This window comes from Pleurodeles waltl, chromosome 3_1, assembly GCF_031143425.1.
Source record: "Pleurodeles waltl isolate 20211129_DDA chromosome 3_1, aPleWal1.hap1.20221129, whole genome shotgun sequence".
NCBI classification, from domain to species: domain Eukaryota; kingdom Metazoa; phylum Chordata; class Amphibia; order Caudata; family Salamandridae; genus Pleurodeles; species Pleurodeles waltl.
In genome coordinates this window covers 1935334075-1935478253 of record NC_090440.1, presented here as the reverse complement: position 1 = coordinate 1935478253, position 144179 = coordinate 1935334075, and positions in this window count along the sequence as shown.

Genomic DNA, 144179 nt, shown 5'->3' with positions numbered 1-144179 from the left:
TTACAAGGTGGTGTGAAGCCACAAAAGGGGCTTATCGCCGCCTTGTAAATACGGCGCAGTGCACAGCCCCACTGGAGCGTCACAAACAGTGATGCTCCGGTGGCGGTAAGGGCTTGTAAATATGCCCCTTAGTGAGACCAATAACCCATCTTTGCTCATCGAAGAACTTCTCTGTTGGCACTCTCTATGACATCCTGAACTCCCTTGGAGAACCATCAGATCTGGCAGTTTATATCAACTCCCTGCTCTCTAACCTCTTTGTGAACACCGAGATATTGGTAGACACCCAAGATCCTATCCACAAAGCTAAACCATCCGCACCATAGTACACTCAAGCTCTCATGTGAAAATAGTGATCCAATAGAAAGAAGGATAAGTGACAACGACGACAGCTGCAAGAGGACCACACTCCTACGAAGACTCTCCAGGTCTCCCGAAGAAGGCACAATATGGAAGACACTACCATCATTATCAAAACCTCCAACATAAGTAGAAACCTCTTTGGGACCACCACACATGGTGTCAAACCCGCTCCAGATCTGCATCATCAACAATTCATTTGGAAATGCAGACATCAAGAGCTTTTTGATTTTTTTGTTTATTATTTTTATTGAGTTTTTCAGTAACATATATAGTAATTGGTTAAACAACAGATGAATACACATAACAACAGCCAGATGGATACAATTTAAATACATTCTTCAAAACTTCAGATAACAATAAAGTCAGATAGTTTCTCTCATCTCTTTTCCGTTTATTATTTGTTCTCAGTCCTACTGGCCTTTGGCGCTTTTTGGTCGGGGAAAGATAACACGTTTTCCAGATATTACTTAAACGGTAATGCTTGTGTTTTGCTCTAAAGGTTATCCTTTCTAGGGTGGCTCGTTTATTAAATTCCTTTGCCCAACTATTTGCGTTGCTTTTTCCTTTCCATTTATACAGAATTAGTTTATGTCCCACCATGATAGATTTTTGAACCCACAATTTAACTGGAGAATTCTGCACATGGACCTTAGACATACTATTGAAAATAATTAGCGTTTTCCCATTGTTATTTGTCAACCAAGTATCAATGGGTTTGGTAGTGATTTTTTTCCAACTGAGTTCAGTTTTCTGTAGGTTTGTGCAAAACGTTAATTCAGCAGCAAATTTTGCATAATGCCCTTATTTTGCATCATGCAAAATATGCAAAATTCTCAAAATTTCGCAATTCGCCATTTTATGTTATTCTTTGCAGGATTAGTCTTCTTCATGGAGAAAATGTCTCAAAGAGAGACTTTTCTGCTCCAAATAGTCTCCTGATGGTATCTCATGAGACTTATTTCTGCAAAGTGCATGCTAGCCTGAATAGAATGAAATACAGACAAACCACTTTTCTCGATTAATGTGTGAATTCATTACACTTTTACGGAATTTCACAAACTTTGGGAAAAATGTGCGATTTTGTACACCACTAGTTTTTGTACATTCTAGAAATATGTGTTTATGGTTGTCTGTTTCTTTACCACACTTGTAGCTTGAATGTTCTATATTGATTTAATTGTTTTTATTTTTTAGACGGTCAAATAGTCTGTAGCAGATATTTTGTTTAGTCAGTTTAATATGCAGGTCTCTCAGGGAATTTGGATAGATTACAAGGATGTGTCCCATTATGAAATTGTAATTTCAGAATCAAGTTCTACAAACCTGTCATTTTGCCCTTTGAAAATATTTTATGTTGATTAGACCGATTTCATCATATAAAGATGAAGTGGAACATAAATTAGAATTTCCTTTGAATATTCCTATGAGAATTAAGCCATAAATATTTTTTTGTCAAAAAGCATTCACATTCTCATGAAATTGTCAATGCATTGTTCGAATTTTAGTAACTCGGCTGTATAACTACTTTCTCGGCTAGATCAGTGTTTCTCAGAGATACCCCCTCCTTTAATTTGGTCTCTTAGAGTTATTGTGGTAGTTAGGCCAGTCGTGACATTAATATATTTCTGATGAATGTTTGAACTGATAATTTAGTTAGTCTTTTAGTGTCTGGTTGTTCAGTGCATTAAGGGACACCACCTCACTGTGGCACAAGAATTTAGAAATGGTCGTAATGGGATTTCAGCAATAAATAGAATGCAAGAGTTCTGCTGTGCAACCGGAATCACCATTTACTGTGATCATTTTATACAAGTTCACAGAACTGCAAGTATAGTTTTTTGTGGTTTATATTATTCCTTGCACTCGCTAGTTTAGTGCTGGGACCCAGGCTTTGCTCCTTGAGCGGGTGCAGGGTTGGAGAGATGTGCTATCATTAGCATTATTTGTATTGGAGAATTGAAATACACTAATAGCGTAAATAAAGAAACAATGAAATGTCAGAGTGGAAGAGCAGTCTGCTTCAACCCCTACATGTTTACAGGAAGCTGGTATGACAACTGAGAGGTAACTACAAGAGAAACACCTTTGTCCTAAAAACAGTTGTGGGAATATTCACTTCTGAGTTTCTTTGGGTTCATTTACCTACCCTTTCTTCTTCAGCGCCTCCTGTGTCCTTCAGCCCAGTCATGCCCTGGGACGGTTAAACGTGAAGCACAGAGTTGGGTTAGTTAGTTTTTAGGGCTTGTCATCTGTTGTTGAAAGAACTATGGAGTACCATACCAAAAACAGAGGCTTAAAGACAGTTCTTTGCTTACCATTGGTTGGCTTTCTTGACAATCTCATTTTTTTGCTTTTTAATAATTGACTTTCCTTTCTCTTCTTATGCTTCCCCCTATCTGAAGCATAGTTTCTTTACCATCCTTTTGATTGGGTGACTTGTATCCTTCCACTACTCACATTCGAGGAACATTTGGAAGCACTCCATGAGAGTGCATGTGCTTCTTGCTCTCTTCCTTTTATGCTGGTTCCTGCTCCTCAAATACCTGCTCACGTCTAGTTGTTCCCTCATGCCCTCATCCTCAGGTCCTCCACTGGTTGCCCCACTTGAGATGTGTTTGCTTTTTGCCTCCATTCAGTTGCCTTCACTTCAAGCTCCTCTGTTTCTACCCACCCACTTCCCATCGCTCGCTCGCTCTTACATTGACTTCCCACAACCACTCCCCCCCTACGTCTCCATTGTTCCCCAGCCCCAACTATTGTTTTAAAAATGATTCCAGGGGCCTGGTAGGTTCTTATTGCCAGTGGGTCGCTCCATGTTCGAAAAAGAGCTTTTGTGCAAGTAAAAGTTAATTTTTTTAATTTACTGCTCTGTGGCGCACGTCATTTTGCACTAGTAAATTAAAGAATAAATTTAAACGACACATTATTCTGTAGGCACGATGACGTATGTGTGTGCATACAGAATGACATAGCTTCCAGCTACATCAAGCTGAGTAAGCGTGCATGTGCACGTTCACGTTTTTGCGCCTTCTTTCTTTCGTTTCTTTTTTTTTGTTGATGCTGTAAAAACATCCCTTTACCGATGCTGCTCAGCCTCAGCAGAGGGCATTGACAAAGTCGATACGTTGAAAGGGAAATACCTGCTGGTTTTGAGAATTCATGTGTGCTGATCTGCTAGTTTAATTTTGAATTAAAATACAATACCTCGTTTCTAAAAGAGCAAGGGGAGTTGTTGAAATATAATTGGGTGGGCTCCAGAACACCCTTCAAGACAGCATTAGATCTTTGTCCAACTACCTGCGATTTCGGAAGGAATTGAAAACCTGGTTGTTCAGTAATCACCTGTTTACCTTCTAATTCACTAGCGCCAAGACACCCTTGTGAAGGTATTTATTGTGCTTTAGAAATCTAAATTCATTCTTTATGGTAAAAAAGTTTTGATGATCTTTCTTCTTTACACTGTAAATTATCTTGGTGCAGGGTTTTTTCTAAACATATACTTAATATGTGCAAGCATATTAGTTGTTTTTTGGTGACAGAGTGCCTGAGAGTTTTTCTGTAGTGTTTTATTGCTGGTGTAAAACTTCAGATCACCTTGTTCTGAGCCACAAATCAGCAAAGGCTGTGGTGTGTTTGTCTTCTGCTTTAATAAATTGATTACTAAAATGGGTAGACGAATAGCATATTAGGGGCCCACACAACCCATCAGCCCGGTCTGCATTACTGTGGGCCCATGAGACAGGTATTCCAGTCGCCTCTAGTAATCCAGCGGCAGAGAGGATTTGTGTCTTAAAGGATGGTCATAAAGAAAAGCTGCGTTCATCTGCACATTGTCAAGAGGAACCAACTCTTCTGGTGCATATAGTTGTCTAGTGCATACCTCCAAAGTCACCCTCATGTGGATGGCGCCCCCTCTTCGGACTCATTTATACTTTCCAAACATGCAAAATGACTCCCTTAGAGTGCAATCGTATCACCGGCTCTAAAAAACGGTCTAACTATCAAAGACAGTTTTCCTCTCCATTCATTTCAATGGTCTCACTCTCCTAAGCGGTTGAGACGTATTCCAGTGGTTCTTCAGATGTGTGTGGGTGACTTGCATGTACATTGTTTAGTGGAACTTGCAGCATTGAAGACTCAGGTCATTAGTTGTTGTAGGCCAGTGTGGGCCGCAGCAGGCTATTAGTCCCGTGCTCATGCCCAATTCTGAATGGACTTGAAGTAGGATGACCATCTCGGCACATTGTAGAGGTTTAATAGTCTTTGTTTTTTCAGGACCATTTCCAAATAATCACTTTGCCATGTCTGTCCTCAAAAACAACTTATCATCTTTTATGCATTTCAATGGGATTTAGAATATGTTGCTTGTAAGCCGTTCACTTTCTCCAAAATGACCTTAAAAATAGGTTTTGAATGTTGGCCACTTTATACCCACGTGATAGGCCTCAGGTCATCTCAGGCGCAATGGCAGCCCTCAATGCAGGGCAGTGCTGCAGTCTAAGGTAATATTACAGGAGAATCCCATGTCATCAAAGACCCGTTGTTTGAGTCCTAGATTTTTGTTTAATGACCCGGTGGTTATTGGGATTTGTGGTCCTGGTTCGTTCCAAGTGATCTAATTGACATCTAAGAAAGTGTAGGTATGCCACATCCTGTCTTTGCTGACAAGGAGTCATCCGGGAATCTTAGTCTAAACAAGTCATTATGGTGCATGGGTTATGTGCCTGGAGCTGTGAGAACTCAAACACAAAAGCCCATCTTGATCGCAGGAGTCCAGTTCTAGTGTGCAGAGACCTCAGGTCTCACTCATTGCGAGTGAAACTCACACATTTGGAGATCATGTTGAGCTCGCGCTCAAAAGAGGGTATATGGCACACCTGGAGAGAAGGGATAGAACTAGGCTAGCTACCTGACCAAGTTTTTACCAGCCTGGTTTGTATGTCTAAGTCCAGATCAGTAAAAATCAGCATTTTGGAGGGCCAGTATTCTTTCTAAGTGAAGTGGTAACCCCAAATGTTACAATTCAAAGCTCTGATACCTGCATGGAAGCGCTTGTGAACTGCAAAGGCATACAACCGCAAGGGTGGAGCTACTAAAGACTGCTTACGTTGGTGGGAGGAAGTATCAGAGAGCAGCTGTGGTAATTTTAGTACCACTTGCTATACCTCTCAACTCACCCGCATTTGACGGGTGTTACCTGCTTTATTTCGTGTTCATGCCCCATTCACCAAATGGGATTACTCTCTTAAAAAAGCAAGGCTTCACAGGTATTTTTTTAAATAAACAAGTTAACAGGTAGGATTCCATATTTATTAGTATTTCACCTGTGTCACTTCTGCCTTGTCAACATTTGTGTTTTATCACTTCATGTGTTGTCATCAAATGTGCTAATTCAATTTCACTCCTCAAACTTATCAAAAATCGAGCGATGTGACTGTGCCAGGGCTCCTATCACGACATCTCGAGGTAGGAGCATTAGTCACAGGGACGGGGTAAAGCCGCTAATTAGTGATGGCACACACTACTCTATGAATATCAGTCTCTTTCCCTTGAACCCACAGCCCACAGAATCTTGCTTGCATCCACCACTGTGGCGTTCGCAGCCCTCGCGCCATCTCACAGCTGACAGATGACAGGGCGCTGGAGGTGCTGCCGCGCGCACTGATGACGGATTCAGAGGGTGGGTGAAGTAGGAGGCGGTGGCACAACGCCCTCCTTTTGGCACGTCATGTGAGACACGCGCACCAACCTGATGTTCAATAATCTTTCTCTAATGACATTTCACGCCAGTCATGCTGTCTGCGCCTCGCCCCTCATCATCATGTCTGTGGCTGCGTGGACAGGTGCGCACGAGTGGGAGGCGCTGCGTCACCCCTTCCTCTCCCGGAGGCCTCCCTCAGACCTAGCGTGCAAAACTACTGTGTGGGATTCCTGCCGATACCAGGGGTGTGGCTACCGTTGGTGCAGCAGGTGCAGTGGCACCGATGTCCTGAGCCCTGTTTTTTTTTTTTTGGTGGGGGGGATGGGGGGGGGGGGGTTTATAGACCCCTGATAACTGCTTCAGTTTACTACCCCAATAGCAGCTGCAGGGTCGCTTTCCTTGCTCGCACCAGGGTCCATTGCATCTTTGCTACGCTACTGACCTATGCAGGTGCGCAACAGCTTTGTTAGAATGCAAATGATTTTCAAATATCATATATCATCTCTTAGCCGAAGTGAGGTATGATATGAATTCCTACTGTCACTGTCAGCCCCCACGGACCTTGGCCCCCAATCTATCGTCTGGCACCTCCAAGTTGTTGTGCTGTACGCTCCACTCGGAACACAGATTGCCCTCTGATACCATGCAAACGGGCGGTTGGACGCTATAAAAATACCAGATAATACACGCTCACAATAGTGTTTACCTGTGTGCTTGACATATTAGTGGGTAAATGTATTAAATATATGTAAGTTTAAGTAAGCATGTATGAGTCCGTGTGCTCTTTTCCGTTATTTCCTGCAGTATTTCATACATTGTATCGTATTGCAACATTTATGTAGCGTTTGCTAATTCTATGTGGGGCACTGAAGTGCTTAGCAACATTTTATGCCGGCTGGGAGTGTTGTTGGGAGGGGATGTCTTTGTTTTTTGGGTCGAGACGAAGTGCATGCGCTAGTGCCTGCATCTCACTTGCGAAACACTATTGTCAGGGCCACTGGAATTATGAGGCAGCAAAGGGCCACATAATGGGCAGGGTTGTGTAAATTATGCGACAAGAAAATGCAAATTATGCGGCACATCGCGGCACATTTTGTGATAGTATTACTTCATTATTTGTCATTTTCAAACTTGTTAACATTTTCTGGGCGTTGTTGGACCTCATTGCCACCAGTTTAACACCCAGCTATAGCAATATAACAACAAAAATGTAACTTTGCAAAGTGCCATCCACTGAGCGGCAATGCATGCACTGCATTTTTAGTTACTTTTGAACTGTTTGAGCTAGAAACAATTTTTTGGGTTAAAATCTGCAGATTATGTGGCAGAGGATGGATTATGTGGCAAATGCATCAAATCTCTAATTATGGAAAAATCACCACAGCAGAACAATCACATAATTCCAGTGGCCCTGACTATTGTCTAAAAAAAGGGCTTGGAGCCGTCCCATTGCTTACCATTTGTGCCCCTTCACGTCACTCTTCTTTCCAGCGTCCATAATTGGCTAGTCCAGCCGAAACATCACTTCCTACTCTTGCTGTGGAGCATGAACCAACACAGAATAATTCAATTTAATCAGTGCCTGTCCGCTGCTCCCAACGTGATTGAGGTACAATTCCCCCCACAACCCTCACTGCCAGCTGCTCGCTCTATTACACTTTTTTCATGTTATCCCTCCTTGTCAGTTCCTCCTCATCCTTGCTTGCTTTTGTGTGCCTTACTACTTGCATCCACCACACTCCCTCCTTTGCTTGTTTTTCAAAAGCTATAATTAAATTGCTTGAACAAATCTAAAGTGAAATGTGAGCAGAACACAGCCTTGCTTTTTTTTGAGTTGCCGCACTCCATATGAGTGCATGCCTTTGTAGTCCCCTTCCCATCCTCTGCCTACTTTCATACTGTTGCATGCTCCGTCACACCCTCCTTCCACCCTCCTCTTGTGCTCAAAGTGTTGCTTGCCCCCACGCTCCGTCCATCATGTTGTATGCCAGTCAGCCCTCCATTGTTTTTATTTCATCCCAGGATAGCGCTCCTTCTCCTCTAAGCCCCACACTCCTCCTGGTGTGTAGCCCCCTGAGGGTGTATCACACCACAAAGCCAGGAACCCAGGCAGAAACTGTACAATCTACACTATGGCTGGCAGCATGTCTCAGAGTATGGCACCTATGACAATAGCTTTGCTGTCCCTCAATCGATCACAGAACCATCCATATTTTGTACTGGTTGTGGCCCGGGCTGGAGGAAGCACCTTTGATTCACTAACCTCAAGCTTGGTCATCATGAAGTGGAATCCCAACTCCTGACATTGTCTTGCTGTGTGATCTTAGGCAAATATGGAAGGCGTTCAGAGTGCAATGTAGTGCCTGGTGCTCAAAAGGTGACTAGGCACTTTACCGCTGTGAACAACGATGTGCGGGCAATCAAAGAAGTGATACTTTTTCTCAGATACTATTAACATCCCCCATTAACGGACTGGGTATCGGCATTGACACAAAAACTAACAAAAAGAGCATTAAATACATATTCAAAGAGGGTGAAAAAATCCTGTCTTGTTTTTGCTGACAGTGTGCCATGATTCAAAAACCATCAGTTGTTACAAGAAGGAAGACCATTTTAAAGATGCTCAAACATCATTTGTGATAGAGTACTGTAAGAGGGCCATTGTTGCACTCTGCTGATAACTCATTCCGTCTTCACCTGGTCCAAATAATAACTCTTAGCAACTAAACTGGGCCGTCTCTCTCCAGTGGGCACCAAAGGCTAATTAATTCCCCAAGCTCTCTCGGCACTGAATAGGAACAACACCATGTGAAAGCACTGAAAAAGCCAATAAGTCTGGCCTACATAATCTATTGCCTTTGTCAATATTTTTAGCTTTGTTGCCCAGTAGCGCAGCTCAAATTAAAAAAAACAACAGAAAAACATTGCTAGACAGCCAGCGTTGGCTGCATCATAACACTTTTTTGAACTGCTGTCGGAAAGCATCTCAGAAGGAGAGAGGTGTGCAACATAAGGGGATACATGCTTCCCACCAGCAATTAATAAAAAAAGTGATATGACGTGGCCAGTGCTTTGAAACAAGCTGCACAGCAACTGTGCTGCTGTGCAATATAGCTAAAAACATTCAGAAAGATAACAAGTCGCATAGGTGAGACCTACTGGCTTTGCCAATCCTTGTTTGATCCTGTGTTTGAAGTGGTTCCACGTCATGCGTGATGACGACTGAGATGTGATCATTGTGCTATGGGGCACAGCACTCAGCAGTGTGGTGGATAAAGACGTGTGAGATAGGTGTAGAATTTTATGGTTTTCAGTAATCTAGTGCTTTGAGCAGCTCTGCAGGCCCCTTCAAGCTATTTCTTATGATGAATGTATGTCGGAACCATGCCTGCCGGAACAATGAATGCCTGAACAACGAAGTCGGAACAACGACCTCGTTGTTACCACTAATCCCTTTACCACGAATGCCTTAACAACGATTTTTCGTTGTAAACGCATTCCTGGTAAAGGCATTAGTGATAGGCACCCATTGTTCCTGCATGCGTCCCCCCTGGCCCCCCACCCCCACAAATTACCCCGGCCCCCCTCTTCCCCCCTAAAATCACACCAACCCCCCACCCTTGCCCCTAAAACTACCCCAACCCCCACCTCCTCCCTAAAATTACTGCAACACCCACCCTACCCCCAAAACCGAAAACAATCCCAACCCCCACCCCATCCCTGAAACCTAAAGTACCCCAACCCCCACCCCTAAAACTACTCTGAGACCCCACCCTACCCCTAAACCTAAACCCCCCCAGCCCCCCACCCCACCCCTAAAACAGAAAATACCCTGACCCCCCACCTGCCGCTAAAACTAAAACCCCGACCCCCCACCCCGCCCCTAAAACAGAAAATACCCCGACCCCCCACCCCTGCCCTTAAAACTAAAGCCCCGACCCCCCACCCCGCACCCCGGCCCTACACCTAAAACCCCGACCCCCCACCCTGCCCCTAAAACAGAAAATACCCCGAACCCCCACCCCGCCCATAAAACTAAAACCACAACCCCCCACCCCGCCCCACTTACCTGAGTCATCGCCTCGTCGTCCTCCTCAGCCGACTTTGTTTTTTTGTGCCTTAATCACGCATATGCGTTGTTCAGCACATGCGTGGTTAAGGCACAAAACAACAAAGTCGTGGTTAAGGAAAGCGTTGTTCCGCTTTAGTTAACCAGGACTTCATTGTTCAGGAGTCGGCATTAAGGCCGTTTCCCCTTATGATCATAGTCCACTTTGCTGGTTGCTGCACTGGGTTGTCCAATTCAAGATATTTTGTTTAACAGTTTATGGACCTGAGCAGGCATAAGTTGGAGAGAGAAATGGTGGAGAGATTTGTTGAGATGGACTTTGTTGCTATCATCCCATATATGATTGTCATTGTCATTGAAGCAGCCATAATATGTAGTAAGTTGTGACCTGCAGTGGTAGGCTACATTAGCGTCCTCTGATTGGGTGTCAGTATGTGGGATATCTCTTCACTTATTACATCCCTGTGTAGTTGGTGATGGCTGGTTTATTGGACGCCACAGTACTAGGTGATGGACAACACCTGTAGCAGATATGTTGAATGTGAGGATAAGATGATTACTCAGAATAAGGGAGTTATTATGCAGCCTGTATGAACTACAGCCACTTGCTAGACTGCTGAGTGTTACAAGATTAGTATTCGAGTAGGCTAGAAGAGTTGCTGTTCCATATCAATAGGATCAAAACTGTAGAAAGTACTTGAAGGTGTGATTATCATTTTGGATTCTACCCCAGGGGTTTGGGGGGATGTAGCTCTCCTGGTAACAGCCATTTTTTCAACTCTCTTCTGAAGTGTATATGCTCCTGATTGATTCACATCTTGTCTTATAGCACGTATCAGAGCTTGGTGGCTTGCATGAGAAGGCAGCGCCTCCTATGGATTACTTATAATGAGATGGTATAATGGTTTCTGGTGCAAGCCTGGAGTGTCTTGTCCTGTTTTAATTGTACTGCTTGAATTTAACTTGTAGTTACAGTGGCCATTTTCTTTGAGAGGCTCTGCGGACAATGCAGAGTGCCTTGAACATTGCTCTTCCAGCTCTATGTAGCCAGTGCAGTTATTTCAGGAGTTCAGTGATGTGTTCTCTTGAGTAAAGGCAGAGAAGGAGTCTGGCAGCAGCACATTTGTTTAGTTATATTTTGCAGTCGATGTAAGTGGATGTGGCAAGGGATAGATTGTTAGCATAGTCAATTTTGGAGATTATGAGTGTGAGGGTAGCTTGTAGCTTTTGTTGGTGTCTATGGGAAGATACAACACAGTATTTTCATAGTATAAATGCTCGTTGTTACCTTGTTGGTGTTGCCTCAAGGATAGGTCTGAATTAATGGTTACCCATAGGTTTCTTCTTTTTATGTATTTGGAGGGGCCTGAGTTCCTTCGGCAGTAGGCTGGTATTTTTGCCATTGTCCGCCTGTCACAATCTCTGTCTTTACAGTGTGGAGCTTTAGGTGGCTGCTCATCATCCACAGTAAAATACCAATGCTGCTGGGCACTTCATTTATCATTGCAGTATTACTGCAGTCATGCTAACTCTCAATCTGAGAGCCACCAAGTGCTACATTACGAAGTGCCACTGATCGCAGTGGGTGCTCGCACCTACTCTTTGCAGTCCTGGAGCACGTCTGTTTTGAGGAAGGAACTACAAGTGTACATTTAGTCCTTTTTAGGTGGAGCCCAGGCAGAGAGCAGCGCTGTCTACAGGACATGTTGTATTCAATCTATGGGCTTTTAACCACGCCCACTCTTGCCATTCGTTCTTTGTTGTGCTTGTGTTAAATGCTTCCTTTTTATGTGTACATTTTTTTAAATGCCCTTCCATTTGTGTGCTTAGTTTCCTCCCAAGCGATTTCACTAAGAGAACATTTTTGTTGGCCATCACACTATGTTCACGCTTGCTCCTGGTACAGTGTGTGATGGCCCTTCCTACCTCATCCCTTCTAGTTTGCAAATGTCTCTGTTAGCAGTGCTTTAAATGGGCCGGTACTCTCCGGTACTGAGTACCGGCACTTTTTTATTTTGAGAGGGAGAGTACCAGCATATTTCAAGATAAACGTAATGCTTTTAATTGGAGAGTACCGGCACTTCTCAGAAACAAGCAGGTACTCTATCACAGAGTACCTGCACTTTTATTTTTCCATTTAAAGCACTGTCTGTTAGTATTTGCCCCACGCTGGAGGGTGTTGCAAATTAAATAAAAATTAAGTGAACACATGTACAATGCGCTACTAAAAGAATATTCCGATGCAGCTGTCAAAACAGTGCACTCTAAACAATGATTGGTAAAGACGAACGTGTCAATGTGTCTCTCTTCATGACGCCGGCACAACGCTCCGGCATTTTAAAGATAGCGGCGGACACATTTCATTTAATGGAAAAACTGAGGTCAGTGCAAAACGGAACACAGCATTGTGAAAATGCATCACCTATGGTAGGAACAAGAGATAGTGCGATCACAATGAATTTAGTGGGTTCGATTAATTTAGGCTAACGCATTGCAACCTTTTAGTTGCAGCACAATTCCTTGAGCAAGACAATACTCTTTTAACAGCTCAGAAAATATTCTCTATGTGTTTGCTCCTCAACCTCTTCCAAGTTCGAATGAAACCAGTTCACAGTATGGGATAGAATCTGTCCCTCCATTTCTAAACACCTTTAGCATTTGGTGGCTTGATACAACCATTTCATGGCAACAGCACGGCAAATGGTGGCATGGGACATTTGCCGCATGTAACATGGTATATGCTAGTGATCATAAACTGGAATTATGTGGCAGAGAGGACCAAATTATGCAGCAGGGGTGACCAATTTATGTTTTTTTTCTTACTTCCCTCCCTAGATGACCTTCAGGCTGGCAGGTGAGTAACCACAATGCTGTTGATTTCTTAGTCTGAATTTCAGACCCAGACGACGATCAATCCACAAGTCAAACTGCGGGATTACTCTAGCCGCGAAGAGGCGTAAAAAGGAAGGCCGCTGACAGGCGCGCGGATGCCGCATGTACACCACAGAGGGAGGAAGTGATGGATGGCTGGCAGAGCTGAGGGACTGAGGGACTGAGGGAAGAGGTGAATTGTGAGTCTATAATGCATTCAAGCACTGAGTGGGTTCCGACAGTGGAATATAGCTTCCTGGGTTAATGTACCTGCTGCAGATTGTGAGCCTCCTGTCCGCGGGTTCCCCTAATGTCTGCGATTCAGTTAAGCTTTGACGTCTTTCACCATTAGCGGTGAACAATTATTATTAAACGCAAAGCAAGGTGGTTACATTTTTGCCAATCTTCATGACTTTCCACATAAGATCAAATGTTTCATTTTCTTGATTTCTTGTTCTATTATTCTATTATTTTTATCCTTCTGGTTCATGATTCATTTTCAACGTCATTGTTGAAATTTACTCTGAAAGGATGTAAGCTCTTCATTGTATGCTCTGTTCACACGTATTACATGCCTATCCTCCAATATCCACCCTAATTCTGTTAGCACTCTGAACTGACACCATTTTTTTGTTTTAAACCCACCCTTCAGTGGCGATCTGTTCTCTGTCACCTTAAATGCAGTATCTGGTGGTTGATCTCACGACTCAGTGCTTGTACATTTTGGTTACCAATGGTTAGCGCCCCGCTCCACTTGATGAACTTTAAACTTGAATTTTGTAAATCAGCCACTTCTAGGGTTGCCACCTTTGTTTGAAAACATACCAACATTACTCAATGCCCCATTTCTCGGCCATAAACTAAGTGGCAATGCAGTATGTTCCATCTGCCGCCGGAGTGGGCACAAATAGTGTAGTGATCAGGCCTTTAAGGGGGCAGGGTCCTGCCGGTTGCTGAGCACCGTCAGTTTTAAAAAGTGGACATCGAAACGGGTCCCTACCGGGCTCTGTTTTTATGCCCTCACCTTTTATGCCATGTCCCGGCAATACTGACTGGGTGAGTACAGCCCTAACAAATATGGGTCACGTATCAATACATGAGTCACTAGTAACATTTTCATCATGAAACTTGAATCTCAAGTGCACAATTTTGTAGATAGAAACAGCTAGAAGCTGCTTGGACATATTTGTGAAGGGAGCCAACTGCTCATATAATCCAATTAAATAATCAATTAAATAATCACTTAAATAAGCAATCAGGTCAGGCCCACTTTGTATTATTACAGCTCCTTTGGGCAATTAACAGGCCGATCTGTAGTAGAACGTGTGCCCTGCACAATACACATGCGTTAAGCTGATCGGAAAGGAAAAATCTCCGAGCCGGCTCAACATACATGCATCGTGCAGGAACCAGAAAGAGGACTACATCCTCAAAAGAAAGACGGAGAGAACCTCTCCTTCGGCCTTGCTCCCGCTCCACGCCGGCTGACAAAAAAAGGGATCGTAGATCCCTATGAACCTAACAATAGCGCTGCAGCACAAATTATAGGGAGCGCACGCGCTTTTAAAACAGAAAATACACACATCAAAATAACATGCAAAAAATCGTTATGCACAACATGATAACACTTAACTAGCTACTGCAGCAGCAAAGAAAGAGGAAGGACTATAGTGTTAATGCTATTTATATTGTCAGAGAACAGCCATGATTGCATAGCTGAATGTTAATGGGATATGTAGTTTAAAGTTTATACTGTTTTCATTGTCTGCTGTGTTGTCAGTAAATGAAAGAGAAAGCATAATCCTCTCCTCTGTGCCCTTAATAGAATCTAAAATTCTTGACGTTCTAGCTAGACAATTTGTAACTGTCTGGCAGCTTCCTTGCTGTGATTTCCTGTGCACCCGACCGTTCCTTTGATCCTGGACAGATACCTCATCAGAATAAGGTGATTCACGTATGGAACTTGGCTGAGACTGGCCTAATTTATGTGCATTTGCCCTTTTTGTCGTGCTTTTTCATCCTCCCAGCTGCATGATGTTGCACGATGTTAGGGATCACAAATGTGTTTGTAGTTTAGCCTTAAGGCTGATGTGGAGCCGTGAATTTCAACCCCACCAAGTTCAACAACTAGAAAACAAGTTATGCAGGGCATGAGTTGGGATTTGGGAAGTTTCAATCTGTGTGGCATAGAGGAGAGACATGTTTGTGGGCATTCATTGTCGACGTGTCATGTTTGTTTGTTTCCTAGCACTCTAATTGCTCAAACAGTACAGGTAAATTGTGTAAATTGAGTGTGTCAATGAGCCTCCACACAGCACACTGACGCAAGTGGGCTACTTATAGCAATTGCACATGATATTAAGTAAATATGGGAATTTAAGGTACATAGCTGAGTAACCTTCTCTGGGATTCTCCCCTCCCTCCTCCAGTGCCTTCTGCGTGCATGTCTTCGTATTCTCCAGGGTCAACGTGTGCTCAGTGTTTGCTGTGGTCAGGATCTGAATGTCAATGTAAACCGTGCAACAAACACCATGTTTGAATATGATAAGCTGTCTTGATAATTAGAAAACTGTATTTTTTTAACACAGAGTAGTGTTGTAACTTTCTGCATCATGTTACATTAAGAAATTGAGAGGCATATATTAAAAGTAGATATTTTTAAACAGGCACTGAGAAACAAAGGGGCATATTTATACTCCGTTTGCACCGGAATTGCGTCGTTTTTTTGACGCAATTCCGACGCAAAACTAACTCCATATTTATACTTTGGCGTTAGACGCGTCTAGCGCCAAAGTCCATGGAGTTAGCGTCATTTTTTAGCGTGGACACCTACTTTGTGTTAATTATATGCAAGGTAGGCGTTCCCGTCTAAAAAATCGACTCCGAGGCATGTGCGTCGAATTTATACTCCCGGGTAAAATTCACGCCCGGGTGTGGGCGGGTCCAAAAAAATGACGTACGGCCGCTTTTGCGCTGTTTTTTAGCGCCTGCAAAAGGCAGGCTTTAAGGGACCTGTGGGCTCTGAAGGAGCCCAGAGGTGCCCTCCCATGCCCCCAGGGACACCCCCTGTCACCCTTGCCCACCCCAGGAGGACACCCAAGGATGGAGGGACCCATCCCAGGGACATTAAGGTAAGTTCATGTAAGTGTTTTTAAAAAAAAAAAATTGTGGCATAGGGGGGCCTGATTTGTGCCCCCCTACATGCCACTATGCCCAATGACCATGCCCAGGGGACAGAAGTCCCCTGGGCATGGCCATTGGGCAAGGGGGCATGACTCCTGTCTTTGCTAAGACAGGAGTCATTTCTATGGGGGTTGGGAGTCGAAAAAAATGGCGCAAATCGGGTTGAGGCGAAAAAATTGCCTCAAACTGACTTGCCCCATTTCTTGACGCCCAAGCCCCATACCCCCCTACGCCGGCGCTGCCTGGTGTACGTCGTTTTTCTTCACGCACACCAGACGGCGCCGGTGGCTAACGCCGGCTAACGTCATTCAATAAATACGGCGCCCGCATGGTGCTTCAGAATGGCGTTAGCCGGCGCAAATTTTTTTGACGCAAAACTGCGTTAGCGCAGTTTTGCGTCAAAAAGTATAAATATGGGCCAGAGTATTTGCTTCGGCCCTTTTTGCACCTAAGCCTAACATTAGCCCTCAGAGGCTTTGTCCTTAATTTTTGGAGGAGGTGATTAGAGGATGGGCTGGGTTGAACTGGGACAGGAAGTAAGCTGGATGCCAAAATAAAAGTGGCCTCCATGAGAGTCAGCTAAAAAGGGGCCCATATTTGCAAATTCAGCAGTTTTGGCAAGTTATGCTTTCTTTCACAGTCACTTTAAATACTTGCTATGCTACATCCATTTATCTTCTGCAGTTTTTGCCACCCTTTCCAACACATCTGCCTCTGAACCCTGATTGCTACTTTATTTGGCAGTTCAAACAGCAACCAGGAGGGCCATTCTGTTAAAATAAAAGCCGGGAATGATAGAAATGCCACATATTTTATTAAGTAAGGCAGTACACGGAGAACAACGCCATCTCATCCACTGCTGATCCTAACTGCCACTTCATCTGCATTCTATATTCTACCTCTATGTTCTACACTTCTACATTCTTCACCTACTAACAAATTACCACACTCCTTCCCTCCATAAATAACAATAAGGAAATACTTCAACATAAATAAATAAAAATACAACATACATATACATTGTAAGCACAAAATTATTATACTCTAACCCATTACATAATCTCCTAAATAGGATGGTGCCTTTCTTATTCTCTCACTGCACCGTAAAACTTCCTCTTCACATAAAGCTGCAGCAGTACCATAGAAAGGATCCTCTCTCGCATCATGTACGTTTATGCCATTGCATTCTTTGTGATCTTTCCAACTTTTCCCACTTTAGCTCCACAATCCTCTTTCCTATATAATGATTCTCGGCGTACACGCCATACCTTACCGTCCTTCAATTGTACAGTATTTTTAAAGACCTTAATAATTCCTGATCATTCTGCCACCGTGGTTTCTCCATTTCAGCAAACCCTGGTATCTTAACCCGAACATACTGTCTGACTCTTAATACACTCATTCTTCTCATACCACTATGACGATATAATCTAGTGCGCAACTGATAACTCTGCACATTGTCCCTCAATTCACCATTAACTGACACACCAAACTTCTTACAGTTCTTCTCCATCAACCACCATGGCACCAAATTCATAGAAGGTTTCCTTCCTCTTAACAATTCAAAAGGCATTGTTCCTGTAACTAAATGAGGAGTTACCCTGTAAGACAAAAGCATGTTTTGTAAAGACTTTTTCCATGAAATCCCTGATTTGACAGCTAGTTGTATGGTTTCTTTTGTGACCCTATTAAATCTTTCTACCTGTCTATTAGCAGAAGGAATATATTAGCTACTTTTATATGTTTGATACATTCCTCCTTAGAAATCCAACCATTTTTCCGATATTAACTGAACATCATTATCTTACACTAAAATTTCTGGTACATTTTCTCTTGCAAATACATCTTCTAAGAATTATACTACCGCATCTGTAGTAATTTTGCTTTCTATCCTTACTTCAGGTCAGTTAGAAAAATAGTTAGTTAAGACAGTGGCATATCACTCTTTCATTGGTAAGGTAGAAAACTGACCCATAAAGTCAATGGCCAGTTTCCTCCAAGGTCTGTCAGGTAACTCAGCCAACATTAATGGTGCTGACCACGGTTTGGCACCTTTATCACTCTGAGCACAAATGATACAATTTCTCACAAACCTTCCTTTTTTTTTGCTCGACATACCACCATGACCAACATGACTTTTTCTTACTATGGCATCATGTACACCCTTAGAAGGAATTATCCTTTCTCCTCTTAACACAACATCATTGCATACGCTTAATTCATCCTTCACTTTCCATAACACCGCTCATCGTGCGTTCACTATGCCAACCATTTGTTATATATTTTTTTATCATTTGCATCTCAGCATCCTTCATCAACTCTTGCTCCCATTCCTGTTCAGTTATCATTTCTTGTTTCACTTCTTCGCTAGGCCCCATACCTAGCAATATATCATCATACATAAAGGCTACATCACACTCCCCATCCTTGAGATTGTCATCATCATCTTCAATTGGTAACCGTGAAAGGCCGTCAGCAATAGTGTTGCTTCTTCCCGGTACATATTCCACTTCAAAAAAATACATTTGCAATTTAGATGAAAGTCTTGCAAGTCACAGCGATAAATTTCTTCCACCACCTGGTTTTAATATACTAACCCATGGTTTGTGATCAGTACATAACTTGAATTTTCGTCCCCATACATACATTCTGAATATTTGCACAGCCCAGGAGGAAGCCAATAACTCCTTCTCAATTACCAAGTCATTTCTAACAGGTTGCGTTAAAGTTTGTGATGCATATCCTACAATCCATTTCTCATTGCCTTCTTTTTGCAATAAACCTGCTCCAAAACCATAACTGCTTGCATCCACTAAAATTCTGCAGCTAGTATTAATTTTAAATGGTTTCAAACATGGAGCTTAAACCACATAATTTTTAATGGATGCAAAACACTCAGATTGTTTTTTGCCCCATTCAAATTGAGCATTTTTCTTAATCAGCTTCCTCAAGTCCTCTACTTTAGTTTGCGTAGTTCTCAATGAATCAGGCATAAAATACGGTAAGACCCAAAAATGACATTAATTGCTCTTTGCAGGTAGGTTCAGGAGCTTCCACAATAGCCCTCACATGGCTAGTTTTAGGACGAATTCCATCTTGAGAAATGATATGACCCAAATACTTTAGTTGAGTATGACCAAATTTTCACTTCTCCTTTTTAACTGTCAACCCATTTTCTTGAAGAATAAGCAATACTTTACTAAAAATGTTATCATGCTCCAACCTGTCTTTACCAAAAACCAAAATGTCATCTTGAAATACCTTGGCGTTCTCCACCTTACTTAGAATTCTATTAATTTCTCTTTGAAAGACTCGGAATACATTCTTTTGTATTGAAATGCATACTCGGTTGTTATGAAAGTCGTATAGTGTTTGGAATTCTCACCTAGTTCAATTTGATGGTATGCACTAGACATGTCTATGGTCTAAAAAACAGAGGCAATATTTATAGACAACATTTCTTGGAAGTTTTTATTAACGGAAATGTGTGAATCCAAATCGCTTCATTTACAGATCTCAACCCAACACATAATCTTAGATCACCATTACTCTTGAGAGATATTGCCCCAGGTGACATCCAATCAGAACTTTCAATGGGTTCTATAATATTTTTCTCACACAGATCCCTCAACATTTCTTTAAGTTTTGATTTATAGTTCACTGGTACAGTCCGCAGTTTGTGTCTAACAGGAAATGTGTTTTCACGTAATACAATTTTGTGCTTAATTTCTTTCAATTTATCTAAAGATTTAGAAAATGCACCAGGAAATTTCTTGTCAAGTTCATCATATTCCAAATCAACATCATGCAACTCATGTACCACATACACTGGTGGATCTCTTATAGAGTCAAGTCTGATCCCAAGTTTTATAATATGCGGCCAACCTAGAATTAATTGGCCTTTTTCAGCTACATACAGCTTGCCTTTGCAATGTTTAAGCCCAAAACTAATCTGCACATGTGTATAACCAACAATGGGTATTTTGTGTCTAGTGTAACTGCCAGGATTCATGTCCGATGGGAGTAAACTCCTTTTAGGCCATAACTTGCTAAACATTTTCTGAGATATAAGGGTAAACCAGGCACAAGAATCTACCATGGCATTCACCTCACAATCATCTACAACTAACCTGCAAGACGGCAAGCTCAACGGCTTATCTGAAGTACCACAGTTATCCCTTAAAACACTCAACACCAAATCCTGTAACTTCTCCTCTTCACCATCCTTGTAACCTGACACATAGCTTATATTATTTTTTAACCCTTACAAACCTTGCTGAAGTGGCCAATTCTTTTACATGGACTACAGACTTTGCCTATAGCAGAGCACTTCTTGGAATTCGCTAAATGGTCATTAGCTTCACATCTATAACATAACCTTGTGAGACCTTTCTTCTTTTCTATTTTCTTCTCCTTAACTTCCTTAGTTATGGAAATAACGTTTACAGACTTAAGATTGTGGTCATGAGTATATTTCCTTACAGTTTGAATACACTTCTCAGAAATCTCTATGCTTCTAGCCACTTCAACACCATTTTTCAATGTTAATTCACAACCACATGACCATAGTTTCTCTTGTATTTTATCAGATTTAGATTTCATCAGCAATTTGTCCCTCAACACTTGGTTATGTGATATTTGCTCGTATTTACAAGTGACTGCCAATCCTCTTAGTGCCGCCATAAATTGATCACTTGATTCATCATCTTGCTGAGATCTAGAATAAAACTTATATCTTTCTAAATCTACATTGATTTCCTGTCATAACGTTCTTGAAGTTGTTTCTTTACAGGGTGATAAACATCACCATTTTCAGAATTTTCAATCATAGGCAAGTTTTTCATCTCCCTAAGGCCAATAGCAGCCAGTCTGTGCTTTAATGAAGCTAAATACCTTTCCGGAGAACATTCATGTTCTTCTAAAACCTCTAAATACACATCAAATAAATAAATCCATAGTTCCCATTGTATAGGTGGTTCCCCTGGCTCAGATGGAAAAAATGGCAGTGGATGAATTGATGTCATTGTAAATAACCAGAAATATTTACCAGTACATATTTTGAATAAACTAGAATTAAAAAAGATTAAAAGAGAAAGAAAGAAAAGAAATCTTAATACAATACAAAATTTTGGGGGTCATTCCAACCCCGGCGGGCGGCGGGTGCCGCCCGCTGGGCGGAGACCGCCAGAAGACCGCACCGCAGTCAAATGACCGCGGCGGTCATTCTGACTTTCCCGCTGGGCGGGCAGGTGACCGCCAAAAGGCCGCCCGCCCGCCCAGCGGGAAAGCCCCAGCAACGATGAAGCCGGCTCCGAATGGAGCCGGCGGAGTTGCTGGTGTGCGACGGGTGCAGTGGCACCCGTCGCGATTTTCAGTGTCTGCTTTGCAGACACTGAAAATCAGAATGGGGCCCTGTTAGGGGCCCCTGCAGTGCCCATGCCAGTGGCATGGGCACTGCAGGGGCCCCCAGGGGCCCCACGACACCCGTTCCCGCCAGCCTCTTCCTGGCGGTGTAAACCGCCAGGAACAGGCTGGCGGGAAGGGGGTCAGAATCCCCATGGCGGCGCTGCTTGCAGCGCCGCCGTGGAGGATTCCCTGGGGCAGGGGAAAACCGGCGGGAAACCGCCGGTTCCCCTTTTCTGACCGTGGCTTTACCGCCGCGGTCAGAATTGCCCCAGAAGCACCGCCAGCCTGTTGGCGGTGCTTCCTCCGTCCCCGGCCCTGGCGGTCCATGACCGCCAGGGTCAGAATGAGGCCCTTTGTCTATTATAATCCTAACATGACATATAGACTATATATTAGGTGTAATAAACTAAAATAAGGCGAGCAGATCACAGTCATCCGCTTCGTCACTGGTAATGCGAATCCGATATGCGGTGTGCAGATCACCGTGATCAAGTTCCTCAAAGTTCCTAAATAACTTAACAAATATAGTGTGCGGATCACCGTAATCCGCAAAAAGATTTTCCAATCCGTATTTCACATAAGAAATGCTTTGTGTTACAAGTAATATGGCCGCCACACATTCAATGTATGTCTGCACATTCGGCGTGCAGATGCAGAACAACAATTCGAGATGGCCACCCCCATGCGGCAATGTGCGTCCTTACGATTGACCTATCAAGATGGCCACCACCATGCAAAGATGCCGTACAGTTGACATATGAACCCGAAACTCCTGACACGAAACTCCCAGAAGCAAGATTGTCGGGATGTAAAGATCCTGGGACGGGCGCAGGCTACTCCGTAACCCACAACACTTCTACATTCTACACCTACTAAAAATTACCACACATTTCCATCCTTGAACTAGCGTCCAGAGTACACTGTCCACATTACTATTCTTTTAGACATGCTAATTTGTATCTCTTGCCTGGCTGTGCTGTGCACAGGTCTCATGTTTTTAGGTTGAGCAGAGGCAGTGCGCATGCGCTGTCTTTCAACATCTACTACTGTGGGTTTTCACCACGTTCCTTGGCCTCCCTTTCAAAATTCCTTTGGTTTCTTAGGTAAATGCTTTACGTTTGTCTTGCCTTCAGGTTCTTTTCTTGCCGCCTTGGAGACTGACCCTGTTTCATGGATTATTGCATGATGAGCCACATACCTTAGTGTCATCACACTACTTTTTTCTTTTGCCTCTCCGCTTCGAGCTCCGTGGTGGTATTTTGTTTCTTCCTCAGCGTGGTATTGTCTGTAATCAGAGTTTGGGTTCGTTTGTTACTTTAATTTTTTTGACTATTCTTCCATAGTTGCTAAGTCTGGCAAAAGGGGTTGTAGCTCTTTGTTTAAGCTTATGTTTGTTTTCGGACACCTAACTGTTCTTTGCAGTGTCTGCATCTGACAAAGGCTGCAAGCTGGATGGGGGTTCTTTGCCTGGTGCGTGTTGGAGGTGGGGGAAGACAGGCAAGTGTGTATCGGCAACTGGAACACCTCCTGCAGCGCTCACAACGCAATGTAACTTACACATGAGGAGATTTATGGTGCTACATATTGTAAAGGCTTTAGTAGAGAACAGTGATATCCTTTTAATTATGTGTTTTAGTTCAGTTATTGGACTTTTTAATGATGTGCTTCGTCTATACCAAAGGGTGTGGTGTAACGATCTGAGCTGCTGACTTTGGAGCTGGGGAACCATGTTTGAGTCTCGGCCTTGACTCAGCAGCCTCTGATTCTGGGCAGATCATTTAGGCCCTCATTACAACCCTGGAGGTAAATCCCACTTACCGCCGTGCTGACAGCTGCCAACATACTGTGGCGGAAATCCGCTACAGGTATTATGACCCACATCTCGTAATCTACCACAATACAGACACCCACACAAGTCCGCCACACCAAAGGTCAGTGATAAACTGGCAATAGCAAAACCTACACCGTTACGCCAACAGGAATATGCCCACACTATCACGACCCACGAATCAACGTGGCGATCATTCAACCGCAGTAAACCATTGGCGGTACACACCGCCACACTCAAAATACACACACATTTACAAAACACAACCACATTGGACAATTCAGAATACTCACACCTGATACACATACACACACCACACCCACACCACTATAAAACACACACCCACATTACCCACAACACCTTACAACGACTTTTTTGGAAGAAGCAGGGATAGAGAGAATAGCAAACACAACACCAGCATCCACAGGCACACAACACCATCACTCATACAACATCCACACACCTCAAAGAACACACCCCAACACAACACATCACACAGCACAACAAACATCACCTCACACATCACCCACACCACATTATGGCACCTCAAAGACACCCCAGGTTTTCTGAGGAGGAGCTCCGGGTCATGGTAAAGGAAATTATCCGGGTAGAGCCACAGCTATTCGGATCACAGGTGCAGCAGACATCCATTGCAAGGAAGATGGAGCTATGGCGGAGAAGTGTCGACAGGGTCAACGCAGTGGGACAGCACCCCAGAACAAGGGATGACATCAGGAAGAGGTGGAACGACCTAAGGGGGAAGGTGTGTTCCATGGTATCCAGACACCACGTAGCCATACGGAGGACTGGCGGTGGACCTCCACCTCCGCCCCCACAACTAACAACGTGGGAGGAGCAAGTCTTGGCAATCATGCATCCTGAGGGCCTCGCAGGAGTAGCAGGAGGACTGGACTCTGGTAAGTCAAATCTTTACTGCTATATCCCCCCCACCGACCTGCATGCCATCACAAACTCCCACCCCTACCCTCACACCCATCACCCCAACACCTCACAGATACCCCACTATCACAACCCACACATCCCAATACCAAGCCCTGCATGTAACACCAATGCATGGACACCCATTACAGACCTGCATGGACACCCATCACTAAAGCATGTCCAGTAGAGAGACTCACCCAGGCCACAAAATCACCCCTCACACAAGGGCCCAGGCAATAATGCTAGCACAGGAGTAGAGGGAAACTCACAGATTGCACAAGATAGCACACACAGATACAATAACTATGCACTTACACCCCAACAGGGCCCCTACCCAACGCCCTCGGACAGGAGGTGCCAGCCATATCCAGTCCCCTCATAGAAGAGGCCCACAGTGACGACAGCAGCTGTGCACGCCTGGATCAAGATGACTAGACCGGCCCATCAAGGACCTCTGGACAGTCGGTTCCCCTGCCACAGTCCCAAACCACCACAGAACCTCCCCCTTCAGGAAACACCACCACAGCACCCACCCAGCGGGCCCATGCCACTGTCCCCAGGACACATCAATTAGCAGTGTGTCCACCACTACAGGGACCCCAGGTAAACCCACTAACCCAAGACAATCAGGGAACTGGGGTCAGTGGCAGTGGGCACACAGTTCAGGGGACAGAGGCACAGGACAACAGGGAAACTAGGAGGACTGCTGTGCGACGGGGGAGGACAGGCGCAGGGAACCCACTCTCCATGAGGCACTCTCCAACATCATGGGAGCATACCAACATTCCCACGAGACCATGGGCACGGTACTGGCCAAGTTTCAGGAGACCCAGTGGCTGCAGGAGGAACAGTACCGGGGGATCAGGGAGGACTTGAAGTCCATTAACACCACCCTGGTCACCATTGCAGGGGTGCTGGCAGACATGGCCAACACCACGAGGGAGACAGTGCCACACCACCGGGCCCCTGACACTAGCCCGAACGATGAACAGCCCTCCACGCCCGCCGGTGCTAGTGGACAGGCGGTCCCGCCACAGGACCAACAGGACACCAGCACCCCACCCCCTGCAGAAGGAGAACCACCCTGCAAACGGTCCCTGCGATCCAGGCACAAGACAGAGAACAATGCCAAGACCACTGCCAGAAAATGACTCTCCTGATTGTCACCCCTCTGTCCCACTATGTCATCCTGTCCTAATCGAACTGCCATTACTCCACTTCCTATGCCCCCTTGGACAATGCACCTGGGATATCAATAGACTGGAATCTACCATGGACATTCCTTCACCATCACTCCAGCCTATTGCACATACCCCTCCACTGATTAACACTTAAATAAACACCCTTGAATCACAAAACAATCTGGAGTCAGTCTGTACTTTCACAAATGTGTTATTACAACCTATCGGACAAATATCAATGGCAATGTTCATTTGCACATACCACACTATGACAGTTGTTGGGCAGCAGTAAACATAGCAGAAGGCAGATTGTGGTACACAGATCTGTGAAATGGAAAGCCAAAGTGAACTGTCAGGGCCCATACACAGAGGTAAAAAGGCAGATTTATGCAATGTCCTACAGTAGTCTGATATGAGAGAAGCAGTGCCAGTCTCTTACCAGTGTCTCACTGGAAGTATTGCATGATGATGTTGTTTCGGTTGTCTATATCTTCTTCTTCTGCCTCCTCTTCTTCACTGTCCACAGGCTCCACAGCTGCCACAAGACCGACATCAGGCCCATCCTCCTGCAGAAAAGGAACCTGGTGTTGCAAAGCCAGGTTGTGCAACATATAGCATGCCACGATTATCCGGCATACCTTCTTCGGTGAGTAGTATAGGGAGCCACCTGTCAGATGGAGGCACCGGAACCTGGCCTTCAGGAGGCCTAAAGTCTGCTCTATAATCCTCCTAGTTCACCCATGCGCCTCATTGTAGCGTTCCTCTGCCCTTGTCCTGGGATTCCTCACTGGGGTCAGTAGCCATGACAGGTTGGGGTAACCAGAGTCACCTGCAAATATCAAGGGGCATCTGGTAGACATACACAAACCCTTAGGGACTACCCCATAACCAGACACCTATTCAAACTGTGTGGGGACCTTGGCCTCACCTATTAGCCACACACGGTGCCTCTGGAGTTGGCCCATCACATAAGGGTTGCTGCTATTCCTCAAAATGTAAGTGTCATGCACTGAGCCAGGATACTTGGCATTCACATGGGAGATGTACTGGTCTGCCAAACACACCATCTGCACATTCATGGAATGGTAGCTTTTGCAGTTTCTGTACACCTGTTCATCCCTGCGGGGTGGGACATATGCCACATGTGTTCCATCAATGGCACCAATGATGTTGGGGATATGTCCCAGGGCATAGAAGTCACCTTTCACTGTGGGTAAATCCTCCACCTGGGGGAAAACGATGTAGCTGCGCATGTGTTTCAGCAGGGCAGACAGCACTCTGGACAACACATTAGAGAACATTGGCTGAGACATCCCTGATGCCATGGCCACTGATGTTTGAAAGGAACCACTAGCCAGGAAATGGAGTACTGACAGAGCATGCACTAGAGGGGGGATTCCTGTGGGATTGCAAATAGCTGACATCAGGTCTGGCTCCAACTGGGCACACAGTTCATGGATTGTGGCACGATCAAGTCTGCAGGTGATAATGATGTGTCTGTCTTCCATTGTGGACAGGTCCACCAGGGGTCTGTACACCGGAGGATGATGCCATCTCATCATCTGCCCCAGCGGATGTGCCCTATGGAGTAGAAGGGTGAGCAGATGGTCATATACCACACAGGTAGCACAAGGGTGTTTTGCACTATTATGATTTAATCTGTGTGTAGCACTGTCTGTCGGTATTCCTGCCCAAAGTGCTGTGACGCAGTTAGGTGCCCTGCCATGTGCACCCCTGAAATGACGGCTGCCTGACCTGTAAGGAGGGACAAGGGGAAATGAGGTAACTGCGCTGGAGTTGTGCAGCGTCGCGGTAGGCGGACGAAGACCGCAGCACAATTCAGCATTGGTTATCATTGGGCCCTCTGGGTTCCAGGAGCCAATGACGATGTACGCCGGCGGTGACGGTACGCACCGCCGCGTACCTGACCGCCATTTTCTAACTCTTCACTCACTTGATACCTGACCTTCAACAGAAGAGGACCTACACTGCAAGTGCTGTTGTGACCTGAGTCTGGAAGCGACAATGGCTACAGTGTCTGGGGAAAGGGCCCCTGCCTTCACAGTGGAGGAGTTGGACAACCTGGTGGATGGGGTCCTCCAGACAAACAGGTGAGTACACTGTGTGCATGGTGGATGTGACATTAATGTATGGAGGGGTGTGGATGGAAGATAAATGGGGGGTGGGGGGTGGCTGTGGCCTGCATTTGAGGATGGTCAGTGTATGTGTTTCAGGGCATGGTTGGGAAGTTGTGGCCAATGAGTAAGAATAACCGGATGGGGGAGTAAAAAACATTCTTACTTTACCTTTCCTGTAGGTCAGCGCCCACCAGAAGAAGGGTATTTGGCGTGCCATCGCCAAGGAGTGCGGACCCTGGGGGTCTATCATAGATGGAGCACCCACTGCCGCAAGAGGTGGGAGGACCTGCGCCGCTGGAGCAGGAAGACGGCGGAGGCCCAGCTGGGGATGGTCTTCCAATGTGGAAGGGGTGCCCGTCGCACCATGACCACCCCAGATGTACCGGATCCTGGCGGTGGCATATCCGGAGTTGGATGGGCGCTTGAGGGCATCACAGCAGCCACAAGGGGGTGAGTACAGTCTCATTCAGCTGACTCTGCGCACTTTACGAGGTGTCAGGGTGGGGGAAATGGGCTGTGGGTTCCCCTAGGCCAGGGCGAACTTGGTAGGGTAGGTCCCTTGTTAGGCAGGCTCTGTGGCACTCCAACCCCAATAGTGGTAGTGGCCATCTACAACTAGTCAGCCTCCTGTGGATGCCAGGTGGCAGAAAATGGGCTTAGGCATAGTCCCCCATGGGCAGGTGATTTTCCTAAGAACGGTTAGTGCATGGCCTAGTGCATAGGGCTGCTTTCTGTGTGTTGTGTCCGCCAACGGTGGTGTTGTTGCTGGCATTGACCATGTGTCTCCTCTGTCTTCCCCCCCTTTTTGATTTGTCACCCTGTCCTTGTGTGCATTAGCATCATCTGGCGGAGGAGCAGTGGCACTGGAGCAGGAGGGAGCTGCAACCCACATGGCCCAGGAGGGTGAATGTACAGAGTCTAAAGGCACCAGTGGGACAGAGGGCGAGGGGAGCTCCATGACGGGGACAGGAGGGGACACCAGCGACAGTGGCTCCTCCTCTGATGGGAGCTCCCTTGCGCTGGCGGGCACCTCTGTGCCCACCGCAACAACAGGCACAGCCACCCCCCCCCACCAGCACCACCCTCCCAGCAGCTCCTCAGCGTGTTTCCTGTGCCCGCTCACCCAGGAGGGTGGGCATCTCATTTGCCCCAGGCACCTCAGGCCCTGCCCCAGTCAGCCCTGCTGCCCTCCGTGAGGAGGCTATTGACCTCCTGAGATCCCTCACTGTTGGGTAGTCAAGCATTTTAAATGCCATCCAGGGTGTAGAGAGGCATTTGCAACAAACAAATGCATACCTGGAGGGCATTCACTCTGGCGTGGCGGCCCAACAGAGAGCATTTCAGGCTCTGGCCTCAGCACTGATGGCAGCCATTGTCCCTGTGTCCAGCCTCCCACCTCCAACTTCCAAAAGTGGCTCAGGCACACATAACCACCACACATCCCACAGGCACTCACATAAGCACCATACCCATGCAGACACACCAACATCCACTGCCTCCACTGTGGCCCCCTCCTCCACGTCCTCCACCTCCCTCCCAGTCTCGTCTCTACTCACACCTGCATGCACTACATCCTCAGCCACTACCTCCATTACCAGCACGCCCATCACCACACACCGCTCACGTGCAATCACCACCCCCACTACCATGCACACGTCCCGTGTCCTCTCCCAGTGTGACTGTGAGCCCTCCTACCAAAGTACACAAACGCAGGCACACACCCACTCAACAGCCATCCACCTCAGAACAGCCTCCAGCCCATGCACCTTCACCCAAACTCAGCAGACGTACACCTCCTACAACCACTACCTCTTCCTCCACTCCCAAACCCTCTCCATCTTCCCGTCCCAGTGTGTCTGAAAAACGTTTCCTAACTGCCATTGACCTCTTCCCTACAACTCCTCCCCCCCGTCCTTCCCCTAGGGCCAGGATGTCCAGATCCCAGCCCAGCACCTCATCCACCAAATCCTCGTCCAGTGTGGTCCCTGCAAGTCCGGGAACATCGAAAGTGGCACCCATCAGGGCTGCTAGTGTGCCACATAGTGAGGCCAAGGACCACCCTAGTCCGCCAACTGCCAAGGTAAAGAAGGGGCCTGCATGCCGAAAGAGGACAGTGGCAAGGTCCCAGCAGTTACTTCCAAGGTGAAGAAGGGACACAAGGGCAAAGGGAAGTCAGCTCAGGGCACAGAGCCTCCGGGTGAGGGACTGGTGTCACCGCTTCTGCAAGACAGACCAGCAACCTGTACGGCGGTGGGCACCGCCGCAACAACCGCCACCTGCACCGCCACCTGCACATCTGCTGCCTCTACTACAGTCACCAGCCTCATCCCCAGTGGGCACCCTTTCCGAGACTGCAGGAGGCGGCTTGGTGTCTCCCTCCACAAGTGCAGACACCAGCACCACCTGCAGCATCTCTGCTGCAGACACCGCTGCAGTCACCGCCACCTGCCCCGCGATGTTCCCAGCCAGTACCACTACAGCGGACATCAGCAGCATCCCCAGTGGGCAGCCGTCCGAGGCTGCTGGAGACGTACTGGACCCTGCACACACTACATGAGGCACCACAACCAGCACTGGCACTACCAGCATTTAGAAGGCTAAGTCGCCGTAGGGTGGAGTCTGTCTCTGCCTCCATGGAGTATCATGCTACCTGCTCCCTGAAAATCTCGTGGCTCAGACACCCAGGTGAGGGAATGGGAACTGCCACACCCCAGGAGCAGCATCACTAGGCACCAAGCCCCCTCCAGAACCATTGGAGAACAGCATTGACAACCTCAGTCCTTGGCAGGATGAAGCACTCTGGGCACTAAGCCCCCTCCAGAACCAGTGGAGAGATACATCCACTAACCCAGTGCTTGGCAGGATGAAGCACTCTGGGCACAAAGCCCCCCCCCCCAGAAACAGTGGAGAAGCCACCCACTTGTGAGACTGTGGCCTTGCACTCCCCAGGACCAAGCAGTGGGCAAACCACCAACTTAAGAGACTGTGGCCTTGCAATCAATCAACCAATCAATCAATTTGTAAAGCGCGCTACATACCCGTGAGGGTTTCAAGGCGCTGGGGGGTGGAGGGGGGGCTGAGGTGCTGCTACTGCTCGAAGAGCCAAGTCTTGAGGAGTTTTCTGAAGGAAAGAAGGTCCTGGGTCTGTCGTAGATCCGGCGGGAGGGTGTTCCAGGTCTTGGTGGCGAGATACGAGAATGATCTGCAGCCGGAAGATTTGCGTCGGATGCGGGCGATGGAGGCGAGGGTGAGGTTAGCGGAGCGGAGATGTCGGGTGGGGGTGTAGAAGCTGAGTCTGTTGTTCAGGTATGATGGTCTGGTGTTGTGGAGTGCCTTGTGTGCGTGGGTGAGGAGCTTGAAGGTGATCCTCTTGTTGACGGGGAGCCAGTGAAGGTCTCTTAGGTGGGGGGTGATGTGGCAGTGGCGAGGGATGTTGAGGATGAGTCGGGCGGAGGCGTTTTGGATGCGTTGGAGGAGTTTGGATGAGATACCGGTGTAGAGGACGTTGCCTTAGTCGAGTCTCCTGCACTCCCCAGGACCAAGCAGTGGGCTAACCACCCACTTGAGAGACTGTGGCTCTGCACTTCCCAGGACTAGGCAGTGGTCATGGAGCCCCCTCGAGGAGCAGTGGTGTCGTCCCATCATCCGGCTGAGGTGCCCACCCCTCTTCCCCCTGAGGTACCTGTGTTTTTTTCGACCTGATGCCTCTGCAGTGTTCTCTCCGTTTTGAGGCAGGTGTCATGTGTGGGCTTCGCCCGTGCTTTTTGGGACCACTGGTCCACAGACATTTAATGGAACAGTATACGGACTTGTGTACTTGCTGTAAATATTTTTATATAGTGATCATTTCAAGTTATCTTGCCCTGTCAAAATTTTCGATTATTACACTTGTTACAGTCATTTCATTTGGTCCTTGCGTTCTTCCAGGGGGTGTACATGTAATGTTGCTGCATGTGTTAGTGTGTATGGTGTTGTGGGTGGGGGTGTGGCATGTTGCGTGTGTGTGTAATTCTCTTCCCCCCCTCCCCTGTGTACTAGGTGCATTACTCACCGTGGCGTCGTCGCCGCCGTCTTTGATCTTCCTGGTAGATGAGGAGGTAGACCAGCATGGGCAGGACCTGTAACTCGGGCTCCATGGCGTCCTGGTTCCTCGTTGGGTGTGGTGAGGTGAGTGGTTTCCGTTTCAAAGACTGTTTCCGCCGTGCTTTTGATGGCATTGGTACCGCCCCGGAAAAGCTGGCGGATTGCTGCCTTGTAATAGTGAGGGCGGTACATTGTCTTCCGCCTGTCTGTTGGCGGTTACTGCCGCGGTGTTTGTTGCTACCGCTGTGGTGGTCAGAATGTTAAAGTGGCTGTCTGTGTTGGCGGTTTCCGCCACGGTCGTGATTTTTTTTTTTTACCACCGGCCTGTTGGCGGTATTACCACCGCTTTATCACCAACCGCCAGGGCTGTAATGAGGGCCTTAATCTCTTCATGTTTACTATAAATGAATGTGTTCTTGTGTAACATAACTGGTGCTCACGTAAAGTGCGCACCAGTACCTTCGGGTCAAGTGTGCTTTATGTAAACCTGCTAAAAAAGATATTAATAAAAAAAACTTGTCCGGTCTGAATTCATGGAGGGTCTTAAATCATTCTGTGTACTCCATACATACATGTTCCTGTTGTACTCTGAAGGCATGGTTTTGCAACTTGTGCTTCTTCTGAGCACATCTTTTGTTGTTTGCGCTCACTAAAATCATGAGGATGAGCATGCACCGTCGCTGTTTCTATCCCCCCTCCCTCCTTCATCTCTGTTTCTTCCTCACACTCCCAACCAACAGAAGGGAAAAAAGCTTTATGACGCGACCCGTGCTGCCTGCTTCATACTGCTTTTTATGCTTCATGTTACACCCCCACTCTCCTGTTCACCACCTCCACCCACCCTCCTGTTTTCCTTCACCACCTCCACCCACCCTCCTGTTTTCCAGCCCACCCAGTTGCCAAAACCAATAGTTTGCCCATTGGCGAGACCGATCGGCTTTGCCAATGCTTGTTTTAATACCCATTGTGCAGGTACACATTTAGCGTCCATGCAGTGAGAGCGGACATTCCGCTCCTTGAATGGCGATGTTGCATCATGCAAATGAGGGAACACCTTAGCCCACACACATGTAATAAAAGCTTTGGAGCAGCACTAATTGTATGCCACCTCGGAGTTGGCGTGCACAGTTGTTGCGACCTTTGAGATGGAGACTACCGCGTCTCTGCAACCCGAGGCAAGTGCGTTCCTGCCCCCACCAAAGCATTCTGGGTCTCCCTAGAGTGAAGATCATAGCAGCCGTTTGAACTGTTGCTTCTCGCTATTGTGCTCTGTCCATTGTAGATGAAGCTACCGCCTCTCTTTGGTGGTCAGGCACGTGGTCCCAGTTTGCGGTGGGTGCACCCAGTGAGGCCAGGACAGTGTGCCTGACGTGTGATGGGCTTCAGAGTTCTGATTATACCAATGCCTAGATTATGCCATACTTCTGCAGACCTCTCTTTATGCCAGGGTTCTGGTTTGCCAGTGTTCTAAAGATGGCCTAGCAGTGAAAATGTCAGTGATGTCATGAGGACAGGGCCGCGATTACAGCAGGTTTCTTCTATATGTGGAACCTTTTTGATAGTGTGAATGCTCCGCTGCCAGAGCAAGGGGCCTTTGTGTCGGCTCTCGTGAGCTGCTGGAAGTGTGGCTGCTAACGGGGGTTTTGGCGCGGTGGTCCACCTTCTGGGACCAAGTAACTAATTCACCAGTAACTAACAGAGGTTCTATGGGCTCTAATGCAAGCAAATAAAATCGACCTCCTTAACTTGTTGAGAAGTAAAAGATGACCCGAACTGGGCAGTGCAGTGCACACCACAGACAGTCTCATGGTTCTGGTACCACTGCACATGCTGCATCTTTAATAGCCATGCCCCTGTAAGTCACCTCTCGATCCTACCCTCAAGCTTCGCCTGTGGCTGTTCTGTTTTTGGATCTGTGGCTTCTCCTTGGGGTTTGTGAGGTGTTATCCAGCTGGAGATATGCTTTGCTCTGTCCATTAGTGGCAGCAGGTCTCCTGTTTTGAGTTTAGAGCTACTATGCTTGCCAATGCAGTATCCCGTTGTAACCTTTAATTACCCATCACTTAAACCTTTTGCGTTCCTCGACCACTATAGCACCAAGAAGCCTCGGCGTCTTTGTGCTCGAAAATGAGTTACTGTCACTTGAAGGTAGCTTACGTTTCTGAGAAATGGGCTGTAGTGCAGCCCATCACGCTGCACGCTTCTTCAAAATGACGGTGAGTAAATTTTCCTTAATTTACCACTCCTACTTTACTATATGGTAAATTTATTGTGCAGAGTTTACAAATATAAGGGGGACAAAGTGGGTGTGAAGTGAGGAGTTCCACAATAGCGCTGGAGTGAAACAGTCTTTAATATTTATAAAGACAAGCTTTAAGTATTAAAAGTAGTATTACAAAGGGCACAGAGGGAAGAGAAGACGTTCACCTCAGTCCGTTGGTATCATGTGGAATGCCGAGACATCAGCAAGCTGTGTCAGAGGATTCCACATGACACAGCGGCATTCTATGCCACATCACAACATCTCCCCCCTTTCTTTAATTTAACATTGTTCTTAATACATTTAGAATAAATAAAACAATACTATAAATATAAACAAAAGTGTCTTACTGAAATTGAACAAGAGTAACTTATAAACAGCACCTAATAAACTATGTGTAATCAGAGTGAAAAGTAACAAACTACTAAACAAATAATACACACATATATCACTTTCACGACATAATATAATCATGAAATTTAACAGGTTTGCGGCATTCCCGCTTACCCTTCTTCTCAAAAATTTTGTGTCCAATCTTTCTCATACATTCAGGAAAATGACTGGAATCAACTTCTTTTCCATTGGAATGAATGGACAACTTGTGATTACTTCCAGACTCACTTCTAGAATGAACACTGGGATCTAACGCCAAACGCGAGACACCCCACCAATTCCCATCAGCCAGCCTAGCTGCATTTTTACGTACCTCTAGAATTTGCGGTGGTTCTCTAAATTTTGACAAGCCTTTTTTGACTAATAAAGGATCTTTAACTCTTACCCAATCTCCAACCTGGAGATCCTGATTTTTTTTTCTGAACGGTATTGCCCTCAATCTTCGCTTTCCCATTACATCAGAATTATTTTTTGCAATTTGCCACTCCTTCTTAAGATCACACCCCTCATTAAATAAATCAATCATCCAAAAAGGACATAATTCTGTTGTCGCGATCCTCCCCCTCATCAACTCAAAAGGAGTCTTACCAGTAGCAACATGAGTTGTGGTGCGATGAGACCAGATCAATTCTTTAATAGCTTGTCCAACAGGCATGTTGTTCCTAAGGGTTGCTTGTATACATTCCACAAGCACACGATTGAAACGTTCAACAACACCATTACTCTGGGGATTATAGAGAGGAGTTCTGATGTGTTTAATCTTTAATCTGTGCAAGAATTGACACATTTCTGTGGATACAAACTGTACCCCGTTATCGGTCATTATTTGTTCAGGCAAACCTTCCCAGCTAAAAACTTCTTTCAGACATTTAATAACACTTTGAGTGGTGGGAACCCTGATAGGCAAAACCTCAACCCACCTGGAAAGGGGATCCACTATAACCATGAAATACCTCATGTCTGGCGGCAGTACATAATATGGTCCAAGAAAATCTAAGCCAATTTTCTGCCATGCCCGAGTTGGCGATGGAACAAAGGAATCAGTCATTCCCTGGGTAACAAGAACCTTGTCACTTACACAACACCTAGGACACTTTTTAACCAACTCCTCAATTTCCTTATCCATACTAGGCCACCAGAAATTTGATCTCAGTTTCCTTTTGGTAATAGTGGAACCAAGATGTCCTACATGTGCTTTAAGAATCAAATCCTTCCTGAGACACTCTGGAGGAATACGTTTGTCACATCTAATGAGCATGTCACCTTCAACAGATAATTCTTCCGATACCTTCCAATAAGGTTGTAATTCAGGCGGAAGAGTTCTTTCTCTAGGCCACCCAGACTTAACATATTGCATAACTTCACACAACCATTTGTCATCTCGCAATGACTTGATCCAAACATTTTCATCCAGAGTTTCAGCAATACACGCTATTAAGCATTCTTCTACTTCAGTCTCCCATTCTAGTTCTTCCTCATCTAATATGGGAAGACGGGATAAACAATCTGCTCTACTGTTTTTTCCTCCCGGAATATACTCGACAGAAAAATTTAACTCTAATAATTTAGCAGACAAACGAGCAATACGAGCAGTGGAACGTTTAATTTTCTTACCAGATAAGATTTCCACGAGGGGGTGGTGATCGGTTTTTAAGACAAAGGGGGTGATTCAGACTATGGCGGACGGCGGAGGCCGTCCGCCATAGTACCGCCGCCAAATGACCGCACCGCGGTCAAAAGACCGCGGCGGCCATTCAGACATTTCCTCTGGGCCGGCGGGCACTCTCCAAAAGAGCGCCCGCCGGCCCAGAGGAAATGCCCCTGCAACGAGGACGCCGGCTCAGAATTGAGCCGGCGTAGTTGCAGGGGTGCGATGGGTGCAGTTGCACCCGTCGCGTATTTCAGTGTCTGCAAGGCAGACACTGAAATACTTAGCGGGGCCCTCTTACGGGGGCCCCTGCCGTGCCCATGCCATTGGCATGGGCACGGCAGGGGCCCCCAGGGGCCCCGCGGCACCCCCTACCGCCATCCTGTTCATGGCGGGTTTCCCGCCATGAACAGGATGGCGGTAGGGGCTGTCAGAATCCTCATGGCGGCGGAGCGCGCTCCGCCGCCATGAAGGATTCCCCCGAGCAGCGGTAAGTCGGCGGGAGCCCGCCGACTTGCCGCTCCTGACCGCGGCTGAACCGCCGCGGTCAGAATGCTCGTGGGAGCACCGCCAGCCTGTTGGCGGTGCTCCCGTGGTCGGTGGCCCTGGCGGCCACCGGCCGCCAGGGTCAGAATGACCCCCAAAGTGTCTACCCCAAAGGTACTGTTTAAATTTCTCAGCACTCCAAGCACAGGCAAGAAGTTCCTTTTCAATAACAGAATACTTCCGTTCAATCTCCCTCAAGGTCCTAGAAGCAAACCCAATGGTGCTTTCCTTGCCTCCATCAGAAACTTGTGTCAAAACAGCACCTAATCCATACTCACATGCATCCACTGTTATAATAGTTTTTCTTTCATCAGAAAAAGGTTGTAACACAGGAGAATTGACAATTTGCTGCTTAACCAGTTCAAAAGCGTCATTACACTCTTTAGACCAAAGAAACATTTGTTTCTTTTTAAGAATGGCTCGAAGACACTCAGTGGTCTTGGCAAAGTCTTTTAAAAACTTTGCATAAAATTTGCATAAACCTAGGAAAGAAAGAAGCTGCTCCTTGGTTTTAGGTGCAGTAGCTTCCAAAATGCTTTTCACTAACTTGGGCCTCGGTTTAACCCCCTGTTCCGATAACACATGCCCCAAGTACTCGATCTCCCGCGTCTTGAAGAGACATTTGTCTCCTCTCAAAGTAACTCCTCTATCTTCCAAAGTTTTCAAAACTTCTTCCACAACCCTGTCATGTTCCATTTCAGTGTAGGCAAAAATCAGGATATAATCCTGAAATATGACAACATTGGAACTATTAGGAAACATGTCAGTCATTAATCTTTGAAAGACAGCAGCAGCTGACGCCAAACCAAAAGGTAATCTACAAAACTGGAAAGTACCATCAGGTGTCACAAAAGCCGTGAGATAGCGTGAGTCAACATCAAGTTCAACTTGATGGTACGCCGATTTGAGATCTAACTTCGTAAACCAACTGGCTGAACCCGCTTTGGCTATGAGATCGTCTATTCTGGGCAACGGGAAACTATCAACCCAAATTGCCTCATTCAGGCTTCTTAAGTCCACACACATCCTAAGGTCTCCAGAGCTTTTCTTCGCTAAGACAATGGGGGATAACCATAGAGTTGCCTCAATCTTTTCTATTATCCCCTGTTCGCACATGTCCCTTAATAAATTGGACAATTCTGCCCTCACGCTAAAAGGAACATTCCTCAATTTATGCTTGACCGGAGTTACTCCTTGTTTCAATCTGATTGTGTGTGTGTAGCTTGTAATTTTACCTAACTTATCCTGGAACAAACGTTTGAATTTTTGTTGCCAGAAATGCTTTGCATCATGTAATGTGTTAATACAATTGGTGTTGCTACAATCAATCGAGACAGGTTTCTCCCTTCCCGGTTTAATGACCAATTTAAAATCCGCTTGGTGAATTAAGCCCAACACATTAATGCCTTTTCTTGCTACATACACCTTGCCATGGAGTGTCTTACCAAAAACAGACAATGAAGTAAAAAAAAACCGCCTAAATCAATTTTGCTCCCCTCAAAGGCTAATGTAGTGACATCAGGAGGAAAAAGAATACTACCACTCCAAAACTCATTGAATTTTTCTAATGAAACAATAGTAATGCGTGCACCAGTGTCTACTAATAATTTGACAGGCACACCACCCACCAGTACCTCAACATCAGGGTCTATTACCACTTTACTAAGAGAGGGATTGTCATCTTTGATAACCAAAACAAGCTCATTGTCATCCTGTTGTGCATTATCCTTATCTCCATCTAGTACACAACGGATGCTACTCCTTTTTCCACCTCTACATACACGTGAGAAATGACCCAGTTTGTTGCAGTTCCTGCATTGTTGATTAACTGCCGGACAGCTCCTGAAAGATGAAACGTGATTTAAAGAACCACATCTGTAACACATAGTTTTAAAGTTGCTTTTGAAAGGTAGAGTATTCCTAGCAGGTGGAGAGCAATCTTGTTTTTTTTTAGTACGAAGCAGTCTCTCGTGATCAAGATTTTGTGTATTCATCACCGCACCTGAAATAGAAATGTTAGACATAGACAATTCCAACTGTTTAGCATCCTCCAATGAACATTCAATGCTTTTTGCTATATCAATAGCTTTGTCTAATGACGGGTCTTTACATGTTAATAACTTTTCTTGAATTCTTTTCAAAAAACACCTTGCTACCAGTTGGTCACGTATAAGTTGTGAAGTAAAGTTTTCAAATTCACATTTGGCCGCCAGTACTTTTAACGCAGTAATGAAAGAATCAACACTTTCATTAGGATTTTGTGCTCTGGTAAAGAATTTGTACCTATGGACAACTACATTCTTAATCTTAGTGAAATGTTTGTCCAGCTGCGCAACCGCCATCTCAAATTCATCCAACTCCTCATCTTCACGTAATTCATAAGCTGGAAGATGATAAAAAATGTTCTGTCCTTCCACTCCTAAGTGATAGTACATTAAACTTTTTTTTCTTTCCGGCCTGAATTTATGACCGTCTATAGCTCCCAGGTATGCCTTGAATGAACGTAACCATAATTTCCACTCTAAAGGAGGATCACCTGGATCTTGCAAAAAAGGTGACAAAAGAAAAGGGAGAAAAATAAATAAATAATGGACGTTAATACAAATAATATGTATGTGTATGATAGACCAAAGAAAGATGGCCGATTTCTATGTGGAAGGGACCAAAGTTGAAAAAAAAAATAGTCCCTCATCTGTGTCAATGACAGGTGAAGTGTCCTTCTTCTATTTCCATTACTCAACAAATGACGTGAAAGCAAGGCAGCGTCGTTTCAATATTGATGGTGGCTCTAAGGTAGCTGAAATGCCGATTAACACAAGGTAGGAGACAACCTTATGCCGTGCGCGCAAACTGAAGAGCTCGCGTTTTAATGTTCACGTGCACTACAATACTCGCGTCTCCAGACACGAGCGAAAACACCTGTGCCTCGCGTCTTCAAACACACGCGCTAGAATGCTCGAGTCTCCAGACACAAGGTGAGGCACCTGTGCCTCACACAGTTCGCGCGCGCTGCGAAGCACCAACTGGAAATACCGTTATGCTAACGGTATTCTCCTTAGTACCCTCTGTACCCTTTGTGCCCTCAAAGTACATACAGGATCGTAGCGATGAGGGAAACACAAAAAAAACAATCCTTGAGATGCCGTTCCACATAAGTCAGTCAAAGAATAAACGATCCCAGGAACACCAAAGTCTTCACACAGCTGGAAGTGGGCTCTTCATGGACCAGAAACTCGTCGCCAAACTTGAAGTGAGGAGTTCCACAATAGCGCTGGAGTGAAACAGTCTTTAATATTTATAAAGACAAGCTTTAAGTATTAAAAGTAGTATTACAAAGGGCACAGAGGGAAGAGAAGACGTTCACCTCAGTCCGTTGGTATCATGTGGAATGCCGAGACATCAGCAAGCTGTGTCAGAGTATTCCACATGACACAGCGGCATTCTATTCCACATCACAACAGGGTGCTTGTCAGATAAATGTGGAAGCGGTGTTCCCGATCCTCGGTGCACAGCAGGAGAGGAGGTGTCGTCTTGTTTTCTCCTCCCTGCACTGTCTGGTCTTGAGCTTGGTAGCGTAGCAGCTGCGGCAACTACATGGCCCACGTGAGATCTTAATTGTTAGTGTTTATGGTGCTTAATTTGAGCCGGTGGTTTCCGGTGCGGGCCGGCACTTATTATTTTGCCTTAAGCATTTACTGCAAGCAAAAGACACATATAGAAAGATGGAAGAAGAGAAAAACGAAAAAGCGTTACAGAGGGAGAAAGCAGAAAGCTGCAAGAGTGCAGGGAGTGGCTGTAAATGGATTTAAGAGGCCCGAGATGGCTTCAGGATTACGCTGCCTCAGTATTCCGTGCTCGCACTTTTGACTGCAGTAGCTGAGTGTTTCAGAGCGGGGCTTTGGGCAGGGGCACGTTTTTAATTTCAAATTAAGCAATGGCTAAGTCTTCCTCATTTATATAATGCAGCAGAGTTTGGAGGTGATTCTGGCTTTTAAATTGAGTCAGATTCTAGCAAACGTATTCAATCCTTTGAGTAAACGAGCCACAGTATGGGCGCCATCCCTCTGTGGGGATCCCACTGAAATGTGGGACCCCCCAAGGAGAAGGATGTTGCCTCCCTCAAGATCTGGAAGGAACATGATTTTGGACGGCAACACTGAAGACTGACTTATGAAGAAAAACGTTGACGCTTTGGGAATACATAGTGTGTACAGGTTAACTGTGAAGACTAAGCAGACCAGTACCGAAAGATGCCTAGAATCACTCAATACATCACACATCTTCTTACAAGGGAAATTGTCTGAGAGGCTAAAGGGAATTATTTGGACCACTTGATGCTCGCTGTCACCCTTGATTAGTGAGAACCATCTTAGGCTGTCTATCTCCTGCAAGGTCTTTCGTTGGACACTGACAAACTCAAAGTCTTCCGTATGTGAGAGAGCCTGCAGTACTTTTTGTGTATGTGAGAACCAGCCCCATGTTTGGGTTAGGAAAATGTTTGCTCTATACATCCTACGAAATGGAAACAGAAACACTCCATCTGTGTATGACTTCATCGGTTTAACTGCCTGTGTGTTGTTGGCTAGCACTGGCAGTACAGCAAAACTGGTTGTGTGAGATACAGGACTGTGGTTGAGCAGCATTGACTTCACTGTACTACATCTGCGGACGTGTGTCCCATTGCTTGGCTCCTGGACTAAGCAACGCAGCAACTACTATCCAATTTACTACATGGTTGGGCTCTCAGAGCCTGCGTGTAGAAAACCTTCTCGATTAGAAGCAAAGGAACTAGTCACCCACAAACCACTGTGTGAAGTTTACAGTCCCTGTCAGGGCCTCCTCGCCACTTGACACACACTGGGCCTGATTCTAACTTTGGAGGACGGTGTTAAACCGTCCCAAAAGTGGCGGATATACCACCTACCGTATTACGAGTTCCATAGGATATAATGGACTCGTAATACGGTAGGTGGTATATCCGCCACTTTTGGGACGGTTTAACACCGTCCTCCAAAGTTAGAATCAGGCCCATTGTGTGTATGTAACTGTACTTACAAAGTGCGGTCTTAGCTACATAGCTACGTAGCGCCGAACAGTTGTGGGGTGCACAAAAAAGGACTGTCGATTATATGAAGACAGGGGATTTAGATAAAGCGCAGAGAAGAGAAGGTAGGGTGACCAGACGTCCCGGATTTCCACGGACAGTCCCGGTTTTTAGAGGACTGTCCCGGTGTCCCGACGCTTCTCTTAATTTTAAACAAATGTCCCGGTTTTTGAGACAAAGGTAAAATCATTACATAAATGTCCCGCTTTTTGGGACAAAGGTCAGATTATCTAGGGAAGCATAAATTAAAGGTATGCTCTCCTTTAACAGACGCCTACAAAGTATGCAATAATTAAAGTAATGTATCTGTTACTCTCAGGCAACACAGCCCCTGTGTGCTCCCCAGCAGAGAGACGAAGGGTGCAGATATACATGTATGTAAACACACACATGTATAGGCACGCATTCACAAAGCTACGCACAAAAACGGGACATGCCAGACATAAAAGTGAGTGTAAAGTCTTTAGTCCTTTTTTTATGTCTGACGTGTCCCGGTTTTTGCTCTTCAAAATCTGGTCACCGTAAGAGAAGGGAATTTATAGACAGAAGAGGTCACCTTAGGAAAAATTCTAGCATCAACGGGAAGATACAAGAAAAAAATATTTGTGGATCTTCAGTTCCTTCTGAAAGAGAAGGTGAGACAAAGTGGGTGTTTGCCAGGTGTAGGTGAGAGCAGTACTACAGACCCTTGGTACACAGCAGGGGAGGAAGTGTCTTCTCCTCCCTGCACTGTCTGTCTGGTCTTGAGCATGGTATTGTAGCAGCTGCGAGCACCACACAGCCTATCTGTTATGTTATGTGGATTTGTAGAGCGCATCTAATCACCCGTGAGGGTATCCAGGCGCTGAGTAAGGCAGACCTGAGGGGGGAGGAGGCGATCACATCTGAGAGCTTAATTTTGTGGCGCTCAAGTTGATCTCCTTCAAGATGATACAGCAGAGTTTAAAGGTGATTCCGGTTTTAAGAGGGATTCAGATGCAATCAAACGTCAATCTTTTGAGTAAAGAGGCACAAGATGGGTGACATTCCTCAAAGGTGATCGGATTGGATTCTGGGACCCCAGGGAGAAAGATGTTGCCTCTCTTAAGATCTGAAAGGAGCAAGATTTTGGATGGCCACTCCGATTTCGTATTTAGGAAGACACGCTTTCACACTCTGGTGAATACATGGTCCCATATTTATACTTTTTTAGCGCCGCATTTGCGCCGCTTTTTGATGCAAAAACGGCGCAAACTTACAAAATAAATACTTTTTTAGCGCCGCATTTGCGCTGCTTTTTGACGCAAAAATGGCGCAAACTTACAAAATACAGTTGTATTTTGTAAGTTTGCGCCGTTTTTGCGTCAAAAAGCAGCGCAAATGCGGCGCAAAAAAAGTATAAATATGGGCCATGGTGTCCACAAGCCACGTTAACTGTGAAGTTAAGCAGAAAAGCGGCCAAAGGATGCCTATAATCACTCAATATATCAAATGTCTTCTACTTACAGGGGAAGGTGCCGGAGAGGCTAGAGGGATTTATTTGTACCAATAGCGGGCAAGACTCATAGACACAGCTCCACATTCCTTCAGCCATTTTGCTTTCTTCTTGCTTGTTTCTGACCAGCTTTCAGCATCTTCCTGTGACTTAGGAATTTGTGGACTCAAGAACTTGTACAGTTTATTCAGTCCAATCGGAACCACTGCTTCAAAAGCAGTGTTTTTCAAAGCCTATATGGTATCGTAATGTAAACTGTTTTCAGTTTATTTTTGCTGAACTTGTGAACTCACTCATCATCTTAAATGTCACAGATCCAAATGAGGGATATCTAATTTACTGGAGCTGTTAGACCATGGATTTTGTAGGCTTAAGTGCTGTAGTCTTCATTGCCAACTGTTGTGTATCCGAAGAGCTGTTTTTAAGAAGATGCAGTGTGAGTATCAAAGTCAGGCTTGAGTACTGGGCCTGTGTGTGCAAGCTTAAACAAACACTTGGCGAAGTCTCCTGCCAATTTCAGCTAAACTAATCTTGCAATAAGGAAAAAGTTGACTGTCCACTCTACTGTTAGTGGCAGCTTCCATGATAGTACCTCTTCTGGTAGTGTGTGCGTGGAAGATTTAACTAAGTGGGACAACTGAGCACATTAAAAGCTTATTCAGAATACACATATAATACAGATTATGTGGCATATTAATCAAAGGGTTGCATTGCTTTTGCACCACGCAATGGGCACAAAAGCAATGCAACCTTAAGTTTGATTTATCAAGCCATGCAAGGCCACCCTGCATTGCCCTGAGTGGCTTGATACATATTGAGTAACGAAGAACAGGGCAAATCACTGTATTGCATTACTCTGCCCCAGGGAGGTGTTCCATGGGTGGTGAATGGGTGTACCCATGGAAAACCCATGGATTTTGACGCATTCCCAGATTTACCATAAGTGGGAGACATGGGAATGTTTTTTTTTTCTTCATGTGTTGTTTTCCGGGAGCCACAATTGGCCTCCCAGGGAAACCACACACATATAAGAGTGATATATATATATCTGTCTTTTGTCTAGTGGCAGTTTTGATGCCATAAAGAAGCACAGATGGTTTATTGTCCGGCTGCAAAGGATATACATTTATATGTATTTAGCTGAGTGGATTAGTAAAGGCAAGTGTTACCTGCGCTTTAAAACAAATTAAATGTATGTGCGAGGGGGACTATGGAGATATGAGGGGCACTTTTGCTGGGTGGTACTGAGGGAATTAGAAGAGGAGGTCATGGGAGGTAGAGCACCAAAAATGACTGTCGCACTGGGTGCCACCATCGCTAAAGGCAGTGATGATGGGTATGTGGTAAGGTGAAGTAATATTGTCTTTTTAGTTTTTTTGTTTTTGTTTTTTTCAATGTCTTCAGAGAATCTGCCGAATCGGAGAAGAAGCGAAGGTAAGGTGACGAAATTTCCTATTGGACACATCAAACATAAACGCAATTTTGTGACTCTATCTGCCTTCTACGTAGGCTAGTACTTTAGAGGGACAGTTTAGCCAGTGGTAGAGATGGCGTCTCGTTGGATGACTGCTGCTCGGGTTATAGAGGACAGCTCTGACGTAGGATCAGAGACTGAGACAGCAGATACTGAGACAGCATCTGAAGGAAAGGACAATGGGACAGAATCTGGGAGTGATTTTTCAGTCGGCAGAGTCCCATCCGACGACACCTCTTCCAGTGATTCTGAAAGAGACGATGACAACTGCCGTGCTGTCCCTTCGCAAGCACAGTCTGTGCAGCCGGACAACATCGGGTTAGCGAACCCAGACAGCAGGTGCATGCGGCCACAAGCAGAGGGAGAGTGCTCTCTAGGCAGCCCCTCTGTTTAGTTCAGCCCCAAATTCCACCTTTTACTGGTGACGCTGGATGTAAATTCGATAGAGCTAACTTTTTGCCAGTCGACTACGTCCATCTATTTTTGGATGTTGACTTCCTTCAGGAAATTGTACAGCAAACAAATGTGCGTGCAGACCAATTTCTGAGGGAGGATGGAGGCACTCTAGGACCCTGTTCTAGGGCACGCCATTGGACTCCCACTTCGCTGGCAGAGTTGAAGATATTTTTGGGCCTTATGCTCAAAATGGGGTTAGTGCAGAAACCCACCTTGCAGTCCTTCTGGACGACTCGCACGGTTTGGGTAACCCCCATCTTTGAACCATATATGAGCAAAGATCGTTTTTTGCTACTGCAGGGCATGCTGCATTTCAAATACAATTCTGCTCCATTGCCCCAGGACCATCCGGACCATGACAGGTTGTTCAAAATTTGGCCTGTCGTGGAACATTTGTCTGCCAGGTTTCCAGAGATCTATACTCCTGGAAAGAATATAGCAGTCGATGAGTCCTTGATCCTGTACAAAGGACGGCTGCTTTTCAGACAGTATATTGCGAGCAAAAGAGCTTGCTATGGCATAAAGCTGTACATGCTATGTGAGAGCTCTTCTGGCTATGTGTACAGCTTGAGAGTGTATACAGGGAAGGATTTAACCCTAAACCCTGTAGGTTGCCCTCCCGAGTTAGGGGTCACAGGTAAGATTGTATGGGAACTAGTCCAGCCACTTCTTCACACACTTTATGTGGACAATTTCTATGCAGGAGTAGAGTTGTTCAGTGAGCTCTACAAAGCTGGCACTGTGGCCTGCGGTACAGCTCGTTGTAACTGCAAAAGATTCCCACAGGAGCTTGTTTGCAAGAAGCTCCAGAAATCCCAGAGTACCGCAGTGCGTTCCAACGAACTGCTCGCAGTCAAGTTCTTGGATAGACATAATGTATAAGTGCTCACTACAATTCATGATGAGAGCACTTTCCCCATCACTGTTTGGGGTCAGATGGCTGAAGTCCACAAGCCCATCTGTATACTTGATTACAATAAGTACATGGGCGGAGTGGACAAGAACGACCAGGTTCTTCAACCATACAATGCGTGTCGTAAATCTTGCACTTGGTACAAGAAACTGTTTACCCACCTGATCCAGATGGCAACATACAATGCGTATGTTGTTTACTGTCAGACAACACAGGAAGCCTCATGACTTTCCTTGATTTCCAGTTGTCTGTAATTGAAAGCCTCACTGCTGTTACAGAAGCAGCAACAGCCTCCACCTCATATGTTCTGGAGGATGGGGCAAGGCTGCAGGAGCGACACTTTGCTGATCGCATTCCTAAACCACCCAAAAAGGATCATCCATGTCGTCGCTGTAAAGTGTGCTCGAAGCATGGAAAGCGGCAGGAGAGTCGGTATTACTGTCCCCAGTGCCCATCACAACTAGGCCTCTGGTTACCTACTTGCTTTACATTGTATCATACTAAAGCAAAGTTCTGGGAAATCGACTGAGGTGGAGCTGCCGTTGGGTAATCCTTTCAGTGGCTGTGCATGGATACCGAACGTCCATGGGCCACTGCTTCTTAGGCAATGAGCCACAGAATTTTACTTCATCTACTTCAGGAAATCATGGACTTCCTTATGACCTGCTTGAGACCTAAATCCACCGTCAGAACGTAGTAGGTGTTCTGTTCAATTAACATGCATTATACATCCCCATACTACATATACTAGTGGACAAAACATATGGCACATTGTCACAGTACCCTGTGTGGCAGAATGTTAAAAGCATGACTGAATTTTGAAGTGCTTGTTAGGTAACTTATGTATACTACACAAGGACCACCATGATTGCCAACGAGAACCAGAGTAAGTGTAATAAGTCAAACAAATGTCCTGTCAGACATATTCACCAACATTTCTACTTGTTTGAAATTGTGCAAACTCAATTTGTAGCTTCACTTTCAAAGCAAAAGTAGAAGTGTTGGTGAATGAGTCCCCTAGGATGTGTTTGACTTTTTACTTTAGAGAGCTTAGGATTTCTTCACCAGCATGTCTGCCTTAGTTTCAACTGTAGATATGCTCACTCATTTTGAGGAATAGGCCTCCCAAGGCATACTGCAACACCCCCAACTTGCATCCACAAACTAGTATAGGTTCACTTGGCAATTATACAGGATTAGTCAGGACTCTGATAAGAAGGGAGACATGAATGGGTAAGGAAAGCTTATGGTAGGTGTGCCTTCACAGGGATATTGCACAGTTAGAAGGCAGATAGTAAAGGTAGTACAGATGTACATCATCTACACCTATGGATTCAAACCCATTGGTGCCATCCCAGCACTAAAGGACAATGACATGTATAGGTCAGTGTTTGACCTGCTTTTCATGTTCATCCTCCATCAAAACTTAGTAGATGTTCAGTTTGCTGTATGATTTGTGCATTACAGTCACAGCACTGCACACAATGTTGGATAGGAGATATGATACGTTCTCACGGACTCCCTGTCAGCCAAACACTACCCTTTTTCATAGCCTATGACCTTCTCTTTAGGGAACACAAGAATTCTCCCTTAGTTTCAAAGGTAGATATGCTCACTCAGTTCGAGGAATCGCTTTGTAGGGCATACTCGGACATCCCCAACTTGCATTCACAAACTGGAAGGAGTTGGATTTAGCACAGTGAGTGCGTTAAAGGCGCATGAAAAACATGTCTTCCTGAGCCTCAGGTGGCTGTCATGGGAGCCATTAGTAAAGGTTCATTACGCATGCATTCGGTAATGTTAAGGAAGAAGGAGGTGGTTACTTGATAGGTGGTAAAATGTAGTCAAACGTATTCCGTTCTGTGGTGTATGTATGTGATGGGCCCTTGTCTGGCAGCGGTAAGTTAATGTGAGTGCAGTGATTGGTTGGATTGGGCCCGTGGCCGGCAGTATGAAAGGGTGTTTGTTGTGCGTGAATGGTGCATGAATGGCGTGTGAATGGACCATAAACAGGTTGGTGCCTGGACGTGGATTTATGGCCCCACTTCAGAAGGCTTGGTTTCAATATTCAGATACTTTGATAAGTATTCATGCTTTGAAACCATCATTTCTGGAGGTGCTAAAACCAACCAGTGTGAGTGGTGGGTTAACTTTAACAAACTAGTACCGGGGGAGTACAAGGGTGCAGGACTTGCTTGGCTCTCACCAGTATTCCTTCACCCAGAATCCCCTTGAAATCACAAAATTTGCTTAGAAAACACTTTTGCCTTGCATTTCAATGAGCAGAAGTCCAGGGATCTGCAGGCAGCCACAAATGTTCTACCACTCAGCGTTCCACTAAGTCTCCAGCAAACAACTGCCTCACTTTAGTGAGTGGGGAAGTAACCACAACAGGGAAGTACCCAAAACGGATTCTGAAGACATCAAAATTACCTACCACAAAACAGCCTAGTTTTGTAAGACAGTCACCTGAGTATTTGGTCCTGGGCTTGGCAGCCATATAGGGAAACCTACCAAACCAAGACATTTCTGAAAACTAGACACCCAAGGCAGTCCACGGAAGTGTGGCTTGTATGGATTTCAGAAAGTTTTCTTACCCAGAATACCCTGCAAAAGTGAAACGTTGATTAAAAACACTATTTTTCCTTTCTTTTTCATCACAGAAACTACAGGAATGTGCAGGGATCCTCATGTGAAAATGTGATATGTCCACGTTGTGTTTTGAGGCATTTCCTGTCGCTGGCACTTGGCCTACCCACACAAGTGAGGTACCATTTTAATCGGGAGACTTGGGGGAACACTGGGTAGGAGGACATTTGTGGCTCCTCTCAGATTCCAGAACTTTCTGTCACCGAAATGTGATGAAAAGGTTTTTGTTTTTGCCAAATTTTGAGGTTTGCAAAGGATTCTGGGTACCAAAACTTGGTGAGAGCCCTACCAGTCACCCCATCTTCGATTCCCCTAGGTGTCTAGATTTAAAATATTCACAGGTTTCGTAGATTTTCTTAGGTGGCGGTTGAGCCAGAGGCCAAAATCCACAGCGAGGCACCTTGCAAAACACAGGTCAGTTTTCTTTCGGAAAATGTGATGTGTCCACGTTGTGTTTTGGGGCATTTCCTGTTGCGGGCACTAGCCTACCCACACAAGTGAGGTACCATTTTTATCGGGAGACCTGAGGGGACGGTGGGTAGGATGAAATTTGTGGCTCCTCTCAGTTTCCAAAACTTTCTGTCACCGGAATGTGAGGAAAAAGTGTTTTTTGGGCCAAATGTTGAGGTTTGCAAAGGATTCTTGGTAACAGAACCTGGTGAAAGCCCCACAAGTCACCCCATCTTAGATTCTCCTAGGTGTCTAGTTTTAAAAAATACGCAGGTTTGGTAGGTTTCCCTAGGTACCGGCTGAGCTAGAGGCAAAAATCTACAACTAGGCACTTTACAAAAAACACGTCAGATTTCAATGTAAAAATGTGATGCATCCATGTTGCATTTTGGGGTGTTTCCTGTCGCGAGCATTAGGCCTACCCAGACAAGTGAGGTACCATTTTTATCAGGAGACTTGGGGGAACACAGAATAGCAGAACAAGTGTTATTGCCCCTTGTCTTTCTCTAAATTTTTCCCTTCCAAATGTAAAACAGTGTGTAAAAAAAGACACCTATTTGAGAAATGCCCTGTAATTAACATGCTAGTATGGGCACCCCGGAATTCAGAGATGTGCAAATAACTACTGCTTCTCAACACCTTATCTTGTGCCCATTTTGGAAATACAAAGGTTTTCTTGATACCTATTTTTCACTCTTTATATTTCAGCAAATGAATTGCTGTATTGCAAGGTGCAGCTCCTTTATTTGCTCTGGGTACCTAGGGTTCTTGATGAACCTACAAGCCCTAAATATATCCCCGCAACCAGAAGAGCCCAGCAGACGTAACAGTATATTGCTTTAAAAAATCTGACATCGTAGAAAAAAGTTACAGAGTAAAACGTGGAGAAAAATGGCTGTTTTTTTCACCTCAATATCAATATTTTTTTTATTTTAGCTGTTATTTTCTGTAGGAATTCAGAATTTTGTTTATTTTTGACAAATATTTAGCTTTCCAGGATCCAGCACTGGTTTCACACCCATTTCTGTTACAAACTGGAAGGAGGTTAAAAGCACAAAAAATAGTAAAAATGTGGTATGTCCCAGTAAAATGCCAAAGCTGTGTTGAAAAATGTGGTTTTGTGATTCAAGTCTGCCTGTTCCTGAAAGCTGGTGATTTTAGCACTGCAAACCCTTTGTTGGTGCCATTTTCAGGGAAAAACCACAAGCCTTCTTCGACAGCCCTTTTTTCCCATTAAAAAAAAAAAGTTTCGCTGTATTTTGGCTAAGTTCTTGGTCTCTTCCAGGGGAACCCTCAAACTCTGGGTACCTTTAAAATCCATAGGATGTTGGAAAAAAAGGATGCTAATTTGGTGTGGAATAGCCTACATGGACACAACGTTATGAAGGCCTAAGCGTGAACTACCCCAAATAGCCAAAAAAGGGCTCAGCACTGGGGGGGGGGGAGGCCCAGCAGCTAAGAGGTAAACCCCTCCCTGCCCCTCTCCAAATCCGCCTCATTTTTTATCCAACGAAAAGCACTGAATTACTATGAACTTTTGGATTCATCGATCATCGGAGACAAGCTGTTAATAGTGAAAAAAACCTGTTGCATGGTTTGTATTCATGAAAGTATGTCACAGTATTTACTTTTAAATATGTGCTCTTTCATGAAGAAGTTTGTATGTTTTTAATGTAATCCGACCAAACGCTGTAAACAATTAGAATAAAACCAATTCAGTACCACTAACGTTAGAAAACTAGGCTGCTTTCATCAGAAAGGGGCTGTGTAGCTTCGACGTTTATGCTTTGTACCACTGAAGCATAACACTTTTTAGTTAGTGAAATAAGTTTTGCTTAATAAATGGTGTCAAGGCCTGGGGTGTTATGTAGTCAAAGACACTATCAGTCGGGGGCTTCTATCAAGAAATGCACGATTTAGAGGGGGCTAGGAGGTTGGTGAATGTGTGTCTGGAGGAGGAGGAGAAGGAGGAGAGAACCGGAGACAGGGGGCAGGGTGCGCACCAAGCCAGAAGGCTTCTCGGCCCTCCTCCGACGGTGGCTGGTGGGGGGCGGGGCACCTGAAAAGCGCCATGGAGGCAGGCACCGACCTGACAGATAGCCCTGTAAGGGAGGGGGCAAGAAAGTGAATTAAAAAAGGAAATCACGGACCCAACAAAGAGGGGCAGAGAGCACACGCCCAGGACAGCTGTTACCCACCCACAGCAGGCTTCATATTGCCCTTTCACCCTTGACCTTTGACCCCGCCCGCCTCAGCATGGTCTCTGACAGCAGATACAGGGTTTTCTGTATACCAGCTACCTCATGTAGTCTCCTGTCACTTGCGAGTAGCGGATCCAATCTTTTTTTTTGCTTTCTGGTACTTTTAGTCTTGCAGGGAGAGATGTAAAAGGGAAAGTAGTAATGAAATGGAAAGACTAACAAACGCACTTGGTTAGCTGCTCGCTCCTGACAGTGGGCAGCGTGAGATCTCTGCTGTCTGCAAGGATTTCTGCAAGAATAGCCCCAGAGAGTGCATTGATAACGAAGAGGCTTCTTTAAAGAAAACGCTTCGCTGACACAGAACCCCTCTATCAATTCTGTTGGTTCGCGTTCATAGTAATAAAATATGTTTACTACAAGGTGTTTGTTGCCAGGGTCGTGCTGACAATACCTGCTACTGTTGTCCATTTCCTTCCTACTCACTTTATTTTTTTATTTGCATAGGAAAGAAAAAAGTCTGAGACACGGCAAAGCCCCTGGCCCTGCAGATAAAACATACCTCGGCAGCAGGTGCATTGACTCGTTGCCCTACAGCCAGGACGTGGAAATGCTCTCTTTGTGGTGAAAAGCATTTATCTAGAGTGAAGTGGTCGCTGCGTACTTCGTGCAGGAGTTGCGCACTATTTTATGTTGGTATTTCCTTGCTCTGTGCGCTATATACAACGCACTGTAGAGACCGAGAGCTCTTTGCACAAGGAGCCATGAACTGGGACCACCTAGTGTAGAAATCATGCAAATAAACCGAACGTCGAGTCTTAAAAACATTCCAAACACAGGTCTTTAAGACGGAAATTGGTATTTTAGGAGCACCCCAAAGCAGGAAGGGTAGAGCAGGCTCCCCAAAGAGGGCGAGGAGTAGTGTTAACACTGGGGTGCAGGACGCAATGGGGGCCTGCAGCCTGGAATGTGAAATCGAGACCTGCTCCCAGTGGGGTCCCATCAGAACTCCCCCGACCCCCACCCTAAACCGTGCATGGTTGGCAGAAAGTAAAAGCACTTCTGAAGAATGCCAGACAGATATAAATAGTTGGAAATGCACCTTGGGCGTCAGCTTGAAGGAAGGCCCACCCAGGCAGACAGCTTGAGCCAAGACCACACAGGCTGAGCTCCCCATAAGGCGGCGCATTGCCACTAGGAATGGAAGGTCCAGAGGAAAAGGTTAGAGTGAACCCCACAGGTGCCAGAGTGACCAATCTGACTTTGCAGTCTGCACTATGCCTTCTGTGGACCCACATGAAAGACATCTCCTCAGAACAGCTCCATAGCATGATGTTGTTAAGTACTACTGACCTGAAGGGTTTAGTTGTGCCTAATGTTCATAGAAGACATTGGATGTCCTGGAATCCTCCTGGTAGATGTTGCCATCCAGAAACAATTGTTCTAGATCCTTTGAAGATTTATTTGGGCTACTGTAGTATGGTGTCCATAGCTGAATCTGGTTCTGTGGTGTTTATGTTTGGTGGATTCGGCTTTGTGCTCAGGGCACGCTTTTGTGATTGCCTGTCAACATTGATGCGGGCATTTAGCTCCTGAGTTCTCTTTCCAATGTATACCTGGTCACCGGGACTTGTAATAGCATAGATCACATTCATTGTAGTACAGTTCATGAACGCTTCTTTAATTATTTTCACATTTCCATGTATGAATTCTGTGCCTATAATAGCTTGATTGCACACAGTGCAGGGCCACATCTATGACCTCCATTAATTGATGGAAGGAGGAACAGTCTCAGCGATGCTTCTTGTCTGTTCTGCTTAACGACTGAGAGAATCAGGCTTTCCTTAATGCTCTTGGCTCGTCGGAGAGCTACTATAGGTTTTATTTCCAAACAAGATGCCAGGGAGCACACCAGATACCACTCCTTATTAAGGATTTGCTGAAGTTTATTTATTTCCGGACAGAAAGTTGTAAGACATATGAGCTTAACATCATTTGTTGTATGTTTCTGTTTGAGTGGTGCTTCTCCATTGGTAAATCAGCTCTTATTAAGCATCTTTTAAGGAGTCTGTGTGGACAGCCTCTTTCACCAGCCCTGTGCCTTAGGTGGTAGGTGTTCTAGCAATAATCCTCTTTATTGTGGCAGTTCATCTGGATCCTCGTGAATTGAGTGTATTGTTCTTCAGAGGTGGGGATGGATACTGTTGCATCTCAGATGACTGTTCACATCCGCTACTTAGGTATATAACGTTGTTCTCAATGCTCTGTCCTGATTTACAATTGTTAAATCCAAAAAATGATTCTCCACTTCTGCTTTATTGGAAACTGGATAACTAGCATGCATGCATTTAGCCATTGATGGAAATCTGAGGCTTGGCTCAGTATCCCTTCAAATCATGAAAACATCATTAATGTATCTAACCCACACAGCAAATGAGTCTCTAAAATAGTTAGAACTGTAAATCAATTTTTCTTCATGTTCCCCAAAAGCATCCATAAGTAGAGAGGTGTTCTATCTTTCCTGAAGTTCAGCTGGTTTGAACTTGAGGTACTTTGTTGGCCTTCTCGAGGATGGGTCCAGATTTTCCTTGTACAGGGCTATCTAACTCTAAGGTTCTTCCTTTCATCTTGATTTGCAGTGGCACATTCAAGCGGCAAGTTGGGTTTTTAGGTATACTGGTAGCCTCCTTACTGACTGGAGTTGTGCACAGTGCACAGGATGTTTAGTTGGACGAATGATCTAATCTTAACGTGCCTCAAACTCATATGTGAAAATATTGTGTTTACTTCAAAACAGGCTGCATTAAAGAAAAAAGCTGGCACTTGAAATTTACTCTGATAAGGTGAAAACATCAACTCTTTTAGCAAGAGGACAAGGATAATTTCTTTCTTCCTGCCTCCGCTGTGCCTCAATTGATACTCTTTCTTTAATCCTCAGCTTCATCCCTGCTCACACTACCTCTTAGCCTGTAACAGCCTAGCCCCTGAACTGTCCTCTATTTTCATGCCTACGCCATTTTAAGAAATCATAGGCTCCACCACCAGATAAGAAGGGGGTGAATTTGAAGTTTAAGGTAGTGTCCCCTTAACTTGGGGGATAGTGGAATCTCCTCCTCCCGCACATGCACTTATCTGTGAACGGGCTTGTGTGTGAAAGGACACAGACCCTCTCATCTGCATCTCGTGGTGTTTGGATGCTACAGTTTGATACCCGTGCATTGTGTGCCTCCCTGCAGCGCCATTTTTGTGACCCTTTGCCACCTGTGTGACTGGTTTTGTGTGTGGCGTTGCCTTTCAAGACTTGTGGATGCTGTCTGTCTACACCTGTGGCTTGTCATGGTTGGATTAAATCAGCCAGTATTCAGAGGGAAGGAAGGTGGAGACAGAATGGTAAGGCCAACAGAATGCTAAAGATAACATGTCATAGGCCGCTTGGCTGAAGGAATGAAGAAAGACTGGCAGCCCTGGCCAGGTATTGTGTGGGAGGGATGTTCCCAGCCGAGGCAGCATTAGCACAAGTTATCAGGTGCAAAGAGGAAGTCAAAAGGCCGATAGGCAGTTACTTGAAAAAGCGATTTACGTTTAATGTGACTCTGAGATGACGATAAAGCAAGAACAGGTCGTTTTTTCCCCATTGGAAGCCCGACGTTTACATGGTTGGAAGAAAAGAAACAAGGAAGGCAAGCAGGCGCGCAACACACATTGGGCGGAAAGAGCTTTAGTCACCCCTGTCAGCTGCTGTGGCTGAGGCCTCAGGCTGGGGTTGCCAGCTTGAACTGACCAGGTCAGTCACTGTAAAGTGACTCTGCATACTTTATAATTCCCGCACCTGGATAACTCCTAGATTGCCAGTTCAACCCTTGATCTTCATATGTCATAGAGGCATCATAAACATGTCACATGGTGATAAATCAATCCTGGATATCATAAATCAATGTCACAAGATCATAAATCAATTGTGATTGATCAGCCTCTAGCCATCATACACTGCTCTTACATTTCTTTCCAGTCCTGGCCTCTGCTTGTCCTGTTTTCTGGCTAGGCAATCCTACATACCGCTTACTACCCTTGACGGCCCCTTTCACCCTGCCATAAGGCATCCCCAGGTGAGTGGCCTTTCCTTAGCACACCGCCTTACTTGGTGTGCTTGCCTTACAAAATGGTTAAACCCATTTTGCTATCCGTTTTTCCCCCTTTAAGCTTAGCATTGCGACAATGCTGCCATCCTGGAGTGGGTTTCGCTGTCCTTCCTGAACAAACGTGTGCTGTCCCCATTCATCGTACTGTCCGTTGGAGAGGACAGTGCGCTTTATACCCCCATGCTTTGTCCTCACTCTCGGCAAGCCCCCATCTCCTCATTGGGGGGTTTGAAAAATTCTCAGTCCCCATTGGCCCCTGACTTTTGCCCCTCACCTCACCTAGCGCGCTTCCCCACCTTTTGGCCAATGCCCTGGGGGGGGCTATCTTTAATGTGGGCACCATCAGGCCACCAACCAGTCCCTACTGGTCCAAAGCGGGCGTTATGGTCCCAGCCCTCGATGCTCCCTTCAGGGGGGGCCTCTGCAATAACTCCCACACTTGGATCACTCCAGTCCCATCCCAATACACCCAAGACATTTGTCCCTTAGCCAAATATACAGCAAATAAATAAAATATACTGTAATCATTTTGGGGAATATAAAACTCTGCAGTTATTTATTTAAAAACATGCAAGATTGCCAGTTCAACCCTTGATCTTCATATGGCACAAAGGCATTATAAACATGTCACATGGTCATAAATCAATCCTGGATATCATAAATAAATGTCACAAGGTCATAAATCAATAGTGATTGATCATCCTCTAGCCATTATACACTGCTGTTACCTTTCTTTCCAGTCCGGGCCTCTGCTTGTCCTGTTTTCTGGAAATTTCTTCGCTAGGCAAACCTACATGCCGCTTTGGAGGGGGTTCAAAAAATACACAATTGGTTTACCATGTTTCTGAGGGGGATAGCCTCGTGTTTCCATTTAGGCCCAACTCGCTACCTTGTGTGTTTCTGTGTCCTGCCATCCATCCAGCGGGACTGGGCTGTGAGTGCTGTGCTCCGCGTACTCCCATTGACCGTCCCTTTCCTCCTGTCATAAGACATCCCCAGTTGAGTAGCCTTTTCTTAGCACACCGCCTTACTAAGTGTGCTTGCCTTACAAGCCCTTTTTTCTATCCGCCACACTGCCTGTGCGGCTCACGTCTCCAGGCAGCTCTCCCATTCGTTAATGTTGAGTGTTCCTTCTCATGCGCAGCCTGCCTGGACCATGGCTGCCCACAAATTGCCCAGAAAACCTCCATCCCTTCCATGGATAGGTGTACCCTGTCTGGCATATACAACTCTGGACGTCTTGGGTTGGTTAACCCATGGCGAATGCTTTCTAGCCCATTCACTTTCCAGTATTTGTTGACTGCAATGTTTAGTTTCCTCCTGGAATTGCATACTACATTATCGGACAAGGCCCCCGCCATGTAAGCCTGGGGATAATTTCTGACCAGATGATGGTGGTGCTGCCAAATGCCCTTGCCGTTTCTGTTGAGCCCAGACGAATATGGTTCAGGAGGTCCCTCCTCCCCAGCTGTGTCAAGTCATTGCCCACCAAGTATATAATTATGATTTCTGGTTGTTTTTGGGCTGTTTTTGCAAACCGTGGAGTGTCGCCGAAAGCAGTCCCCATCTCATGCCCGGCTAACCCCCACCATTTGATGCATGTAGCCTTCAGGCCTCCTCTTCGTTTGCCGCTGTTGTGGTTCCACCATGATTGCATTCTACTAATAAATGAGGACCCAGCTACCTATACTGTTCTGGGTTGAACTCCTTTCAAAAGCAACCAAGAAACAACTGCTGCCAAATGAAAAAAGTAGCTGGACGTGTCCCGCTCATAGCAAATCTGGCCGTATATTACTTTTGTAAGTGCTGGAGCGCCACCTCTCTACCGCTTTAATGGGGTCTTCCTGCAAACCATGCTTTGCCGCTGTTGTGGCTGCTGCTATCCTAAATGAATGTGATCTAAAAGCTGCTGGTGTGAGTGTAGGAAAGTACCATCTTGCCGGGAATGTTACCCCCATATTTCACTGTATATATGTTGTTTTAGTCTATGTGTCACTGGGACCCTGCCAGGCAGGGCCCCAGTGCTCATAAGTATGTGCCCTGTATGTGTTCCATGTGTGATGCCTAACTGTCTCACTGAGGCTCTGCTAACCAGAACCTCACTGGTTATGCTCTCTCTGCTTTCCAAAGTTGTCACTAACAGGCTAGTGAGTAAAGTTACCAATTCACATTGGCATACTGGGACACCCATATAATTCCCTAGTATATGGTACTGAGGTACCCAGGGTATTGGGGTTCCAGGAGATCCCTATGGGCTGCAGCATTTCTTGTGCCACCCAGAGGGAGCTCTGACAATTCTTACACAGGCCTTCCAGTGCAGCCTGAGTGAAATAATGTCCACGTTATTTCAGAGCCATTTACCACTGCACTTAAGTAACTTATAAGTCACCTATATGTCTAACCTTCACCTGGTGAAGGTTGGGTGCAAAGTTACTTAGTGTGAGGGCACCCTGGCACTAGCCAAGGTGCCCCCACATCGTTCAGGGCAAATTCCCCGGACTTTGTGAGTGCGGGGACACCATTACACGCGTGCACTGTACATAGGTCACTACCTATGTACAGCGTCACAATGGTACCTCCGAACATGGCCATGTAACATGTCTAAGATCATGGAATTGTCACCCCAATGCCAATCTGGCATTGGGGAGACAATTCCATGATCCCCGGGTCTCTAGCACAGAACCCGGGTACTGCAAAACTGCCTTTCCGGGGTCTCCACTGCAGCTGCTGCTGCTGCTAACCCCTGAGACAGGTTTCTGCCCTCCTGGGGTCCAGCCAGCCCTGGCCCAGGAAGGCAGAACAAAGGACTTCCTCTGAGAGAGGGTGTAACACCCTCTCCCTTTGGAAATAGGTGTGAAGGCTGGGGAGGAGTAGCCTCCCCCAGCCTCTGGAAATGCTTTGATGGGCACAGATGGTGCCCATCTCTGCATAAGCCAGTCTACACCGGTTCAGGGATCCCCCATCCCTGCTCTGGCGTGAAACTGGACAAAGGAAAGGGGAGTGACCACTCCCCTGACCTGCACCTCCCAGGGGAGGTGCCCAGAGCTCCTCCAGTGTGTCCCAGACCTCTGCCATCTTGGAAACAGAGGTGTCTGTGGCACACTGGACTGCTCTGAGTAGCCAGTGCAAGCAGGTGACATCAGAGGCTTCTTCTGATAGGCTCTTACCTCTCTTGGTAGCCAATCCTCCTTCCTAAGTAGCAAAACCTCCTTTTCTGGCTATTTAGGGTCTCTGCTTTGGGGATCTCACCAGATAACGAATGCAAGAGCTCATCAGAGTTCCTCTGCATCTCCCTCTTCACCTTCTGCCAAAGGATCGACCGCTGACTGCTCAGGACGACTGCAAAACCGCAACAAACTAGCAAGACGACTACTAGCAACCTTGTATCGCTTCATCCTGCTGGATTTCTCGACTGTTTCCAGGTGGTGCATGCTCTGGGGGTAGCCTGCCTCCTCTCTGCACCAGGAGCTCTGAAGAAATCTCCAGTGGGTCAACAGAATCTTCCCCCTGCAACCGCAGGCAACAAAAGACTGCATCACCGGTCCTCTGGGTCCCCTCTCAGCACGACGAGTGTGGTCCCTAGAACTCAGCAACTCTGTCCAAGTGACTCCCATAGTCCAGTGACTTTTCAGTCCAAGTTTGGTGGAGGTAAGTCCTTGCCTCCCCACGCTAGACTGCATTGCTGGGTACCGCGTGATTTGCAGCTGCTCCGGCTCCTGTGCACTCTTCCAGGATTTCCTTTGTGCACAGCCAAGCCTGGGTCCCCGACACTTTAACCTGCAGTGCACAACCTTCTGAGTTGTCCTCCGGCGTTGTGGGACTCCCTTTTGTGACTTCGGGTGGACTCTGGTTCACTTTTCTTCCAAGTGCCTGTTCAGGTACTTCTGCAGGTGCTGCCTGCTTCTGTGAGGGCTCCCTACGTTGCTGGGCGCCAGCGGCAAGGAGTTGCAGGTAAGGGCTCTTACCCCGGTTAATGTGGACCGCCTAGAATTTTATTTGGCGGGTTATGACAGGTCGGGAGACGCAGAGTTGTTGGTGCGAGGTTTTCGCGACGGTTTTCGGTTGGGCTATCAAGGCCCGCGGGTGCGACGGTGGGTGGAAAATTTGTGGTCCGTTCGTGGTAAAGAAGACTTGCTTCAGGAAAAATTACAAAAAGAAGAGCGTGAGGGTCGCATGGCGGGTCCTTTTTCGTTTTGGCCTTTGCGAAACCTCATTGTGTCGCCTATTGGTGTTGTCCCTAAAAAAGAGAAGGGGCAGTTCTGGTTAATTCATCACTTGTCTTGGCCGGAGGGAGCGTCAGTCAACGATTTCATTCCAGAAGATTTCACCAAGGTGTCTTATGCGTCGGTGGATGTGGCGGTCGATATGGTTGAGCAGTTGGGCCATGGGGCATTGATGGCAAAAACTGACGTTAAGTCAGCATTTTGGCTCCTTCCGGTTCACCCAGATGATTTTGAACTGTTGGGCATCCAGTTTCAGGGGAACTGGTATGTGGACAAGGCATTGCCTATGGGGTGCTCCAGCTCGTGTGCGCTGTTTGAGCGTTTTAGTACGGCTCTACAGTGGATTTTCAGGAGAATTACGGGTCACCAATGGGTAACACACTATTTGGATGACTTTTCCTTTGCGGCGCCGGCGGACAGCCCGCGTTGTGCGGCGGTGCTGAGCTGGTTTGTGGAAATAATGGGAGACCTGGGTGTGCCCCTGGCTCCCGAGAAGACAGTGGGGCCAAGTACGGCGCTGTCATTTTGGGGATCGAGCTGGACACAGTGGCAGGTACGGCCAGGTTGCCGGCCGATAAAAAAGCGGACATGGTTAATCGGATTTATGGAATGTTGGGCAAGCGCAAGGTCACGGTGCGGGAGGTTCAAGTGCTGTTGGGTCACTTGAATTTTGCATGCAGAGTGGTGCGAGCGGGAAGGACATTTTGCAGACGACTTTCGCTGGCATTGTCGGGGCACGCGCTTCTACATCATGATGTGCGATTGAAGGTGGGAGTGCGTGAGGATTTGCGCATGTGGGCCAGAATTTTGGAATCATTTAATGCCATTCCCTTGAAGGTGGGACGTGCAGCTTTTTTCTGATGCGGCGGGTCGTCCGGGTTTGGTCTGTACTGGGGGGGGCGTTGGTGCGCAGAAGAATGGCCGAGTGATTGGAAGCACGGGGGTGCAGCATCGCGTTTTTGGAGCTTTTTCCGCTGATCGAAGCGGTTTGCTTGTGGAGCGCGGAGCTTCGGCACTCGCGAGTGCTTTTTCGGGTGGACAACATGGCAGTGGTGCAGATGGTTAATCGCCAGTCTGCGTGCGAGGCCGGGGTCTTACAGCTAATGCGCATATTTGTCCTTCAATGCTTGCGGCATGACATACATTTTAGAGCGAGACATGTGCCGGGTGCGAATAATGACATAGCGGATGTTTTGTCTCGTTCTCAGTGGGAGCGGTTCCATGGATTAACCACGGGTGTGGCGCTGAGAAGAATTCGCATGCCAGAGGCGCTGTGGAGAGTAGGCAATTCCGAATGCTACGGCTGGTTATGAACTCTTTGGCTCCGTCTACACGGCGGGCATATGCGAAAGCATGGGAAGAATTCCTGGGACCCGGGGCTCGGTGACGGGTGAGGCAGGAAGAGGTCGTGGAGGATGTGGTGCAGTTTATTATGAATTTGATTGGGAAGGGGCAGTCCAGAGTCACGATTTCGGGTAAGTTGTCGGCACTGGGGTTTATGGGAAAACTATTTTGGGGTTACCCTCCCTCGGCAGGAGAACTGGGTATTAGGATACTCTAGGGCTGGGAAAAATCATTGGGGGCAACGGGGCGTGTGCGTCAGCCAATATCGCTGGCAATTCTAAAAAACTTGCTACCGGTGCTGGGTGATATATGCTATGATGAGCATGAGACACTACTTTTCAGAACCTTGATGGCGTGGCTGTTTTTTTGGGGCCTTTCGCGTGTCGGAGTTGCTGGGCTTGCCGGGGCGGTTGGGTATTCAGTGGAGAGATGTACAACCGGGGGTAGAGGGTTTGGCTCTGTGCGTACGGCGTTCAAAGACAGATCAAAAAGGTGTGGGGGTCACGGTATGCCTTAGGCCTTATCCGGTCAGGTTTATTTGCCCAGTTTTTTGGGAGGCCAATTGCGTGCAGGGGCTACGTCTTTAGCCGAACAGGTTTTTTGTCATGCGGATGACCAGAGGGTATCCGCGGCGCAGCTATTATCAGTTTTGCGGAAGGGGTTGGCCAGTATTGGGATGGATGCGGCGAGTTTTGGGACGCACTCCTTCCGGATTGGGGTGGCTACAGAGGCGGGGAACAAGGGTTGGGGTAGAGAGGAACTGATGGCCCTGTGGAGGTGGAGATCTGATTGCTTTAGGCGATACGTGCGGGGATGGGAATTTTAAGGAGTATGGGAAGTGGATTTGTGCTTTCGTGTGGCTTCATGTCCTTTTTCTTTTTCAGGTGTTGTCCTAGGGCCGGAAGCGGACTACCTGGCAATCTGGGTGATTGGTCATTCGTTCGTAAAATGGGCTCAACGACAGGCTTGACGGACTGCTATCGGGGATAACTTGGGTTTAGATTCAGCGCGCTACCGGGTTAAGTGGATAGGAAAAGGGGGGATGATGTGGAATGAGCTGTTGCCTCGCCTACAGAGCACAATGGGGAGGGGACACTGTCCAGATTTGCTTGTCATTCATCTGGGGCAGAATGATTTAGTACGAACCACGGGTTTGAACCTCTTGAAAGTAATGAAGAGGGACTTGCAGCTTTTGATAGATCACTGGAAAGGTTGCCACATAGTGTTTACGGCCTTTGTTCCGCGGTGGGTTTGGAGAGGTGCGAGGAAGCCAGGGGCGATAGAGAGGGCTAGGCGGAAGATTAACAAGGAGATGAAGGGCTTTTGCGTGGGACGCGAAGTAACCTTTTTGGAGCATGCAGATTTAAGGTTTGAGGACGTTGAGTTCTTCCGGGACGACGGGGTGCACTTGTCTTTTGTAGGGATGGAGCTGTACCTATTGTAATTGAGGGAACAGATGAAGGTGTTGCTAAGGGAGCCCTAAAAGGGGGGGGGGGGCAGAAAAAGTCTGGGCCTTTTTCTGGTGGCGGGGACAGCTGCAGGGCAGCTATTAAAAGCTCGGGTGGAGGACGGAGTTGGCAGGGCAATTCAGGTATTAGGACGGGAAGGAGTATTAATTAGACAGGGACAGGCAGGAGACTGCTCATTAGCGGACAGGTTCAAAGAAGCGGGTAGGACGAGGGAAAGTAAAGGAGACAAGAGGAAGGAAAAGACATGACGAGAATTAGGGGGAGGGGGAGGGATAGGGGTAGGGGAGGGGGAGGGGCGGGGACAGGTGATTCGATGTCTAGTGAGGTTTTAGTTTTGTAAGGCAAAGGCCAGGCGGGGTAGGTTTAGGGGCACCTGTTCCAATAAAGCGGCCTTTTACACACAATGAACGAGTCGTGGTTTGGTCACTCTCTCCCAATGGGGCCTCGTGGGGAGGAGGAGGAACGAGGAGTTCCCCCCCGGGGTTTTTGGGAGAGGTGGCACGACCCGTACGCGGTTGGGCGTCCGGGGTGCCAGTTAGGGGGGGTGGGTTCCGTATTTAGACGGACATTTTGTGGCCACAGACACCATTTTGGAAAAGGTGACCTGGTGGCCAGGACTGTGTCTGTGGGCTCCATGTTTTTCTTTCCCCTCCCTCCCTCCCTCTGCTAGGTTGGGCTTGTTGGAGCAGGTGTCCTTTTTTGGGGTAGGTTGTCACTTTGGACAGGTGCGTGCCGCGGCGGGGACAGCTGCGGGGCAGCTATTAAAAGCTCGGGTGGAGGACGGAGTTGGCAGGGCAATTCAGGTATTAGGACGGGAAGGAGTATTAATTAGACAGGGACAGGCAGGAGACTGCTCATTAGCGGACAGGTTCAAAGAAGCGGGTAGGACGGGGGAAAGTAAAGGAGACAAGAGGAAGGAAAAGACATGACGAGAATAAGGGGGGGGATCGGAGTAAGGGAGGGGGAGGGGCGGGAACAGGTGATTCCATGTCTAGTGAGGTTTTAGTTTTGTAAGGCAAAGGCCAGGCGGGGTAGGTTTAGGGGCACCTGTTCCAACAAAGCAGCCTTTTACACACAATGAACGAGTCGTGGTTTGGTCACTCTCTCCCAAACAAATGGTTCTGTGTGAGGGTCTGGCAGCGGTCCCATGCCGCTATTAATTAGCAGAGTTGCGTTGTCCCATAAGGCAGTCCTCTGCTGCTCTGGTGCACCCACGCTGAAGACCGAGATGGTGGCAGGAAACCAACCACCAGTACATCGTGTGAATGAGGGATGTCGTCACTGTCCGCAAGGATGCTTCGCTAGCACGGCCTGCGGACCCCTGTTTCCGGTGCTGCCCTGGGGGAAAGGAGTTGCATTACTGCTGCAGTGCTGTCCTCCATCCCCCAAGACTAGTTTATCGCGGACTCCTTGCTGGAAACCTGGGCCTCTTCTGCCCAGAATTGCGTGGCTGCTGACTGCAGCTGTCCTCCGGACCCCGGGAAGTCGATTTCCTTCCTGAACAAACGTGCGCTGTCCCCGTTCGTTGTACTGTCCGTTGTAGAGGACAGCACGCTTCATACCCCATGCTTTGTCCCCACTCGTGGCGAGCCCCCATCTCCTCACTGGGGATTTGAAAAATTCTCAGCCTCCATTGGCCCCTGACCTTCACGCCTAACCTCACCTGGCGTGCTTCCCCACCTTCATGCGAATGGCCTCCGGGGGGGGGGGGCTCTACCTTTTATGTGGCCACCAACCGGTCGAACCAGTACTTACGGGCCCAAGGTGGTCGTTATGGTGCCAGCCCTCTATGCCCTCTCAGGGGGCAGCCTCTGTAATTTCCCTTTCAAATGAGATGTGCCCATTGCACAGGTGTGAAAACAGCAGTGGGGGATAAAGCTCTGTTATCAAATCTCAACCTACCTGTGGGGTGTCCTCTGTAACACTTCCATAGCAATAAAAGCGAGACATTGAGTCCCACCAAAGGGCTAACAAAACACAGAGACAGTGTTATGTCTGACAGATTTGGGATTTTAAAGAAGAAAGGATTGACCTCGCACCAGAGCTTGACATTAGAACTCCAATATCAGAAGCAGTTTGTTTTAGATTTTAGTTGCAATGTAACTACTTATAATGTATAGAACTACATAAGTGGAAAAAGAAATATAGCATCCTAATGCAAGGAGTTTAAGGATTATATAAATGCAATTCCATTAACATGCAAAATATGTGTCCGTATGGCATGTATGTATTATTTGGGGATTTAAACTCCAGCTCTAATGTCAGCAGGGACATCATGCTTTTCATCCTTCAAAGACTGATACAATGGGCAAGACTATAGAAAATTTCCAGTTCTGCACAACTGTAAAATATCCTGTTGCAAGTGCTGTGCAGAATGCAAATTACACTATTTTAAAATTAACGAAAACAGGTTTCAAGAAAAGTTAACACTGCATACTACAACATGTATGAATTACAAGTCTCCAAAGTATTAAAAGGCATCAGTTATGTTGCTTTTTTAAATCTGAGTCCTTTTCAAGTACTTTGACTTTTCCCAAATAATGGATAATTATGTCATGTGCAGCGAAGTAACTCCTTTTATGAAACAAAACAGATTTGCAAGTTTTGCAGCAAACACCACAATCTCTCAATTGTCCATAGGTAAATTCTTGGCATTGAAACCTGTTGAAAGTTACAAAAGGAATAATGTGGATTTGCTATGGAAAGCACCAAAATCTTTAGGTCATGACACATTTTAGGATTAACTCTGTTTATTTATTTTACTACAAAACCACCCACCTATAGCACAAGGCCAGTGGGAGCAACTGCAAGCATTTTCCATGAAAGGTATGAAGAACAGAGCAAATTAATCACAGTGTCCAAATTTAACAAGGCAGTGTGAAGGAAAACAAAACAATGCTGAACCATACTAAAAGCCCCTCTCCCAAGCCTTGGAAGGCCACACCAGCCATTAGGAGCCTACAGTGCTGATATCCTTCTCACAGATGCATACCTGCACGACATTTGGATAATATTCGACTCGTTGTTGTTAGGGTTTTTGTGTGGTTATAGGGCGATCTTCAAATCCCAAAAGTTTTTAGGGCAGGTGATTTCTTAGAAATCAGTTGATAGCGTGGAGAGACATTCCTTCCAAAGGAAGTCAAAACTAGCACCTCTACCTGTCGACCTAGAGTTATCTTTACCATCCCCAACCTGTTCTACATCTGGTATAGCAAGGATTTATGGGTAGATGTTTCTTTTTTGCCCCAGAGGTTCAATATGTCTTGTTTGGCTGCACCCAGCAATAGTGTACTTTAGCATCCTCTGTGTGATTTCACTCAGTACATGAGACAATCTACTGCCCGCAGAATGACATACGCTGGAAACCTCAGCATTTGGTTTCACAATATCTCTGATGCTTGGGGCAATTTCAGAGCAGGTGCAGTAGTGTGCTTGCATTACCACAGTTTCTCCGTCAAATTACACTTTTCTCAGGGGGCCATATTTGAACCCTGTTAGGGGTACTGTACAAGTAATGAATGGTTTTCATAAGAGTCGCCCTCACTCAGGCACCGGCCTCACTTAACCGGGGTTTTGCCAGAATCTTGGACCATTCTTTGTTTATGAGTGTACTGCCCATCTTGGAGGGAAAGTGGAAGGAGGAGATTGTCTGCTTGAAGAACAGAGGCCAACAGGTAACAAATGCCATACGTTATGTGAATTTGTATGACACATGACTCACCCAGAAGGGTAGCCTGGTGCTGAAGCAGGAGCTGTATGATCCCAGGCTGGGGTTAGGTGAAGAGGCAGGTCTTCACTTTCTTGTAGAATTCAAAACCGAGGAGGTGGCTCTGATGTGCAGGGACAGGTTGTCCCAGACTCTAGTAGTGAGGCAGGAGAAGGCACAACCGCTGGATCTATGTATGTGGGGGGTGTACGGGTAGGAATTCAGGTGACTGGAGGTGTCTGGTAGCTTTGTGGAAGTTTACCAATATGAGGTAAGTAGGGCCAATGTTGTGTAAGGCTTTGTATGTGTGTGTGTGTGTGTGTGTGTGTGAGGAGCTTGAAAAGTGCTCGTTAATGGATTGGGAGCCAGTGCAGGTCTTTGGGTTGGGTGGTGATGTGAGCCTGGGGTAGGAGGTTGAGAATGAGGATGTCTGTAACAATGTTTCAAGGGGATGGAGGAGCGAAGGCAAGGTTAGCAGGAGAGGAAGTGCTTATAATAGGTAATACCAAGTGTAGGTATTTTCTGTCTTGGAGTAATTATTTCCTGCTCCCATAAGACATCATTATATCTCTAAAAATAAAACGACGGGTCGATTAGATTTGCATAGTGTACCCAAATGATCTGCCTATCAAACACAGTAGATACTACTTTGTCTACAACCAGCATTTTCCCCACACTAAAATTGGTCCTCTTTGCCCAAAACCTTTTCCTGGTTGTTCTGATTTAGCCTCATTATCCTGTCAGACGCTAGTCTCAGTATGCAACTACTGATGCAACTACTGAACATTCCCCAGGGGAAGTCATGTTCCATCTCCGTTTGCTTTGGACAAGAATCTACAGAAATATACTGAGCATGCTATCTATATAAACTGGCTTCAGTTACTCTTTATGCACTGTTGCCAAATATTTTCATGAAAGGCATTACTATTTTAAAATATGCACCTGCTAGCATTCATGTTTGGGTGCCAGTTCTTTACTGCCTTGGATCATTTAGTCACTAAAATGCCAGAATTAGTTGAAGTGGCTTAACCCACCTTTCAGGACCACCGGCAGCGCAGGTTGGCCATTAGATACACCGGGCTCTTCGGCATCTAGGTATTTGCTGCCCAGTGTCAAAGTGGAAGGAAAAGAGTGTAAACTAAATAAAATAAAGAAACAGGGCCAGCCACTGCCATCATGAGTTCTAAGACAATGGGTAACAATGGGTAACAATGATAGTGCTGTGGGTACCAAAGAGCAAACTAGGGGCAGCAACTGCTACTCCTGGTGAGCCTTAATGGAATTCCATGAGTAGTGTGGGGTTAGCATGGCTAATCCTTCTTTCACTCTATTTCAGCAAAGTTTTCCAAACATGGGTTGTATTTCAGGCGGTGTGCCTACCAAACCTTTTTAAAGCAAGCATATCTGAAAGGAGTTATATTAGTACCAACTAATACATTTTCAAACGTTTATATGTTTTAGAGGTTGGACATGAGGCATCGCCTACCAGAGAGCAAGAGAGTTGTTATTATACAAACGTTCTATTCTGCAAAAAAAGTTGTGCAGAGGTAACTACAGCATGAACACCACACTAACTAAAGAAACGTGCTTAAATTGCACTATTTGCTACTAGTATTTCAAAACTTCCTTTGCTGAAGGATGCTTACATATCTGTTGAAGTTGTGTGTTTTTAAGTCCCACTAAGTTGATGCAATAAGTCTAGTGTGTTTGGAAAGTGTCATTTGTCATAGATTGACACATAAAATAGAACTTTATATTATACGTCTTACTAGGTCGACCAGCCCAACTTGTAATAAATGAAAACATTTGCCATTCCTTGTGCTACAATTTGTTTAGAACCCCAAACCCCCTAAGAGATATATTAAATCCTGTAATGCTGAAAACAATGTTACATAGCCAGTGTGCGTTAAAATGCGTATTTGCTACAAGCAGTCCAGATTAATGAGGTCTCCACCCCTAATGCTTGAAACCCTTCCCCCTCCTCCGCCCCCCCCCACCCCCCCCCCCCCCCCCCCCCACCTTTGAGTCTAGTTGCGCCCCTAAAGGCAAGTGAAAACAAACTTACTGGTACAGGGAGTTAAAAAAGCACGAAACATCCACACAACACACAGTCGTTCTGTGGCTGTAAATAGATCACCTATCTAGGGAATCATCCCCTGCTGACATCTGACCTCCGGCTGGTGCCTGTGAGACAGAAGCTGCTCAAGCTGCTGGCACTGTGACCTCTGACTCCGCGGCCCCTGTCTGCTGCTGACATACTGCTTAGCCTGACTTGCCATGTGTGAAGTCACCTGGGAATCCTTTGACGTCATCGGTTAGGGAGCTTTTATTTACAAAACACGCAGAAGGCATCTTACAATGAGCGCGCCATGTTGTCACTCCCATGGAGCTCGCCTTTCAAATACTGATAACGCTGAACTATTACAGCACGAACCATAAACCCTTATATTGATTGGTCGCACATTATCAGATACAGAAAATCACATGAAAATCCATCAAGACTAATAAAAAATATCAATAGACTTTTTTCCCCAAAAGAATACCCCTATACAGCATACTGGAAGTTAAATCCAGTTGTTTGTGACAGAGCTATCCAGACTCACCTTCTAACAGACCTTCCTAAATCCGCAAGCTAGCAGACCTCAAACTCAAAATATCAGCAGTTGGTACACCCCCCACAGAAACAGACTCCTTCTGTTACTCCTTAGTTTACTTTCTGCTGACTGCACACCTTTTCAATCTCAGTTAGCGCTCAGAAATAACCGCAAGGTTGCACCCTCCTAAATAAATAACATTTATAGCATGATATCGGGAAAATGGAGCATTGGAATAATTGCTGCAGACACAAGGAAAGGACCTGCAGTCCTTTGTTCATTTTTTTTATATGTGGAAAGGGCGCTGACTTGGCCTGCCTACATACACGACCAGACTTTTTTCTGGCATGAATTGTATTTATGAAGTGCTTTGGAAAAGCAATTTCCGGTGGGGCTTTAGAGCCCATTCAGTGCCGACAGCAATTTGATTGCCATTGGAATTACTGTCAAATGGCTCCACTCCGTGCCCCTTGTTATAATTTTACTAAAAACTAGTTTTAGCCAAATTAGAGCTCGCAGTCGAATGCTAACAGTGGAAAAAGCAAAACTCTAGACGCGGAATTCAATGCATTAAAAAGTCACGGCAGATGAGGCGTCACCCGTGACATGGGCAGTGATGCCCTGGGCTAGACCTCGTGGCCCCTTACACAATGTCTCTTGTCTTGCCCTCGAAGAATGCCCCTTTTCTCGTGGCTCTGCGGTAACCACAAGTCATCTCCTCCTGCCCCCAGCACTTCCCGAGCGTCGCTAAACCGAGGAGGGTGCTTGAGAGGATCACGTGTCGCACCCCTCCCGCTGCCCCACAATAAGTCTTTAACTGGGCACTCGTCCACAGTCTCAGCCCTTGTTTTAAAAGACAAAAGGCCTTTTTCCTCCGTCCCCGCCAGGCTTAGCTGGAGTGGCAGCGGTATGCAGGGATTTAAAGTAGACACTGTTTTATATAGAACATAGCACCACAAACCCATTGTTTCCTGCTGCGTGGGTTAGAGGTGTTGTTATCTATCATCTATTCGAGTCCTTTTTTTATTATCCTAGGAAAGATGAAAGTTGAGAGCTAAGTCAGTATCAGGGCACCAGATGTATAGCCTGTAGAAGGCGCACAGCTGCAGATCTCTGCAAAAAGCAGTCAACCTCCACTGCTTGCATGCTATCTCAGAAAGCCTACACAATAATCCGAAAACCTTGCACTTTACCTTGACAATTCTGACTCTCCCTTTTCTTTCAAATGATTATTTCCTATCCCGCCTCTGCATACCTTCTCTCTGCGCACAGCCTACTATAAGTCTCATGCATATTTGCCTTAATCCCAGTTATTGTGTCTCTGCAAATTTCCCACACCTCGTTTCAAAGATCATAATCTCTCTTTAAAAAGTCATAGTCCAGAATGCTAGGAATACCTAATCTCTTCTGGCTCATCTGTTAATTCCACCAAACAATGCATGAATTCACATACCCCAACTCCCACTATAGATCACACCTAACTCCTCCCTCATGGAACCTGGAGTAAATGCATGGTATAGTTTCCTTAAAAGCCCCAGACTAATCCCAGTAAGCTTTGTGCTGCCTGGAATAAAGTGCTAACATCAATGCCTTATCAGGCGTAGTAAGTGCTTTATAAATGCAATTACAATACAGTACAATGAAAAACATACACTAATACAAATACAATATTACTCAGCATTCAGCAGGCAATTGTAATTTATACAGGATGCCTAATCATTTTTACTGCTTGACTCTCTTACATTCATATAAGGCAAAGTTGCTAAGGGTCATCTTCATCACCCAGCACTCTACCAGCCCACAGCAATAAACTAGCCATTACCAACAGAACAGGCATGGAAAAACTCAAGAGATCCTTCCACATGCCGCTTGCCTATAGAGAACTTTAATTTAGTTCACCACTGTAGGTCTACTATCTACATCCCATGACTGCTTCTTGACATCTCACAAAGGCACTCAGATATGGGATGGTACTGAGAAACTCCATCCCTGCAGATCTCACCATTTCCTCCTTTAACCTATGCCTGCTGAGGGCCCTAAACTTTAAACAAAATATCTAAAAATGGACAACCTATTGCAGTAACCTGCAAAGCGGACTATAGACATAGGAAATACCATAAAGGGACCAGCAGAGCTGCTTACAGCTGCCACGCCTCTCTCTCACTTCTTCATCCAGCACACTGCTAGAGAGCTGCGTCCCAGAACACGATAACCGCACCTCGTGGTCCTCCCGCACAACTTGGAAACACTTCCCACACAGGGTTAAAACAAAGCCAACACACTCCCAACCTCACACCGTGCAGCATGCTACCCGTGTAGGTGAGCGCTTCACTGTACCACATAGGGTTAGTAAGCGCTGGATAAATAATGCAATACAATTAACTGAGCTGTCCAACAAGCCCCTTATAGCACTAAGGGCGACCCAGGAACCATCAGTCGCTTTTAGAATTGATCAGTGCACTGAGTGCCTGATCTCGATATTTGCGTGTTACCTGCACTAATTCCCGCAAGGCTGACTTAGCTTTCCATCCAACAGAGGTCGATAAAATGGGCGTGATTGAGCTGGGTAATAACGTGCTATTAGTGCCCATCAACACCAAAAGTTCAAGTGCTGTACAAAGACAAGGTATTATTACAACAGCGGGTCTGGTCTGCGGTGGGAAAGCTCTTACGGTTCTGACTGTCTGCAGATCTGCGCGCGCGGCCGGTAGTTAAGCCCCCGGGCGGTGACCACACCTTTATTGTTCAGGTTGGCACTGGGGTGCAGGTGTGCGCAGGCCTTGTGCTTCCTGGGAGATCTCACCCACCTGCCTCGTGATAATACGCAATCTAATAGCAGAGGTGAATTACGGGCATCATCACAAGAAAAACAGAAGGCGGTTTCTGCACATTATCTGCACGCTGAGGTCCCAGTTGTGTCTGGATACAGCGGGGCAGGTTTGTGGGACATGACGGGGGCAGGGCAGACTGCGCACTGTTTACCTGAGATGAGAAACTGAAGGCCACCGTGGTCTCTCACAGTTTGCAGGATGAGAGTGATGTCATGTCTCCCAGTTTGTCTCGTGGGAGAAAAGTGGGCAGGTCTACTATCTGGGCACCTTTCGCATCGGAGCAGAACCTGTAGGGCAGCGTTGCCTATTACACCCTACAGAAGGTGCGTTGCCTATTACAGCCTACAGAAGGTGATGTCATTAGATTTGTCGCCAGTGTGAGAAGGGAGCTTTTCAGACTGCACCATTCTCCTCAGAACAGAGCCTGTAAGGTGGCGTGGACTTTCAAAAGCTGCAGGAAGTGATGTCATCTGGTGTGTCTCCAGTAGAAGAGGAGAGCTCTGCAGACTGCACAATTCACCTCAGATCAGAGCCTCTTAGGCAGTTTAATCTGTCACAGCCTGAAGGAAGTGATGTCACATGGTTTAGCTCCAAGGCAGAAGAGATGCTTGAAGATTGCGCACTGTAGCAACGTGAAGGTATTATATGGTATGACTAGGTAGTCTTACCATGGCATACCAACACAATACCCAGTTGTGGACCTCAGATTCACTGCCAGAAAACCCTAACTCGGCCCTGGTAGTGTGGCAAAGAACAGTCAGGCTATATAGAGGAACTTGTGTAAAGCATTTCACATTACCAACATGGATGATAAATTATACGACTCGACAGAAATCTGACACCAATTTGGAAAAATAGATTAGATTTTAATCTTAATTTAGGCACCAAAATGAACTTTGTAGCTTTTGTACCACCGAAGTTATAAACACTTTTTAAGTCTTTAGAAAATACAGTACTTTGTAGATTTAAAAGGCTTCCATTGAAGTCAACGGGGAAATTAGCAGTGTGCACTCGGGCACTTGTAGGGTGAGTTCCGATGAACCCGCAGGAATTTTAGGTTCTGCGGGGACCAAGAATCAACAATCAGACTTGTGTTACCTTGCCCGGGGAGTCCGGTTGCAGAAGTAACTTGGCTGTCCTTCGTGCTGAACGATCGGCAGTGGCTGGTGCATTTTGTACACCATTGCAAAACTGGACTTGGAGGTGGACTCACACTCTACCCTTCGAATGTTGATGTTATTTTGCGAGCCAGGACCAAGAATCAACAGTTGGGTCTTCACCACCGCGTCTGGTGGCTCTGGGCACATAGGTAGCTCCTATCTGTCAATCACCGGCCTGGTTGTGCCAAAGATGCTTTGCTGCTCCAGTCGAAGTCACTGCCTTCAGGCTGCAAACCCACAGGACAGGGGTCATTAGCAACGCTGGTCTGTGTACTGGGGGGGCGTGCCCTTGAGTTGGTGAATGTCGTGTGGTTTCCAGGCAGGCCACAGACCAGCCTTGTAGCTGCAAAGGTGGTCTATGGGCTTTCTGGTGGCTGGAGGTCATTTGGCGGGGAGTATAGACTTCAAACTTGGTACGGCCTCACTCCCACTTTTAAGATGGCGGGCCCCAAGTTTTTTTAGGCTCAGTCACGCAGAGCCTGTTGGGTCGCAGTTCTTCGATCTCAGCCCACCTTTACTCCTGCAGTTTACAGAGGACTGGTACCACCAGTCAGGGTAGGCTTCCTTGGAGTTTCAGTGTCCATTGGGGTATCTCTTGCTAGGACCAACAAGTCTTCACCTTGGGCACACATCAGGCACTCAGTTCCAGTACTGGTCTTCTTTGGTTACTCTGTGTCCTCTCTTTGCACTGGGACTGGAGTCCAGGAACCTGTTGTTGGTGCAGATGTCTCTTTGTGCTTCTTTCTTATTTTCCAGGTAAGATATACGTTCTGGTGTCAGGGGAACCCTTTAAATCCTGGTTTAGGGGGTGTTTAAGGGTGTGAGGGACAGTGGCTAATGGCCTACTAGTCCCTGCGGCTAATCCACCCCTGCAGCGATTACTTTCTGTGGGAGTATGTCACATTCTACCCAGAACCCACTATTCTTGGGGTCTGCCAAGATGGCAGAACCCTCTCTCAGACGTGCAGACCTCCTAGCCTACCCTCAGGGTGTGACTATTCCTTTGAGGGTGCACGTCCCTGCATAGCTAACTCAAGGCTTTGTCCTCCACTTGGGGGACAACTACTTGCAACAGCAAGGGTGGGTGAAGCCTTTGTGGCTCACTGCCCTTATGCTTTTCTCACTAACCTTCCTGCCCAGGCCCTATGTCTTACGTCATGCCAAGGTGCTAGCACCACCGGTAGGAGGTCAGACTCTGTGGTGACTCAGGAGAGCCCACCAAAACAGTACAGGACTCAGTAACTTGGTGGGCACCCTCTACGGGTGCTACTTGGGCATCTGCTTTGTAATCCATGTTTCACCATGTTTAGGGTTAAAAAACAGTGTTTGATACCAAACATGATGGGATTCAGCTGGCCCGTTGCAGAGCTGGGCATCTGAGCAGATGCCAGCCCATGTTCTCCAACAGACCGTCGGTTACTAGGGCCAGCATTGTGGTTTTAGATACCAGCACAGGGGCATATGCCCTCACTCATGAAACAGTGCACCCTGTCCTATGGGCTATAGGGGGGCTGCCTTAGGGGTGACTGACCTGTCCATGGGCAGTAAAAGGGACTCTGCCTGCACCTAGTCTGGGCAGAGTTTCACCCGAGCAGCAGGCTGCTTGTGCAGGCTGACATGGCAGCTCTGAAGTTTCTCTTTTACTTGGGGTACTCAGATGCTGCAGCCCTGGTACTCCCTTTACCACCCTTGCCCTAGGTACCATTTACTGGGGACTTACAGGGATGGTAAGGTGCTTGCCAACTGGCCTATGCAATTCGACATACACTTCAAGGGAAAGAGCATTGGTACTGGGGCCTAGTTAGCAGGCCTCAGTACACTGACAGGTCAAAACAACAGCACCTGACAGCAAAAAGTGGTGGGTGACCATCCAGAAAGGGGCACTTTACAGCACACACCATTCATCTCTGATCAGAGCCTGCAACACAGTTTGGCCTCTCACAGCCTGCTGTTAATAGCAGGTTGCACGTATTTCCCCTCACACTGCCCTCTGGATCAGGGATGATAGGAGAGGCTTTTCCCAGCAACCTCACTACTGTCCTGCAAAGTGATGAAAAGACAGAAAGAAGATGCTAGGCAATGGTACCCAAAGGAAGCTTGGAAAAAAAGGGCCAAGATCTAAAGATGGTGCTTAAGAGAGGAAAACACACAGGGCATAAAAACCTCTTAACAAAGCAAACTGATACAGGAGAAAAATAAGGAATTCCAAACCAGAAAAAATAAGGAATTCCAAACCAGATAAAATCAAGCACTTTAGATCAGAGCTTCTAAGATAGTCTAGCTTATCACAACTTGTAGGGAGTAATGTCACATGATTTGGCTCCTAAGGCAAAAGAGGAATGCTCGAAAACCGCACACATTCACCTCAGATCAGAGCCTGTAAGGCAATGTGGCTTGTCACAACTTGTATTGTGTTGCCCCTTTATTTTTCCCCTAAGGGAGAAGAGGGGTGCTCAAAGACTGAGCACCATTCATCTCAGTGCAGAAACTATAAGACAACATTGGACAGTGTGTAGGAGTAATGTAATCAGGTTTGTCTCCTAGGGAAGCAGAAGAGACCTCTGCAGGCTCCACACAATTCACCTCACAGCAATATCTGTAGGACACTGCAGCCTATCACCTGGGTAGTCTCGTAGGGGAGAAGAGAAGTGATCGAAGACTGCACACCTTTCATTATGGCTCAGAGCCTGTAATGCTGTGTGCTCTCTCATAGCCTGCAGAAAGTGATGTCACCAGTTTTGACACATGGAGATGAGGGGAGCTCTGCAGACTGCACACTATTAACCTCGGATCCGGACCTGTAAGGCAGTGTGGCCTCCTATAGCTTGTAGGCAGTGATGCCATCCTGGCTGTCTGTGTGGGAAGAAGTTAGGGGAGAAGAGTGTACACCACTCACTTCGGATCCAGTCAATCAATCAGGATTAGTAAAGCGCAGCTAATCACCCAACGGGATGTCCAGGCTCTTGCAGGTCCTGGACGCTCATTCGAACAGCCAGATCTTGACGGACCTTCGGAATTCCGAAAGTGAGGTGATGGTCCTAAGTTGTGAGGGGAGGCTGCAGAAAAAACGAGGGGAATATCAAGGAGAAAGCAATGAAAGTGAGGGAAAAGCAAGGAGAAGGCACACAAAAACAGGAGAAAAAGCAAAGAGAAAGCAGTGAAAATGAGGGGGGAGAAGGCACACAAAAAGCGGGGGAAACAACAAGGAGAAAGCAGCGAGAATGAGGGAAAAGCAAGGAAAAGGCGCGCAAAAGACAAGGAGAAGACAGGAGAAGGAGCATGGGAAGAGCTGGGCCTGGTACCTGCTCAATGGGGTCACGCTGCAGCCACCATTAAGTAGGTCCTGGGAGGAGTGAGGGACATTGGGAGGCAATGGGTGGGGCTGGGCGAGAGGTGCGAAATAACCGGCAGCATGCGGGAACAGCAATGAGGGGAAAAAGCAAGGAGAAAACTGTGAAAACGAGGGAAAAGCAAGAAGCCGGCGTCAATGTGGCAGGCTGTTTCCCGCGGGAACTCGTAATAGGGGCTGCAGAAAGGAGACCACACTGGCGGTCTCCTGAATGCGGGAGTTTGGCGGGTGGCATTTTCCACCTGCCAAACTCGTAATGAAGGCCTGAATGCTAGGAAAGGTTATGATTTTGGGGTCCCCCTAACCTAGTGTGGGGACCCAGAGCTGGATGGAAAGAGCCCATCTTGCTAAATGTTTTAGTGGTGGTCCCATTGTCTTAGGACCACCACAGGCTGAGTTATGGGCAAAAATGAACTGTGAAAGGAATGCCCATGTAAAGCATTATGGGGCGAGTTTCCTGAGTGCAGTGAATATTGTAGTATCGGCTCTCCCACTGTGCCGCAGAGAACTGCACTGAGTGTTTACCTTGTGTTTTTTCTATCTAGATGGTGCCAGGTTGTATATTTTTCAACTGCTAAACTTGGGGAAAATTTAGGAATGGGGCTGCAAATTTAACCGGTATTCACGTAAACTGCTTCAATCTTCTAGTGGAGTTCACACTATATAAATAAATAAAAAAGAATCCTCCTCCAGCTTGCAGCCTTTGCTGGGTGCAGACACTGCAAAGAAACTGTGAGATGCCAGAGAAAGAAACAACATACTGCCACATGTGCAAAGCACCCAGGCAAAAGAAAAAAATAGTACGCCACACTAAGGTATACGGCTGATCGTGCAATAATCCATACAACAGGGTTAGTCTCCAAGGCGGTAACAAAAGAGCCTCAATGCGGGACAAACCTAAGGCATTTACCTAACAAAGCAAAGGAATTTTGAAAGGCATGCCAAGGAATAAATTAAAGTGATGAGTACATGATGGATGTGGTGAAAGCCCACGGAAGTAGATTACAGTATGTCGAGAGACAGCACATGCACTTCTCTTAGGCTCAACCTAAAAATAGGGAGAAAAGCAAGGAGAAAGCAGTGAGAACGAGGGAAAAGCAAAAAGGCACTCAATAACAGGAGAAAAAGGAGGGAGAAAGCAGTGTGAACGAGGCAAAAGCAAGGAAAAGGCACTCAAAAAATATGGGAGAAAGTAAGGATAAAGCAGTGAGAATGAGGGAAAAGCACGGAGAAGACACAACAAAGCAAGAAGAAATCAGTGTAAATGAGGGAAAAGCAAGGAGAAGGCACACAAAAACAGCGGCAATGAGAAAACAGTCAAAACAAGCGAAAAGTAAGGAGAAGGCACACACAAATGGTGGAAAAACAAGGAGAAAGCAGTAAAAATGAGGGAAAAGCAAGGAAAAGGCACATAAAAAGGGGGGAAAGCAAGATGAAAGCAGTAAGAACGAGGTAAAAGCAAGGGGAAGGCACAAAAAATGGGGGAATTAGCAAGGAGAAGGCAGGTGCAAGAGTGATACAACAGCATGGGGAGAGCTGAGCCTGGGATCAGGCCTGTTATATTCAGTGTGGCCTGTCATAGGTTGCAGGGAGTGATATCACCAGTTTTTTTTCCTGGAGAGAAGAGCTCTGTAGACAACAGAGTGGGCTCTCACAGCTTGGAAGAAGATATGTCATCTGGTTTATCTCGAGTGAGAAGAGGGGAGTTGTGCAGAATGCACATCATTCACACGGATCAGATGCAGTAAGTCAGCACGTCCTCTAATCGCCCGTTGGGAAGGGAGTGATGTCATGAAGCTAGGGTTTCACAGTTTTGCTTCATTTGATCCTCTCACTTCTGTTTATCTTTCCAATTTCAGTGAGTTCTCCTTTTCTCTCTCTCTCTCGCTCGCTCTCTCTTTCTGTTTTTTCACTGTGTTTGGCTTGTTTGGAGCCACTGGCCCTCCTTTAATCAGCCATGTCATGCAATCTGACCAAACAGCAATTAAAATTAAATAATTTTATTTAATAATCTGACTTTTTCGATCGCTTTAACAGGGTACTTCTTGGAAAGTGGTGGCCGTGCGTAAATTCCCACTTTGCTCATGCCTTAAAAAGCTGAGGGTAGTAGCTTGGACCTTTTGTGGGACCCAATGCGTTTCAAAATTCCTCAGAGATATCTCGTCATGTGGAATATTCATCTAACCACACGGTTTTATTAGTGGTATTAGGGATAATTTGGAGTCCATGACCGCCCTTAAATTCCTAACTTCTATTGAGTAAGCTGCTGTGTGGCCTAGTTTCTGAGGCCAGATGTTTAAAGGCTGATGGTTAATTTACTTGTCATAAGCAAGCATCTCTGTTTTTGAGGCGAAGAGGTTTTTTGATGGTTAGCAACATTCAGTCATCAGTTGTTAATAGCCATTTTTCATGATACGTGTATGGAGTGCAGAGAAACTTTCATGCATTAGAATGATTTGAGAGTCATCGACATAAAGGAGGACCTGTTATGATGAGCATTTGAAATCCATTTCAGAGCGGTTACTTGAGTTCCTGTGAAGGATGTTTCTTCTGGAAACGTTTTGTCAATGAAGCACTATAAATAGAGAAATACATCAGAAGGCTTAGAGATATCTCGTGTTCCCCTGATTCTGTATTTGGTAGTGAAGATTTCGCTTTTCTTGCCTAATGAAAGTGAGTGCTTTATTTTGGTTTTACTATATTTCCAGGTTAGCAGTAACATACTGTAATATTGGCCTCTTTGGGGCTGTTTCCCAGTTGCAGTACTGGAGAGGTTGCAAATCTGCACGTGAAAATAATGTTATTGTGCGGTAACACTGCAACAGTACTGTGCAATCACAAGTTAAATGCCATGGAATGGGAATTACAGTGTGAAACAGATATAATGGTCACAGAATATTCTGTGGGGTTTTATGCGTACATTTACCTGCTCTGCTCGTGTAACAAATGTATGCTGCAGCCTGTGTGTGTCAGAATCAGGTGGACTGGCATTCCAGACGGCGATTCCTACCTCCCTGGCTCATAATCAGGACCCTAGTAATCACAAAGTCAAAAGAAGGTTTTTTAATGGATTTCCGCAGTCTTGCGTTTTTCAGGGCTCTTTCTTCTCATTCTTCCAGTCAACAGCGAGCTCACACATTTACCACATAAACATCGATTTAGGGAGACATACAATTATTTACCTATTCTTAAATCAAATAAGTCTTTCATCATCATACTTATATTCCTTAAGAAAAAAATAATTTGGTCATGATAATTCCAGGTACCTTCTTTACCCCTTGGGTGCTAAGGATGTGCTGGACACATTGCTAGCGCCGTCTTTCAGATGCTAAGGATGTCCTAACACCGGGGGCTGGAAATCTCTCTCATGCTCACACCAGAGGGATCCCCTTTTTAGGTCGAAGCCTACCGGATGGCACAGCTGTCTAGTTTGCTAAAGACATCTTGGGGATGTTCAGAAAGCTTCCCTGGGAATGCATTCCGTCTGTTGCTTACCAGTGACTTGGTGGTTTGTACTTCACATTTTCTGGCTTTATTTATTTAGGCTGTCCAGGGTGTGTTCGTCCCTCCCAAAGAGCAAAGCCTTTTCACACAAACTCCCCTTGTATTCTTCCACAAGTGCTCCTTTCTATAAACAGGCATGTAAATCTTGTTTTTATCTTGTCACATTTGCTGTGTAATCAAAGACCAAGGTCAAATGTAAACAGGCCTGTAAATCTTGTTTTTTTTCTTGTCATATTTGCTGTGCATTCAAAGATCAAGGTCAAATGTAAGGCTCTGTCTTCCGATAGAGATTGGTGTTTACTTTTCTTTCTCTGACTTCAAAGTGGGAGGATTTATGTGACAATGTTGGTTGATACGGGGGGGTATGAAACGTTTTTTTTCTAGCACACAACAACATTTAAAATAACTGGGCACATATTCCAAAAATTATCAAAATTAGGAACACAAATAAAGCATTTTTTGTTCATTCTGAAGTCTGTTGGAAACAAATACTTGAATATGATCAAAATAAATCATTATACTAGATGATGCAATCTCCACACATTATCGTTTGTGCGCTGAATTGTTTTATTAGCAAAACTGTATGTCTGTGCAAATGTAATTGTCATTACAATTAAAATGTGTTGTCTTTAATGGTAGTGTGCTACCAAACAACGTATACATATTCCACTCTATGCCACTCCACTCTACTCTGCAGCACTCCACCTGACACCACTTCACGCCACTGCACTGTGCACTACTGCACTCTACTCCACTCTACACCACTCCACTCTGAGCCACTACACTCAACGCCACTTCACTCTACCTCTCTCTTCTCTACTTTGTACCACTCTACTCTATGCCAATGCACTTTATGCCACCCTACTCTACACCACTGCACTCTTCACCACTACACTCATAACAACTCCAGTCTAGGCTACTCCAATCGTCTCTGCACAACTCCACCCTACATCACTCAATTGTATTCCACACTGCAACACTGCACTCTATGCCACTGCACTCTATGCCAATTCACTCTACGCCAATGCACTTTACCCTGTAACACTCAACTCTTTGCCCCTGCACTCTACACCAATACACTGGACGCCACTCTAGTTTGTTCTGCATCACTGCACTCTACACCACTTTACTCTAAGCTGTTACACTCTACTCCACTCCACTGCATTCTATCCTACACCACTCCACTCTTTGCTACTTCACCTCACTATGAAACAATCTACTCTACGCCTCTGCCCACCACTCTGTGCCACTTCACTCTGCACCACTCTACTGTAAACCACTGCACTCTATGCCGGTGCACACTACACAACTGCAGTCTATGTCACTGCACTCTATGCCACTGCACTCTACCTTTCACCATTTTACTCTATGCCACTGCTCTCTTTACCACTGTACTCTACGCCACTCTACACCACTTCACTATACAACTCTACTCTGCACTACTGCACTCTATGTCAATGCACTCTACACCACTAAACTCTATGACAGTGCACTTTACACCACTGTACTCTGCATCAATCCACTCTATGCCACTCTATTCTGAACAACTCTACACCACTCCACTCTCCTACTCTACACTACACCACTACACTCTATGCCACTACACTCTACACCACTCAAGTCTGTACCACTGCACTCTACTGTGCACCACTCCATGCAACTGCACCCTGTGCCAATCTATTCTATACCACTGCAATCTATGCCACTTCACTCTATGCCACCCTACTGAACTCTACACCACTGCACTCTACTAGGCAACACTGCATTCAACAACGCTGTATCGTTCGACGTTGAATTTTGTGCTGCTGCACTCCACGCCACTGCACTCTACACCGGTTGACTATACCCTATGCCACTCCACTGTACGCCACTCTATGCAACTCTACTCTGTCACTCCATATGACACCCTCTGCACTCCATTCTACAACATTCTACTCCACTCTTCGCGGTTCCACTCCATGTCACTCTCCTCTATGCCACTAGAAAAAGGTAGAAACTCACCTTTCCAACTGCATCTCCCTTGTGTATCCTTGCTTGAAGCTTGCTGTAGGAGTGTAGTCCCAAACAGTGATCCTCCCACTGGATACCCAGGGCTGGGGGGCTGTCCCCCAGACATTGGCAAGTGCCTCCCTCAAAAAACTTAAATCAGCCTTTCTGACCCCTGAGGAGGGTGATTGTTGTATTTACCCCCAATCTGCCTCTCCTCCCTGTGGACAGAAAGCCTACTAGACACCTTGGTATAATTATATAGACAAGAAAAAGAGGTTGTGGTGACCAAACTTGTCTGGCTGAGCCTATTACCTGATATAACAGCGAACTAACCCATGGACTATGTGAAGACCACAATGATAGTACATTGACTTCATATGGCCACAGGTTTCATGTGTTGCTGCTACGTTTTAATCAACAAAAGAATAGGATCACTAGGCGGTAGGAATTTATTGGATCCCCAAAGATTATGACGCTTTCCCTCATAAAAATGTGAGGAAAATGTGTGATTTTAGCCAAAGTTTTCGGTTTGCAAGGCATTCTGGTTAATTAACTGTAGTGAGACCCTCCATGTCACACCATCCTTGAATCCAGATGTGGCTCCTCCACTAGGGTGGAGGGGCATCCCCCTCCAACCCCCTGCAGCAGCACCTGCAAACCTTTTACTACAAAACGATAATAAACCATGTTTTTTTGTAGTAAAAGGGGCGAGGTCACAGGCTGTGATGAGCACTGAGGGGGGGTGCTCAGCACTCCCTCTCATTGCGCATGTATGTTTGGCCGGCTGTCTCGGGCCGGCCAAAGACACATGCGCACTGTGCAATCTGCAGCAGGCACTGGCTCCAAGTCTGCCTGGGAGCACCCTGGCTGGACGCTCCCAGCCAATCCTAACGTTGCTCTGAGAAGCATCAGGATTGGCCGCAGGGCAGGCTGGGAGCCTGTGCCTGCAGCAGACGAGGTGTAGTGGCCAAAGCAGCAGCATCATGCAGGTAAGTGTTTTTTTTTTTATAATCCCCCCACGTCCCCGGGCGCCGCGCCACCCCGCCCCTAAAAAGTACCATGAGCCACTCCTGCTTGACTCTCCTGACTTTCTGATTTTCAGATGTGTCTGGGTTTAGGAGGACTCCCTGGGTTGCGGCCGAGCACGGTCCCAATTATTGCAGCTACCTGTATCACTTAAATGGGTCAGTTTTCATTGTGAAAAGATAACATCTCCATGTTGCGTTTTGGGGCGTATTGTGTTGCGTCTGGGAGGCTCAGCCATACAAGTGGGATACTGTTTGTCAAAGAAGCATGGGAATGCCAGGCAGTAGGAATTTTGTGAGTTGCTGTATATTCCATAACTTTCCCTCATAGAAATGTGAGGAAAATGTGTAAGGTTTGCAGGACATTATGGGTCAGAAAACATATGAGAATCCACACAATTGACACCGTACCCTGGACTCCCCTGGGTGTGTTTAGTTTTCAGAAATATCTTGTTTTAGTAGGTTTCCCTGGTTGGTGGTCGAGTCTGGGCACAAAGATCGTGCAACCCACTGCCAAAATGGGTCTACTTTCAAGGCAAAAAATTATTTGATATCACCTTACATTATGAGGCCTATCGTGTCATAAGCAATGTGCCCAGGCACACAAATGGGGTACTGTGTTTATCAGAAGTGTGGGAATACAGATTAGTTGAACATTTGTTATAATCATTTGAATGCATCTCCATTTGTTGCTTCACAACGTAAGCAAGCAGGAATGAAAGTACTTTGCAAAATGTGCTTTGAATCATATTATAGTATGGGTAACCTACAATTTAGAGCTGTCAAATAACCACTTTTCTTAAACTCAATATCTAGAGCACACGTTAAAAAAGTGCATATGTTTCCTTCATACTCATTTTTTATTCATTAGATTTTATTATGGGGATTGATGCAATGGTTGGCACACAATGACATATTGTAAGCTCAGTTGTTGGCTCTGGGTATTGTGTGTTTTTGGACAACCAATAAATACTATAGATTTCTGCAGCCAATAGGGACTGAGGGATGTATAATTTTCTAAATCAGCCCCTCATGCAAAAAATATATATGAAAATATTGTCACTTATTTGTGTTTTTGCTATTTTTTACATTATATTTGACTTCAACTGTTATTTCCTTTTGAAAACCATGAGCGATCTACACAAATAACCCCCTCGGCAAATTTAACATTTCTAGTTTTCAGAAATGCATAGCTTTCTGAAGACACCCTTGGTTTTCACACTTATTTCCACTACAAATTGCAAGGAGGCAGAAACCTCCATAAAATCAACTACCATTTTCATGAAAATCAACAAACCCTGGCAAGCATGTAGGGAAATAAAGGGTGTAGATTTGGCCTCAATACCTTGAGTCGAAGAAAAGTATAAATGCTTAAGTGCGAAGTGCCCCATACATCAAAACAAGGGCCCAGTTTGAGATTGGGGGAAAATGTAGTATATTTAATTCTTGTTTAATTTATTAGTCATTTGGACTACAGATAATAAATATTTGGAACCTTTCATGAACAGATTGAATTTTTATTAGAAAATAAGTGTGATGGGAGAAACAATTTGATTGAAAAGTGTATGCTTTAACAGTACACCTCCTTTAAATATTGTTTGTGTAGTATTGTTCACCATGTTTCGTGTGTCAGCCCTTGCCTTCCAGTGTATGCAGTCTCATTTTCGCAAAATCATCTTCTCCCTACTCTTGTACCATTCACCCCCTTCAACGCCAACTGAGACTGAAACCTTCACTTCTCTATTTTGGTTAGACTAGGGATTATTTGCCATAATTAGTTTGGATCTGAGTTTATTTTCTTAACGGTGACAGGTGCTTAGAGAACATCAGTGACTGATATTTGCACTTCTTTAATTTCCTCCTATGGCCTAGGGCTAGGGTCCTTCTATGGTTATTTACAATCCAGTATTGTATTTCCACCAGTCTGTATGCCAGGCTGACTGGCATCATGACTGTGTGAAAGGTGGTGGCATATTGTGTGGCCTGCGGTTCTGGAGGGCAAGGCTTCCTTACTCTATTTCTGACTATAGTTTTACCTTGTTCCTGCCTCTACAAAGCATTGTCAATAGACCTCTATGTCACTGTACACCGGAGAGACATCGCGGGGTGGGGTTATGTGGATAGTTGGGACCTGCACCCGTTTATAAACTTGCCTACTTGGACCAAACCCACTGTAGTTTAGTGGCCATAGGTACGGAAGCGTTTATGGTTCAAAGATAACCTAAGTATGCATGGCCTAGGCCACAGCAGCGCCAAAAGTGGGTGAGACCTATTGGCTTCGCCAGTTCTTGTTCATGTTGTTGCCTCTGTGCCTGCAGACATCGGCGATGGGCAGGCAGTTGGTGTGCCTAGAGCAAGCCTCCCTAGCTGCAACGGACTACAGTGCTACATAGGCAATTGGCATGATCCCCAGCCTACTTGCAGAAGCACTTATAACAAAAAAAAACTCTGAAGTCTATGATGGAAAGAGGTTGGCATATTCTGTTTCGAGTCACTGTATGCTCTGTGCCTAATAATTAATATTTGTATAATAGGACGTCATTACTAAGAATTGAACGAACGTATTTAGCATTCAAAACTTTATTGTACAGCATAAAGTTAATTTATAGTTGCTCACATAAAACATGGTTGGCAACAGACTGTCTTCCAGTTTTACACAGCTTGGTACCCACTTGTTTTAAAATTCCTCAGCAAACTGATTCAACAAATATGGAGGCATCGTTGCTTTGATATACCATGTGGCCTTGCATATCTCAACTTTCTCTAGGCATAAAGAGTTTAGAAATATTAATATGAGGTAAAATGGGAAACAATCAGGTTTATTCTACTTTATCATCCTCCGGATGCAGGTTAAAATCAGCCATCCTTTATAAAGGCCTTTTCTCACACCCTGTCTCTAAAGAAACCTCTAATTGTCGTGGAAGACTTCAAGCACTGGCTTCATCAGCTTCAGACATCACATATTGGAAGTTAGTTTTCTGAATGGTAAATTGGAGGTTAGTGAACATCCAAACCAGTCACTGTCCTATTTCAAAGCTGCCAGAGGCCATAGTGCAAGGACACTGGAACCCATGCCACCGGCTGAACATTAAAAGGCAGCCATTACCGGGGTGCAGTGGGCCCATTAAACTGCTGGTCCCCAGGCCCCATTTTCCTCTATTGCCTATATTCGAGCAGGAACGCTCGTATGATCCTTTTTGAATTCCCGACCAAAGACAAGACGTGCATGGTCTGTGCATTCTATTCTCCCATTTACACAGTGCATTTTCCCCCTTGTACTACTCACCCCCTTACCCGATGGAGGAACTGCCATCACTTAAGGGTCACCAGAGGGCGCCGCTGCGGCCCCTGGCTTAACCTTTGCGACCCCTAGCACTGGCTTGGCGACCACTAACCTCAAAGGTGGCACATTCGGTACCAGGAAAACAGTGGCAGCAGTCCATATGGACATCAGTTGGGGCTCCTCTCTCTTTGTTTTCCGCGATTTTATTACACTAATAATGAATATTAGTATATTATTCTCTATTAGCGTAATAGAAATGGAGTACAATTAGCTGGAATATGCCCTTTCCATGACAGCTGAGGTTAGTAAAAATGCTTTTAAATGTATGTTGTGTCCATGCTTGTGGGCCAGTGTGTTTAAGTGAGAATGTGTAAGAGAGTATGGGGGTGATTCTAACCCTGGCGGTCGGCGATAAAGCGGCGGCCAAACCGCCAACAGGCCGGCGGTCCAAAAAATGGAATTCTGACCCTGACGGGAACCGCCAACACAGCCCGCCACTTTAACACTCCGACCGCCACGGCGGGACCGACAAACAGCGCGGCGGTCACCGCCAACAGCCAGGCGGCAGACAATGTACCGCCCACACTATCACAACTCACCAATCCGCCACCTTTTCCGGGGCGGGAGCACCGCCGATAAAAACACGGCGGAAACAGACTACGAACGGGAAAACGCTCACCTCTACGCACTCCACGAGTACGGAGGACAGCATGGAACCCGAATTAAACATCCTACCTGCTCTCGTCTACCTTCTCATCTACCACGAGTACGAAGTCCGGCGCAGACGACAACGGTGAGTACTGCACCTACGACACACGGGAGGGGGGAGGAGGAAAGGTTACGGGCACACACATATGCGACCCCCACCCCCCCCAAGATGTACACACCAATGCAGAGCAACAACTCACAGTGACACCACCCAAACACCCGTAAAAAATACAATGACATAACCAAATTGAGAATAAATATTTATGTACAAAATAGCTTCAGAAAAGTCTTATTCAACCATCAAAAAATATTTCATTAAAAAAAAGTATTTACACAGCAGTGGATAACTGAAGCAAGTAGTCCTGCACATCTTACGAATTCATCATGTCCGTGGGCCAAAGTGTAGCGAAACAAGGGCAAAGCCCACACAGGAGACCTGAGTCCATTGGAGAGAACACTGCAGGGGCATCTGGTGACAAAACTACAGGCACCTCAGGGGGAAGGGAAAGGGGGGGCACCACAGCCACATGAGTCCACGACGCCAGATCCACGAAGGGCCCACCATGCCCACTGACATATCCTGGGGAGTGCAAAGCCACAGTCTCTCAAAGTCTCTACAGTGGGTGGCTTGCCCACTGTGCCATCCTGGGGAGTGCAAAGCCACAGTCCATCAGGTGGATAACACTGGTCATGGAGGATGCATGGTGGGCACAGTGAACCGTGAACAGTGCTTGACAGGAAGGGCCCAGCGGAGCGGTGCTTGAGACGGCGGGGCCCAGCGGAGCGGTGCTTGACAGGAAGGGCCCAGCGGAGCGGTGCTTGAGACGGCGGGGCCCAGCGGAGCGGTGCTTGACAGGAAGGGCCCAGCGGAGCGGTGCTTGACAGGAAGGGCCCAGCGGAGCGGTGCTTGAGACGGCGGGGCCCAGCGGAGCGGTGCTTGACAGGAAGGGCCCAGTGGAGCGGTGCTTGAGACGGCGGGGCCCAGCGGAGCGGTGCTTGACAGGAAGGGCCCAGCGGAGCGGTGCTTGAGACGGCGGGGCCCTGTTCAGCGGTGCTCTTCTGCACGGCGGGGCCCTGTTCAGCGGTGCTCTTCTGCACGGCGGGGCCCTGTTCAGCGGTGCTTGTCTTCATGGCGGGGCCCTGTTCAGCGGTGCTCCTCTGCACGGCGGGGCCCTGTTCAGCGGTGCTTGTCTTCATGGCGGGGCCCTGTTCAGCGGTGCTCTTCTGCACGGCGGGGCCCTGTTCAGCGGTGCTCTTCTGCACGGCGGGGCCCTGTTCAGCGGTGCTTGTCTTCATGGCGGGGCCCTGTTCAGCAGTGCTCTTCTGCACGGCGGGGCCCTGTTCAGCGGTGCTTGTCTTCATGGCGGGGCCCTGTTCAGCGGTGCTCTTCTGCACGGCGGGGCCCTGTTCAGCGGTGCTCTTCTGCACGGCGGGGCCCTGTTCAGCGGTGCTTGTCTTCATGGCGGGGCCCTGTTCAGAGGTGCTCTTCTGCATGGCGGGGCCCTGTTCAGCGGTGCTCTTCTGCACGGCGGGGCCCTGTTCAGCGGTGCTTGTCTTCATGGCGGGGCCCTGTTCAGCGGTGCTCTTCTGCACGGCGGGGCCCTGTTCAGCGGTGCTTGTCTTCATGGCGGGCCCTGTTCAGCGGTGCTCTTCTGCACGGCGGGGCCCTGTTCAGCGGTGCTCTTCTGCACGGCGGGGCCCTGTTCAGCGGTGCTCTTCTGCACGGCGGGGCCCTGTTCAGCGGTGCTCTTCTGCACGGCGGGCCCTGTTCAGCGGTGCTCTTCTGCACGGCGGGGCCCTGTTCAGCGGTGCTTGTCTTCATGGCGGGGCCCTGTTCAGCGGTGCTCTTCCAGTCAGTGTAGGGAGTCAGACCTGGCCTTGACAACCTGCTCACTCGCCCTCCGAACGTGCAGTGTCAGGCCCCTTCGGAGACGGAGTCCTGGGCCCTTTGGTGTCGTCCCTTGCAGGCGGGATGGGGCGTGTGGGGCCCTCCTGCTCCGCGCTCCTGCTGGCTGGCCTCTCCGCCCTGCTGCCCTTCCGCTCCTTAGATGGGGCTCTCGGGCCCTTGCCTCCCCTCGCTGTTGTGGCAGGTGAAGTGGCCGGAGTTACCTCCTTGGGGGCAGCCGTCTCAGTCCGCTCACAGCGGCCCTTCACTTTCCGGGTCCTCTTGCCTGGGGGGGGGCTGGCAGTCCCCTTGCTGCTCAGTGAAGTGTCACTGCCGCCAAAGGGTGGGCTCCATAATCCATGCACCACTTGTACCTTAGCAGCTGGGCTGGTGGTGGCTGAGGTGCCTTTGGGACTTTTCCCAGATGGAGGGGGTGGGTCAGGGGAGGGAAAGAGGTTAAGATTGGAGAGGTAATATTTCTTTGGACCAAGGTAAAGGGTAGGAGTAGTGGTGATAGAAGTGGAGGAAGAGTATGTGGTTGTAGGAGAGTCAGGTGTGCTGTCCTTGGGTGCAGGTGACTGGGACGTAGGCTGTCGTGAGGTGGTTGGCTGTTGCTTGGGTGGCTGCCTGCGTTTGTGTGTCTTGGAAGAGGGGGTGACAGACACAGTGGGAGAGGACACAGGGGACGTGTAGATGGCAGTGGGGGTGGTGACTGCACGTGTGAGGACTGTAGTGGAGGGTGTGCTGGTGATGGAAGAACTGGCTGATGTTGGTGTGCACGCAGGTGTGAGTGTAGACATCACAGGGAGGGAGGAGGGAGACGAGGAGGTGGGGGACACAGAGGTGGTAGTGAATGTTGGTATGTCTGCATCTGGGTGTTGCTTGGGTGAATGCTTGTGTGTTCTGTGGTGCTTATGTTTGGATGAGCTGGCCTTGGGTGTTGAGGTGTGTGCAGGCTGGTCTGATGGTGTGGATGGGATAGGCTGAGGAACAGGAGACAGAGAAAGGGTGGAGGCAGTTAGAAGAGGGAGACTGGAGACAGGGACAATGGCTGCCGTCAGTGCTGAGGCCAGAGAAGTGAACGCTCGTTGATGGGCAGCCTGACCCGAATGAATGCCCTCCAGGTAGGCATTGCTCTGTTGCACCTCCCTTTGCACCCCCTGGATGGCATTCAAAAGGGTAGTCTGCTCAACAATGAGCGTCCTCACCAGGTCAATGAGCTCCGCACTGAGGGCAGCAGGGGTAACAGAGGCAGGGGCTGAGGTGCCTGGAGCGAAGGAGATGCGCGCCTTCCTGGGCGAACGGGCACGGAGCGAAGACTGAGGGGCTGCTGGGAGGGCGGTGCTGGTGCGCTGGGTGGCGGCTGTACCTGTTGTTGCGGGGGGCACAGATGTTGCCGCCCCCGCTAGGGAGCTCCCAAACGAGGACGTGTCCGTGTCGCTGGTGTCTCCACCGGCCCCCGTTGTGGTGCTCCCCTCGCCCTCCGGATCACTGGTGCCCTCGGTGTCTGTGTCAGTGCCCACCGGGGCCTGGTGACCTGCAGCTCCCTCGTGCTCCGACGCCAATTCTCCTCCGCCTGATGATGCTAATGCACAAGAAAACAAAGAATAAGGGTGGGGGGAGAAATAAAACAACGTTGAGTGTATGCCTTGTCAATACCCTTGGCGGAGAGGACAGACACAGGTGCCTCGTGCACTAAGCCGCGAACTTGGGGTATACTACTCAGTACTTCTGACTAGGCCAACAGGTCTAGGGACAACAGACGCGCACATGGGTGATGGAGGACCATGGATAGCTGCACTTGGCACCCTACAGAGGTGGGGGGCGGGGGCACAGGGCCATGTCTAAGGGAGGGGACTACACTACGGAAAGCGCCCTGGCCTACTGTCACACACAGGCCTCCTCCCCCACCCAGACGCCTCAGCTGCGCGTAAGGATAGCAGAATGTGCTGATACTCACCCCCTTGTGTCTGCTGTGCTGTCCTCAAGCGCCCATCCAACTCAGGGTAGGCCACCGCCAGGATCCGGGACATCAGGGGGGTCAGGGTACGACTGGCACCCCTCCTAGGTCGGGAGGCCATCCCCAGCAGTGTCTCTGCAGTCTTACGGGTTCCGCGGCGGATGTCCTCCCACCTCTTCCGACAGTAGGTGCCCCGTCTGGTGTAGACCCCCAGGGCCCGGACTTCCTTGGCTATGGCACGCCAAATATCGATTTTCTGATGGGCGCTCACCTGTTTGACATGTACAGGGTGGGAAAGAGAAAACGTCACATTTCTGCATGTATGGAGAAAATGCCCCCCCCTCCCCAACCTTGCCATGTAGCCCATTCTCACATCTGTCGTGCGTTGCACTCCTCATTTTCTCCCCACCCCACCAACTGACAGCCACCCCACTCCACACAGGCATAGACCATTCAAGGAGCACTCAGTGTACTCACCTGTTGGTCTGGAGGACCGTAGAGTAGCGCATACTGGGGGAGGACCCCATCCACAAGTTTCTCCAACTCTTCAGACGTGAAGGCAGGGGCCCTCTCCCCAGTCGCAGCAGCCATTGTCACTTCCAGACCGAGTTCACAGCAGCACTTGCAGTATAGGTCCTCTCCTGTGGATGATCAGGTCTCGAGTGATTAATCAGATAGAAAATGTCGGTCACGCCCGCGGCGGTGCGTACCGCGGCGGTGCGTACCGCGACCGCCGGCGCACATCGTCATTGGCTCCTGAATCCCATAGGGTTCAATGTTAACCAATACGACTTCGTACAGCGGTCTTCGACCGCCTACCGCCACGGTGTGCCACGCCAGCGCATTGACCTCACATCCCATTGTCCCACTTCACAGGTCAGGCAGCCGCCATTTCAAGGGCCCACATGGCTTAAATTTGACTGCGTCACACAGGCCTAGGCCTTGCATTGCCACACATACACGCCTTTCAATGCATTGCGATTCTTTAACTGTGCAAGCTGTGTGAACGTACCTGTGGTTTGCCTGACTCGGTGCTCCATGTTGTCCTTCCTAGGCACCGTCCGCTGGGACTTCCGAGGAGAAGGATGAATCCTCGCGTGTACCGTCCACTGGTGGACCTGTCGACAATGGAAGAACGCCATATAATACTACGCTACAGACTTGACCGTGCCACTATACATGAACTGTGTGCCCAGCTGGAGCCAGCCCTGATGTCCCCCATCCGCCAACCCACAGGCATTCCCCCTCTGGTGCAGGTTCTGTCAGTCCTCCATTTTTTGGCAAGTGGGTCATTCCAGACAACAGTGGCCATGTCATCTGGAATGTCTCAGCCTATGTTTTCCAAGATTTTGTCCAGAGTGTTGTCTGCCCTGATGAAACTCATGCGGAGCTACATCATTTTCCCAGAGGAGGGTGATTTGCCTACAGTGAAGGGTGATTTCTATGCCCTTGGACATATCCCCAACATCATTGGTGCCATTGATGGGACCCATGTGGCTTTGATGCCCCCAAAAGACGATGAGCAGGTGTACAGAAACAGGAAAAATTACCATTCGATGAATGTCCAGGTGGTCTGTTTGGCTGACCAGTACATATCCCATGTAAATGCCAAGTTCCCTGGGTCAGTCCATGACGCGTATGTTATGCGAAATAGCAGCATCCCCTATGTGATGGAGCAGCTACAGAGACAACGTGTGTGGCTAATAGGTGACTCTGGTTACCCCAACCTGCCTTGGCTACTGACCCCAGTGAGGAATCCCCGGACAAGGGCAGAGGAACGGTACAATGAGGCCCATGGGCGAACTAGGAGGATCATAGAAAGGACCTTTGGCCTCCTGAAGGCCAGGTTTAGGTGCCTGCATATGACAGGGGGATCCCTGATGTACTCACCAAAGAAGGTGTGCCATATCATCGTGGCCTGCTGTATGCTTCACAATCTGGCATTGCGACGTCAGGTTCCTTTCCTGCAGGAGGATGGTGCAGATGGTGGTGTTGAAGCAGCTGTGGAGCCTGCGGAGAGTGAAGAGGAGGAAGACTCAGAAGACGACACAGACAACAGGGACAGAGTAATAGAACAGTATTTTCAGTAGCACACAGGTAAGAATCACCCATGCCATTTTACATTTCCTGAAAGCCTCCTGCATCTCAACTTTGTCTATTTCCCCCCAGAACTTTAAAACTGATGTTTGATTTTCCGTTCCCTTTTCAGTGCTGTATGACCCACTGCGTGACTTCTGCTTGGTTAGCCCATGGACTAATGCTAAGTGACCTCGGTATGTGTTCAGCACAAAGTTAACAGAACGTAATTGATATGTAATGTGTTATACATTTGTAAATAATACAGGCTGAGTCCTGATTGATTTCAGTGCAATGAGTGATTTATTTTTAGTGCAAGATGATGGTACATTCTAGTCAAACGGTGATGGGTGGGGGTGGAGTAATGTCCATGGCGGAGTCCAGTTCTCAGTCTCACAGGTGCATTGTCCATATGCCTGTGGAAGGATGGAGCAGGGGCAGTTCAAGGTTTGACAGGGTGGCAATGTGGGACAGTGGGAGGACTTCAGGGGGTATCTGATGCTGGCGGGGGTCTTGACATCCTACTCTGTCGATTTTTTGGATCTCAGGCTCCTCTTGCGGGGTGGTTGTTGTTCAGCAGGAGGTGGGTTTCTGGTGGCCTGTCGTTGTGGTGGGGCCTCCTGTCCACTAGCGCTGGCGGAGGTGGTAGGCTGTTCCTGTTCCGGGCTAGTGACAGGGGCCCTGTGTGATGCCACATGGTCCCGAAACGTGTCCTCTATACGGTTGAGGGCCTGGACTATGCTCCCCTTAGCGGTAGAGATGTTGGTTAGTTGTTCGCTGAACCCCATGTAGCGTTCCTCCTGCTGTGCCTGGATCTCCTGGAACCTGGCCAGTACCGTCGCCATCGTCTCTTGTGAGTGGTCGTAGGCTGCCATGATGGTGGTGAGGGCCTCTTGGAGAGTGGGTTCCCTGGGCCTCTCCTCCCCCCCCTGTCGCACAGCAGCCCTCCGAGTTGCCCGGTTTCCCCCGGCCTCTGTCCCCTGGACGGTGTGCCCACTACCACTGCCCCCAGGTCCCTGTTGTTGTTGGGGTGGTGGGTTACCCTGGGTGCCCTGTAGTGGCAGACACACCGCTGATTGACCTGTCCTAGAGACAGAGGCATGGGCCTGCTGGGTGGGAGCTGTGCTGTTGTTCCCAGAGGGGGTTGGGTCTGCAGTGGCCTGTGGCTGCCTGAGGGGAACCGACTGTCCAGAGGTCCCCGATGGTCCGGGCTGGTCATCAGGGTCCAGGTCGACAGAGCTGCTGTCATCACTAGGGGCCTCTTCCGGGGGTGGGATGGACATTTCTGGTCCCTCCTGACCGGTGTGTTGTCGTTCGGGTCCTGCATGGGGTAAGAGAGTATGGTTATTGTTTCTGTGTGTGCAATTGCGTGCGATTTATGGGTGCCCTTGTCCCCCAGTGCTGGCATTCCCTTGGGGGAGGTGTTGTGAGGGTGTTTTGTGGGGGGGGGGATAGGTATGTGCAGTGGTCATGCTTAGGTGATGGGTGTCCATAGTTTGTGGTGGCATGCAGGGGTTGGTGTTGGGTGGGTTGTGCTGGAGAGACATTCTCAGGGAGGATGTGTGATGGGGGGTTGGGGGTGGGGGTGGTGGTTAGCATGCTGGGGGGGGGGGGGGAAGTAGTTGAGCTTGTACTTACCAGAGTCCATTCCTCCGGATACTCCAGCGAGGCCCTCAGGATGCAGGATGTTTAGTACCTCTTGCTCCCATGCTGTGAATTCGGGTGGTGTGGGTGGTGGTCCTCCGCCAGTCTTCTGCACTGCGATGTTGTGTCGCGAGACCATTGAGCGCACCTTCCCCCGTAGGTCGTTCCAGCGTTTGCGGATGTCGTCCCTATTTCTGGGATGCTGTCCCACCGCATTGACCCTGTCCACGATCCGCTGCCATAGCTCCGCCTTCCTGGCTATGGTGGTGTGCTGCACCTGTGAGCCGAAGAGCTGCGGTTCAACTCTCATGATTTCCTCAACCATGACCCGGAGTTCTTGGTCCGAAAAGCGTGGGTGCCTTTGGGGTGCCATGGGGTGGTGTGTATGAGGTGTGGGGTGTTGTATGTGGTGATGTGTGTGTTGGTGTGTGGTGCTTTGTGCTTCTATGTGGTGTGTGTGATGGTGTAGTGTGCCTCTGTGTGATGTAGCTCTCTATTCTGTGATGTTTCTCTCACTCCTTCGTCTCTGATTTTTGTTAGTAGGGGTTTGTGGGTGATGTGGGTGTGTGTTTTATATTGTATTGGGTATGTGGGTGTGGTGTGTGTATGTGTTTCAGGTGTGTGCCTTTCACATTGTCCAATGTGGTAGAGTTTTGTAAAGGTGTGTGTATTTTGACCGCGGCGGTGTGTACCGCCAATGGACTACCGCGTTTGAAAGACCGCCGCGTAGATTTGCAGGTCGTAATGGCATGGGCGTATTTCTGTTGGCGTGGCGGTGGAGGTTTGGTCATCTCCAGTTTACCACTGCCCGCTGATGTGGCGGACTGCAGTGGAGGTCGGATTTTGGGAGGTTTTGCAGTTGTGGGTCAGAATGTCCGTAGCGGCTAACCGCGGCCGCAGCGGTATTGTGGTGGCCTTCTGACCGGCGGTAAACGGCTTTTACCGCCGAGGTCAGAATGACCCCCTATGTGTGTACGAGTGAAAGTGGAGGTCAAAGGTCAAGTGATGCCACCTCCACTACCCCTGGAATTTCTGTGAATTGACGTCCATGAGCTGCCCTGCGTCTACATATATCCCCACCACTGGTGCTTGGATGCTTCCACAGTCCTGCTTATGCTGGGGTTTCCTTACTGTGGACTACTGACGCACGCCTCTAAAGAGTGCAGCGGTCCTGCCCAGAAGTGCTCCTACCGTCTCATTAAAATGAGGGCCACCCTGTCAAAAAGTCCCCATCGGTGAGGGTGTGTGCCGTGCCTGGGGGAGTGTGGGTGAGCAGTGGGCATGTGTGAGTGGGGACTAGTGCTGTGACTGCAAAGTATCAATTGAGTGTTGTGCCTGTGTGAGGGTCGGGTGAGTGCTGCAACTGTGTGAGTGGGGGTGAGTGTTGTGTGAGCGAAGGTAAGTCCTGTGCCTCTGTGAGGGCAGAGTGAGTGCTGTGCGTGTTTTGTGTAGGTTGAGCACTATGTGAGTTTCAGTAGACCACCGTGGAGTTTGTTGTCTGCTGTGTGTGAGTGTAGCGTGTGCAAGTACTTGTCTGGTGTGTGTGAGCATAGGGTAAGCCCTACCTACGCCTGTGTGTGTCAGGAGAGTTGTGCCTCTAAATTTTTGTCCTATGCAAAAGGGTGTGCACCTAGTGTAGGATGAGTGATGTGGGGGTGTACTCCGAGCACTGTGTGAGTGTAGGGTGAGCAGTGTGCATTTTAAGAGTGCAAAGTAAGTGGTGTGACCGGCTTTGGTGTTAACACGTGAAGCAGGTCGTCAGAAATTCAGCCTTATCTATGCCTTAGTTTAAATGTCTTGGTACCTTAAAGCCAGACATGTTGGCATTCCCAATGCTTGTTTCTTCCCATACTTGCCCCAAAGTGATGGGCTCACTTAGAGGATAGTCGCTGTTCCCTTTTGTCCAAGAGGTGTGTCCCACAGAGAGTGCCAAAGCTGACAGAAGAGATAAAGTGAGACTTAGAAGTGACTCCCGTCCTGTGCTCCGTAGGAATGCCAGGTATGCCGGTGTGTGTGTGTAATTACAGCAATCTGTACAGCACACAAAACAAGGTGAATATTTTCAAAGCTTACTAATAAGTATTTATTACTACACAACCTGACCTATTTATAAACCTCAAATAAAGAAAGGTGAGGTAAGGCTGGCAAGAGTTCAAAATGATGCCTTGCAGTGTAAATGCAGCCCTTTGCTGTGGGCGCTCTCTGGGCCTTTTTACCTGATTGTAACCTGTAGGCTAAATAAGGATCTGTGTAACTAAAACCATTAACCCATTGAACTATCTAATGTAAAGTAGAAACCCGTGACCTGCAGATTACATGTAATTCTCAGCAGACAGCTCACCGCTCTTGCGGCGCAAGATTGCTCGGAGATCTCTTCAGCGAGTGCTGCAGCCGCCTGTTACCTCAGCATTATTTAATCCTGGATCATAGACCTCTGCACTAGGTGTCCCCAAAGTATTTGAAAGCACAGTCTATGTGTGACAAACCAAATCAGACAGGATAGTTTATGTCTCTGCACTGTGAATACTCCCCTTTCTGTTGTAACTCTCACACCCCCTATTTGTGGGGTTCTGGAGTATTATTTGTCCATTTCCAGCACTGTGAAAGTGTAAAGAATTAATAAAGCAAACAAAAAAACTACTATAAATAAGCATTTTAACAACATTAAGGCCCTCATTGCAACCCTGGCGGTCGGTGTTAAAGTGGCGATAATACCGCTAACAGGCCGGCGAAAAAATAAAATGGATTTTGGCCCTGGCGGTAACTGCCATCAAAGACCCCCACTTTAACACATCATCCGCCAGGGTGGTAGCTGTCGCTGGGCTGGAGACTTCAGTCTCCAGCCCGGTGGTCGGCACAATCCCACCCTTGGGATTACGACCTGGCCTACCGCCATGGTTTTTGTGCCAAACTTACTGCTACGAAAACCATGGCGGTAGGCACTATCAGTGCCAGGGAATCCCTTCCCTGGCACTGTTAGGGGTCTCCCCTGCCCCCCTCCCATTCCCCAGAGTCCTCCCTCCCCCTCCCCCTCCTGCCCCCGCACATAAGCACACCAACACGCGCACCCATTTCCACACATGCCCACACGCATACCCACCACCACCCACACATGCACACATACATACCCACACACCCCAACACACACCAACATACCTTGTCACACACATGCATTCACAACACACAATACTCAAAATCACTCATTCCTGCACGCAGTCAAAGCGACTCCCACCCGCATGCACGCATTCCAAAACATACACACACACCCCCTCCACATACACACAACACCCCTCACCCCCTTCTCCTGTCGGAGAATCTGACTTACCTGCTTGCAGGGGGTCCTCCAGCTGGAGACAGTCCGCAGCGCTGCTGTCAGCAGCAGCGTCCACTAGCAAAACACCGCTAGGCCGTATGATTGGTCATGATATGGTCGGCAGTGTTTTGCTGGCGTGGCGCGCCGCCTTACCACCGTCCACCGCCATGACCGTCGTCGGTGTTCCGCCAGCATTCTGGCGGTATACTGTTGGCGGTCATGATACGCGTAGACGGCTGGTAGCCACGGCGGCGGTATGTTGGTGGCCGTCACCATGGCGGTAGGCGGTAGTTACTGCCAATGTTGTAATGAGGGCCTAAATGTAATCAAAGAAATGTTTAACATCAATGTAAATCTAAATACCGCTAATCACTACAGACCACCATTAACCAATGTCAGGAACCCTGTGAAAATACCCAGGAACAAAAGAAAAAAACACTCTTACCATCCCACCAGATCACCTTTGATCCATGACAATACAGTTATGCAAAGTCTAACAGCATTCTTAAGTGCAGTAAGCTGCCATTAGACTACTCCCAAACACTGGACCACACAAGGTCTGGACTCCACCACATTTGCCGAAATTCCTTAGCTTCGGAATGTATTTTTAAGAGAATTATTGGAATTGTGGTAACCTCTCAACTGCAAGATTTTGTTGGGGTAAATTGTACCCTTTATTCACACAGTGTGATTTTGGGGCGGGAATAAGCAGTCTTGGACAACCTACAGATGCTGGTAAATTACGATAGTGTCAGGGCACTCATTTTGGGATTTGAAATCGTCAAGCATGTCTTTCACTTGCAGAAATTCCCAAAATGTGGTATAAAAAATTAATCTTTAGGATTTATTAAGTCTTTCCAATGCGGGAGTACACAAATAATAGTCCTACTCCCTATCAAAAGCAGCCCCAAACCCATAACATGGGGAGTTCCACAAGGGCTGGCTAGTTCTTGATTCCATAAAGGCAGTGTCTCTGATGCACTAGAACAGTGGTTCCCAGCCTTTTAACTTCTGTGGACCCCCACTTTATCATTACTGGAACCCGGGTACCCCCACAGAATCATTATTGGAATCCGGGGACCCTCCATTAAGTCATTACTAAAAGCTGGGGACCTAATCTAATAATATTATTTAATTTTCTAAGCAGTCGGGGACCCCCTGAGGAGGCTTCGTGGACCCCCAGGGGTCCCCGGACCACAGGTTGGGAACCACTGCACTAGAAGTGTTTTACAGCACATTGGAGACCTATTCCCCTTTTTCCTGCCTGAAGTGCCATGCTTTGCATGGTTGTTGCAGACAAGAATGCAGAGTTGTAAGCTTGGCCTAAGTAAGATGTGCCTTTTTATGCAATGGAACCAGCAGTCCTCCGGCAGCTGGCCCAAAGCCAAAGTGTTCTGACGTTGGAGCCAGCTAAGGTTTGTTGATGGAAACTAGGCAGTTTCCTCATGTCTCAATGAGGTGGGTCACCCAAGAGGTGAGCCATCAGGGATAATAGCAATTCTCTCGGGACTTCAAGTTACAGACCATCTGTAAATGAGATCCTTAATCTGATCCTAATGAAAGATAAGCTCTCTCCTGAGATGAAAACCCAAAAGAAAGAGAATAGTGGAAACCACATTGGATTTTAAATTGCAATCCAACCAAAAAGGTATATTGCTAATCACATAGGAATAGCCCTTATAGAATGTCAAACTCTGGCTCCATGGGTCAATGCCTGAAACATATAACACATTGAGTAAAAACCTCAGATAGTATTTGTACGTAGGATCATGTTTGAAAATCAGGTGGAGGCAGCCTATCGTTCTCCTTCCTAGCAAATGTCTTTAACCAAGACTTCAAACTTGAGTACGCAACCACGGTTTATTTAGAAATCCTGGCAAAGCTCCAGGGTGGAAGTGTGTCAAAAGAGGCCAGGCATGAAAATAAAAGCGGCCCCATTATCAAATCAGATAGCTAAGGCAGTAGAATTAGAAGAGTGCACATGCAACATTCCAAAGCAACAGTAGACCCATGCAGGGTGAACTGGGATAATGCCATGCGCATTCGTGTTTCCTTTCTGAAGTTCTATATGAGTGTTTGCTCAATAAAAGTACTCTCCAGAGAATGGAGAGAATGACACCAAGCTTGCAAGAAGGAATGCCCTCTTCCCAGTATGTATGAGCCTGCAGCTTCCAGTGGCCACCCCAAAATTTCTTTATGGGGTCTGAAACTCTTGGCAGTTGGTCCATCCACGTATCGATGATTCGAGGTGTGCGCAGGGGTGCAAAAGATACAAAAATTCTGGGGGCTGGAGGGTGATGGCCTGGTCTGACAGATCAGTTTGTGGGACAGTTTTTAGCAGTTTTTGAGCCTGTTTTATGGTCTTCTGTGCAGTTTTGTTATGCCTCTGCACTGTACTGGGCGACACTTGCATGTGTTATTGCACTGCATGCGCAGCAAATACAAAGCAACACGGATGATGCATTGGTGATTAGCGTTGGCCGTGACTGCACTGCAGAACCGCCCATCAAGTATTTATTGCACCCACATGCCACAACGTCAGCACAACCATTTAGCTTATGTCCCCGGGGTCTTCCCCGAGACAACCCCTCTTTGAAATGTTGCATTGGTATATTATATATCTCCCTTACCTTAATAGCGAACAGAACATAGCATAAACTGAGCTAATCCTAAAAGTCAGAACACTCTTACATTAAGAATCCGGCCAGCCTGGAGGATGGGCCCGGGTTGCCCCTCAGGTGGTACCTCAGATGTTCTTCCCAGCTGGTCATTGGCTTTTGGGTGCTCTCAGGTGTTAGAGGGGTAGCAGGGTCCAGACTTCGCTTGTCCCCCTGGGTCAGAGGAGCTTGGGGCCTGGGAGGTTCGGATCTCTGGCCACTGGAGGGTTCAAGATCACGGTGTTCGGTCCTTCCATCGGGTAGGGCATCCGGGCCCTCCTCGGAGTCCAGATCGTTATCAGTGGAGGTTCTGAATCTTTTGAGAATGACACATTCTGAGCCGGGGTTTCTCCATCCCGGCTTGCAGTTACCAATGTGCCAGATCTTCTCATTACTCTCCATGGCTGTTGCTCATATGACAGGTGGAATTTGCTGCCTGGGTATTGGTCCCGGACTAGGACTTCATCGCCCACTTGGATCGGGCTCTGTTGTGCCCTTCGGACTCTGCTGGCTCGTTGATTTGCCTCCCTGCATCAGTATAGGACTCCAGAATCACTGATGGTAACCAGCACCCACGAGGAGTGATGTGGGATAGTGTCCATAACTACTCGCCTCATGGTGGTGTGGCTAGGGGCTTGACCTGTCGTTGAGTGTGGCGTTTGACAATATTCCCGGAGGAAACTGTATATGGCTCGCTCCACCGGCTGATGATTGGCATGGCCGATGCAAATCACTTTGTTAAGAGTCCTCATAAACCTCTCCACTTCCCCATTTGCTTGGCGCCATAGCGGGGTTATTTTCCAATGAGGTATGCCTCACAAGTGTAGGCATTCTGCAAAGTCTTGCCCATGGAATGGGGGACCATTGTCAGTCTTTACACTTCCTAGGATGTCATGGATGGCGATAATCTTTTCCAGTTTATTGATTACTTCAGCTGCTGATTGGGAGTTCACCATCTCTACCTCCGGGTACTTTGTATAATCATCAATGATAACAAGGGCATGTCGTTTGTCTGGGAGGTGTCCGAAATCGAGGCTAACTGCTTACCATGGGTGATTGGGGCCTTTGTCTGTGATAACCTGCAGAGGACGATCTGGGAGCCATGCGGCCTGGCATAACTGACAGGATCTGACAGCTTGTTCAACTGTGGTGTCCATGCCGGGGAACCAGACTTTGGCACGTAACCGATTCTTTGTCTTGGTTATGCTTTGATGTCCGTCATGAGCCAGTTGAATGGCTTGCTGCATCAGACTGGTGGGGATGACCAGATGAGGCCCATGCAGGGGGTATCCGCTGGCATCTCTGGACAGCTCTTGCTGGACATGCAATAACGCCTCAGGGGTTCAGCTCGGCACTAGTGCTTTGAGGGCCTGCCATTGGTTGGACTACAGGGCGTCAAGGACCAGTTCCAGACAGTGGTCCTCACTGGTGGCTTGCTGTAAGGCAGCAGTGGAAATTGGGAGAGGTCTTGACCTCTCTGTGATGAAACTCACATAGGTTTCAGTTGCCTCAGCTTCAGCCTCTTCGCCAGGTGTTGCTGCTCTTGGGTGTCATGAAGGGTATTCAGCCGGGTTGCCAGCACCTGGGCGAGACTGTACTTGGCAGTCGTACTCCTGTAGTTGGAACATCCATTTATCAATCCGAGGGGTAGACCCCTGTAATAAAGGGATCAGTGGTTTATGGTCTGTGGTGACAACAAAGGGGTGCCCATAGACATACAGGTGGAAGTGCCAGCAGGCCCAGTGAATAGCGATCGCCTCTTTCTCTATTTGTAAATACCACTGTTCAGTGTCCGTTAAGGAGCATCTGGCATAAGCATGTGGTGTCCAGTGTCCGTGAGATTGCAGCTAGGTGAGCACAACACCTAATCCCTTTGGACTGGCATCTACTGCAATGGTAGTTTGTCATCTAGGGTCAAAGTATGCCAGAGTGGTATCGGCTGACAGTGCGTCTTTGACTTTGCAGAAAGCTTGTTCTTCGGTTGGACCCAAGGTTCATGGAGTGTTGACTTTCGTAAGCTCTCCTAATGGTTGGGTGAGGCCAGTTAGGTCTGGAATGAAACTCCCACAAAAAGTGACCATTCCCAGGAAACTCAGGACTTCAGAGGTGTTGGTGAGAACTTCAGCTTCCTGTACATCCTTAACCTTGTTGGGGGCTGGGACTATGCCATCTGCTGAGAATGTGTAGCCAAAGAAACGTATCCTCCGTTTAAGGAACTCACACTTATTGCGGTACAAAGTCAGGCCGGCCTCTCAGATTCTCTGAAGGACTTCTCATAGACGCTCATGGTAGTCCGGCAGGGTTTTTGCATGAATGAGAATGTCACTGCTGACATTTAGGACACCTGCCAGGCCAGAGAGTACCTCTCGGATAGTGTCTTGAAAGAAATTTGCCACCCTAGAGTTGCCAAAGTTGTGGCTACCATATCTCCTCAGGCTAGGTGTGTCAAAAAAGGTTGTGATGTACTGTGATTCCCGATGAAGAAGTAGCTGATGGTAGCTGGACTGTAGGCCTACGTTCGAGAACCAGTGGGCACCGGTGAGTTTGCTAAGGATATTGTCCACTGTTGGTATCAGGTGGCGTTGTCTCTTGATGGCGGCATTCAGTAGCCTCCTATCTACACAGAAGTGAACCTCTCCCGAATGGTCCTTTTTTTTGGTAACAACAATAGGAGAGATCCGAGGAGTGAGCCCTGACACCATTTCGATAATTCCAGCACCTTCAAGTTTGGCCAGTTCTGCTTCTACCTTAGGCCATAGGGTGAAAAGTGATGCAGCAGTGACTTAAAGCAACAGGCTGCACAGTTTTGTCGAGCTTAACTTCACGGTTTTTTAGGCAGCCTATGCCTTTGAAGATGTCTTCATACTTGTGTAGGAAGTTGGTTAGTTTTTTTCTCTTGGACTCCTAAGGCAAAGGATATAGGTCCTAACGTCTCCGCCGTCTGTCCACCTATCAGTGTGCTTGTACCTTCTTTTGCCACATAAAACACTGTATCTGTGCAGGCGCCTTGGTAGGCTACTGGCGAGTAAAAACACCCTAGCAGTGGTATTCGGGCAGCCTGTCCATATGAAAACACCTGTATCTTCGCCTTGGTTAGCGGTGGTGGTTCCTTCAGTGACGCATAGGTGCTTTCTGTCATTAACTCAATCTATGCGCATGTATCAATGGTTGATGTAATGTCCTGTGTGCCTATACCCATTTGGCATTTTGGTAGAGGGCGGCATTTTCAGGGCGTGATCCCTATGGCAAAAACGGTGTGGACTGAATAACTCTCAGTGTCATCATCCATGTCATCTGGTCCTTCTACGCCTTCCAAAACAGCATGAGTTGCACTTCTCTCACAGCTTTGAACTTTGCCGATCAGCATACTTTTGAGAACTGGTTGTTTTTGCCACACAGCACCACCCTTTGGCGGGGCAATCATTTGGTCGGTGCAGAGGACCTCCACATTACCCACACCCCTTGCACTTGATGGAGGGTGCTCGGGGCACAGCATTGCTCGGCTGTGCGCGTGCTGCATTGACCTGCTCAGTTTTGATGAGGCGGTGAAGGGCAGGCTCTGATTTTGGAGAGTTTCTTTGATCACCCTAGAGTCAGAATGAGGTGTAGGGGCTGGCCTGGCTCTTGAAGGATTGTCTCTCTTAGCTTTGGGGACGAGCACCCTTGGATTATTTGTCTTCGTAGTTCATTCGCGAAACCACACATGCAAACTAGACCAATGAGTCTGCTGTGAAAGTTGTAAAGGGTTTCCTCTGGTTCTTGATGGGCTTGTCGAAACACAAATCTCTCATAGTCTTGATTTGCCATTCGTTCAAAATGGCTGTTCAGGGCACAAAGAAGCGTGTCATACATCTTTGGTGTTTCCGTGATCAGCGTTTTGTAGACTTTGCGTATGTCTTTCTCTCCCAAGTAAAGAAGCAGGGCTCTCTGCTGGACCACTGGGATGGCAGCTCCTTCAAAGTAAAAGTGTAGACGCTCCACCCAATTCTTCCATTTTGGCACCAAAGCAGACTATGCTCCCTCAATGGTGAAATGTTTGATTGTCGGGATGGTGGCCATGATAATGTGTGCTGGACTAGGTTAAGTTGTGGTCACGGTATCGGAGTCTCAGAAGAGGTAGGTATGGTGAGGGCCAGGACTCAGCTCACCACTTTCCTTTTTGTTAACACAGAGACTGGGCATGTTCTTGATAACGCGTCCAGCCCTTATAAATTACCTGTACCTGGACACGTTGGAGGTCGGTGAATCTTTTAACCGAGTCGGGCTCTCCTCATCCTCAATAGTCGAGTCACTCAGATCAATAATCAATAACTGTTGTAATCGGTAATCAGTACTCAATTAATAGATCAATATAACACATCAGAAATCAATAACAGTTGGTATTTCGGCACACCATGACCTTTCAGTCATGAATAACCACACCAGTTTATTAAAAGTTAGTGAATTTATTTCCCTATATTAACAAAGCTAGCACGATATATATATGTCTCAAGACCAATTGATATATGTATATGAACATTACTAGCTGTCCATAACGGCGGAAGAAACGCAATCTACGTAAAATCTGGATAATGATACACTCTGTTATAGCAATGCAAATCACCAATGTGACTAACTGTATTTGACTAATTGCATACATTCGGTCAGCATAACAAGATTTCAATTCTTCATGATACATTGAACGAATACCTCGACTAACCTCTAATTAGCATTGGCATGTGGGACTTCATACAAAACGAATTTAGTTAACACAAATTTGGAAAACTTCTAGCTAGGACCCTATCAAAATAGCAGTTGGTACCTAAAAGGAAAAACACAATGCATAATACATTTATCCTTTCATATTTACCAAATACAATCAGCATTCAAGAAAAGTCTTCGTCCTTCAGGTACCGGTTGATCAGCATGGGGCAAATTTCAAAGGGGCAAAGTTAAGGGCAAGTTTCCTTGCAGCGGCAAGGAGAATGGGGCAAAGTTACTGCATGGGCAAGACGGGGGCAAATCAAAGTTAAAGTCTCTAGGGTGAGAATTCTTAAAGTCTCTTTCTCTCAGATAGAGAAAAGGGCCTCAGGGTGTCGTCCAAAATGGAGTCTGGCATCAGGCTTCAAACTGGCATCGAGGAAAATGGCTGACTTCTCTTTGTCCGGTGGGTTTAAGTAAGAAACATTCCAAATTCTGTAGGGTCTTCCATTGGAGGGTTCATAGGTTGGCTTCAAATTGTCCAATCAAAAATTGTCTTTTACTAGCGCCCATTTATGCATACACTGTCCTTGGAGCCTTGGAACACAATTTGTATCATGGTTTGCCAATTATTTTACTATCTGTACCTTCATTGTCCGCACCTGCAGAGACTGACCTTGTATCAAAGGGGATGTAACCGGCCTAGCACGAAACCTTGGAGATAAGTGTACCAGACAGTTTCTACTGGAAAAAAAATACAACTTCAAGCAAGAATATATGTTTCATTAGTTCAAGGAAAAAAATCACGCAGTTAGAATTTGAAACCAAGCAACTAGGCCAAAGCCTGTATTAAATTTAAGCTAAGCAAAACAGTTTTCAAACAAGAAATCATGGCATACATTTGCGATTATGACGGATTACTACAATTTTAATACTTCGTGATTAATAAAGCTCGTTTATAATGATGGCGAACTACCCCGAGGGCACAATTTCCCTCGTACATTATTTCTTTTACTAAAATCACACTTCATTATGTGTATTCGATTACACGGTATACATGAATATATGTCGGACCTTCTTTTTCTGCGTCATCAATCCCTCCTCTGATGACTAATTATGTCATCACATCAAATCTACCCACAAATTTTATTCCATTAAAATTCTGTATAGTAATTTGGCACTTCAGTCAATTCCCTTTTTCTTTTAGTCCCTTTTGACTTCTCCCTATATATTTCCACCATTTTGTTCTCTATTTTCTCTTCTCTTTTTCTTTTGTTCCTTGCTTTTAACATTTTGAAAGCTTTCCATATTCCCCAAGAGCCTAATAAACAAATTAATATTATCAATATTCCCTTTACTATTTGTAGTAACAATCCGTTCCAAACGTTGCTGAGCCAATTTCCCACGGAAGCAAATCCCTTTCCAACTTTCTCCCAAACTCCGGGTTTTTTCAATTCCTTTAAATCTACACTTTCTTTAGTTAAATTTGTAAGCATCGTTCTAATTTTTCCACTGTTGTCTGGTATATATGTACAACAGTGACGCGTGCCAAGCATTTTGCAAACGCCGCCATCCTTTGCTAAAAGAATGTCTAAGGCAAGCCGATTTTGAAGAGTCATAAGCTCTTTCTGCAGCAAGTTCAGCATCCATCAGGATTATAGCTCCTGAAAACTTTGTCAGCATGTTATCCACTATAGTAGACAACTTTCGTATTTTGATTGAATTCAATATGACTCCTACCGAAGGAATCAATGCTCCAAATATATCTCCTACCACACCAGAAGCTGTCTCCCTTTTCTGAACACGATGTGATTCAGACAGCCTTGGAAATTTCTTTAAGTCGTCTAGTTGGTAAACCTTTGGGAACACTATTCCCAAATAACACCTTCCATACCATCCTTTAGGAAGACGATAATAGGCGTTGAGTCCACAAATATAATATACTCCAGGAATAACTGGGTCTTGTCCATTCAGTATGAACGTCCACTTAGATTGAAATGCATATGTATGTTTACATTCACTCGTTCCCACAAAAACTGTGTCATAATATGATGGAAATCTATGTATACAAAATCTTCCTACATGCAATGTATCTAAAGCTATTTTCCCTTGTGTCTTTATTGCAGCAAAAGCATAATTATCTACAGACGTCCTTTTGTGTAATTCCCTCTCTAATTTCTCCTTCATTTCATTCTTCCTATCATCAGTGCGGTCTAAAAATTCTATTTCTACTGGTGAAAGCAAGCATCTAAGGTTCTCTCTATGTGCGTGAGCTGTGTGAAAAGGTGACATTGGTTCGAAGAATTCCCTCATTAATTTGGCATAATAATCTCGAGCTATCTTACTTAAATGCCCTATTATGGGGACATATGCAAAGGTAACATCGTAATTAGTATAGAAATAGTGAATGTCTTTTTGAGCATAAAATCTGGAAGCTACTATACTACATGTAATTCCATACGTAAGAGGCATGCTGTGATACGTTACCCCCTCCACTACTGAGGTAGGTATTTGTGTACACACATAACAATCTTTCGCATCCATGGTCTCAACATACTCACTCAGTAAGCGATAGAAAACGTTAGATGAAAGTTCCTTCTTATCATGCAAGTGTCTCTCGTCTTGCTCGAGTCTCTTCAGAGCTGTTAGTTCAGTAACGATAATAGGTTTAGAAGTAGAAGCATCATTCGTCTCACTCTCACTTTTACCATGCATTCCAAGAACTATTGCTACGATTATTAGTACGCATGCGGTTATTAAGCCTATACACATGTATTTACAATACTTCATTTTACGCCCCTGTGTAGTGAAGCTAGTCATGATCTGTATAGAATCAGAAAGTTGAAGACACTTTATCAAAGCGTGTTTGCAGGTATTTACAAAGCTGAACGAGTTCAATGTTCACACAGTTTTCTTTAGCAGCTTAGTCTCTTATCGGTTAGCAGCGTTGTCTCAAAATCGTTTTCAAAGTCAATCAAGTTAGCAATGTCTTAGCCGGTTGAAAAGTCAATCAAGTTAGCAATTTCTTAGCCGGTTGAAAAGTCAATCAAGTGATCAATGGTTTCAATCAACAGAGTCCATAAAGTTTTTACTTCCAAAATGAAGTTCTGCCTCTTCGTTCTCAAGACTGAGGGATACGAATTTGTCTGACCAATCGTTATTGGCTACGTACGCCCACTCCGGACCGGAATACCTCCTGCTTGGTATCCTTTTTCTTTTCAATTTTGCATCTCTCTTTGATTCTTTCTCACTGGTACTTTCCTCTTTGGCCAAGTCCTTTTCTTCACTTGGTGTTGGTACTACAACAGACACTTCCTTTCTTTTCTCTTTCACTCTTGGCCCTTCACTGTCGTTCAACGTTTCTCTAGTTCTTAATTTTACTGGCGATATACTTGGTCTTCTTTTTGCACTGTGTCCATTTGATGGACCTGCAATCTGTTCTGAAGGAATTTGAGCAGTTTCGTTCTGTTCTGCCTTGTCCCCTCCTTCTGGGGAGTCAATCAGGTTTTCCTTTTCTTTTTCTGTATCATCTGCTTCTGGGAAAGCCCTCCTCTGATCAGGCTCTCCTGCTTCTTCACCTGTTTCGAGCCCTTTTTCACCGTTACTTTCTTCAGGCTCTTTGTCACTTTCAGCTGCTTCAGGCTCTTTGTTACCTTCAGCTGCTTCGTCGCTGTCTGAGGCTCCTCCTTGGCCTTCCCCAAGTGAATCAGTTGCTTCGTCCTCAGAGAATATTTCTCCCTCCTCTATTTCTGCCTGTTCGCTTCTAGTTCTGTTTCGCTCTGCCTCAGCGCTTAGTACTTTGTTATCAGGTACTGGTAATTTCAGCGCTTCAACTTCCTTATCTGTGGGACACAACACCCTCTTTGTGTGACTGGTGTGAATCCAGTTGGGAACTCCCGCACACTTCACAGCGGTGGTAGTCGTCAAAATCACTTGGAAAGGTCCTTTCCAACGGGGTTCCAAACACGACTTCCTCACGTGCTTCTTTATCACGACCCAGTCACCTGCTTTCAGGGCGTGTCCTGGACCTTGGATCGGTGGCAAGGTGGTTGCCTCCACCTGGTGAGAGAAAGATCGAACCACATCAGCTAGACCTTTGCAGTAGTCTAACACCATATCATCTGTAATATTCAAAAGCGCATTTGCAGGAACTGCTGAAAGTCTCATAGCTCTGCCCATGAGAATCTCGTGTGGGGACAGTCCAGTCTTTCTGTCAGGGGTGTTTCTCATTGACATTAGTACCAAAGGCAATGCGTCAGGCCATTTCAAGTTTGTTGATACGCATATTTTCGCCATTCTTGATTTCAATGTGCCATTCATTTGCTCCACTAAACCTGATGCTTCAGGGCGGTAGCTACAATGCAGCTTTTGCTCAATGTTCAGTGCTGCACAAAGCAATTTTATTACTTCATTATTGAAGTGACTTCCCCTATCTGATTCTAAAGAGATCGGGAATCCGAAACGTGGTATTAACTCTCTCAAGAGTAGTTTTGCAACTGTGAGACTGTCATTTCTGCGTGTAGGGTATGCTTCAATCCAGTGACTAAAAATGCACACAACCACCAACACATACTTCAAGCCTCCATGCACAGGCATTTCAATGAAGTCCATTTGCATCCTGCTGAATGGACCCCCTGCTCTTCCAATGTGGCTCAAATTTACTACGGTTCCCTTCCCTGCGTTCATCTGTTGGCAAATGACGCAACGGTGGCAAACTGCTTCAGCAACTTGACGGAATTTGGGGTTAAACCAATCAGTTTTAAACAACCTAATCATGGCATCCCTCCCAAGATGAGCTTGTCCATGGTAAAATCTGGCTATCTGTGTCAAAAGGCTATTTGGAAGAACGAATTTCCCTTCACTTGAAACCCATAATTCATCTAGTCTCTTTACACATTGTGATTTGGTCCACGAGAGTTTCTCATCCTCACTGACATCGTTCTGTAGGGATTTCAATTCGTCCATCGTATCTATCACCTTTAGAGCAAATATTTCGCTTGGTTCGAGTTCTGGTTCACTTATCAAATTCCATTCATCCCTAAGCAATATACAGTTCAATGCGCAAAACCTTGCGACTTGATCCGCATATCCATTTCCCAGAGAAACATAATCTTGTCCCTTCGAATGTGCACCGCATTTTACCACTGCTACTTCCCCTGGCAATTGAATGGCATTTAACAATTCTCTTATTCTTTCACCGTTTTTCACTGGTGATCCTGAAGAGGTCATGAAGCCTCTCTGTGACCACAGTTGTCCGAAATCATGCACTATTCCAAACCCGTACTGGCTGTCAGTGTAAATGGTAACTTTCATCAATGCAGAGAGTTGGCAAGCTCTAGTAAGGGCTACCAATTCTGCTACTTGTGCAGAGTAAACTCCTTGAAGCCAAGATGCTTCCAAAACACCTGTTACTGTGCATACAGCGTACCCTGCTTTCAATACACCCAGTGCATCTCTTAAACATGAACCATCAACAAAAATAATTGATCATTTTCTTCCAATCGGGTATCTTTGATATCAGGTCTTGGTTTGGTGCAAAATTCAGTCACCTGAAGACAGTCGTGCTCGATGTCTTCAGCGTTCTCAATTTCAGCATTTTCTCTGGGAAACAAGGTTGCTGGATTCAACGTAGTGCACCTTTTCAGCTGCACATTAGGTGATCCCAGAATTATTGTTTCGTACCTTGTGAGTCTAGCACCAGTCATGTGCTGTGTTCAGGAACGTGTCAAAAGTATCTCGACTGAGTGAGGGACCATGACTGTTAAAGGGTGTCCCATCACTATTCCTTCACTCTGAGTGAGGCTGATACCAACTGCGGCTACGGCGCGCAAGCACCCTGGCAGTGCTGCTGCGACCGGATCCAAAGTAGCTGAAAAATATGCTACCGGTCTGTTTACGCCACCATGGGCTTGGGTCAAGACAGACAAGGAACATGCATCACGTTCATGACAAAAAATGTGAAAGGCTTTGTGTAATCAGGCATACCTAAAGCTGGAGCCCTGCACATGCATTCTTTCAATTCAATAAAAGCATCCATCTCTTCTCCTTTCAGTTCAATTTCATCCAATGCATCCTTCTGGGTCAGTTTCAGTAAAGGTTTTGCTAGGGTTGAGAAGTTGGGAATCCATTGGCGACAGTAGCTCACCATTCCCAAAAACTTCCTCACCTCCCTCCTCGTCTTTGGGGGACTCATTTGAAGTACACTTGTTATTCTTTCCTTCATTATTCTCCGTGACCCTTTTTCTATTTGGTGACCCAAAAATGTCACTTTCTTCTGACAGAACTGTAATTTTGAAGGAGACACCTTGTGTCCATTCCTTCCCAAATGGTTCAATAGGGCAATGGTGTCGGCTGTGCAGTCACTTTCTGTCTTGGATGCAATCAGTAAGTCATCAATGTACTGTACTAGGGTTGACTAGAATGGCAATTCTAACGCTTCCAAGTCTTTCTTTAGAATCTGATTGAAAATTGACGGTGACTCCGAAAACCCTTGAGGAATTCGACACCAACTGTAAACTATGTCTAAGAATTTGAAACAAAAGAGAAATTGGCTGTCCTCATGAAGAGGCACCGAAAAGAATGCTTGTGACAAGTCGATGACTGAGAACCACTCGGCATCGCAAGGGACTTGAAACATTATCACAGCTGGATTTGGTACTACAGGGCAGCATTTAATTATTATGTCATTTATTTTCCTCAAGTCCTGCACAATTCGTACCTTTCCACTTGGCTTTATTAGTCCCATAATTGGTGAATTACATGGACTGCTTAACACTTCTTTCAGTACTCCCTGCTTTACAAACTCATCAATGAGTTGGGCAACTTTCATGAGGGTGTCTTGTGCCATATGGTACTGTGGGGTCTGGGGAAAGGTTACATTGGGTTTTACAGTCACTTTCACTGGTTCCACTCCTTTCACCAATCCCACCTCTTTTCCTGTCATATCCCACACTTCTTTTCCGACTGTTTCCTGTAACTCAGCTGGAATATCTGCTTCAGTGATCATCGGAAAAAGGGTAATCAGAGGATACTCTTCATCGACAGTCTCCATCTCATCCCCTTCTACACTGTCCTCTTCTTCCCCATCACTGCTCGTCTGAATTCTAATTCCATCGTTCGAACACATAATCGAACATCCCAATTTGCACAATAGGTCTCTCCCTAACAGTGATATCGGGCTTGAGTCACATACCACAAAATTATGTGACCCTTGATAGTTACCAATTCTGACTTGTACTGGATCTGTGATTGGGTTCGTCAGGTACCTGTTTGCTACTCCCACTACTTGAACTGTTCTCCCTGAAAGTGGCAGATTTGGCACTTCAATGCTCCTAACAGTTGAACGTGTAGCTCCTGTGTCAACCAAGAATGAAACGTGATGACCCATAACTCTTCCCTCCACATACGGACCCTTTTGATCAACTTCCAAAGATGCTGCAAGCACACAATTTCCCTCCTCATCTGAACTTCCACTCTCCCATACATCGTTTATTCCATTCTCGCTGTGTAGTGGGAATTGGTGTACTGTGTCATTTTGACTCATTCCCTGACCCGTGACCTGTTGAGGAAGCATTGCTTGCTGCTGATTCATTGGTGCTAAGGGTATTTGCATTTGCTGATTAGGTACCATAGGAAACTGCTGTTGCATTGGCTGCAATTGTGTCATTTGCACACGAAGCATTTGCACCTGTTGCGGTTGCATGGGTTGTAGACCCTGCATCTGGTTTATATTGTTTTGAAAATTTGGGTTCGGACCTCTCAGTTTCGGTCCTCTCATAGTCTGAAATGCATTGACATCATTGTTTTGCTGACCTACACCTTCCTGCACCATCATTGGGCACTCCCGTTTCCAATGCCCGACGATTCCGCACGTGTGACATGGCATCACCTTCTTCATTGCCTGTATACCATTTGGAATCATAAAGGTATTCAAATCAGGACCATTATTCACAAACCCTCCTCGGCCTCTGCCTCTCATCTGCGGCTGAAACATAGCATTTCCCTGTTGCTGCTGCTGCGGCATCTGTTGTTGAAAACCTTGCAAACCTTGTAAACCTGTCTGAGCTGTTCTGAGCTGCATCACCATCACCTTTTCCTTCAATCTTTTCTGCTTTGTCTCAATCTCATCACTGCAGTATTTTGCATAATTCAACACTTCATCAATCGACTTTGACTGCCAACAAATCAAATGCGATTTAATCATCTGGCTAATTTCGGGTCTCAGCCCTTCCACAAACCTGAACACAAAATGGAGCATGTCTTTTGGCTCAATCGTTTCCGTGCCACTATAATTTTTAAACGCTTTCAACAACCTCTCATAATACGCATGTATAGATTCTTTAACCTCTTGAGCGGTCCTGTCAATCCTTTGCCAATCCACATTTTTCAACGCAACCTTGGTTTTCAAGTGCTCGATCACCTTGTGGTACAAACTCATTACCGTAGGTGATGGCGCACCTGTGTCCCTATCTCTCTCTGGTTCACTCGTTGGCCAACCTACAGCCCTTTTACAATCTTCCCACAAATCAGCCGGAACCACAATTTCAAATAAGGTATTCAGGTCTTCCCAGAGACACTTTGCGAGTTTCACAAATCTATCCGTTTGTTGATACCACTCAATCGGCTTCTCTCTTAATTTGGGAAAGTCATCCGTAAAGGATTGAATATCGCACCTGTGCCATGGTACATGCACAAGTTTTCCCCCTGCTGTCTCTCTCATTGGTAGCATGGTTATCAGATCGTCATTTTGTTGTTTTTTCTCACTTCGTTCTGAAGTATTTTCCTTCTTTTTATCCTTTTTCTTGACCCACCTGCTTTCCCACTTGTCTAAACATCTCCAAACCTGTGCACTCTGCAGTATCTCTTTAAGGTGTGTTTTCATCCCTGCGGATCTCATGTGTTCAAAATCTTTTGTCTCAAAGTCTAACCTGTAACTTCTGCTCAGGTGTTTAGTCTTACCTATATCAATCTCGTTTCTGTCTGCAATTTCTTGTAACTTCTTATGTATGTTGCTCACTTCTCTTGTAATCCTAGGGCACATGTATCTTAGTTCTTCCTCTGTGTATGATTCTAATCTGTTCAAACCCATTGTTCCCTCTACCAGTTCATCTGCCTCCATACCCAACCTTATCTTATTCAGGTATTCTTCTCCCTTCCCACTAGATGTACTCTGTGGGGAATTCAGGCTGTTGAACCATTGTGTTAACTGTTGCGCGTTCAGTCCCATCAGTGTAGCAGTTACATCAACTGCCATTGACGGTTTCTGTAATGTTTCAGTCTGTGAGGTTAACGGTCCTAATAGTGGTGGATGTGACCTTACCACGGTTGACGGAGCACAAATTGGAATTGGACTAAATTCCGACAAGGACCCAGATCCATTTGGCAGTGCCACTATCGGTGTTGTCTCTGGAGTGGTTTCTATGCATCTCCTCCCTGTCCCATTCTGCATCATTAACCCTTGGTCGCTGGTGCTTGAATTTGCCTGTATGTACAGTGGTACTGGTGGACCTACAGTGATAGGTAGAGATATCGCGTCTGGATTCTGTCTGTTCCCCGAATTCTGTGGCATGTTAATCCCCACATTGTGGTTCATCATTGCTGGCATACCTAACTGGCTTTCTACTACTCGCACTTCTTGTGTCTGCTTTTGGGGCATCGAAAACTGTGTTGATTCAGCTTGAATCAATGTCGGTCTCTGATAGTTTTGTCCTCCCTGCGCCATTGAATCGGAAGTCATTCCCACATTATGCTCATCACAACAGTGCCTTTGAACCTGTGGCTGATAGTTATCAGCAGGTTTCAATGTTGGCACGTCTGGGTACATTCTCTGAATCCGTGGTATTAGTGGTGAGAAAGGCATGTCAGAGCTGCTCGGCCTCTGAGATCTTCTCAAATTTGGTGTTACATTACCCTGTATTGGTTCTGGAGGGGCAGTACTAATGCTTGAGCCTTTTTCGCTTTCCACATATGGCGGTGGCCGATCATTCAGCAATTGTATAATGAACTCCTCATCATCTGACTCGTCTCCCCTTTTCGAGTTTCTATTGCTCTCTCCCTCTCTGGACTGACTCCTGTTTGTCTTACAGGTAGCTTTCCTTCCTTCCGTCTCCGCTTTCTCGGCAATCGCTGGAAACAATTTAATTCCCTGCAATACGTCTGATCTCCAAACCTTTTGTGTGCTGTCCCATCTAGCATCCGCTAGTGTCTTTTCTACTTTTCTTATTCTTGTCTCAAATTTCTTTTGTTGTTGGTTTCTAGCTATTAGCTCCCAAATTGCTAATGCCTCAAACTGTGCTGGCCTTGGAGGTACTTTCATGTCGTATAGCGCAAATCTCAGATTTTCTAAAACCCTTAAATTAAACGACCCGTGGATAGGGAACGCTACACTTCCATGTTTCTCTGTTAATTTGCACCATTGTTTTAGCCAAAGACATGGCGCTACACCCTTTTCTTCAATGACGATGTAAGCTGGTGTACCCTCAGGCAGTGTTTCTTCTCCTACATTGGCTTTAATATAAACATCTCCCCTCATGGCACTCTTAAATGCTTTGAAAAATTTCATCTTTCCGTCTTTTGTTTTTCTAAAATATGTAATCAATAAGTGACTTTAATTCCCGGAATACTCTTCGCTTGCCTTTCCCCTTCCAATTGCGCTTCACGGACTGCGTCCAATCCGTGCGCGACCCTTCTCACCAACCGACCTATCCCAGCGCGGCTCCTAGTGACGTCACACTCACACACTGCGGCTCACAAAGTCCCGCAGCTTGTCCTCTTTTCATTCGGCTTCACTCATAAACTAACTTCTGCAATATAACGCAAGCACTTTACCAAAAGTATAAAACAGATCTGTCGGTTTACTACAGGAAAGGTACTACAATCGCTTCAGAAACCTTAGGGATTTTTCACTAGCCTCAGCAGTTATTCCATCTTTCTCGGTTTCCCACTTTCGCAAGCAAAATTTGACCCGCAAACTTTACTCTCAACTGATCAATGAACTATTCTAGTGCACTTTAGAATTCGTCAAATCTCAAAGTCGAAGTTTTCTTTCACTCTGCAACATTCATACCGACTTGTTGACCACGCCCGATCAACCTATTAAACCTGACCAGATCACAACATCAAATAAGTGTCACATACACTTTTCAACATACTCCGGAGTCTCTTGACCTCGCAGGGCCCGTCTCAACATCAACAACCACGTGGACAATTTTTCTGCTCAAAGCGCTACACACACGTGAAGTTCGACGACTTCCCTACTCTCACACCTTTGGAGGAACACTCCTCTATTATCTTTTAACTCCTTAAATCCTCACAAACTTCTCAATTAATCTGCGGCGATAAGCTGTGCAAGCGCAAAACCCTAACTCCACTCATACCGTCACTAGAAACGCCGAAACCATTCTCACACCTCCATGTCCTCCATTCGCAAGCTCCAAGATCCCGGGAAAGTCATTGGGGACTTAGGGCATCATCATCTCTCCAACTTGTTTTATCAAAGAAAATTCTAACCTGACTCTGTCTATTGTTCCAATGGGGTCCCAAAGGGCGAAACCATCAATCTCTGCTACCATCTACTGATAACGCGTCCAGCCCTTATAAATTACCTGTACCTGGACACGTTGGAGGTCGGTGAATCTTTTAACCGAGTCGGGCTCTCCTCATCCTCAATAGTCGAGTCACTCAGATCAATAATCAATAACTGTTGTAATCGGTAATCAGTACTCAATTAATAGATCAATATAACACATCAGAAATCAATAACAGTTGGTATTTCGGCGCACCATGACCTTTCAGTCATGAATAACCACACCAGTTTATTAAAAGTTAGTGAATTTATTTCCCTATATTAACAAAGCTAGCACGATATATATATGTCTCAAGACCAATTGATATATGTATATGAACATTACTAGCTGTCCTAACGGCGGAAGAAACGCAATCTACGTAAAATCTGGATAATGATACACTCTGTTATAGCAATGCAAATCACCAATGTGACTAACTGTATTTGACTAATTGCATACATTCAGTCAGCATAACAAGATTTCAATTCTTCATGATACATTGAACGAATACCTCGACTAACCTCTAATTAGCATTGGCATGTGGGACTTCATGCAAAACGAATTTAGTTAACACAAATTTGGAAAACTTCTAGCTAGGACCCTATCAAAATAGCAGTTGGTACCTAAAAGGAAAAACACAATGCATAATACATTTATCCTTTCATATTTACCAAATACAATCAGCATTCAAGAAAAGTCTTCGTCCTTCAGGTACCGGTTGATCAGCATGGGGCAAATTTCAAAGGGGCAAAGTTAAGGGCAAGTTTCCTTGCAGCGGCAAGGAGAATGGGGCAAAGTTACTGCATGGGCAAGACGGGGGCAAATCAAAGTTAAAGTCTCTAGGGTGAGAATTCTTAAAGTCTCTTTCTCTAAGATAGAGAAAAGGGCATCAGGGTGTCGTCCAAAATGGAGTCTGGCATCAGGCTTCAAACTGGCATCGAGGAAAATGGCTGATTTCTCTTTGTCCGGTGGGTTTAAGTAAGAAACATTCCAAATTCTGTAGGGTCTTCCATTGGAGGGTTCATAGGTTGGCTTCAAATTGTCCAATCAAAAATTGTCTTTTACTAGCGCCCATTTATGCATACACTGTCCTTGGAGCCTTGGAACACAATTTGTATCATGGTTTGCCAATTATTTTACTATCTGTACCTTCATTGTCCGCACCTGCAGAGACTGCCCTTGTATCAAAGGGGATGTAACCGGCCTAGCACGAAACCTTGGAGATAAGTGTACCAGCCAGTTTCTACTGGAAAAAAAATACAACTTCAAGCAAGAATATATGTTTCATTAGTTCAAGGAAAAAAATCACGCAGTTAGAATTTGAAACCAAGCAACTAGGCCAAAGCCTGTATTAAATTTAAGCTAAGCAAAACAGTTTTCAAACAAGAAATCATGGCATACATTTGCGATTATGACGGATTACTACAATTTTAATACTTCGTGATTAATAAAGCTCGTTTATAATGATGGCGAACTACCCCGAGGGCACAATTTCCCTCGTACATTATTTCTTTTACTAAAATCACACTTCATTATGTGTATTCGATTACACGGTATACATGAATATATGTCGGACCTTCTTTTTCTGCGTCATCATTCTCACTGCTGGCCAGCTTGCTGCACCTGTCCTGGGAGACCTTCTCCCCAACTCCTCCGTATGGGTATGTGGATCGAATGACCTTTGTGTCGGTGGTTCGCTGCACAGAGCTCCATGCGGCCGGAATACTGCTTTCCTCGCTGACAGTGGGCGGAGCAATTCTCGGTCGGGACCATAACTGCCGGCGTCGTGCTGAAGATGATCTCGCCGCAACTCCGCTCATGCAATGGCGCGTCGGTGTGCAGATGCGGGGCGGATGCCGCCTCATTGCCAGTGTACTGGCTACAGATGCCTGTGTTATAGGGCTGCGCACACGGCAAATAGAGAGCGACATGGATGCTGTATTGGTGATTAGCGTCGGCCGCGACTGCCTTGCAGCCACTACCCGTTGCGTATTTATTCACCAGTGTGCCACAACGTCAGCACAACCATTTTGCCTATTTCCCCGTGGTCTCCCCCGAGACCATCACTCTTTGAAATGTTACATTGGTATAATACATGTGCGGCTGCTGCCATTAAATGTGTGAGCCAGTGCTTAATTTGTAAATAAAGAGGTGCCGGTGCTCAAAGCCCTTCTCTTAAACACAAGACTGCTGTAATTAAATCTGCCAGCACTGAATACTGAGGTAGTGTAATCCTGAAGCCATCTCGGGCCTCTTCAATCCATTTATGGCCACCCCTGCCCCTTTAGCTCATCCTGCAACTTTCTACTTCTTCCGTCTTTCTCATATGTGTCTTTTGCTCTCAGCAATTGCTTGAGGCATAAGACTAAGCCCCGGCCCTCACAAATAAGTACTGGTGCTCAGCACCGGAAACAACATGCACAAATTAAGCACTGATGTGACACTGTAATCCTAAAGCCATCCCGGGCCTCTTTAATCTATTTACAGCCACTCGCGCCCCCTTCAACTCACTCTTGCAGCTTTTGGGTTTCTCCCCTTGTGACTCTTTTCTTTATACTCTTCCTCTATCTTTCACGTATGTGTCTTTTGCTTGCAGTAAATGCCAGACACAGAAAAATAAGTGCTGCCTCAAACAAATAAGTGCCCCCTCCACCCCCCTCCCACCGGCAACCACTGACTCAGATTAAGCACTGAGTGTGTGTTTACAAGTTCAAAACTGGCCTGATTTTCAAAACGGGAGGGACATCTTCGAAACATTAGTACAAATACATAGCAGATTGCCAGTCCCTTCCTCTTTATGAAGGGCTCCCTTCCTAGGTGGGCGAAATATATCAGATTATGTACTACGTTAAACACAGACGTGGACTGGTTTTGCAGCTGCTGTTGGTTTTTTTTTTTTACACTTTGCTGGCTGGACATACACCTGCAACTTATTTTACAGCATTTCCTATGGATCATTGAAAAGTAAAGCAACTGCCTTTATTCATATTGGAGGAATTATTAAAAAACAGACTTCAAAATAACTCCTGTAAATTGGTGTTTGAGTCATACAATGCATCATGAATTATTGTGTTGATTTCTAAATGCTCACTTCACAGGTTCTGCTGCTCTGAGTGAGTTACACCAAAGTGAGATCACACTTTGTTTACTCAGGGATGCTTAACAGTAGAAGGGGCTTTGCTCATGCGCAACCTTGCTTTGCATTACTTTGCATAGAAACTGAAACAGTAAAACAGGGCTGGCTGGCTGTTCAGTCTTTGTCCCACGTGTCCCCCGTACTTAGGTGTCTTGGGGGGATATTTCCCCCCCATCCTTCCGGTTCCCACACCCATGCTTGTGCATCATGTCATATGATGCTAGTGACATCACACTGTGGTGCTCACGCCCCCTCCAGACAATAGCGTTTGGATGATGTGACCCACCACACCGAATCCCCATATGTTAGGCCATGATGAGCACAGTTATTTAGCTCTGGCTGATGTTATTAAAATTATACATATAACATTTTTAGAGGGGCTTTCAGCCAGCACTTTTCATTTACTAGGTTGTTATTGTGTCATTCTCATTTTTCTTGTGCCCGCTATAGCAAACTTCATGGGCCAGTAGGTCAACCCACTTCAGCTGTTGGCTGAGTTCACTGTGAGTGGCGATATTCTGTTCTTTCACAAAGAGCACATCCGCAAACAAAGTAAATTCTTTAGTGCCAGGGACTATTATTGAAATGTGTGTTTTTTGAGAATAAAAATTATTTTTGGTGTTAGCTATTTTTTATATATTTTATCAAAGGCATAGCAGCTCTCCTAACAAAGTTTTACAAAAGCCATGACAAAACAAAGCATCAATGACAAATCCTAAAGACTGGCTGCCAGGACTATACCTTTTTGGTTTGCCGATGCTTGTTCAAAAGTGTCCTACATTCTTGTCTTTATTCTGCTCCCCCACCTACATATTTCTACTGCTGCATCTTGTAGTTCTACTAAAAGAAGAAGAAAGTTACCTTCATGCCGTTGGACACAGAGGAAACTGGTATCTATCACGAGTATAACTAATGAAATACCTGTTTATAGTTGTTTCGTTGTTTCCCATTAGCCCTCAGATAATTTCCATAAAAGTGCTGCTGTTTAGCATGCTTTTAGGGCAACCAAATGTATTATGAACACCATTTAAAGAATTATGTTTTGCAAATGCCCTTCTCTTTTTATTTGTTCCATTTATGTAATGTTCTGCTTGCTGGTTTTGAGATACTCTCTTCTTTATTGCTGACTTGTAAATGATATTACCACAACAATATGTTAAACACATTATAGGACTATCCAGTGAGTGTTGTATTGTATTGCTACTTTCATGTAGTGCTTATTACACCTATATAGTGCACGGAAGAACTTACCTACATGGACAGCAAGCTGCACCAGATAGGGTTTGTTGTTGGAAGGTTGTTGTCTTTGTTTTGTGATCCTAAGTTGGAAGTTTTTCCATGTCATGAATGATGACCACTGAGATGCAGTTATTGTGTTCTGGGAAGTATCACCTAGCAGTATTGTGGATAATGAGGTGTAAGAGAAGCACCGTTTATTGTTTTCAGTAAGATGGAAGCTTTGAGCAGCTCTGGAGGTCCCTTTATGGTATTTTTTATGATCGTAGTCTACTTTTGTGGTTAATGTTATCGGTTGTCCAGTATGAAATTTTGTTTGCAGTGTTGGTATTAAACTGGCAAACTTGGAGGAAAAAAGTGGAGAGATATGCAGGGATGGGCGTTGTTACTACCATCCCATATCTCAGTGTGATTGTGAGATGTAAAAAAGAAGTCATAGTTATTACTTGGGACCTGCAGCAGTGTACTAGATTAAAGTCCTCCAATGTTTTCAACTATCTTCTGAAGAGTAAATGTCCCTGGATGCTTTGAATGTGGACTAGTAGTGGCAGCTTGCCCTGGGAAAGCAGCAGCTCCTATGGATTTCTTATCGTAACATGGTATGATGATTTGTAGTGCAAGCCTGGAGGCTCTGAAGTGTCCTGTTTTGTTTGCATTGCTTGAATTTAACTCGTAAGTGTAGAGGTCCTTTTCCTTAGGAAGCTATATGGACAATTTGGAGTGCATTGAACGTTGGCCTTCTAGATGTATGTAGCACATGAAGTGATTGCAAGACTAGAGTCATGCATTCTCTTGTGTGAAGGAGGAGAAAACATCTTGCAGCAGCATTTTGAATGACTTGTATTTTACGTATCATTAATCTAGGTGCACCAGGGTATAGGCCATTGGCATAATCAAACTGCAGATTAAGAGTTTGAGGATGGCTTGAAGTTTCTGTTGGCAGCCAATGTATGGGAAGATGTGACATGGCTTATTCATTGTGTAGAAGGCAGTCTTGTGGCAGTAACAAGTAACATCAAGGACAGATATGAATCCATGCTTACACCTAGGTTTCTGACTTCTCTTGATGTAGCTGGTGAGGCCGCACGTTCCTTGGGCTATATGGTGGTAGGTTCATATTTCTACCATTTTCCACAGGTCATTATGTCTCTCTTTGCTGGGTTGAGCTTTAGATGTTTATTCATCTTCCATGTGTTTATGGCACAAAAGCAGTCACCAAGTTTTGAGTTATATAAATCTTTCCAGCTATCCATTGTTAGAATGAGTTGGGTGTCATCTATACAGTTGTAACAGGTGAGGTTGAATGATTTAATCAGGTTTGGTAATGGGGGGCAGATAGGATCTGAATAATAAAAGGGCTATAATGTACCCTTGAGGGACACCACAGTATTGTGTGTTTGAAACTGATATAAAAGGTGGTAGGTAAACTAGACTTTGGGGGTCTTATGAACATGGCGGGATTTCCTGCTGTTTTCAGATTGGTGGTCTAAACACAGACCGCCAGCCCGTTGAGGACCCCGCCAGCCCAATAAACAACATTCCTCTAGCCCGGCTGGCAGAAACAGTGTTTCTGCCAGCCAGCCCTGCGGAATGCTGGGCCTGGACATTGCCGACGGCTCCACATGGAGCCGTTGTCAATGTCACAGTGTGGCGGGTGCAGCAGCACCCGTTGTGCATATCACTGCCTGTAAATCGGGCAGTGACATGTGCGATGGGGCTGTGAACGGGGGCCCCTGCATTGCCCATGCCAAGTTCATGAGAAGTGCGGGGGCCCCTATTCCGCCAGCCTTTTCCGGCAGGGGACACCGCCAGGGAATGGCTGGTGGACACAGATTCTTTATCTGATGGGCAGTGCTGCTTGCAGCGCTGCCCTATCGGATAAGGAACTCCGCCATCGTCAGGCTGCCTGGCGGCGGTAGCCTGGAGGTGGCGGATTTACCCTGTGGCGGTTTTTCAAGGAATATAATATGGCGGTAATTTCCGCCACCGCCGGCATGGCGGTCCGGACCGCTTATGGTCATTATGACCCCCTTTGTCTCTGAGATAAAAAGAGCATTTTCTCAGTGATCATGAGTCATTGTATTAGTGACAAATGCAGCTATTAAATCTAGAAGCCATATGACAGTCACTTCGTTCTTGTCCGCTGTTTTAGATCGTCTCAAATAGATATGATGGCTGATTCTGGGTCTCAAGCTGGACTGTTGGTCTGACATTAAGTCACTACCTTCTGATAAATTCGAGAGTCAGGTAAACACTGCTCTTGCAAATACTTTTCCTAAGAATTGTCAATTTGATATAGGCCTGTAGTTTGCAGGCTTGGATGGATAAATGCAATGGTACAAAAAACTGAATGCATTTGAAACCTAATTCTGACTGTCAGTCTTCTCAAGTAAATGTTATGATATGTTAACTTGATATGTATAATGCACTAATCACCTCAGATGGTATCAATGTGCTACAAAATGGGCAAACAATATCACTATATGGTGGACTGCCAAAAACAAGTTCCATAGTTAAGAAATAGGTGTCAGTGCCGTGTTCTGGCAAATAAGGACACAAATTAAGCATTGTTGTTAAGGCATATTGAGTCTTTTAATCTAATTCTTAACCTAGCGTAGCTCGTACCTCTTATGTGACCTTCGTGAGTCACATTAATTCCCTTACTCCCATTTTTATTAGGCCTCATTACTGAGTCTTTGTGTGGTCTTGCTGAGTCACTTTACTTCCCTGGATTTACTTCAGTGGTACTACTGACCTTAAGTGTAATCTCACTGAGTCAATGAGTCATTTTACTTTTCAAAGCGTGATGCAGTAACACTGCTATTTTTGTGTGATTGTGGTCTTCAATTTCATTTTTTTCATTGCTCCCCAGCCTAAGTCCAACAGAAAACTAAATCTGTGCGCCTGTGGATAGGTCTTTGATTTATATCCCTCTTTGGCTCAACAACTTCACCTCTTTTGAGTAAGTTCTCTTCACTATGCCTCAGTTTAACCTACATTCATATAAAAGATGTAATGGCATTTGCAAAGCACACGCATTTTACAGATTCTATGTATGATAAAAAGATCTGCATTCTCCTTGGATGATAATTGCTGATACTATGTATGAAGACACACATTAATAATGTGTCTGATGTGGTCCACTGACTTTGGCCAGAGTGGACTGGAAAGGTGCCCGTGTATGCCCAAACCACAATGCAGTGGACATGAAACCCTTATTGTAAATAAAAATTGCCCTACGATATGTGGACTGCATTTTTAGGAAATAAGAACTTAACTATTGGCTATTACTTTTTTTTAAATGGGCATCCATTTTGCGATTTCAGAAATAAATGATCCATGTTCAGTCAGCTCTTTTGCCATTCCTGCACTTATACGTGATGCAAGTACTTATTAAACTGATTATTAACTGGGGACACTCTGACACTAGGAGGTATGTATACTTTCTTTCCCCTCCTAATTCCTATTCAACGAATTAAAGGCTTCTGTTCAGTAGGTCCAAAGTAATTGAAGTGCTATTTGATAAACTCATGAGATATATGAGTGAGTTATTATATTGAGTCTATATTGATTTTGCCCAACACCTTAATGGTACATAAGGGAGAGTACAGAATGCCTACCAGTCAGTGATGTTAATTTTAGGTATTATCCAAAGCATTTCCTAGGGTCTTTCCAGTGGACCAAGCTCTAGGAGAGTGGAAGACACATGGTTAGTTTTTGAGTGTAGGGAAAACTCCTTTCTTCTCCAGAATAAGAAATCCCCAACAGGTTGAGAGACAGCCAAGTGAGGAAACCTTACCATCTTTGTGTCTTTGTCCTGGGTCTCCCTAGTCAGGGAGCACCCTGCCCCAGAACCTTCCCGCTTTACACTAGAGAACAAGGTCTGAAGCTTGATTAGTCTGAGTGGAATGCACAAAAAAACGGGACCTTCCTGTAATTTCCCCTAGAGCTGGACCTGGAATACACAGACCATGTCTGCAAGGTTGCTACAAAAACGAAAGGTCTTTGTGTAAGATTTTCATCAACCATTATCCGGGTTTCTTTGCCTTGTTTGGAAACAGGAACCTGGAAATTCTGCAGCCTGTTAAGAACAGCTTAGGTAGTGGGATTGTGCGTAGGTCCTAGGAAGATCTCCAGCTGGCGGTAGGAACCTGTGCACGGGCGTAGAGGCCAGAAGAAGTAGCAGTATTAGTAGGGCTGTGGCAGAGCCAGCACAGCTTCCTCGAATGGGCTGTGCAGGATTGTAGGTCACTGGTATCATGGCAGCCCCCACCTTAGTGAGCAGAAGAGAGTTCTGTCCACTACAAATTTAACAGAGATAGAAGGTATGAGTGTACACAGTGGGGAGAGGTGGTGGACTTTCTAAAAATGTATTCTCACCAGTAAACTAGCCATATTTAAATTGGTGCAGGGGGTTGTCTGCAAGGGAATCCAAATGGGGTATGAACAAATCCCTACCCCCTGTTTTTCTCCAAGGGACGAGGCGTCCTTTGATGGGCTGACTCTATCTGCAAGATACCTTAAATCCAGGGATCAGCCTAGGTCAATACTGCCTTATTCTGCCACACAGTGATTATTCCCTTTATAGCTTTGTACAATGGTACAATGTTGCTGCCACCTGACTATGATTTGTGTGGTGAAAAAAAGTACTTCTCCTCACGTAAAAGCACTGGCTGAACCTTGGCTGATGTTATGTCTCACCGAGGTCTGAGTTAGTTTCTACCCCACGCCACATTCCTGAATAAGCCATGATCTGCTTGATTTCGTACTCGAGCGGATAGGGAAAAGAAGCATGTACATCTAGCACAGACCACAACCAAACAACAAACACTCGTGCAGTGATGTGGTGCAAGTTTTCTCATGGCACATCTAGGAGTGAGTCGTCAATGTGATGGAGACGAGCAAATAGAGGGCAATCAGGAGCTTCACATTAGGTCAATGAGAACTAATACATTTATTTTGTGTACCATACCCTGCCGATTGAATTGCCTCTAACGCACCCAAAATGTTGATACACAGGGGAACTGAGCCAGAGGGCCGACTTGTGTACCCCAAGATCAATCAATGTAGTAAAGTCAATAGGCTAGGATTGAAATTGACAATATTTACAGAGTGAGACCAAGGACGAGTCTGCTAATTTTCATCTGCACCTTTTTAGTACTCAAAGCCTGGTAAACACATGGCAATTTCAGAATGATATATTTAGCGCAGGTGTCTTGAAATGTGATGGAAAAGTGTACTGGACTGAAGCTTACATAGCAGGCTACCAGAACAGGAGAAGCTGGGCCTGACCTGGATTAGATGTAGTTTATGGCGCTCCAATAAACATGTCACCAACATTATCCCCTTGTAAGGATGTCCTTTCCTTTAGCTAGTGGAGTATTTTTAGTACTCCCTAGCTCTGATCATTTTCTTCTCTCCGTGTTTTTTTTCTTTTTGGCTTCATTTTTCTTTTTTCTTTTTTCCCTCTGCTATTCTCGTTTCCTCCCCTTTCTCTCATTCCCTTTCTTTCTTTTTCCGCTCTCTTCCTCCATCTGTTTTGACCTTCCTTTTTCACCATGTCTGATTTTTCTTTCTTTCGTTCTTGTGTACTTTTTCCACTTTCGGCCTCCTTTTACTCAACAAAGATTAATCCGGCCTAGTCTGTGTCGTCTGGATCCTTCTAAATACGTGTCAGCATAGCCTTAGGGCCTGTGAGCCAGGTGTGCTTGGTGGGGTCTTTGGGCTGTCAGTCCATGTCTCGTGGGTTTCCTCTGACAATATACTTCAGCCAAAAGTACAGATCACCACGTGGCTGCCTCTCATCCTTGCCGTCCCTGGAGAGTCAGTGTAAACAGCTGCTTCCTTCCTGGCTTCCCCTCTGTTCTCTTCACATCCTGTGGACCCACTTCCCCAATCTTCTCCCCCGACAACCACCCCCACACCGCCCCCCTTACACAATCAGGGGCCCGCACGTCTGCGTGGCACCGATAGAAGAGATCACCCTTTCTCTGTCCCTGATGAAAGGGCAAACGCCACCCCTGGGATAAGTCCGGTGCTGTCATCCTGGGGGTCCCTGGACAGTAGTGGGCAGTGAGGAGTGAGGAGGATGCTGTGCGAGTTCATGGAGAGGTCAGGCAGCGATCTATCCGGGTGTATAAGCACCGCGTGTCCCTCTCCATCCACTTATTTCTCGCTCCTACAATTTCAAAAACTAAAACAATCCACATAGTTTATCTAATTCATTTCCCCTTTTCACTCCCCTTTCAAAATGCCCCTTATCTCCCCCGTGTTCTTCTTTCTTTTGTTTCACTATTTACCCTCCTTATTTTTCCTTTTGTATTCTTCTTTTCGTTCCCCATTTTGTTTTCTTTATTACTTTTCCCACTTCCCCTTTTCCCCTTTCCCCGCGGTTCCGTTTTTCTTTCTCCTTCTTCTCTTTTTTTCATACCCGTGTCAGTGCTAATTCCTTATTCTCTTTTTATTAGTTTTTTTTTATTCTGCCTTTACCTTTCACATTCCTCTTTAAAGCCTGGTGATTAACCTTTTTTTAAACTTACTTTTGGTTATAAACACACTGAATGAAAGTTTGCAGTCCCTGCAATCCTATTTAGCAATTCTTTTTTAAAAGTCCGTAAACGTTTAGTGACTCCAAAAATTGGATCACAACTGGATGCGGATTCGGTATTTGGAAAGCCTGTGTTTTTGAGCGCCTTTTCCAGATACGGATTCTGTACCATCTGCATCAATAGTTTGCAACCTTAATTCCAGTAATCTGGTTGGAAAGAACTGAAAAGTTACTGATCCCCAAGTAGGGGTGGTAAATCATTTGCAATAGGGAAGGTGCCCCTTTGGACCCCTTGCCCCTTTGAATTGTGGAAAATGTTTTTGGTGGCATTGGTAGTGGTCTAGGAGACCACTGCCAATTCTCTAAGAAACTTTTAAAAAATAAATCTTTTGCTTTAAAAAAGTTAATTTAAAAGTAGTCACAAACATTGTGGTTTGCCAACCCTTCCAGGTCACCATCCCTGTATTTGAATCCTATCAACATGGGTCGCAATTTGCGACCTACCTAATATTATTAATTATATATATTGGATTGCAAACTTCTCCGGTTTGAAATTTTATAAACCAATTTTTTTTACTACATAGGTCGGTTCTGAAAATCAATACTAGTAGCAAAAATACTGGTTGGAAATTGCCACCAGTTTTTGCCACCAGTATAACGAAACATCTGGCCCTATGTCTCTTCCACTTTCTCTAGAATGCCCATTTTATATTCTAAGCCACGACTTCCCACAGTATGAAATAAAGGATAATTAAAACAAGTCACTATTATTCATGCTGTTACATATTAAGTAATCTTTTAGGAGGAGCTAGGAGAGACATAATAGGTCAGTGGGGTGAGCATCAGAGTATTGTGTAAGGTTAATCCTTTGTTAAGGCAAATCTAGGTAACCGCCCAGGGTGCAACCACCAAGGGTGCGAGTGAAAGCACATCGTGCAATGATGACTGGAGTGAGGCAGCTGCTTTAAGAGTAATTTCTTCCAATTACTGCCATTATATCCACAGACACACACACACACACACGCATACAAACAAATATATATACATATAAATATATATGCAGAGTGTAAGATGCTATTTATGACTATTGTTGAGTTGTTGAGTGTCATCACTCGGCCACAATCATGGATTCGGAACAGCCCTCCAAGGGCAGCAAAAGTAGCGGTAGGGGGAGGGTGCCAAGTGCAGGTTCTGCATTACGCACTCTCCTCACTCAACCATACAAGCTGGATTTTGGGGGAAAATGCTTCTAGGGCAGCAAAAGTAGATGGAGGGGAAGGGTGCCCAATGCAGGTTCTGTTTTACGCACCCACCTCACTCAACCATCTCAGGATTTAGGGCCATAGTCAGGGATTTATAAGAGCGCTCCAAGGGCAGCAAAGTAAAGGGAGGTGGAGGGTGTCCAAAGCAGGTCCTTTTTACACACCCACCCGTCTCACACATATCAGCTCTCAGGGCCGCTTCTGTTGAATGAGTGAGTATGCTCACCTAGCTGCCTGTCTGAAGGTTTCCTGGCTGGTGACAGCTAACTAGATTTACTCAGTAGTAATGACCACTGTAGACCTACTAATCTCCAGTAAGCCCAGAGCTGCTAGATGTTGTCTTCCGCAAAAGGGTATAGTTGAAGTCACTTTAGAGTGATCTGTGACATGTGTTTCAGTAGCCTACTCACCTCCAGTGAGATCAAATGAGGAAGGGAAACACCCCTAACATGCATTCCCATCCACAAAGGCAGAGTCAGACCTGACCACTTGTGAGATTGCTTTCTTTCTCTGGAACCTCCTGGGCATTCAGGCATCTTGGCCAAACGCTTTTGTGAGAAAAAAGCCCAATTCCGTTGGTCCTTAAAGTTTTTAATACAAGCAACTTGGGTTTAAGTTACCAGGGACCTTGACTTTGAATGCTATATGACTAGAATTGAAGCTGTAACCCCTTCCTAGCTCTAAAATCCTAAGATGTACTAAGTTTCTGAGGTACGCACAGAAGACTCTTTGGAGAATTGCAAAGATCATGGGAGAACAATTCCAGAATGAGGCCAGATATGGTTCTCATTTCCTTAATAAACATAGAGAAGTGGACATATCAGTACCCAATGCTCTCAAGAAGACTGCTGTGCCTCATTTCCTTCCTACTCGACAAATGAAGTACCCAGTGAAAAGGCAGCCTGTTGCCAAACTTCAGCATACTGTCCATCCCAGTGAAAGAATCAAAGACAAAGCAAGACAAATATCAGCGGGGTCCCCTTCTTCCTTGCAGGAATATGTCTCCATTACTATTCCTAGTAAGCCAATGAGGCAACAGAGTATTTGTTTTGATTCTTCATTGTGTCCAGTTTCCAGGTCAGCAGGATGAGCTCACAGAACTGCCTTCAGGTATGCTTGCGTCTATATTATTTTATGTTATCATGTTCTGGGATATTTTCTGACCACAAGAATCAGGATGTGACACATGCTGACTGCAGTGATGCCACCATCAGGGTCACTACCAATGTTGAGTGATTGAAGGCCACCTTCTTCACCAGATCCCTCAACATATTCTAGAACTGAAATGTGGTGAACGTTACTGGGAAAAATCCTGCTCCACTATCTAACATATCCTCTCTAAAGTGCTCCGTTTTTAATTCCAGATGCTTTTGTGTGGCATGCTAACAATAAAGAAATCACAGAAAAACAAATAAATGGTAAAAAAGGTCAGCACTATGATGCCAACTTGTGCCAGGCCCATACCTAAACAGAATAAACCCAAAATATATTTTTATATGCTACCTACTAAAATAATAGGGCTGTGCATTAGGACGGCAGATTTTCAGAATGTGGGGACTGAGTCCCTCCACACCAGCAGAAGCCATCAGTTCAATTCCTGGCCAGCTCACAGTGGCTCACCAAAACCCCTAACCTTACCAGGTAGGAAGACGATTATGGCAACCTGAGCATGACACTCTGATAAATCAATCAATCAAGAGGTATTTGTAGAGCGTTGCTTATCACACGAGTGGGCATTCAGGCGCTTGCTGCTGTTGATAGTCAAAAAGCCAGGTCTTGAGTCCCTTCCTGAAGTTGGTTAGTGATGGTGTGGTGCATAGGTAGAGAGGGAGGGTGATTTAGGCTTTGGCAGCGAGGTGGGAGAAGGAGCGTCCTTCTTAGCGGCATCATCAAATGCATGGAATTCGGGTGAGGGTGCGGTGTGGGGAGAGAAGGTTCTTGGGAGGTTGATGGGAGTGTAGATGGTGGTTGAGGAAGGCAGGACCTTGGTCATGGAGGGCCATGTAGGCATGAGTTAGGAGTTTGAATTGTAAATCAGGCCCTTAATCATGCACACAGAAACAGCAAATGAAACATATTTACACCTCTTTAGTTCTTTATATACAGCTCTTTATTAATTGTCTCTGAAATACAGCATAGCAACATGACTGATACACATGTAATACAAGCAAAATTCCACAAAAAGTCATCTATACAACACCTTTCTGTGTTAACAGTCATCTATTGTTTTAGTGTATCACATAGGGTCACAAAATATGCAGTGAGCATTATTGCCACATTAGAAACAAACTAGAACAATCATAACACCCAACTCCCCCACACCACACTAAGGGGCATATTTTTACTTTGTTTGTGCCGCATTTGTCTCATTTTTCTTTACGTAAATGCAGAGCAAAATTAACTCCATATTTTTATTTTGACGCTAGACACGCCTAGCTTCAAAATAATGGAGTTTGTGCCATTTCTTGGATGTGTGAACCCACCTTGCCTCAATGAGATGCAAGGTAGGCGTTCCCATCCCAAAAATTATGCTATCCCCATAGTGGCATGTTTATCCCCCCATGCTAAAATGACGCACGGGTGGGAGGCAGACCCAAATAATGACGCTAAGCTTGCTTAGCACCATTATTTAACACCTGGGTCAGACCAGGTGTTAGGGAACCTGTGGACCCATTTCCATGGTAAAAAAACATTGAATGGGCCCACCGGTGCCCACTCCAAGCCCCAGGAACACCCCCACCCACACCAGAGGGACACCAGAGGACGGGGGACCCAATCACAGGTAGGTATTGGTAAGTATTTATATTTTTTTTAATGTTTTGCCATTGGGGCCCTAACATGGGGACCCCGGCATGGCACTGGGTGTAATGGCCATGGCCAGGGACACTGGTCCCCTGTGCTGGCCATTGGGGTGGTGGGCATGACTCCTTTCTTTACTTAGACAGGAGTCATTTTTTGGATGTTTGTACGTCAGAAAATGATGCAAGGCTGGTTAGCAACATTTTGTTTTGCCTCTAACCAGCCTGGCGTCCTTTTCTGATGCACAACCTCCTATTCCAATATCGCCTCCCCCAACCAGCTAGCGTCTTTTTTTAGATGCTAGCCCAAGCTTAGCACCAGCTTGCGCCATTCTATAAATACTGTGCCTGGCTGTCATTGTAAAATGACGCAAACCAGCACTAAACTTTTCACTGCAAAACTGCGTTTGTGCAGTTTTGCAGAAAAAAGTACTAATCCGGGCCCAAATCAGCTCAATGAGCACAAACATATAGATATAGTCATCGACCAGGCTTCAGCTGTGCAACGCCCTATGCAACACCAGGAGCTACAGTATTGACCATTCAAGGCCTCCCAAAGCTTACAAGCGGCCAGCAATGGGGAATACCTAATATTTTTCGTATCGCCCATGTACTATTACTGTGCAGTGTCCTGTCACGGATGTTCAGGGTGGCCGTTCATTTGACTTGGCAACCAGCACTACCAGTATCAACTCCCAAGTGGGCAAATTTACTGTTGCGCCTTCCCTATTTTCTGTATTCTAAGCATCTATGCCTCTGCAGTACCCCATTTCTCCACATCCTTAAGCCGTTGTCCCACTCTAGCTATCAGTAAGCCTAGATCTATGAACTTACTTACATGTCTGGTGCCATTCGTCCTAGCTATGTCTCCCAGTAGATATATCTCTGGATTGAGCTCCAGCTGTTTCGCTGTAACCTCTTGTAACTTCTCAAGTATTTCGTACCAGAAATGCTTGATCTCTGCACATTCCCACACCGTGAATGAAGTCTGCTTGTGAAGCCCCATACCAAGGGCAGGTGTTCAGGGCACCACCGTACATACAGGACAGTTGAGCATGGTTCAGGTAGGCCTGATGGAGGTAGTGAACCATCATGAATTTAAATCGGGGGCTTCTGGACACGGTCCTGGGACAAACTAATATCCTCTCCCAGTCACAGTCTGAGATCTCAATTTTCAGGGAGGATGTGTGCAGCTAGAATGCTGGTGCCACAACCATTTACAGCAACGTCACCATCCACCTGCCCACACCGTCCATCAGGATCCTTGTCAATGTCTCGATCTGGCGGTCCCCTCCTCTTTTACACCCCAAGTCAGACATGGCGAGTGAAGTAAGTCAGGAGTAGACCATGGGTCAGATCAAAGTCCTCATGAAGGGACTCAAACACATGAAACATACCCCTTGATAAAGGTCTCCCAGACACACCAGCCCGGTCTCCATCCAGGGCCTCTGATCATGAATAAGAGGCACTTCTCTGAACCTGGAAAGACACCAGACAGGCAGCTCACATGCATACAGAGTACGGCTGCCCAGATTTTTCAGACAAAGTTGCCAGCATTGCTTAGCTGTCCGCAATGCCTTTGGTACTGCCCCTTCCCCCGAAATGGTGCACCCCCAATCAAAACAATAATTTGCAATGCAATAGGACTCACATTTGCTTGAATATTGGTGCTGTAAATGCATAACTGGACTTTCCTTGCAACATAAATTGGTCAACCCTGTCACATAATTTGGTCCTCTCTGCCACATAATTCCAGTGGCCCTGCATATAACTAAAGCAACTCTATTTATCTTCTTTCTGTAGCTGCAGCAAACAAATGAAAATATTGCCTTTATATATTTTTTTTATATATTATTATTTTGAGGTCCCCCCCTCAACCTAGTGTGGGGACTCAGGGCTGACATAGACAGAAAGACCAGGTCGTGCAGTGAGTTTTGGGCAAAAATGTTTTGTAAAAGGAATGCCCTGCAAAGCATTATGGGGCAATTTTCCGAGTGCAGAGAACATAGTAGTATCTTGATTGTAATGCTTAGAACAGCCCCTAGAGGACACCATAGTAAAAACAGCATTTGTAAAAAAACATGGGCATGTACCCATATAGTCAGCACCTAGAGGGGCATAACAACATGAAAACAGAATGGCAGAAATAATGCAGTGTAACCATATATGAAGCCCCTACAGGACATGGTGCCAAACATTACCACACCACCACTCCCCGCCAGTACCCTGTCGGCGGGAATCACGACCCACCCCACCCCGCCACCGCCAAGCACACCCATATCCCGCCTTCCATATAAAAATGCACAAATGACCTCGGCGGACAGTGGAGGCCGGACGACCATTGGCGGCTGTGACCGCCACGGGCAGCAAGTGGGCCCAACAGCAACCACTGCACACATTGGCTAGGCTTAGCACCCACACACCTGACACACATCCAGAACACCATAAAACACCCCCAGACACACCCCACAATCCCTTGCAAGGAAACCAGGACCAGAAGAACGAGAGCACCTGAGCCAGACAGAGAACGCCAGCAGGCAGGACACGCATAGTGATCCACACAAGAGCACCCAAACACCGTCCCCAGTCCCGACACCATCCACCACCCTCACCATGTCCACCTCCAAAAATCCACGCTTCACCGAAAGGGAGCTAAGGACGATGGTGGACGAGATCCTAAAAGTGGAGCCACAAATATTGGGCTCCGAGGTGCAGCAGACGCCCATCGCCCGGAAAATGGAGCTGTGGCAGACCATCGTCAACAGGGTGAATGCAGTGGGACACCATCCACGCACCAGGGACGACATCCACAAGAGATGGAACGACCTGCGGGGGAAGGTCCGGGCCATGGCATCCAGGCACCACATCGCAGTGCAGAAGACTGGGGGAGGGCCGCCACCAACACCACCCGACTACACCGACTGGGAGGAGAAGGTACTCGCCATCCTGCACCCAGAGGGACTCACTGGAGGAATGGACTCGGATAAGTCGTCTACATTTACCCCATATACACCATACATGTAATGCATGCACCACCCCACCCCACCAACACCCACCTAGACCCACACCCCTCCCAGCCATTACCCACCACATCCACCACCCTGCATCACCCACAACTCACCACCAGGCCCACATCACTCCCGCTGTGCACAGCCACCCACCCCTGCATGTTCCCACAATGGAATAATAACCCCCACCACAATGTAACGCCACCACTGCCACTAGATGCTATGTCCACCTCACAAAGGCACCCCTGAAGGCCACTGAAAAGCACACCAGCACTAAATTGTACAGTACTGCCCACCTCAGACCCTCCTGCATATGTAACAAACACTTCTATGTCCCCCAACAGGCACCACCACCCATGCAACCCTAATGGAGGGGGCAAGGAGTGACACAGCATTCCAGGGAGACAGAGGCACATCACAGGACACTGGTGAACGATCCCTGTACACTGATGAGCAGGCAGGCCCCTCACACAGCCCTGGATGCTCACCATACAGCAGCCCCACCCAGGAAAACACTGTCACCCCTAACACCCAGTCAAGACCAGAAGGCCAGGGGAGACGTGCCCACACCAGTGGAACCAGGGCACAAACAGGTGGACCACAGCAACAGAGGCCACAGTCTCCCACCCCCAACATGCAGGAAGATGAGGCCCCCAGTACTAGTGGCATGTCCAGACCTGCGCAGGGGACACAGGCACAGGGGGCCAAGGCAAGGTCAAGTGCCCCAGTGGGTCAGGGGGTTGAGTACCGGATAGATGCAGCAGCCCAGGACGTCATTGCAGAGGTATTGGGGACATACCAACATACCCAAGACAGGTTGGCACAGATTGTAACCACCCTTGAGCAAAGCCAGAGGATGCAGCTGGAACACCACCAACAGACCATGGAGCAGTGGAAAGAACACAATGCCACAATGGCCACTATTGCTGGAGCACTGCTGCAGTTGGTCAACAAACCCTCAGACACCCACACCGGACAAGAGGCCCTCACAACAGCCCTGGACAAACAGCAGCTGTTGTCCCAAGCAGCTGAAACATCACAGGAAAAACCCTCCCAGGAATCACAAGGGCCGACCATGTCACCCCAAGTAGCTTCGCAGCAGGCGCCCAAACATAGTCTCAGGCCAAGATATGGCACTGGAAACCCAGCTAAGAACAAGCCTCCTACCAACAACTGACACTGCTGCTACTGCCAAGCAACCAACCCACCCATTCACAAACTGCACTTAGCTGAGGGCTAAATGATGTACAGAACTACAAATAGGACCCACCTATGAAATTAAACAGGCCTGCCACCAAGTCGGTTGTGAGGACAACAAACCATAACGACTTCCATCACTGTACATAGGACATTTCACTGTATTCCACCAATAAACAACATATCTCACCTGTAACACTGTCCCCTGTCTTCAATGTTGAACAAAGTGGAGTGATGATGCACCTAAGAGGTATAAACTTTATTGTCAAATAGTGCATGCTGCTGGTACAGTGTGTTTCTAAAAAGTCAAGAAGGGAATGCTTATGTTGTCTGCCTGTGCCTTGCTGAAGAGGTCCATGACTCGCATATCATGACCAAATCCCCCTAGTTGACATGGCACACATACAGTATCAGTCACTAACCACATATACAAGCTGAAGTCCCAGACAGTTATAGGAAGTAGAGTTGTATCAGTTGGTTTCTGGAATTTACATCTTCCCCTTCCTCATCCTCACCATCACTCTCCTCACCTCTCTGAGGTAACAGATCAGGACCTATAGCACCCTCCACCTCCAAAAGGGGGATTGAATGTCTCACTGCCACGTTGTGCAGCATGCAGCAAGCCACCACTATCCTACACACCTTATCAGGCCCATAGGCCAGGGAACCCCCAGAGATATGTAGGCACAGGAATCTAGCCTTCAGGAGACCTATAGTACGCTCTATCACCCTTCTAGTACGTCCATGGGCCTCATTGTATTTCCTCTATGCATCCGTCCTGGCATTCCTCACTGGTGTCAGGATCCAACACAAGTTTGGATAGCCAGAATCACCTAGAGAAATGGTCAATACAGAGTCATCATTGGAATGTCTTTAGTCTGATAGGCTGGTTTTCTGCAATGTGTCAGTTAGTGACAGGCACACTTACCTATGATCCATCCTCTGTCCTCTTGGAGTTGTTCCATCTTTTGTGGCACACTAATGTTCCTCAAAACAAATGAATCATGGACTGATCCAGGAAACATGGCATTCACATGGGATATGTACTGGTCTGCTGTACATACCAATTGGAGGTTCATGGAGTGAAAGTTCTTCCTGTTTCTGTACACCTGTTCACTCACTCTTGGGGGGATGATGGGTATGTGGGTTCCATCGATGGCACCAATAACATGGGGAATGTTTGCAAAGGCATAGAAGTCTGATTTAATGGCAGGGAGCTCAGTACTTTGGGGGAGTCGCACATAGGATTGCAGATGTTGTACAAATGCATTTAGAAATCTTGTAAGTACCTGGCTGAATATTGGCTGTGAGAAACCAGCACCCACGCCCACTGTCACTTGAAATGAGCCTGTGGCCAGGAAATGGAGTGCATAGAGCACCTGCACCTCAGTTGGAATGGCATGCTGATTACGATTTCCGGGAGTCAGTGCAGGATCCAGTAATGCACATAGGTCCTGAATAGTTGCACGTGTGAGTCTGTAAGTGATAATGATCTGACGCTCCACTGTGGTCCCCATATCCACAAGTGGTCTGTACACAGAAGGTGCCCTTCCTTGCCACAAGGGTCTGTACCTGTGAGGGGTAAGAACAAGGAGTAATGTGCACACATACACAGGCATATTTGCTAAACACATTCACTGCATTCTTCATTGTAGTGTCTGTACAATAACTGCAACCTGACAGATGTACATTGTCATCACTAAGAGGGAACGGAGTAAATCATGTGTGATAATATACTCTATGGATACAGACATATGTGATTCATATGGCTAGTAGGCCCAGCATTGTGACTAAATTGAATTTCTAGATGCGTAGGTGATGGCAAAATGTCTGCCCACTGTAGTTCTGCCCCTTCGTTGTGGAAGTGACCTAAGACCGCTAGCGGTTGACGTCACAGCGTTCGGCGGTGTTTACCCCTGTTCGCACCCTCATTGGATAACATGGATGCCAATGGGGAATCTTGGCGTATCATGATCGCCGCCGGCGGTGACTGTGCATTCCGCTGTGGAACGTACACGCGTACGTCATTGTGTGCTCACTTGACTCTCTGATCTTGTGCGGAATAGTACTCCACTCCGTGTACTGCTGTGGCCTGCCTCTGGCTATGGATGTTCCACGTGGTGCAGGGGAAAGGGCCCCGGCCTTCACCCAGGAAGAACTGGAGAAACTGGTGGAATGGGTCCTGCCCCTGTACGGCAGACTCTACGACCGGCCAGAGGTACAGGTGAGTCCAGGTTTGGGGGGCACTGTGTGTGTAATGGATGGAGTGGATTGCTCAGATGTGCGTTCCTGTGAGACAGGATGGGGCTTGGTGCATGGAATGCTGCGTGCCACTGTCCTGCATGTCTGGGAGTACTGTCTGTCCTATGTCTAACAATCAGCCAGCTATTGCCATCGTGCAGGTGCCTGACCTCTGTGTTTCTTCTCTGTGTCTCCCTACTAGGTCAGCACCCACCAGAGGAGGGCACATTGGCATGCCATCACCAAGGAGGTAGGAACCCTGGGGGTCTACAACCGGCGGAGCACCCACTGTCGTAAGTTGTGGGTGGACCTGCGGCTCTGGGCGTGGAAGATCAGTGAGGCCCAGCTGAGGAAGTCCTCCCAACGTGATAGGGGTGCCCATCGGGCACTGACCCCCTTAATGTGAAGGATCCTGGCAGTGGCGTACCCAGACCTGGATGGGCGCTTGAAGGCTGCACAGCAGTCACAAGGGGGTGAGTACTCACAGCCCATACTTCAGCCTGGAAGGATGAGTGTGTGTGCGATAGAGCTCATGGGGCTTAGAGCAGGGTTTTGACTGGTGTCCAGCTACTGTCTGCTCCCCAAAGGGTGTTGGGGTGTCCCTGTCAGGTTTCACCTACCTCAGCTTCAGTGCAATGACAGGATATGGGTGTAGGTCAGTATACTGCTCAGTAGTCAGGGCCATGGTCATGGGCCTAGTGCACGGTGCTGCCTGTTGGGTGTGTCTGCTGGGTAGGTGTATGTCTGGCCATTGTGTATCAGCATTCAGCTACTTACAAGTGTCCCTCCTGTTTTGTCTCCCCATCCCTGTTCTCTTTTGTGTGTTTGGTACAGCATCAACATCAGGCCAGGGAGCTGAGGCACCGGCTAGTGGGGAGACAGCGGCCCACAGATCCTTGGAGGCAGAGACAACGGACGCCCAGGGGACCAGTGGGTGGGAGGGCAAGGGGACTTCCATGGGGGAGGCTACTACCATCGGTGGTAATGACTCTGAAACCTCCTCCGATGGGGGTCTTCCGGCAGTGGCGGACACTAGTGGACAAATCATGACAACTTCCGCCACTACCCATACCATCAGTGCCCTCCCTTCTGCTCCCCACCGAGTTGGCCGTGCCAGCCCACATAGAAAGGTGGGCATCTCCTTTGCCCCCGGCACCTCCTCCCCTGCCCCAGTCAGCCGTGCTGCCCTCACAGAGGAGGCTATTGACCTCCTGAGAACCATCTCGGTAAGGCAGACAACCATCGTCAATGCCATCAAGGGGCTAGCATCAGAGGTGCAGCAGACTAATGCCTATCTGGATGGCATTCACGGTGCTGTGTCTGCCCTACAGAGATCTTTTCAGGCTCTGGCAGCCAGTTTCCCTGGCCATTCCGTCCCTCCTCCAACCTCCTTTACCCCTTCCAGCACCCCACTCCCTTCACTCGTCCAAGGCACACATTCAGACACGCAGTCATGCACTTCAACACACAAAAAACACACTTCCAAACACAATCACCACACCTCTCACCAGAAGCATTCACACAGCCAACATACACCTGCACACACAACAACGTCCACTTCCCCCAGTATGCCCGCCTCTTCCGCCTCCCTGTCTGTCCCCTCTACATGCACACCCTCATGCCCTGCACCGTCACTCAGTTACTGCTCCTCTTCCTGCAATCACCACAATAGCAGATAGCCATACATGCACCCCATACACCACACCTGCACTCACCACCTCCACCGTAGTTGACACATGCAGCAAACTCACCCGACTTGCAGACACCCACCCAGCATACATCCACACAGGCTGTCTGTCTTCTCCCACTGTGTCCACCCCCCACCTCCCAAAACACTCAAACGCAGCAAGACACCCACCCAGCAGACATCCACCAAACCACAGCATTCTGAGCAGTCACCAGCACCCACTACACGCACACCTACACCCTATACATCAACTCCCTCTGCCTCCACTCCCACGCCCTCATCCACGCCCACCCCAATTGCTCCCAAGAAACTTTTCCTCTCCCGTGTAGACCTGTTCGAACCCACTGGCCCACCCCATCTTGTCCCGAAACGTGCCCACCTCCTTGCCCTTTCCGCTCCTTCCACATCGCAGCCCACCCCGGTCCAGCCTTCCCATTCCCGTGCCCCTTCTCCACTTAAAAAGAAAGCCTGCTCTGAGCCTAAGGCATCCAGCTCTGCCTGTGCCAAACAGCCCCCACCCCCTTCCAGTGAGAAGCCCACCCCCTCCAACCTCCTCACGTAAGTCAAAGTCCCACCACCGTCGTAAATCCCCACTCCCATCCCCCGCTGCCCCCATTCCGTGAGGTGCCTGGATCCCCCTATGGTGCCCTGTTGAGTGGAGTACCCAGCTCTTGTGGGAGTCAGGTGTGGCCAGGTGTGGCCAAGGAAGATGGACTTTTTATGGACTGGCCATTGGCCCTGTTTTCATCATTTCGCTCAGTGAGCTTCATAATAAAGTTTTGGTGTGGCCTGTGTTTGGGCTGCACGCAGTTCCACCCTGGTGTTTGTTTAAATAATTTATGGCTGTGGTGCTATTGTATGTCCTATGGCCAAGTTGCAGTGGCCTTCGGTCGGGTACGTCCCTCTTGGTGTGGGGTGTCTGACTGTTGCTGCTGGGTAGGGTTGGGGGGGCTTTGCGGGGTGGGCGGAGTGGGTGGGTATGTAAGTTTGCCCTTTCCTCCCTTGTTTTGTAGGTTGCGGTGCTTACCGTCGTCGTCTTTGTCGGCGGTCTCGGTCGTGTAGATATATGGCAAGGAGCAAGGCTGGCATGATCTGCAGCTCTCTGTGTCCATGGCTGCCACTGCACGTTTAGTGTTTCCTTCTATTTGTTTCATTTCCGCCTGGCTTTGTGTGGCGGTGGTTCCCGCCCCGGAACTGGCGGCGGAATGGTGGTTCATAATTTGATGGGCGGGTTGGGCATTTCCGACGGCCTGTGGGCAGCCTCTGCCGTCGTCAGCGGGAATCCTTTCCTGGCGGTGGGTGGTGCGTGGGATGTGTGAGTTTCGTTTGGTTCATTATTTGGCGGTCCGGATCGCTCCTCTGTTGGCGGTTTCTGCCCCCACCACCGGGGGTGCAGAACAGACCGCCATGTTCATAATGAGGGCCTTAATTTTCGAAGCAGTCACGAACCCCCTGAGGAGGCTTTGTGGACCCCCAGAGGTCCCCGGACCACAGGTTGGGAACCACTGACCTAGACAGAACAAGTGTGTTGTGCTGAAAATTTTGATGGTGGTCCCATTGTCCTAGGACCACCACACAGTGAGTTATGGGCAAAAATATTTTGTAAAAGGAATGCCCCACAAAGCATTATGGGGCGATTTTCTGAGAGCTGCAAATATTGTAGTATCTTGATTGTAATGCTCAGAACAGCCCCTAGAGGACACCATAATAAAAATACCATGTGTAAGACATGATCATGTAACCATATAGTCACCACTACCCTACAAGGTGTAGTGCCTTACACATTTTCAGGCCTAGCAGACCTACTGCAATACTATTACAAACAAGGCCCTTGAAACACAAACTACTCCAAGCCATAAAACAAATGTTCCAGCCATGAGAGAGCTTAAAGAGACAGTGTATGGTGGGAGAGGTTACTATTTTGGGCCCCTCCAACCCAGGCTAGGGACCCAAAGATGAGCTAGACAGAAAGAGTGAGTTGTGCTAAACATTTTGATGGTGGTCCCATTGTCCTAGGACCACGACATGTGAGTTATGGGCAAAAATGTTTTGTAAAAGGAATGCCCCACAAAACATTATTGGTCGATTTTCCCAAGCTCAGGGAATATTGTGGTATGGGCTCTCCTGCTGTGCCAGAATAGCCGCTCTGAGGTTTTCTGTGTTTATTTCTGTCTTAAATGCTCCAGTTTGTATATTTTTCAACTGCTAAACTTGTAAAGTAGTCCTCATGTAAAGTGCTCCTCTGATCAAGGTTGCGCTATATGAAACTTCACATAGTCATGTAAAGTGTTCCTCCCATTGAGTTTGCGATAATTGAAACTTCAGTGTTCCTCCGATCGAGTTTGCGCTATATGAACCTTTTTTTTTTTTAAAGGAAATTAAATAAATTAAAAAGAACTCCCCTCCAGCTTGCAGCCTTCATGCACAGACACCACAAAGAAACAGTGGCATGCCCAAAACAAGAAAGAAGGAGAAACAACATACAGCCACATAGCGTGAACCAGCGAGGCAAAAGAAAACAATTGTGCCCCACACTAAGGTATCTGGCTGATCGTGCAATAATCCATGTAACAGAGTCAGTCTTCAAGGGGTAACAAAGCAGCCTCAAGGCGGGACAAATGAAAAGCATTTACCTACGAAATCAAGGGAATTTTGAAAGGCAGGCCCAGGAACGAACAAAAGTGATTGCCATGAGATGGGCATGGTTAAAGCCCACAGAGTAGATACAACAGATTGAAGAGCAGCGCTTGCTCGCTGCTGAACTTGACCTAAAAAATTCTCTGGTAGGTCCCCGTATGATCTCTTTTATGACCTCTCCTACTAAATTCGTAGCATTACCAATCCATTTTGTGGTAAAGTCAGCTATGTAATGTGCCACAAAATATGGGGAGCCTAAACTGCCTTTATGTATCGGACTTATCACTTTCTCAATCGAGATCCAGCATCTAGAAATGCCCCGATTAACTCTGCTAACTGCCCGCTAGGATATTTCAAGAACTTTTGCTCAATCACTATTGGAAGAGCAGGAAATCATATAAAAGCTGTGGGAGGGTTAACATTTTGGCTAACTCAACCTTACCTGCTAGGGAGAGGGGCAACACAGCCCAGAGCAGAGCAGCTATCTAAATGTGGTGACAATGTTCTCTAAGTTGCCGGTCAGCGGGTTGGTTTCACCATGATAACTCTGGTAGCCCAGGTTTTGAAGGTGGCCAAGTGCCCTCCATTGCAGAGTCCATCTCAGAAGAATTGGGTTCATTGATTGCCGGCAACAGAGGGAACAAACAGGATTTACTTCAATTTGTTTTAAAATTGGAGTGCCAACTAAATCTATCCAATTCCTGCTTTATTATTGGGAGGCTGTCCACAGGGTCTTTATCTTATAACAGCATGTTATCTGTGTACAGCGCGATCATGCAACGTGTGCTGTCTATCTTTATACCCCAATCCAGCACTGTATGGCACACCAGACTAGCAAATGGACGCAGCGCATGAGCAAATAATAAGGGGGAGAGAGGACATCCTTTCCTGCTGCCCCTCCTATAAAAACATCTTTCGGAGTACACCTTACCTGGGCACAGTCTAGCAGTGGGTAGCGCATACAATCAGTGAATCAATTTAAGGACCCCTTTCCCTAGGCACATCCTACTGAGAACAGCAAACAAAAAGTCCCAGGACAATTTATCAAAAGTCTTTTTTTTGTCCAGGGAGGCAACAGCTGCCCACCAGTGGTCTTAGAGCGGCCTATCCATAACATGAAACAGGGTCTCATAAAAGGAGTGTGTGTTATGGCCTGGAATAAAGCTACTCTGATCCGAATGAACCAATTTGCACATTAATGGTAGTAACCTGCCCACTATCATTTTCCCAGGTATTTTAAAATCATTATGAACATGCATTGGCAAAGCCAATAGGTATTGCCTACGCAAGAGTTATTTGCTTTTCCAATGTGCCTTAGCCATGTTGTACACGAGTGGCTGCTGTTCAGCAGGGCTACTAGTTGGTGGTGTGGAGTGTCGTAGAATGGAATGGCAAAGAGTGGAGTAGAGTGTTGTAGAGTAGAGTGGCAGAGAGTGTTGTGTACTGGAGTGACATAGTCTGGAGTAGCGTAGAGTGACATACACTGGAGTGGCATAGAGTTGAGTCGACTGGTGTAGAGTGCATTGGCATAGAATGTTGCAGAGTATAGTGGCAAAGAGTGCAAGTGGCATTGAGTGCAGGGGCATTGAATTCAGTAGTGTACAATGCAGCATTGTAGAATGCAGTGGCGTAGATTAGAGTGGTGCATAGTAAAGTGCAGTGGTGCAGAGTGGAGTTGCGCAGAGTATAGCGGTGCAGAGTAGAGTAGATTGACATAGAGTGCAGTGGCACAGAGTAGAATGATGTAGAGTAGAGTGGTGTAGAGTGATGCAGAGTAGAGTCAAGTGGCATAGAGTGCAGAGTAGAATTGAGTGGCATAGCGTGCAGTGGTGTAGAGGGGTGCAGAGTAGAGTAGCATAGAGTGGTGCAGAGTAGAGCATAGTGCTGCACAGTGCAGTGGCATAGAGTGGAGTAGCATAGAGTATAGTAGTGCAGAGCAGAGTGGCATAGAGTTCAGTGGCTGAGCGTGCAGTGTTGTAGAGTAGATTGTCAGTGTA